This window comes from Talpa occidentalis, unplaced genomic scaffold (genome assembly GCF_014898055.3).
Source record: "Talpa occidentalis isolate TD23 unplaced genomic scaffold, MPIMG_talOcc4v2.1 talOcc4.4, whole genome shotgun sequence".
In the NCBI taxonomy this organism is placed as follows: domain Eukaryota; kingdom Metazoa; phylum Chordata; class Mammalia; order Eulipotyphla; family Talpidae; genus Talpa; species Talpa occidentalis.
The window spans coordinates 97,787,433-97,923,322 of NW_023604295.1; the positions used below are offsets into that span (position 1 = coordinate 97,787,433).

The 135,890-nt window shown below is 42.8% G+C and overlaps 1 protein-coding gene and 1 long non-coding RNA gene across 5 annotated transcripts; one reads left to right on the forward strand and one right to left on the reverse strand.

Annotated features, from left to right (window-relative positions):
- The first annotated feature begins 5,840 nt into the window (after nucleotides 1-5,840).
- Nucleotides 5,841-116,787, forward strand: NMNAT3 (nicotinamide nucleotide adenylyltransferase 3). 4 transcript variants are annotated; one of them, XM_037525886.2, is made up of 5 exons: nucleotides 5,841-5,937; nucleotides 60,416-60,561; nucleotides 103,259-103,442; nucleotides 108,761-108,843; nucleotides 115,634-116,787. In XM_037525886.2, the coding sequence occupies exons 2-5, from the start codon at nucleotides 60,453-60,455 to the stop codon at nucleotides 115,972-115,974; spliced, it is 717 nt and encodes a 238-aa protein (XP_037381783.1). In that variant the 5' UTR covers nucleotides 5,841-5,937; nucleotides 60,416-60,452; the 3' UTR covers nucleotides 115,975-116,787. The 4 variants fall into 4 exon arrangements, with proteins under 4 accessions (XP_037381783.1, XP_054556754.1, XP_037381786.1 ...); XM_054700779.1 differs by lacking the exon at nucleotides 115,634-116,787 and adding an exon at nucleotides 109,339-110,230; XM_037525889.2 differs by lacking the exon at nucleotides 5,841-5,937 and adding an exon at nucleotides 48,367-48,497.
- LOC129146764 (uncharacterized) lies at nucleotides 45,075-55,744 on the reverse strand. The gene is made up of 3 exons (XR_008553952.1): nucleotides 55,520-55,744; nucleotides 48,305-48,457; nucleotides 45,075-45,535 (listed from the first exon to the last, which is right to left on the reverse strand). It is a non-coding gene; the product is annotated as an uncharacterized LOC129146764 (long non-coding RNA).
- Nucleotides 116,788-135,890: the final 19,103 nt, after the last annotated feature.

Here is a 135,890-nt window from a genome sequence, read left to right on the forward strand (position 1 = left end):
GAGAGACTGTTATATTTCTTGCACACACACACACCCCAAAAAATCTGAAGGATACTCCAACTTTCTCTCTGACTAGCTCATGCATGTGATCTTGAGAAAATGATCTGACCTCTTTGATGATCTCTCTTTATCAAAAAATAATGGATTATTCTTGATATGCTGTCCATTGTGAACAATGTATTATAACTTTGACCTTTTTGTATCAAGTCTGCCCAGATGGACATCAAAGTCAGGATTAGAGTTTTAGCAACAGGGGTAGAATATAAAAGCCCTATTAGGAAAGATAATTTACAGCATCAGAGTGTTACTGCTGGAACATTCCTTAGATAATTAAACCTGGGTAGATGGTAACCAAAATCCACTCCACTGTGTATGTCACCAGAGGGCATTGTTTTCATTAGAGAAGAACACTATTCAGTACCTTCTTGCCATAATTTCAAGTGCCCACTTATGAATTCTCTGTTTTGATTTTAAGACTTCTTAGCTGCCCTTTGTACACACTGTTTGGGGGAGGGAGTCTTTGTTTTCTTCTTTAAAGCCTATCCTGCAGACATGCATATCTGCCTTACAAAACTTCAGAACAGAGGGCAGAGGCCTCTGTAGATTCCTAGTCCCTACCTTCAAGGAAAAATTACTTTGTTAGAACAGCAAAGTGGCCCCAGTTTGGCCTTCTGTTCTAGCAAAAGCTCATTGCTTAGCTTCATTTAATAATCCATGAAACATTTCTATTAACTTTACTGTGTGAATAGTGCAGCTGCAGAATGGATAAAAAGAAAAAGTGAGAAGCAGGAATAAAAAAGATGGAGAAAATGAAAATAAGTGAGTTCTTAAATATTTGATCAAGGCCTATTTTCAGATAAGCAGTAACCACCTTGGACCCTCAAATGCCAACAGAAGTCACAAAACACCATTCTGAATTATTTAAATGACTAGGGGAATCTTTTTTAATTCTTACTACTTTTAAATGAATATGTAGCCTTTCAAATTAACCTCTGCTTAAATATTTAACACAGACCTTGGGTCACATATAAAATTGCAAAAGTTCTCAGTCTAAAATTCACCTGTAATTATGAATCAGATTATAAGTGCATCTGAACCACCCCTTTAATTGTAATTTTTCTCTCTCTACTCCAACAATTCTTTTGAGCTGCATATTTACTGATTTTGTTTATATATTTTTCTTTGCTCAATTCATTCATTCAATAAATATTTATTGAATCCCTACTAAGTGCCAGGTAGTCTTCTAAGTGGGAGGATATAGCAGGGAACAAAATATCGATAGATTGAGACTCAGCCTTTTTAGAACTCAAGTGAGAGAGACAAATAATAATTAAAAATATGTTCCAGTGGCAGATTGTAAGTGGAATGAATGCAGTGGTAGGGGAGTGTTTATTTTTTTAGGTGAGGTGTCTCTTAGATAGCTGATGAATTGAACTAGTTACTTTGAGAGTCTGAGAGCAGCAGTGCAATAGCTCTGGGGTAGAGCAGGGCCAGTGTGTTCAAGGAAGCAAGAAGGCCAAGGAGACTGCAGGTGAGGAAGGGCCGATAGTCGTTGTCGGGAGATAATGTCAAGGCTAACGTGTTCAGGCAGACCTTGTGAGGACCTTGAAGTCCATTAGAGAGGACTTGGGATCTTACCCTCCTTGTGCTGGGAGCCACTGAGGACTTTCAAGCAGGGAAGAGTTGGGAATGTTTCATGATATCAAAGGATCAATTTTGCCCCGTAAGTGTGGCCATTTGAGCCAGGTTGACAAAAGACAACTTTCTTGGGGAGGTCTGTTCAGGGATCATGTAAAAGAGACTTACATTGGCATCTTCTTTTCATTGCTTGTAAGAAAACACCCACCTTCTGAAGTGCATAGAGTGACTGAAAACCTTCTTTGGTCATTTTAATAGTCCACCATCTTCCCTTTTACATTTTATTTTTACTCAATCAAAGCTTTTCCTTTCTCAGTGATAGCTCAGAAGCCAAGGTTATGGGTTCCATAACTAAAAACAGAGGTTGAGCCAGTTCCATCTCCACCTGCCCAAGAGCCAGAGTGTCCCCAGAACACACCTCTCTGTCTGAGATGGTGACTGTCCCATATCTGCACATTAATTACAGCACAAAGTGCCCCCACCCCTTTAGGTGATAGAAAGAAGCTACAAAATAGTGTCATAGCTTGGCCTCATTTGGTCACCACATTTTTATGCCTTGGGACAATTTGTAAAATGTTCAAAAACCAGCTCATCTTTCAGTTCAAATTTTCTCCCTTCAGAGACCTCCCTCCCACAAATTTTCTTGGATGGGATAATTCTGAGGGATGTTCTTCACTATTTTACAGAGTTCATCCACAGGATTAAGCAGCAGCTCATTTAACAATGAGCCAATCTAAATAAAGAGTGAAACTAAGGCAAGTTCAAATCACCAGCAATTGAGTTTATTCAGGACTAGCAAAGGATTTTCAATTCAGGAAACACATGCTATTGCAAGCTACAGGTGAGTCTGCTGGGCCTGGTGTGGGCTGTGTTTATGGGAAAGGAATGCATAACCAGAGTGCCAACAGTGCATGTGTTGGCTTGAGGATGGGGACAGCTTCTTGGCCGATGTCATTGATGAGGACATAAGTTTCAATCTTCTCTAAAGCCAGTGTTTACTGGTTATCCGTCTCTCAGTTCTTAAGTTCTGTTCTTCTAAGTGTGCATGCATTGGACTCTCCACTTCACATCTTCTGTTCTCTTTTAGATTGAAGTTCTTTCCCCAACGTGTCTTTTATTGGACCGCCTTTCCTATCCCGCATTAGTTTTCCTTTCTTCTGTTGGTGTCCCCTTTACTTCCCAAATAAATTACTTGTATTGAATCCTTGTTTTAGGATCTGCTTCTGAGATACTCAAACCTAGACATCCTCTCATAAAATGCTCCTCTTTTTTGATATGGCATTACCTGACCGCCTTCCTTGAGCCATAATAGCAGGATTCTGGGGAATGTAACTTACCGATTTGATATAAAAATATTATCCCCATTACACCCATTACCCTGTAGCCCTTTGTGCTCTCAAGCAAAGGACATGACTCTAAATATTCCTCCTTCTGAACTATTAGGAGCTAATTGTTTCTCCAGAATGGATTTCTCAACCACTACACATCACCCACCTAAGTTATGCAGAGCTTGGCTATTATGCAAGGTTCTTACTCCCACCACTAGGAGACACTATTTTGTGCCCAGGAAGCCAGATATCCTCTAAGATCCACCCTTAGTCTTTACTGCCCGAGGGAAAGAGTCATCCTTCTCATGGGAACCATTCTTGCTCTTGTTCTGTGTCAGCCTTTCCCTCCCTACGTCAAGACACTGACTCAGAATGATGTAGCTTTTGGTTTTAATCCAACCTGTGGTACCAGCATGCTACACACTGTTTCTTACAGGTTTCTAACCTTTCTCAGGAGCCTCCTAATCTTCTGGGAAACAAAGGAAATTATCGACAGGAGAATAACCAAAGATAATTCTCCTTGAAATCATTTCATTAATCTCAGGGTGGGAATGGTCTTTCCTAGTACGATACAAAATCCAGAAGTAATAGAAACAAAAGAGCAATAAGTTTGACCAATATTTAACATTTCTGAATTGTTAAAAACGTAAAACTTTTAAACAGTGGAAAAAACACCCAAAGATAATTATCCTTGAACACATGAATATTAAGCCACTTAACCCCACAAAAGGGAGGAACTGTTAGTTTCAAATTTGGAGAAGGAAACAGGTTTTGTAAAGTGACTTTGCCCAAGGTCACTTGTGGAGCCACACTTCACACCCAAGATCCTTGGTCTTCAGTAGCTGGCCAAAGGGAGGCGAGAGCAGAGAAGAAGGAAAACTGAACAGAGAAAGGGGAATGGCTGAACTCTCTGAGGGGAGGTGGGGTGGCAGAGAGGGAGTGGATCAGCCCCTTCACCTGGGCTACATTGCTGCCAACTGTACCCCCGCGCTAATACAAGAGGGACACATATGGGCCTACCTAAAAGTGGTGACAGTGGAACCACACAGCCAACCTCAGGGGAGCACTATGAGGATCTCGTGACGGGGCAGGGTCTGAGAGCCAGCTTGATGAAGCACTCTCCATACTAAGTGAGAACTTGTCACTGACATTAGAAGTTGGAAATGAAGGGCCTCCTCTGGTGGTGCAGGCGGTTGAGCGCAGCACTAGGAAGCTGCCCACAGCCTCTGCAGTGCAGGTTCAATCCCTGCGGATGGTAGAGCAACCCACATGGCATGGCAGACCTCTCCTGTCTTGCCCACTGCTCCCCTCAGCAGTGTATTTCATCAGTCTGCCTGTTCTGTTCCCCTCTCTGTCTCTGGTGACTCCTCTCACCCTTCTGCACATCTGGCCTGTACCCCGGTTCTTGTATAAATAAATAAATAAATCTTAAAAAAAAGAAGAAGAAGAAGGTGGGAATGAAGTGCATCATCCTTAATATCTCCAGTTCACTCAGGAAATTGAAGGAGCAGAAAGTAGAGCAAGGCTGAGGGAGTGGAAAGCTTGCTGGCAAGGCTGGTGACCACAGAAGACATATAGGGGCAAACGCTGGCTTGTGGTTACTTCACACAGCCACTTCCAGGTAGCAAAGGGGAAAAGTCCTTAGGCATCAGAAAAGCACCAGAACAGCAGAAAGTCCCCAAGAACCCTTATAAAAAGGAAGTCTGCCTTTACCAGTAATGGGCTCTGCTCTTGGACCCCCTCCTGCTGTCAGGAGTCTTTTCTTGCAATAAACCTGAACTTGCTAACTTTCAGTCCAGTGTGTCGGTGCTTATTCTACAGTCTCCGAGACACACACGAACCCTATCAGACGGCAACAAAATCCTGTTGACAGAAACCAAAGAATCTGGGTCTAGAGGGTCCCTTATTGCATGGACCCTGGGAGGACAGGAAGTTATGGAGGCCTCTGAATGGAGAGAGGAAGCCAGGTCCCTGAGTGAAGCAAATCCAGGAAGTAAACTACCTGAGAAGATATCAGGAGGATATGGACCTGAATTGCCAAGGTTTGTTTCAATACCTTTTCTCATTCCAAATAAATGTTCGTTTGCAAAGCTTGATTCTGTAGGGCTTTCTGAAATAGCCCTCCCTCCCGCTCCCCACACCATTGTATAAGCTGCAGGTCCCAGAAGAATCTTCATCCACTTCTGGCTGAGGTCTCTGAGCTCACCAGAGCAGGATATGACAGCAGAGGTATAAATTTGTCAGGAGAAGGGAGACAGGGGCTCAGTGAAACAGTAAATCCTCATCTAACATGGCAGAAAGTCAATAGATAAATCAAGAAATTGCAATATAAGCTTATTTTCTTAGTGACAAGGGGGTGACCACAAGAAGGACTAAACTGAAAAAATGATATAAGGGACTATGTGTGGTAAGCAAGTGAGACGGGCCTGTTGCTTTCATTTTAAGAACATCTAGATACCTTTACTTCATAAAAAAAAAGTGTCCATGTTTTACTTGTATGTTTAATTCAATCTTAAAAATGTAAAAGTAAACGGGAATGAAAATGAGGAAATTTTAAAAAGGAGAATAAAGAGAAAATGTGCGAAAACATAACCCAAAAGAGCATGCCATAGTCAGGGGAAGCAGCAGGAGGGAGGGGTGTGGGCGGGAGGCGTGGCTTGGGCCGAAGGGGCGGGATGCAGGGGGCCTGTCCCCTTAGGCCCCGCCCCAGTGAAGAGGGGGTGCCGATGTCCCTGTGACTCCGCCCACATTGGGGAGCCGGGGAGTGGGGGCAGGCCGGGGCGCCTTAGGCCCGCCCCCCGCGCGGGGAGGGGCGGACTCGCCGGGACTGGCGGCGGCGCTCGGCCTAAGGTCGGGAGAGCTGTCCGGGTTGGGCCCCGGGTGCAGGCCCGCGCGCGCGGCCTAGGCCCGAGTCCTCGGCGGCCCCCGGGGCTCACCGAGTGCCTGTCTTGTGGAGCCTCGCGACGTGCAGGTAAGCGCAGCCTGGCCAGCCCTGCGAGACCTCTGCCTTCGCGCTCAGAGGCCGAGCCCCCAATCCCGAGCAGGCACTGGGGTGACAGGTGGCAGCGTGCTGCGCAGCTCGGGAGTCTGTCCCGGTCCCCCAGAGCGCCTCCCCCCTACCCTCACGCGCAGCTCATTGTCACCCCAGAATTATCAACCCGACCCCCCTACTGCTGTGGCTCTGACTCCAGCCCAAAGGAGTCGAGTTCGGATCCCACCTTCAGCTCTCCTGCTTCAATAGATACAAATAAGTTTCCAACAAATACTTAACCGTGTGTGAGACGCTCGCTCATGGTGCTGGCCAAGGAATGTGGTGCCCGCCCTCGCGAACCTGACTGTGTAATGGGAGAACCCCACAGCCTGAAGATATGAGCAACAGAGGTGTTCAGGTTTTGACTGTGGAAGTTTTGGGAGAGCTTTTAACCGGTGGCCCCCTTCTGTAAAGGATGCTGGAGCTGACTCTTCAGTGAGAATCCGAAAGTTCCAGTGTGGACAACAGAGCACACATTTTCTTTGGGAGAGACTAGCTTGTTTGAAAAAAGGAAGGTCAGTGGGACTCCTACAGATTGCTGGAGGAAAGCAAGTTCCGTAACTCTCTGTAAAATGGGCCCTTCTGACTGCTGGATGCTTGAGCTGTTGAATGTAAATCCTTAATGGTGTTAAAGGTGTGCAGTGAGTGAAGTAAAGGTGAAGACTAAACAGGGTGCCTGTCTTGGAGCAGACTCACTTCCCCTCTCTGTGTCTTCCCTTTCCTTGTCTGGGTAGAATCTCTCAAACTCTCTGCTGTCTAAAATGATGACAGGTTTGACCATTCACTCTTGAGACATTTAACTACTGCCCGCTGAACACTGGCTTTGAGCGTTCAGAGAGAAGTCAGAACTCCTGAACCGACAGTTCGGCCCCATGGGCTTTGGGAGCCAGGGATGGCTCTGACCCCTGGCCTTGCTCTGGAAAGCCCCTCTGCCTGCTGCCTGATACAGAAAGTGCCACCTGTTGCTTCCAGCTCCATGAGCCCCCTTTTTTCCTCTCTTCTCCACCCCCCCTCCCCATCACAAGTCTCCCCAACTGAGCATCAGTTTCTTCCTTACTTTCACAAAATCTTCCTAGAGGCAACATTGCTGCTGGGCTATTGCTGAAGATCCCTCAGATCTTGAAACCCCAAAGATTTAGGAGAGTTCTTTGGAAACACTGTCAACTTATTGGCTTCAATTGATCCCACTTTCTATGACTGTTAACTCACTGGTGTTGACTCAGGATTTGTTCCATGAAAGTGGGACAACACAGTTAAGAGAAGAGTCTGATATGGTTTGTGAATAGTGGTTAAAAAAAAAAAAAGGGTAGATGTTAACAGAAGGGTGCTGGAGGGGGAGACAGGGCCTCTGTGCAGCCCTGTTGCCCCTCGCAGGCTGTGGCAATATCAGCAGCCTCAGAGAGAAGGGAAGTACTAGGCCAGGCAATCACAAACTTGGATTCGGATTCTTACCTATCACGCCCCAGCTCTGTGACAGACCTGGGCAGGTCATTGTGGTCTGACTGTGCAAGCTTAACATAGTACTGGCATATGGTTGGCCCTGAAGAAATGTTTAGCTCCCTCCTTCCTCAAAATGAACTAAAATAGAAATAATAATAGCGCCTAACTCCAAGGTTTATCATGGAGATTTAATCAGTTCATGTCCTTAAAATACATAGAGCAGTGCCTGAATTGTAGGAAGTTACTGTTACTACATTTGCTATTATTCTGTATTCTAGGCAAAAATTGGTGAAACAAGATAGGCAGAGGTTGGGATGTGGCGGTGAGTGGGGTGACTCTGAGGGACTGTGCAGGGTGATTAGCTGTGGGAGTTAAGTTATCTGCTGCATTGGTTTTACCCGAAAGCATCAGCCTGGCAGGAAGAAGGGTGTTCTCTACGTGATAACAGGCCTCTGGACAGCCACACTGTCAGAGGCCTGGAGAGCTGGCATGTCTTTGAAGACTCAACCCAAAGAAAATGCAGCAGAACTGTATTATCTCCCAAGTAGTCTTGGGAGAAAAATAGGATTGAAAAGCTCTAAAAAGTTTTTTATTGGGACTATGTCCTAACCCCCAGCTGGGTGTGGGTTTCCTGTTACCCTGGCCTAGTTTTTTTTTTTAAGATTTATTTATGTATTTATTTATTTATTTATTTATTTATTTATTTATTTATTTATTTATTTATGCAAGCACTGGGTACAGTCAGAAGCACAGGAGGGTGAGAGAATTCACCAGAGCCAGAGCGGGGAGCAGAGCAGGCAGAAGGACCGAAGTACACTGCTGAGGGGAGCAGCGGACCGCAGGAGAGGTCTGCGGGCCATGTGGGACCCTCCTCCAGTGACCGGGGAGCAGCTGGGGATCAAACTGGCACTGTAGAGCCTGCGGGCAGCTTCGCAACCCAGCGCTCAACCCCTGTGCCACCGGGGAGGCCCATCCCTGGCCTAGTTTTGACCCCTGCGCTGCCCTCTAATGCATGTGGGAGTTGCCCAAGACTAGTCTTGGAGCTGTGGAATCCAGTTCTGTAAGCCCTGCAGTTGACAGAGTAGTGAGCCTAAAATGAATGAATGAACATGAACACTCAAGGCTAACTAACTTCTCTGTGTTTAAGTGTGCTACTTAAAGAAAAAAGTATGAAGATAGGGAAAGATCACTAGGTTTTTAACCACTTGCTACGTGCCAAGCATTTTTATGTAGGTTGCAGCTTAGTGGTAAACAGCCCAGCTTTGAAATCAGGTGAAATTGCCTTTGACCTCGTCTGTGTCATAGAAGCTGTTACCTCAGTTGGCATCTATAAATTAGGAATCATTGTACCTATAGGTATTTCACAATTCAGAAGACTGTTATAAGCATTCAGTAATACTCTTAAGTATATGAAGTACTGCCCTCAACACATAGCACTTGGTATGTTAAGTGTTAAGTGAAAAATAGCTGCTATTTATTTATTAATCCTCCCAATAATTTCCACTGGGATGAAGAAATGGAAGACCATAGACACAGATGGGAGGTGTTGATTCTGAACTTAGTCCCATCTGGAAGCAAAGACTCTCTGCAGACACTAACTAGACAGCTTGTGTGAAATGAAGTAAACTTTATGTGCATTTCATTCATTACTTAAAGTACTTGACTATGTGAAATCTTAAAAGGAAAAAAAACTGCAAAATGATAATTTATGTGCCTTTCAAGTTCAGGTATTTTATCTTCTAGATAAATCTTCCATGCATCTATGTTAAACCACTTTGGGCTGTCGAATCTCTTAAATAAAGTGGCTTGTCCTGACCACTGTCTGTCTTTGCTCGTTTATCATAATTCCCTAGTAAAGGCAGACAGATCACATTTTGCAGGGCAGGCCTTGGGACAGGAGCTCCTGCCCCATGATTCTAGCTGTGCAGTTCTGCATGTGGTGTTTAACAAACTGTAGTGGACATAGACCCGCCGCACCAACCTAGGAACTAGGAATAGAGAAACATTCTGCACCTAGTATGAGTTTGGGGAAATCAGCTCCCAGGAAATCCAGGGTTCTCAGTGATGACTTTGGGGTGAAAGTGCTTGGGCAAGTGTGGCAGTGTCTCCTGGAACCAGAGCTACTTGTCCTTTCCACCCACGTGTGCGTGTGTGTGCCTCCTGCTCAATTAAGGTCTGACCCACATCTCTGTGTCTCCCTGTTGCCCCCGCCTCTGTAGAGAGCTGTCCCTAAAACTGGAGCAAAGGCAGAGTCACTGCCTGTTGCAGAAAAGACTTTCTGAATCCACCTTGTTATCCCATAGTCCCAGGGGGTACCTCTCAGCTTGCTGGGCCTGCCCTTCTCCAGCTCCCCTGGAGTTGCCTTCTCTTCTGGACTGTGAGCACTTCCACTGTGGGACCAAGTGTTCCTATTACCCAGCACTGTGCCTGGCTCCTTGTCCTCCCTCCTTCTCTTCTGTCTATAAATTCTTAAGTAGTCCTGCAGATTAGCATGCTAACAAAAATGATACAATCTCAACCCTTCATGTAATAATAGCCTGCAGACATTATGAGGTAAATTGTTAATTAAAACAGAATTAAGCACACAAAACACACACACAGTGTTAAATTATAAACTGGACTAACTGCCATGAAGGTGTGCCATGAGAATGTGTAAAGTTAGAACAGATAGGGAAATATAGTAGTATCAATGTAGATAGAGTAGGGCTATAAATGTTGTCTGGGGGCTTATATTCATTATTTATGTAACTTTGAAGACCGCTGGGTAGTATTTTTCTATAAATTTTAGTAAACAGTGTTTATGCTGCCAAGGTAATTTTATTAAGAATGTGTTCTTTTAAAAGTAATTGTGCTTTGCAACAGAAATGGGACAATAATGCTCATACTCCAACTACTTAACCCTTTATGGCTGCTGTCTGCTCCGGTGCTCCAGCATCACTCGTCTTTTCTAGGGTGGCAGGAGCAAGCAGTGCAGCTCATCTGAGGCTAGACTTGGTGCAGGGGACCCTGGAACTCTCTCCCTTTGGAGGACAGAGTGTATTAAGAGCCTATTGTTTCCTTTGACTCCCCGGACACACCAGGTTGAGGATCCAGCGTGGATTTTACCATGTCATAGTGGGCAGAGCTCACTGCTCTTGTCAGAAGGGCGGGCTACTGTCTGCCTCCAGCTGTGGTGGGTAGAGCTGGGAGTGATCCTAACCCCGCAGAGCCAGGCTGTCTCAGCACAGTCCTTCTCCAGGAGCCAGTGGTCCTCCCGAAGGATACACGTCTGCCTTTCAACCCATTTGGTTCCACTGAGAACAAGGGGAAAATCACACTGAAAGACCCGTTTTTTTTTTTTTTTTTTTTTTTTTTTGGGACCCTCGCTGGTGGCCGGGGAACGAACCTGCGCTGCAGAGGCTGTGGGTAGCCTCGCAGCCCAGTGCTCAACCGCTGCACCACCAGGGGAGGCCCTGAAAGACTCGTTTTAAAGAAGACATGATCCAAATAGCCCCAGGAAACTTTCTTTCTCTATGACTGAATATTATTAGAGAGTTATTTTATTTGTTTGGCCAGAGCTGTTGACAAAATACATCTTCAATTCCCACCAGATGTAGACCTTATTACTAGAGATGAGCTGCCGCCTTTCCCGAAGCAAAGGAAGGAAACGAGCATCGTGGTGCAGAAAATGAAAAGCCCCCTCCCGCTTCTTGGTGGGGTGGGTTTAACCACTGTATTCCCAGGGCACAGCATTTATAGAATTGTAATCATGTGGCTCTGAGCCATGGAGAAAAGAAGTGGCTCTGGAAATTTCCCTTCCATAAGGCTGACATACAGTGATGGTATTTATGCCTCTTGAAAGTGCATGTTAAGTGGTAGGTATTTATGAAACAGGTTCTGAGGAGTAAATGTGTCCATCAGTCAACATGGAACTTTTTAGAGCTCCTAAGACGGTTTTAAATTAGAGTCAATCTTCTTTCCTGCTGCCCCCCTTCCATCAGCCCCCTCCCATGCTTCCTCTCATAAAAATCAACTGTCAAGACAGGATGCAGCCCAGTAGGAGTGTTGGAACTGACTGGTAGCAGCAGAGTTAACCTGTTAAAGGCAGTGTGGAATTTAGTTCCTTGTTCCCGTCCTTCCCACCTAGACATTGTGTTTTGAAGAGAGGCAAATGTGGAGCGAAGTTGTCCAGCGCCTTCAGCCTGATTGCAGCCTAACCCCACTCACCAGCAGCTCCACTCAGCCAGTGTGATGGTGCAAAAGGTTTGCAATAGTAGGGCTGGGGGTGAAAGGTGATGAAAACAAGAGGTGCACACTAACTAGAATCTGGGCTCAATAAATGGGAGATAATGAAACGTCAGCCCCAGTGAGGGGATCACACCAGACCAAGAGCAGGCTTGAAAAGGCAGGAGAAGTTTCTCTGAGCAGGTGACCATGAAGACAGAATGCCTGCTGCAGGAATTAGTGTGTAGGAGTCTAACCTGAAATCAGTGCAGGCTTTCAAATGTGCATTTTAAATAACATAAATAGGTATTTATTACATGAGCCCTTTACTTAGTATCAAAAACTGCTTTTCTTTTTAATTCTCCCTTCTGGCCTTCATCTGGGGAACTTTTATGATGCTACTGGTCATTCTTCTCATAATTTTTTTTTTTGAGAAACAGTGTTGGTGTCTGTAGCACACTTTATATTTTGTGAGTAATCAGAGGACTGCAAATGATAAGAGGTTTCTGACATCACTGAAATGCCACTCATTACCCTTTGGCTTCCTCTGGGAATCCATCTCAAGAAAATAATGTGAAAGGTGAAAAGAGCTACTGTATAAAGATGCCTTATTATTTATAATAGTGAAAACTTAGACCTGAATACATGGTATAGGAGGATAGGCCAATAATAACAGAAGACCAGGTTGATAGAATATTATACGGTACTTAAAATGTGAAGTGCCATGGAAACCATTACATGCACAGTGGACAGATAACCATGACATTTAAGATGGAAAACAGTCTGCAAGGGAAGACACAAAATGGAACAATAGTTGCATGTGAATATTGGAACTAGGGATCTTTTTGTTTTCATATTTCAAACATTTTATATTGTTTTATTACTGATGGAACTGTTTTTTCATTCTAAAATGGTCTTTATGTGGTTTGCAGTTTTAAGGGTAGTGCATCAGTGACCTTATCCTGAATTCACTCTTCCAATTAACAATCTCTAAAGCCAGACTTAGCTCCATGGTTTGGACTAAGGGTCACATTCTGGGTCCCCTGGTTGGATGGCCTGCAGATGTGCTCACTTTGGCCCTGGAGGCTCAGAATCTCAGGATTTTTAAGTTAGGAAGGCTGTTGTCTCTCCCTGCACTGCAGCCTCCTATCCCTCTGCATCCTTCCACTAGTCACTAGTGGAAAGGGGTCTCAGTTTCAACGTTTGGGTTGGTCTCAGCAGCCTCTGCTACACACACACACACACACACACACACACACACACACACACACACACACACACACATGCACACATACACCCTAGGTTTTCAGTTGCCTGGGGCAGTTCCCTGCTAGTACCACTGGGACTGGATTTTAAGTTTTTAATACCAGCTCTCCTTGTGTTGGCTCTGTATCTCTGTATCCTCTGCCGGTTTGTGCTGACCAGGGCTTAGTACATCACCAACTATATGTTGTAAAGCACCAGTTCTCAAATTTACTCAGTTGACCAAACCTGGGGAAATCATGATCTGTGTCTTTATTTGAGACCAAGATTTGCTTCTGTGTGCTTTTGAGGGAGGAGATCCCAGGAACCATTAGCAGGAAGTGGGGAAATGTACCAGAGAGGCATAGCATCAAGCAGGTCACCAGTGTGGAGCTGTGGTGTTTTAACCTGTGGGATCTCCACCAGCTTTCACAGAGTCTGCCTTATATGGGTATATATTAACCTCCACTGTCCATCACTGGCTGAGCATTGCTCCTACAGGGAGGTTAATTCTCAGGGACTTCTAGAAGCCTGTGACCACCAGGTGAGACCAGGGCAAAGGAATGTTTTGATGCTAGTGTGGGCTCAGTCTCCCCCTAAAAGCTAGATGGCCTTTTCCCAAGATGTCCAGAGTAGACCTATTGCAATGCTTGTTACCCTAGTATGATGTTGAAATACCAGTCAAGGCCCTGTGAGCCTCAGAAGAAATGGTTCCATTACTGAAAGAATACACATTACCTAAATTTAGGAATATCTCCAGAAACAACCATTTATCCGAGAAACTTAGGCAGGGCAGACATCTAGGTGCACAGTTTTTCACCCCCTGCTTATGATTTAAGATCCCCTCTTCTGTAACGCCTCAGGCTCCTGTCCCATTTCTTAGCTCAAAAGACTGGTCTTTCAGTCATCTGATGTTAATTTGTTTGTTCATCCAACCTTAGAAGAGCCCAGAAGGGTGAGGGCATTTTCCCCTGCACTCCAGCACTGGCAGGTGAAGTCATGTTGACTTCCCAAGGGATGAGAGCTAGGGCACAGCACTGATGCTGTCTGCCGCGACATTCTTCCCTAAACAACACTGCACACGTTGAGAGACCCATTTACATCTGCATAACGTCGTATCCAGTTCCAAAAGCTTAAGAAAAAATCATGGGGAAAAAACTTTAAATAAGAAATATATTCCCATATTTTTTTCTATGAGTTGGGATAGACTACCTATATTTGATGTAAGGGCCAGCACAGCAGTGTTGTAAGGCTGTGCAGTTTGACACAACACTTTAAAGAGTGTATAATAAGATTGATCTTTGTTGTTGTAATGTTTTCCTTTCTCTTGTAGCTTGATTTTTCCTGTTATTTCTCAAGTCCATAAAGATGATCTTAAAAGAAAAATTCATTGGGAGAAAACATTTAACCTCATTTGTATCAACCCACGATTGTATCTCCATGGTTTAATATTAATATTGGATTCACTATACTGACACTAATAGCAGAGGATGGGAGAGAATTTCTGTAGTTATGGCTTTAGGCATGGTGATAAATGTTTTGTAGTCATTGCCTTTATATAGAAACACTCCATCTCCAATTAAAGATTTAGTGAGCTCTTCATCAAAATATCTATTAGCAATCGAGGCATACAGTATGGTTGTGCTGACATTTCAACTTAATTCACTCTGTAGTTTTGTGGGTCCCATCCATTTTATGTGCTTGTTTTATTTTTCCTATGCATGGAGGGGGAATAACAGAAGAAATTTGGGGCATACTGCAGATTCTGCAAACATTTTCCATGTATTTATTAAGTCTATTAGAATGTTTGTCACTACAAATGAAGGCCTTGCTCTAAAAGATGGTTTTGAATTGTCCATGTCACAAGTTCAATAGGGCTTGGTAGCTCAAATTTATATGCTTTGGGTTATGGATGTTTCAGAATTTGTATAGAAAGCGTTCAAGACTCCAGTGTTTTAGAGATATGAGACCTTAAAAAGCATGTGGTTCAGCATGCATTCCATAAAGACAGAGGCTGGCAAATAGCTTCTGCTCATGTGTGGTGCCCTTGTCCTGGGTCTGGCAGACATCACTCAGTGACTCCTGAGCCTTTATCCTCTATAGATTGCTCCCTGCAGCCCTTGCATCAGTATTGGCTCACGAGATGAAGAAGCTATTGTGACCAAAGACAGGCTGCCCCAGGATGTGCCCAAATGGCAGCTGATTATGAGAGAGAAGATTCAAGAATAATGTTTTGCTTAATTATCTCCATAAGCAGAAAATCTGGGATGGTCCAGGAGGTAGGAGACAGCCTTACTGCCTTATCTCTCAAGGCTAAGGCTTGCAAGGTCTGTTTTTCATTTTCAACACATATGTAGATGAACCCTGCAAAATTCCTTTTTCCTCAGATTCTTTGTCCTGTTTTCTCTTCTCAATGCATTGTCCTCCTGCAAGAGCCTATGTACTTCGTTGGAACCACCAGAAGGCAGGTTCATATTCTATAGCCCAGTGCATATAATTAAAGTTTGTCTTCTCTTGCTAATCTCCCTCATGTCAATTTAATTCTTCTCCAGCCTAGGACATAGAAGGGTAGAAGAAGATTAGCTTCCTCCCCAACAAAGCCTGTGCACTCCCCAGGCGCTGGCTGGCATGCCTTTGTGCTCTTCCTTGCCATTGCTGTGAATGGTTAACAAAGGAATCGTTCATAGTCTCTCTACAAAAGAGAAAAAAAAAAAAGGTGAATTCAGGAGACAATTGGTTTGATCACCTTGTGCCTTTTTAGTCACCTCTCTGTCCTGCAGATGATAGTTACTCAACTTAGCGAAGTTTGTGGTTCTTCCTTTTTCCTTTCTATTATTTTGCATTTTCCCCCTTCCTCCTTTTTTCCTCTTATGTTGCTCAGCAGGAAATCCAAAATTATTTATTTGGTCTCATGAAGTTTGGTTGAAGTAATTTGTATTAATGGGAATACACTGAAATTTTCATGTTTTTCTACCACTTTGGGAAGACTGCTTGGCTACAGGTCTCCAAGGTCACCAGCAGCCTCCACATGCCAAATCTGATGGCCTTTCTCTGTGGGAGTTCTGTGCAGGATTTGATACCACTGACCTGCCCACCTCTTCAACCTTCTTTCTTGGATTTTCCTCCTTTGACTTCTCTCCCTGTTCCCTTTCCATTGCTGGCATTGGCTGTGGGTCATCGCCAGGGTCTTCTCTTGGCCCCTCTTGTCAGTGTCCTCTGTCTAGCCCCATTTCCCACACCCCTGGTTTAACCTGTCACCTCTACATACCACCCTCCCTGGCTGCATCTCCCATCACACCTTCCCCATACAGAGCCCAGCTCTTTGTATCCAGCAGCTTTGGATCCAGATAGCGCTTCCTGTGGTTCCCACTGGTGTCTAGAATCAGTATGCTTCATTTGTTCTAGACTATTCTTGCTTTCATAGAGCCAACACAATACTTGCCCCTCTCAGATCATTTCTTCTACTTCCTGGGAATCAGAAGCAAACTGTTTTCAGCTTAGAAAACTTCACTCCTGGAAAATCAAGTGTAAGACAAGGGCAAGACCCAGAACAACTTAAATCATAGTGGCTTAAAAGAAAACAGTCATGGGCCTCCCTGGTGGCGCAGTGGTTGAGCGCTGGGTTGCAAAGCTGCCCGCAGCCTCTGCAGCGCCGGTTCCATCCCCGGCTGCTCCCTGGCCACCAGAAGAGGGTCCCACATGGCGCGCAGACCTCTCTGCCACCCGCTGCTCCCCTCAGCAGTGTACTTCGATCCCTCTGCCTGCTCTGCTCCCCGCTCTGGCTCTGGTGAATTCTCTCACCCTCCCACACTTCTGGCTGTACCCAGTGCTTATATAAATAAATAAATAAATCTTTAAAAAAAAAAAAAAAAAAAAAAAGAAAAGAAAACAGTCATTTTGCTATTATCTCTCCCATTGCTGGGGGTTGACTGGGCTCAGGGAAGCAGGTCTTGCTCTGGGTCTCTTATTCAGTGGCAGTCACATGGTGCCAGGTGGAGCCATCTCTGGGCATCCTCACTCAGTACCTGGCATGGGAACTCCTTGGCTGCTGGCTGGGATGCCTTGTCCTGGGGCCTGCTTCCTCCCCGTGTAGCAGCCAGGTTCTAAGAACAGTTATCCAGAGAAGACCATGGAGCAGCTGTGTGACCTTTCATAACTACCTCCTGGAAGTGTCGTAGCATCACATTTGCCATAGTTACTACTCTGCCCAGTTTCAAGAAAACAGAATGCAGACCCACCGCTCATGAAAGTGTGTGACCATCACATTGTGACTCAGTTGGGTAGTACCTCCTGCCACAGTTTCCAGGCATGTCTAATAATTCCTTTGAGAAGTGCTTTAGATGCCTCAGAAGCTCTATGTTTTGTTTAATTTCTTTTTTGGACAGGTAATCTATTTACATGGTTGGAAAATTAAGGAAAAACAAATATAAATGTACACAATGGCAATATTCTTTCTCATCATGTATCCCATACTTCTACCTCCCAGAAACAACCACTCTTATGTTTCTTTATATTCTTTCAGAGCTTGTTAACACACCGAAGTTTCTCTCCCTCCCTCCCATCCTTCTTCCCTTGCTTCCTCCCTTTTCTCTCAGTCTCCCTCCCCTGCTGCTCTTCTCCTCTTACCTACTCCTTCCTTCCTCCTCTCCCCACCCCCTCCATATCCACCTCCCCCCCAAAGAGCAGCACTTTCTGTAGTGTGGCTTTATCTTAGTTTGCTCTGAATCAGTGATCTCCATGGGTATGACGCAGTGTACATTCCTTCACTATCACAGACACTGCCACCGTGACTAACATACATGTGTCATTACTCAGGTGAGGAAATAAACTAGGAAGCCTTCCTAGAAAGCCATGGCTAGTCTGTGCCTCTTTTTCACATCTCAACCTATCGCAGCACTAATCAGACTTCCTCTCACCAGACCGCAGGCTCCCAGAGGCCATGGTAGCACATGTCCACACTGACTCATACAGGGAGCTCTGTGTCTGCACTGTCCAGAAGTGCCTGTGTCAAGGTGGGAAGGAGGCGGAGGTGAAGGAGAGGTGACTGAGTCCAGTTTTCTGGGTGTCCCTCTTCCTCTAATTTTGTTTATAGCCACATCTTGATGGCAGCTACTACTTCAGGCCTGTGTGGTTCCTCCCTCAGACTGTCACTGAAACTGGAATCTGATCTGTTCTGCCTGGCTTCATGGTTCCAAGTTTTGCGTAGTCTCCCAATGAGCTCAGGACTGCTCTCTGACTGCTTGTCCCAGCCAAAAATAGTACCAGGATGGGTTGTTTTGGGGAAGGTGTGGGTGGTGGTTATCACTGATGATAACAGTCTGCTAAAAAGCAGTAAATGGAATTCTTCCCTGGTTGAAGAAGTATTCTTAACCCACATACTTTTACTGATTCTGTTAGGAATTGTATTCCTTAAAGAATAGAGATTGTTTTGTTAAATTAAGGAGGCAAACTCTACCTCCACACGAAGAGTGAGAGCTATACTCATCCCTTCAAAGAAGGCTGGTGTGGGATGGTGTGTGTAAGAAATAGAAATTGCACTCAGACTGTGTTAAGCAGAACTAGGAAGATGGCTATAGTGGAAAAGTTTCAGGGTGTCAGGCATAGCTGGATCCAGGTGTTCAGTGATGGTACTAGGTATCACTCCTTGGTCTTTTAGCAAGTCCAGCAACTGCTTAGGCTTCCCTCACTAAGGTAGGAATGATGGCAGTTACGGGCTCATATGGAGTTTATAACTCGTGGTATCAAAGAAAGTCACTCTTTTGTCCAGTGTCCATATTGAAAAGGGACTCTGATTTGTCCTACAGCAAAATGTTTCCACTCCTGGATCAATCACTTTTTTCCAGGAAGTTGAGATTAGATTAACAGACCTTCCAGAATCATATGGCAGTGGAATGAAGCATAAGGAGTGATGGCAGAGCAGAGCAGTTTTCACAACAGAGGGATGCAGGACTGACCCGAGGACCTGGAATTCAGACAGGTGAGAAAGCTTGAATTTCAGACTGTGAAGAGTACCCAAATTGGAGATAGTAGCAGCCTGGAATTCAGAAATGGTTCAATGTGCTAATCTCTATACTTTTGGATATGTTAAAAAATTTCAGGAATAAAAAGTGCATTAAAAAAAAGAAGATGTGTTTTTTTCTGCATTGGTTTGGGAACACACAACAAATAAGTCTACATAAATCTGTATATTTACTGTGTGCTCTTCTTAAGAACTCTGTTTTTCTCTTCATTAGACGAGGAAGCCTTAATCCTCACTCCCCTCTAAGCTGAGGGCTAGGAGACAAACACATGATAGTTGACCTAAAGCTTGTGCAGTGTGCTGGCAGAGGTTGGGGTAAGTCAGTCGGAAAGCCTTAAGTCCCTGTCCTGATGGGTCCCAGGAGAAAATCTTCCCAAGAAAAACTTTCAGCCAGGGGAAGAAAGGATATCCGTGCCATGACCAAGTTTGCATCTCTTGCTCTCATGGTCAGCACTTGAGCTGTGGTCAGTGGGGAGAGTCCAGGTGAGGGTTTCATGGGTCTACGGTGGGCTAGGCTGGGCAGATTCCTGGGGATGTCACATCATCAGACCTGATTCCGACTCTTCTGGTTGTACATTTGCCTTTGTTGACCTGTTTCTGTATAGGCATCCCTGACTCAGGTATCGCTGAGACCCCCTGCAGCATGCCCATAAGCTCCACAGGTTTTTCTTCCTGGTAGCATTGTTCCTTTGTTGTGTTATGATATATGAAAGAACCGTAGTATTTTCTCAGACATCTTCTCTAGCCCATACTACTAAATAGGAATTTCATTTATCACTGCAGATTCCCCAGTGTGTTTCCTTTGGCAAATTCTGTCATCTTTTGGATTTTCATGAAAGTTCATTTTTCCAACTCAGCATTGGAATAGCTAATCAGATTTCCCATTTCTCTCCCTTGATTGGGAGCCTTCTCTTTCTTTGCATTTCTCCTTATCAAAATTGCCAGCGCCCTGAAAATGTTTCTTCTTACTTTATCTTCTCAATATTTCCAAGGACTTTGCCAAATCTGTGGAACTGTATTGAGTATCTTTTAATATAGACATTACTGCTAACCGAGAAGCCAAGCCTGGCCAGGCACTGGTTTAAAGACAGCAATATCCTTCAACCAAAACTATTTCTCTCCTACAAGCCTTTGGACATATGAACTCATAATAGGTGACCTCTGAGCTGTAATTTCATAAATTCTTTTTTTTAAAAGATGTATTTATTTATGCATATAAGAACTGGAGTACAGGCCGGAGGTGTGGGGGTGCAAGAGGATTCACCAGAGACAGAGTGAGGAACAGAACAGGCAGACTGACTGAATACACTGCTGAGGGGAGCAGCAGGAGAGCCAGGAGAGGTCTGCTGCACCATGTGGGTTGCTTCCTGGCTGGCCGGGGATCGAACTCATGGTGCAGATGCTGCAGATAGCTTCATGGTTCTGTGCTTAACCCCTTGGGCCACCAGAGAGGCCCAATTTCATAAATTCTTAGTGAAATGAATTGTATCAGATCAATATATCTGTGGGTTCCTCACATTTTCTGAGCTGCGAGGGACTTTAAGATGAATCGGGTACAGCTCTGTTAGTGGAGGAAACATTCATTTTAACTGCATAGTCAATTCTCAATTAACAAGGGTAATGGAGTGGAAGGAGGTCAGTGATAATCAAAAATCATGGTGAAAATAAAATTATAGTCAACACTGGATTTTCTGGGGGCTGATTAACTGGTTTGTGGATTAATTGAGGTTAAGACACTATGGACCTTAGGATGTCATCACTTTGGTAATTGGTCAGCAGCTGCTCACCACCTGGCCTCCACCCACTGCACTGTTGTCAGGGAGGAGCCGGGCTTTCCAGGGGCTGGCTCAGGCGAAGTTGCTGACCTTGGCTGCATCAGTACCGTAGTGGTGCAGCAGACCTCAGTCTTAGGAGCTGAAGGAAAGCTACTTTTAGGGCTTGTCATGCCCACCCCTTGTACAGTGGTTCTCAGAACCACTTTGGGTCCCATCTGGTTTGGTGGGTCAGAGTGAGGCCTAAGAATCTGCATGTCTAATAGGTGATGTTGATATTGCCAGCCCAGGGGCCACACCTTGAGAACTTAGACTTTCTAAACCATTATTTTTATCCTGTTGCATATTAAAATCGACTGGGGGAGCTTTCAAATCATTAAGGCATGGATACACCTTGGCCAGTTACATGAGAGGTTCTGGAGGGGGACCAGGTGTTTTCAAGGCTCCTGGGTGGTTTTAATGCACAGCCAATACTGATCGCCACTGGTCTAGATGTTTCCCACACATCGTCAGCAGCATACGAGTATCCTGACTTTTTTTATTTCCTTACCTCCTTGTTTAATATTTTCTTTAAATAAAGCATTTTTAATTTAAATACATTTACTTAAAAAGCAAACTATACATCCCTTCATGGAGGAAAACTGGTTTCATGGGCCAGAAATGGGATGTGTCTGTGAAAACAAATAGATTCAAGTTCTTGTTTAGAATCATCTCGCAATCCCATCACACTTTGGGAGTCTCTACTCTGACTGCTTTACACTCTTTTTTTTTTTTTTTTTCCACAAAATGATAGCAGCTACTATTTCTGTTCTTCATACCCTCTCCTGGAATCAGACAAGGCTGTGCTAACTGTGAGTACAGCTGATTGTCTCATTATAAAAGAACAGGTCAGAATGCAAATGAGCGTGACTTCATTACAGAATAACCTTGATTGGGTGATAATCTTTACTTTTAAAAATCGGTATTCATCGTAGAAAACTGTGGCACAGCCAATGAATAGAATACTATGCAGCAACAAAAAGGAATAAGCCACTGACATACACACCACCCAGATGTATCTCACAGATATAATGCTGAGTAAAAGCCAGATAATACAGAAACTGTAACAATCCCTTTATGTTTGGTTCCTAAAACAAACAAAAGTAGTCTATGGTGGAAAAATTTTAATTTAGTGGTTGCTTGGAGGAAGGAGGACAGGGAGACTGAGTGGGAATGGACTTGAGAAGAATTTCTGGGTTGATGGGATGTTCTCTATCTTGATAGGAGTTGTAGTTACCCAGGTGCATGCCTTTGTCAAAACTCATCAAAAGGGGCCTCCCCGGTGGCGCAGCGGTTGAGCGCTGGGTTGCAAAGCTGCCCGCAGCCTCTGCAGCGCCGGTTCGATCCCCAGCTGCTCCCGGCCACCAGAGGAGGGTCCCACATGGCGCGCAGACCTCTCCTGCCGCCCGCTGCTCCCCTCAGCAGTGTACTTTGGTCCTTCTGCCTGCTCTGCTCTGGCTCTGGTGAATTCTCTCACCCTCCCGCGCTTCTGACTGTGCCCAGTGCTTATATAAATAAATAAATAAATATTTTAAAAAAAAAAAAAACTCATCAAAAGGTGCCCTCAGAATTTGTGTATTCCACTGTACATTTTTTTAAAGTTAAAAAAGAAATGCTGATCAAATATTGAACTCCAGTTAATGATATGCTCGCTGAAGTGTTTAGAGACAGACACAGATACTTGCAACTTACTTTGTAAGGCATCAAAAAAAAAAAAAAAAAAAAAGCTGGATTGATGAATTGATAGCAGGATAGATATATAATAAAACAAACAAAATAAAATAAAATATTTATGGTAGAATCAAGGTGGAGGCTATCCAAGTGCTCATTTTTAAATTCTTTTAACTTTGCTGTGTGTTTGAAAACCTTTCATATTTAAAAATGGGGAAAATTCAACATATACATTTAAAACAACAAACAAGTGCTTTACCCACATGCCCGAGGCTTCTAGCACTTGCCACACCAAGGGGTTTGCTAAGGTCAGGTCTGCAGAAGTCAGATGGGTGGGTAGCTCTGAGGGTTAGCTGGGGTAGGAGGGTGGGAAACTTAAGAGAGCTTCCTATACTGGGAGAGGCGTGTGGCTCCCCTGTGCTGAGCCCCACTGCAGAGGGAGAAACTCAAAGGCATTTCCTTACTGCCCAATACCACCTCCTGTCCTGGAGGTTCCTTTGGAGGGGCACTGTGGCAGCAAGCCCTTGGAGGAACTGTACAGAAACTGTTAGATGTGCCCTGCAAATACCACTTGGGTCCTGCCACAGAAAGAGGGGGTACAAGTGGGTAAGGGAGGGAGAGGCTCCCAGGCTTCTCCAACCAGCAGAACTACAGAATATGCCTTCCCTGCATCTCACTGGGCATTCTGAGATCTGTGACTGGGGGGGAAAGTGGGGGTAGTGGGATTTGAGCTTACCGGCATGGGGTTTGGACAGTTGCAGTGGGCAAGAACAGCCTTCAGATTTGGTATTGGGCTCTCTAGGATGTCCCACAGCACAGAGCAAGGACCTGAGGTGCCTCTCTGGACTGCAGGTGCCCCTCCTGAGTGGAGATCATTGCTATTGAGGGAAGAGTGCCTGCACAGTAACCTGCTCTTACCTGCCCTTACGCAGGCGAGAATCTTGAGATACACAGGAAGGAGGACAATTTACTCTTGAGGGAAGAATTTATGATTGATGTCTAAAAGGTGGTTAATATGCGGGTTCTATCTATTGTTTCCTGCAAAAATGAATGAGCCAGTGAGCACATCTTGAATACCAATGGGGGCTTGAAGGGGAGGAGCAGTCTGGGCTGTCTGGGCCCCTGTTGGTGTCTGTGCCTTCAAGGCAGTGGGGAGTGAAATGACAGGGCCTCTTTGGTCAGACAGAGATTGCCTCTGCTCTGTGCTTCCTACTATAATGCTTGGTCTTTAAAGGAGCCCAAGGCGGGAGGGGATGGGGAATGGGTAAGAACAAAGAAGGAAGGAAGCACAATGGTCTATGGTGGTGGAATGTGGGTGGTGGGTGCAGGGCAGTGGTAATACCAGATGGGGAGACCCCAATGTGACCTAAGTTAAAAATAAATAAATAAATGAATAAGATAAAGAATAAAAGGAGATCTGTCTAAAGAACCAGAGATGAAAAGTATGTGGCCGTCATCCAAGTTTCAGCTGAGGAAAGACGACTCTCAGAAATGGCTTGTCTTGCATTATCCATTTCAAGATAAAATAACCTTTACATCATGTTCGTTTATCTGAAAAAGAAATTGTCTCAAAGAGAAATAAATCTCCTCTTGTATAGAAAAAATAAAAATAAAGGAGCCCACAACTCAGTGTCCCCCTCAGACACCAGATCACGTTGCATGTGCGGACATTAGCAGTAACGCAAAGGACAGTGGCGCACCAGGCACGGTACCGGCGCTGCCAGAATGTGAGACCTAAAAAGCGCCCAGTACATAGAACATCCATAACTTAGCTATTGTCATTAGTACTATTATTATAGATTTTTATTATTATAATTTATTATTGTTGAGGGTTTAAAATGTGGAAAGAGAACAGGATCTGGAACTTCCACAGCTACAAGGACAGCAGTTTTTCCTTTGACCACAATGGCATTTTGAACCTTTCAGTAGCTGCTGCTTTTGTCTGACACTGCCTCCCCTCCCCCATAGGGAGAACACCTTGAGACCAGAAACTGTGTCCTCCACACCCTTTCCCAGGGACTGAGTTTTGTGGCGCATATTTTAGAATTCAGATGGTTAATGTGGTGTCTTGATACGCAAGTCACCCCAGTAATAAAACTGTCTCATTATTGGAGCTGCACTTTTCAAAACAAAGCCACCAACAGCACCTTCAAAGCCAAGGTTCTCATTTACATACTACACTGTCAATTAATGTTGCATGCCAATTAAGCGGGGCATTAAGCTGCCAAAGAGGTCTGCAACTCTGCATGCTAGCATCCTCTTCTCTGCAGTTGGCGACCTGAATTCAGTGTCTCCCATCCATTCCCAAGGCTCTTCCTGACCAGCCAGCCTTCCCGACCAGGACAGTAAGGCAGCCAGACACAGCCCTGCACCAGGTCTCAGTTAGGAGAGGCATTCATGATGTGAGTTTACATGACTGGATCCTTGCAGAAGTCCAGTCGCCGTATGACCAAACATTTCAACTGCTTCGATGCACTCAGCTAGTGACAAGCCCATCGTTTGAAATTCCTCCTAGAAGCGAAAAAGAGTAAGAGTGTCCCAGACTTCAAAGTAGCCCAATTTTCAAGGAGCCATTCTCGAGAGCCATTGCACCAGCCTTTCTACCACCAGCTGAGTTCTTCTCCAGTTTGCTGTAATAGGGGCCATGTTTTAGGTAGACCTATGGGTTGAGCAAATGCACCCATTCAAATGGCCTGGTCTTACAGAGCCCACAGCTTGCATTTCATTTTTCAAACTCTTGCTATTATATTGCCATTGGCAAAAGATGCAGCGGTGCTTTAATTCTTCCCTCCCTCTGTGGCTTGGGCACTTTAGTAATTTAAAAGTGCTTCTTTTCCTTCTTCATCTAGAGAAGTAAAAATAATTATAATAGAAAATGGGTAATTTGCAGCTACAATGCCAAGCCGATAATCAAAAACTTGTAAATGGAAACATGAGCATATGTTTATCACTTCTTGAAATTAGAATGCAATTGAAAGTAGCTGTGGCCTCAAAGAGAGGGCATTATGGAAAGGAAGGCAGGCTTAGTTGTTCGTTGGAGACCTGCCTGCTAATGAGGCTTTTAAGTTGCTGTTGCCTCAGGAGCAGTGAATAAAGAAAGGTGTCCCTGGGTGCTGCTCAGCTGTTCAAGGGACCCTCAGGTAATCACTTGTGGATTGATTGCTCCCCTGTGTAAAACCATACAAGGGCTCATCAGCCACCACTATCAAGTTCGACCTTGGCAACATAGAACACAAGGCCCTTGGCAAGCTGGCCCTGGAGAACCTTGTCCTCCCACCCTTAGCTACTCTCCTGATTCTCTTGTAGCCCCCCCATAAGCCCCCACAATTCCAGGCTTTGCCTGTGCTATTTCCTCTTCCCAAGTTGTTACCTACCTAACTCCTATTCAGTCTTCAAAACCCCAAACATCTGTTACCCCCTTTTGGCATTTTGTCATACCCCCTTTGCACCCCGCCCTCAGCCTAGCTGCCCTTCTAGTGCCCTCCTAGTGCCCTCCTAGTGCCCTCCTTTGTGCATAGACTCCCTCTGATTCCATTTCTGTCACCTCTCACTGCCACATACTGTGAAGATCAGTTAGCCCCCGCCCATGGCCAGACAGGAGAGCCCTCAAAGCAGGAACCCGATTACCCTTCCTTCTGGCTCTCTGGTTCCTGGCATTCTGCAAGACACATAGTAGCTACTGAGTGATGTTTCCTGAATGAAAAGATTATTAATGGCAGTCAAGGAGCTTGAAATGATTCTGAAGTTTGTCCTTAGAAAGCACTTATCACATCAAGTCATTGATAAAAGAAATTCCATAATGCATTTCACAGCCAACTGGGATATTTGGATCCTTTGTGTCCATGTTCATTTTTGTAATGAACTAAGGTGAATCGTGAGGTAGGGCCTGCCCGATTTTCAAGTCAATGCAGAATTGGCCTGAGAGACATCATAATTCTGTTTCTATCTTAAATCCTGCACGCCTCTGTGCCATAATCAGGACAGCAATGTGTTTACTGCTTTGCATCTTATTTTTGTGATATTATTGGAAGTATTGAAGGGCACACAAACACTTTCAACATGAAAAGGAGGTCAGTCTTATTAATGAAGCATTTGTGAGCACAGGAAGCAAGTTTATCTCCATTTATGCCCTTGCTCTGTAACCCAGCACCAAGCTCCTCTGCCTGATGGTGAGTGGGCACATCTGCCAGCTGCTGGCTTCTCATCTCTGCCCTTTGTCTCAGCCAGTTGCAGGCACAAGGCTGAGGAGGGGGCAGCATTCACATTTAAATCAACCTCAAGGCTTGAAGTTGACTTCCTTTTTATCTGTAGGTTAACTTGCTGAAGATGCCCTTTTTGCCTAAATTAGGTACCTCTCATGCCCCCAGCTGTGGGGAGATGGGAGTCAGGTGGGATTCCTGCCCCAAGAGTCTCACCCTTTTGACACTAAAGGCAAGTGGGGCTATCAGAGCCATCCTCAGCTTGACAGTAAGCCCACATGGGGCTCTGTGTGTGCTGTGTGCTCTCCCTTCTCCAGGCTCCATGACCTCTCCCCCTCCCCCACAGAGAGAGGGAAGGCATCCAAGCTGGGAGGTGGGGGAAGTGCCATTCACAAGCCCTGCTGGTCCCTCACTCCATCTCTCAGCTTGTCTCAAACTTCCTGAGCTGTGGCTCTTGAGGATGAACTAGAATGTCTCTGTGCCTTTGCCTGTGGTTCTGAAATACGGTCATGCCCTGCGTGTCATTGGAACAAGCTGCAGGCTGTGTGACTCTGGCAGTGAGTGAGCCCCTGTAGGGAGTGTTGTGGTAGCCTGGACTTGCTAGAGGAGTGTCCAGCTCCAGTGGGGCTTGTCTGTGAGGAGGCTCATTTCTTCATTCAGCCAGCATTTCCTAAGCCCAGAGTATATTCCAGTCCTGAGCTAGACACAGATACCGGGAGTACAACGAGCTGAGCCAGGTGGAGACAGGCTGTGACTCTCCACTGCCCCCTCTCCCCCAAGCCTGGGCTGAGCCCTTTGCTATCTCTTCTGCCCCCACCTCATGCCCTATATACCTACCAGTCAGTTGTGTTTGTTTCCAAACATGTTGGAAACAACTGGTTGTGCTTTGTAATAAGTGCATAACTTTATTAAATAGCATATAAACTGATGAATTATCAGTATAAAAGGAATCCGATTTTTTTGAATAATGAATTGAATGCTTTAAAGGGGGTCAAAATAGTGAGAATGGCTGCCCCTTCCCCAATCAGATATTGGCGAGAAAGCTAGACTGTAAAAGAATGGCCGTGCAGGAGACAGGGAATCTGCAAATCAAGACAGATTCTGCTCTCATGTTGCTTCTTGTGTGTCTTGGGCTCCCTCTCCACCTAAAAGCATGATGGGACTTGTCACTGATGGATGGGCTTTGAGAAAGCTCCAGTCCTCACTCCAGAAACCAGGCCTCACGTCATACCACCTCCTGATCTAGGTTTCCATTTAAAGCTAACGCTCACATTTTTTGAATGATTCCCTGCTTTGACCATTTGTTTCTGCTTTGTCAGCCAGTCAAGTTTGGTGAGAGGATTTCTGTGACATTGGGTGCCAAGTGATCTCTGGGGTGGGCTTGAGAACTGACTGCTGAGAACTGAGACATGGGGCCAGCGAGACCTACATCACAGTCCACCGCTCAGCCTGTCAGCAAGCATAGGCCCCAGCCTGATGACACAGGGAGCAGAGGGACAAACTCAGCACAAACTCAGATGTGTATTGGGAAGAAGCCAGGCATGGCAACAGGGAGCAGGAGAGGCTGTGATATAGCCATGAGGAAGAACCAATATTACAAAGGGGACAGAGAGCAAGGGAGGTCAGAGAGAACTAAGAAGTGGTGTGTACAGAATTGAGAGATGGATGTATGAGAGCGGGGTGATTGTGGGAGGAAAAAGAAGGGCCCCAGAATCAGTCCCACACGACCGACTGATGATGGTGCTGTTGATTTAGGGAAAATCAGAGAAGGTGTGATGGATAAACTGAGGGGTAGGGACATTCAGGTCAGGAGAAGAGCTTCAAGAAAAGGAGAGAAGAAAGGGCTTCTGGCCAGGTATGCCAAGGATGGGGATCCAAGATGGCCATGTCATTTATGTAGCATCAGCTGTGTACTAGGTTGAAGGTCGGCAATGCTGAGAAAAAACATGTTGGTCTCAGGCATGGAAGAGGAAGGACCGACCTGCCGGTGCTTGGTGCTGGGAGGGCAGGTAGCCCTGGGGTGGCCATTGGCAGGCTTGATACAGTGTGATAAGAGCCACTTCCCTGGAGAAACTATGCCTGTGGCCGGTTATAACCCGGGGGTGTCACATGGGGTGCAATGTGATAGTCCTAGACTGAGAGCCCAGAAAATCACTTTATGACGGGGAGTCAGGGAAGGTAGTAGGGGGAGAGGTCAGACTGAAAGGAAAACTTGAACGGGGTGTGGACACGGAAGGAGAAAGGGCTTGTGGTTTCAAATGTAGCCTTTCCTACTGTACACAGGACTCTGATTTAGGACAGTGGTAACTGAGCAACTGTGATAAATGATCTGTTTGATTGCTCAGAAAATAATGATTTCAACTCATAAGCATTTTTATGGCTTTTTATTATATTTGAATTAAACCGTTTTTTTAATTATAAGTTTTTTAAATACCTATCACTTACCTTTTGCATTATTCCATGACACATTGAGTGATGTGAGGATTTTACATTGGAATTTTTTTTAAATACCATTTCTGAGTAAGATTGAGTAGACACAGAAAATTACAGAATAATACCAACAAGTTACATTTATAAGGCAAAGATTCTTTAAACTGGAATGGATTTTCCCCCATTCCTCCTTTCCTTTAACATTTTAATTAACTACCTTGTTTCAGTAAAATAGGGGTAAATGCTTGCCCCGTTTACCTTGAATTTTTTTAATCCTCTCTTTAGTGAATCTGTATCTCACTTGTGTAAACGCATCAAGCTGAGGGAGTTCCGCTGTTGCAGGTGCTTTGGACTTCTGGAGTCACAGTCAGAGCTGTTTGCTCTCTGCAAAGCAGGGCTGCATTCAGTTCTAGAGTGATTCCCAACCTCTCTGCAGGGAGGGCAGGAATGGTGCTTTACTGGATCTCTGTCCCCTCTCCCAGAGAAAGAGGATGCCGGGCATCTGTTCGATTTTCTTTTCAAAATTAAAGTGAGTTTAATTTGGTTTTGAGAATTTTTGCAGTTCTGCTTAAAGATTGTACTGTTGGGGACCTGGAAATCCAGGTCGTGACTTCCCCCCACCCCTCCAGCTTGGGCTCCCAGGCTCTTGCAGAACTGAGAAGTGCTGGTGTCACTTTGTTCACACTCAGGTCTTGGGAACAGCTTGATTGCTGGCTCACTCCTTCTGGTTATGCCACCTTGAGCAAATGAGCTCACATTTGTGAGCCCCAGTTTTCTGATCTGCAAAGGGGGAATAGCAGCCGCTAATCAAAATAATATGTATGAAGCAACTAGCTACAATGCCCCATAAGTGATTACTAATGATGGTGTCCAACTCAAAGACTAACTCTACAGCTCCAGTAGGAGCCACTTAGCTTCACTTCTGAGCCCCTGGCATTTTGTGGGTACCCATTCTTCATTGGGTAGTAACTACTGGCTCATATGACTCCTCCCACAGCCATGGGCTGTGGAGGCTACTGAATCTCCTTTGCACTGGGCTCTGGCTGGTTCAGGTAGACCTCAGGATGCAACGGTCTGGCCCATGTGCAATCACCTCCAGCCTAGGTTTTCAGGGTTCTAGATCTTTCCCTCTAAGGCCTGAAGCTGGTAGAAGGTGAGAACTAGACACTGATCAAGGATTGAGGCCCAAATAAACCATCTATGAAGAAAGGAGAGCCTAGATCCCCTTACCATCAGTCAGCGGATGGTGATTCCTGAACATCTGGGGAAAGGGGATGTTTAGAGAAACACTTGCTTGAAACGACAGGGGAAATAGGAGTCCTGAGTCATGACTACAAGAGACTTTGACAGGTCTGAGGTGGGTAGTGGGTGGGAGAGGAATTAAGGAGATATACTTTGTACCACTGCCCAGAGCCTGGGACCCTGAGGCCAGGATTCTGGAGTTTGCTCTGTCCTTGGACCTGCTAGAGCCCCCAATGCAGACACACTGGGCTGTGCTGCAGACCTGGGCCCCTGTAACATCAGCTGCTGAAGTTGAGATGCACCCCTGATTTTCAGGAGCCTGGAATCTCATCATCACTGATGGAAAAGCAGTTCAGAGCCATTGGCAGTGGCCTTCAGATAAAGTGCCACACATTATTAGCTTCCCTTCTCTTAATATCACGGATGTTAGGCAGACTTCCTCCTCTCAAATAACCTCTGGCTTTTGAATCATTTGGCATGAATACATGTGGAATCACTGGTGGGGTTTTTTAATCTATTTTGTTTCATTTCTTTTTGCCCCTTCAGATTACTTAGAAATATACACTCCCGAGCTAAGGGCTACTGCAAAAACTGCACTGTACACAAATGAGACTTTATAAAACTTAGAGATAAAAATCATATAGTGGAAGTCACTATATAATTTCTACCTCAGGAATTTTCGTGTTACAAATGTTTTATGCTCCTCTGTGAGTCTCTTTCTACATATTCTTATTTCTGTCAAAGTTCTTCATACAGCTAGGCTCAAATTAGTCTCCTACATTCTTAGAAAAATTATAGTTAAGGTTCATGACAACTTTGTACTCTTCTTATTTTCCAAAATGCTTTTCTTTTAGAAATGTTCATGTTGAACTAAATTAGAAGATGATTTTAAATATCACTTCTGAGGTATCAGATTGAAGATTTTTTGTTTGTTTGTTTAATGTAAGATTATGTGGTAGTTTTCTATGGCTGTTTCTTGCCTCCTACTGTTGAGAGGAAATCAGATATTCCTTCTGTAAGTAAAGTTATGAAATTTTCCCTGAAGGAATTTAGAAGTACACTAGATACTCTTCCCTAGAATGAGTGACATCTGCCTCAAGAAAGGGAAATGGAATAGAAGATTGTTCCAGGTCCTTTCCAACCTTATATCTCCTGAATTTGTTATCTGTGCAGAAGAGCTCCCCTGCAATCTTCAACTCTGTCTCAGGGCGCCGATCTCATTGGGTCTTGTGATGAGGAGATATATCATGATGCATTCCTTGGATCAGACTGAAAATTGTCCATGAAGAACTGGGTTTATAAGGCAATGCCACAGTCTGATCGAAGTCTCAGCCCAAGTTTTAATTCTAGCTCAGCTATTTCCTCCTTGTGTGACCTTGAAAAAGCAACTTTAGGTAAATACCTAGGAGTGGGATTGCTGGATCATATGGAACCTCTATGTTTAGTAGGTCAAGAAATCTCCACACAGCTCTCCATAGTGGTTGGACCAGTTTGCACTCCCACCAGCAGTGCAGGAGAGTTCCTTTTGCTCCACAACCTCGCCAACATTTATTGTTGCTAGTTTTTTTATTATGTGCCATTCTCACTGGTGTAAGATGGTATCTCATGGTAGTTTTGATTTGCATTTCCCTGATTACAAGTGATGTTGAACATTTTTTCATATGCCTCTTGGCCATTTGCATTTCCTCTTCAGAGAAGTTTCTTTTTAGCTCTTCTGCCCATTTTATTGACTGGATTATTTTCTTTGTTTTTGTTGAGTCTCATCGCTCTTTGTAGATTTTTGTGATCAGTCCTTTATCATTAGTGTTGTGTGCAAAAATGTTCTCCCAGTCGGTGGGGTTTCTTTTTGTTTTTGTTATTGTCTCTTGTGCTGTGCAGAAGCTCTTTAATTTGATGTAGTCCCAGCTGTTGATCTTTGCCTTCACTATCACTACTTTGGGTGATGTGTCTGTAAAGATGTCTTTGATGTGCATATCATGTAGTGTTTCGCCTGTATTTCCTTCTATGTATTTTATGGTTTCAGGTCTTATGTCTAGTTCTTTAATCCATTTTGAGTTGGTTTTTGTGCATGGTGTTAGGTAGTAATCAAGCTTCATTCTTTTGCATGTAGTGACCCAGTTTTCCCAGCACCATTTATTGAACAAACTTTCTTTGCTCCAATGCATATTCGGACACAGAAACATCAATTCTAAAGAGCACCTGCACCCCTATATTTATAGCAGCACTATTTACAATAGCTAAGCTTTGGAAACAACCCAAATGCCCAAAAATAGATGACTGGATCAAGAAGATGTGGTACATATACACCATGGACTATTACTCAGCATTCAAAAAAGATAAACACATGCAATTTGCAGCAACATGTATGGAGCTGGAAGGGATCATGCTCAGTGAAATAAGCCAGAAAGAAAAAGAAAAATACCGGATGTTCTCACTCATAACAGGAATCTAGAAAACTTAAATAAGGGACCAGGAAAAAGAATAACTATAAGAAAGAAAATATCAAAATCAACAAACAACTGTGAACCAGAGATAATCAGTGGGGGCGTGGGGGGTGGGGAAAGGAGGGTTAGGGGTCAAAATAAGGGGGTTGTAATTATATGAGGAATATAAAAATAAAATTAAAAAAAAAGAAAAAGCAACTTTACCTCTCTGAACCTTAGTTTACTCAACTATAAAGTGAAGGGTTTGGACGAGATGTTTCCATTCTGCAAATAAAGTACACAACCAACAGGATTCAATATTTTAACTAAGCATAAGCCTAGAAACAGCAGTTCCTCCACTTAAGGAGAAATCCAGCTCCCAATCTTTGTTTTTGTGACAATTTCTTCAAAATAAAGGAGTTGAAAGTCTTTCCTGAAATTTGTAATAAGGAATCATAAAATGTCATGACTTTTAAAAGAATTACAGTACATCTTAGAGAAGTAAAAGTACACACTTCATATTGTATGGGAGAGAGACAGGATTGGTTCCTTTCATTCTACAAAGAGCAGTAATTTTGCTAAGAGCCATCACTTTAGAAGTGTTTGCAGAGACCTATCACCTTCTGCTCATGAAGCATATATTTAAGATGGACATGACCCATGCCCCTGCTTTCATCCAAAAAGGAATTGCACTCCTAGTTTCTTGTCCAGAAATCTCATCTTTGCTTTGAGGTCCTAAGACACATGCCCATTCATCTCTTCAGGACCCCTGGATTGAACTGTGTGAGGTCAATGAATAGTTGCTCTAGCTGTATTAATGCCTTTTGGTGCACAGTTAAGCTGTCTGACTGTACATTAATCCCAAAGAGCATTACCTTGGGCCAGTAACAGGGGAACCCTTTTGATCTTAGAGCTCTGCCTTTGCTCTTGGTAGTGTGTGGTTGGGTGCACTCTGAGGAGGGAGGCTAGGAAGGTTTTTTCCTAGGTGTAGGGCCTGCTGGCTGGCTCAACAGCATGAAGAAGATGAAGCTCAATAACAAACCTTGGAAGGAACCATCCTTCCAGGAGGCAAAAACACCTTAAAAAAAAATCCTCATGCAGAATTTCTCAGACGGAAGTTTTGAAAGACAGAGTCCCCTGGCTGAGTTATAAACTGCTGAGTTGGTGAATAGTGACTTTGTTCCTCTCCTATGGGTGAGACAGAAGACACACTTGCCTAAGACTTTGGTATATAACTGTGCCTTTTCATTTTTTAAATATACACATGGCAGCACCCTAGGGTGTAAAAGCCAAGGGTCTTGCCTCCAACCCTATGTCAGACATTAGCTGCTTACAGGCAGTAACTTCAAGGGGCCAAAGCCAGTCTTGAAAGGCCATCTGCTATACTGTCCTCTCAGGCACACAGTTACTGAGCGTTTCCAATGTCTACCTGGCACAATACTAGACAAGTTCCTCATGGTGTATCTTTATTGTATTTTCCTCTTCTTTGAACTACAAAAAGAGTACACTTAAGGGAAAAGTGCACTTGAATAAAGTTAGAAGTTCGAGTCTATGCATTCCTTCTGCCATCTACCCAGCAACACTCTACTTTCCTTGGAAGTAATGACTTACTGTTTGATGTGCACTACCAAAGGACTTACGGACGTCTGTAGGGGTATATATTATATATTGTTTCTGTACATTATGTTAACGTAGATCACTTTGTTCAACCAAAATAAGACAATACTGTGACTTCAACTGTGTTTTTTTTTTTTAAAGATTTATTTATTTATACAAGAATTGGGGAACAGGCCAGATGTGCAAGAGGGTGAGAGGACTCAATGGAGACAGAGTGGGGAGCAGAACAGGCAGACAGACCAAAAAACACTGCTGAGGGGAGCAGCAGGCTAGACAGGAGAGGTCTGCTACGCCATGTGGGCATCTCCCCCACCGGCTGGGATTGCACCCGCGCTTCAGAGACTGCAGACAGCATCACAGTGCTGCGCTCAACCTCCTGTGCCACCAGGGAGGCCCCATCTGTGTTGTTTTAAGCCAACTTGTACTCATTAATAGTCTGCCATGTCAGTATATATAGAAATATGTTACTTTTTAGTATTATATGGGATTTAACCATCCCCCGTTGGTAGACATTTTGGTCTCTAATTTTTCACTAAACCTTCAGAGAACAGCCCTGTAACATATGCTTGCAGGCATCTGGCCATGTTTATTAATACTGCCTTTGTTTAAAGATGTGTTCCCGGAACATATACACACCTACGCAGCCTCTTTGAGCTATAAGGTTAATTTATAGGAAATTTCTTAAACCCTTGGGACCCCCTTCACACTTATCTATTCAGATGTTTGCTTTAAGCACTAAATATGTTTTCCTCATGTGCTCAGGTCCCTGTCGCAGGAGGGGACATTGCGCACTGCTGCCCCTGGGGATCTAAGACCATCACTACTGCTTTTCTTAACCTGTGCTATGAGGACTTGACTGCCCAGCATTCAGCCCTTTCAGGTCACACTTGCTGGAGGCAGGAAGTTGAATTCTGCCAAATACATGAATCATGGAGTGTTTGGGCTGGTTTCACACGAACTGAAACCCTCCCCTTCAGCACTTCTATTGGAATATAGTTTTCTAGGACTGCTGTAACATATTATCACAACCTTGGCAGTTTAAAACAACAGATATTTATTCTTTCACAGTTCTAGAGGTCAAAAGACTGAAAATAGTATCACTGGACCAAAATCAAGTTGTCAGCTGGCTATTTCCCATTCAGCGGCTCTGGGGGATCTTTCCCTTGCCTCTTCCAGCTGCTGGTGGCTACTGGCATTCCTTGGTTTGTGGCCACATCACCCCAATAGTCAAGGCCAGCATCTCCAGATTTTTCTCTGTTCCATTTTTACATGGCCTTCTCTCTGCCTGTGTGTCAAATCTCCCTTTCCCTTTCTCTTATAAGGATAATGGGATTGCATTTAGGGGTAATCTCTTTAACTCAATCACATCTGCAAAGATTCTTTTTCCAAATTAGGTGACATCTACAGATTTCAGGGATTAGGACCTATTTTTGGGGAACAGTAGCCATGTACTGCAATGAGCTTTTCCAACCTCTTTTCCAATATGTTTTAATTTACCACTGGGGCACACTTGCTATTTCCATAGAACTCTTTAGAAGAATGATTTTCATTCATGAGGAAGGCAGAAACAGAGGTTATTTTACTCCATGCATTGAAAGGTAGGCTGCTAAAAAGTCAAGGTCAGACAGAAAATCTCTGAGTTCCCTACAAGTCTGAAAATAGTATCGCTGGACCAAAATCAAGGTGTCAGCTGGATCATGTTCCATTCAGAGGCTCTGGGGGAATCTGTTCCTAAACCTTACCTACATCTGTTCTTCCTAATCCGAAGACTATATGATAAGAACTGTATGTAACTGCTATGAGTTAAATTACAAGCACGCATTCCTTTTGTAATTGAAGATATTTATATAGTTTGCATGACCAAGCTAGAAGAAAGTTGAGAAATCATCTAATCTACCCTCCTTCCTATAAATCATACACATTCAAATCATGAAATTTATTTTTTAAATCTGTCCAGAAGATGTGCACACAAGTGTTCTCCTGTTCTTAAAAACAGTGGAGGGTATTGGGCAATATTAAGGGCATGAGACCAGGAGAAACACCTAATCCTCTCAGGTGGCTCATAGCATTAAAATATAAGAATGAGGCTCTTAAGCACACATATAACTGACAAAATATCTGCTCCTTCAGACTCTCTAGTCCTCCCTGTGAAAGGCCTATCAGTGTTGGACTTGTCCCTGCCCCGGCCATGTGAATGCTAATGTCTTATACTTCCATTTCCCAATTTCACAGCAGACCTGTGTGCTCATAAATTAAACTGCATCGCTCAGCATTATCGTGTGCATTCTAGGATTTAGTCCAAAATGGCCCAAACTACTGCCTATTTCAGCAGAACTCCTTTTGGCCGCTGCCTGTTAATATATTATGGAGACATTAGGACAGCGGTTTGAGAGTGCAGACCAGGCAAGCAGGGAACATACTTCCTTGCACAGAGGTCCCCAGGCAGCAGATGGGAGTGAGCCTAGGGAGCAAGCACAGGGGGACACTGGCTGCCTCATTCAGAGCATGGGGCGAAGGTGCACCTGTGTCTGTTGGTCTGTCTTCGCTTAAAGAATCTTGGCGTGTGAATGGCTAGAGTTTAAAAGATAATAAATGATCAAAAACAAGTGGGCGTGGTTTGGTAACACACACCTAAAGGGTATGATCCTGTTCATCTAATTCAGAGTTGTAAGCCAATGTTACCTCCAAAAATACAAAAAGTCAAAAAAAAAAAAAAAAAAGGAAGAAAAGTAGAATAAAGAAATCCCTGACTGGTGTTTGTCATCTAAGCCAGGAAAGGGAGTTGAAAACGTACCAAACTGAGCACCTTTATGTTTATAAAGGTAATACGTGCACATGGATTTTTTGAAGACAACTGATTTAGAAGGACTTTAATAACGTTTTAGCTCCATCCCTACCCCCTTGCCTACCTCTCAAAGAGCTATTATTTGGGGGGTTAGATGCTCAACTGTTAATTGTACTGATAAAATCTCCATTATGTCACATTATGAAGGTCAGTTGAACTCCTCTACACTCTGTGCCCTTTCTCTGATTTCTGAACCTTGATATCCAACCTTGATCTCTTATCTCCTTAGCCTTGAACTTGAGATCAGCCATCCTGCATTCCTCCCATTTTTGATAGTTCTATTGCTTATCTTTTTACTTTAAATAATATACTTCTCTTTAGTCACAGTTTTTGCTTACACAGTATCTCATCCCTCCTTCCTTACAAACAAATGCAGTTTTCTTGAGAGCAACAATGTACTGTCTTAAAAAGCTGCACTTTTCCATTTTCCTTGTGATCCAGTTGATCATGTCACTGTGTTCTGGCCAATGAGATTCAAGAAGCAATTGGTGGTTTGGGCTTCAGAAAAGCTTTTTGTAAGGGAGCTGGCTCACAAGACTGGCTTCTTTTGCCCCTTCTCCTCTCTCCCTCCTCCTTATTTGGAACACAGATATAATGATTAGAGCTGCCACAGCTATTAAGTGACCAGGAGACAATCTTGAGGCATGTTCTAAGAGTGACAGATCTGAAGGGATCCTTGGGAACTGATGACACCAGAGCAGGGCACTATCACTGCGCTGCCTACCCTCCTGTTTCCTTTTGGGGGAGAAGTTTGTGCTGTCTTGTTTAAAACACTAATTTCCTCTTACCTCTTACTTGCCATCGAATTTCTCTGTCTTGTTTAAAACACTAATTTCCTCTTACCTGTTACTTGCCATCGAATTTCTCTCTCTCTCTCTCTCTTTTTTTTTTTTTTTTTGATTGATTTATTTATTTTTGCAAGCACTGGGTACAGTCAGAAGCGCGGGAGGGTGAGAGAATTCACCAGAGTCAGAGCGGGGAGCAGAACAGACAGACTGACGAAATACACAGCTGAGGGGAGCAGCGGGCGCGGCAGGAGAGGTCTGCGCGCCATGTGGGACCCTTGCTGGTCAGCTGCAGAGGCTGCGGGCAGCTTCGCAGCCCAGCGCTCAACCACTGCGCCACCAGGGAGGCCCAAATTTCTCTGTCTTGTTCAGAAAAGTTAATTCATAGCTAGACTTTCCATGAGAAGGAAAATATCTCTGCTCCTTCCCTTGTCATCTTTTTTTCCCCCAACCACTTCCCTTCTGTAGCTGCATTCTTACATTGCCACGGGTGTTAACATTATCTTTATTTTTTTTTAATTTTTAATAACTTTATATTTTTATATATTTTTTGAATTTTTTTTAAGATTTATTTATTTTTATACAAGAACCGGCGTACAGGCCAGATGCACGGGAGGGTGAGAGGATTCACCAGAGACAGAGAGGGGAGCAGAACACGTAGACTGACGAAATACACTGCTGAGGGGAGCAGTGGGAGAGACAGGAGAGGTCTGCTTCGCCATGCAGGACCCTCGCCAGCCGGCCGGGATTGAATCCACACTGCAGAGGCTGCGTACAGCTTCACAGTGCGGTGCTCAACCCCCTGCGCTACCAGAGAAGCCCTTTTATATATTTTTTACATCGTTCTTCATTTTTTTTTTTACAATGTATGCTTTCTCATCTCAGTTATAATCCCTTGTGAAATGCCCACCACCAATTCGCCACGCACCATCACTATAGTCCCTTGGCTCTTCCCATCCATTTTGATCCTATTCCCTTCTCCCCACTTCCCCCTCCCCGCAGAATATCTCTGGTTTATAGTTGCCTATTGATTTTGATTTTTACTTTATTATAATAACTTTTTTTAAATCTTTCTACTCGGTAATCACAATTAAGCCTTCTGTGCTTTTTTACTGGATTGACTCTAGAAATTGGACACCACTAAATAGGATACAAATCATGATGACTACATAAAGGCTCACTGAAGGTCAATCAGTCCTGGACTTCTCATAGGTAAATCGTAATGCCAGGGTCAAATCGTAATTCTCAGGGCCTCCCTGGAGGCAAAGGGTTTAAAGACAGCACTATCAAACTGTTGGCAGACACTGCAGCACAAGTTCCATCCCCGGCCTGCCAGGGAGCAACCCACATGGCACAGCAGACCTCTCCTGTCTTTCCCACTGCTCCCCTCAGCAATGTATTTCAGTGGATCTGCCTGTTCTGCTCCCCAGTCTCTCTGGTGAGTCGTCTCACCACCCACATCTCTGGCCTGTACCCCAATTCTTGTATGCATAAATAAATAAATTTCTTTTCTCATATTCCATCACGAGCTTAAAAATTATGTCCCATTCTAATTTGGATTATGTTATATAAGTTTGTGTTTAACTTAGAATTTTTTGTTTGTTTTACTTGAAAAAGAAAAGCTTTCACTATAACCCCTGTTTACCCACCCTCTCTAGCATTCACCCTTTTCCTCAGAGGCCTACATTTTCCTGTCCTGCCTGGGACCATTGCTGTCCAGCCTGTTCAGCTCAGACTAGCTTCACCAGCCTCCCGAGTTGGATCCCTTGTCTTCTACCTTACTGGTTTTTCTTCCTTGTTTTATTTTAATTTCTACTTTCAGTTTATTCATTTCATTAATAATATTTCTCAGGCCATGAACTTGTTTTTCTGAATTTTGTTGTATCTCTTTGATGAGCTTTTCTGAGACCTCTTCTATCACTTTGGCTTGCTTTTCCCCATTTTCTTCCATTTATTTTCTGTATTATAGAAATTTTGATCTCTCTATCTGACAGGGAGATAAAATCTTCTATGTGTTGTGGTTGGATTCTTTGTTATGTAATATTTCCTTGAGGTCTTAAGGTGCCATGAATTATATTTTTGTCTGTCCATTTTGCTGCTTTAGATTTCCCTATTTTTTAAGCCCCTGTAACAGTAACTTAGAGAGTAAAACTACTTTTACTTTCTCAGTAGATGGTGCTATGGTTTTGTTTGACTTTAGTCCTTGGCTGCCTTCTATAGGTCCTGATATCTGATCTTGCAGTGGCTGTGTCAGAGGGTGGGAGGGCCTGGAGGCATCCAGCTGCTGTGCTGATGTGCTCTGGGTGGAAGAGGGCCTTGCTTGTGTTAGGCACCACTGATAACCCTCCTCTCTGAGTTTCCAGTTCTGAGATTTTTAGTGTGGGTGCCACCAGCAAGCTTTCTGAGGTCATTGGCAGTCCCGCAGGGTAGAGGAGGGGTGTGCAATACAGAAACTTCTGATCTCCTTACTAGAGGTCCAGTCTAGTGGACCTCTAGTGGGTGGAGTCCTCCAGCTCCTCCTCATGTGTTTCCCTGGGTCATGTATGTTTGCCTCTACACCTTTTAGTTCTCTCATCCGTGGGCCTCTAGCTGAGCAGACAACCCACCCAACCCATTTCTTTCCACCCAACCTGTTCAGTGAAGTATGACTCTCTTTTATCGCTTCTCTGTTGCAGTCTGTGTTGATCTCTGACGTCCAAGGGTTGTTCCAGTTTCACACCAAGCCATAGGATTCTCTGGGTTTCCCTCTGGTTAACTGACAGGTGACCCTCTCAGGAGGAAAGCAAGGAACCTCCTCTGTGCAACTCTGAATCTGTCTCATGGGCAGAAGCTTCTCAATTTGATGTAATTTAATTTCTATGTGATTCTCTTGGTTTAGGCAACTGGGTAGGTCTCAAAAAAATCCTGAAAACAAGGAATCAAGGCAAGGGTTGGTGAGTAATACAGTACAGTCAGGGTCTGGCATCAGAAAAGCCTTAGCAAAGGTCTCCACCTTTTAATTTTTAAATTGTCATGAAATGCACACAACATAAAATTTAACATCTTAACCATTTTTAGATATGCAGTTCGATAGTGTCAAGTACATTCACATTCTGTATAACCATCACCAAAAACTGCCATCTGGCAAAAATGAAATTATACTCCACAGTAATTCCCCATTTCCTCCTCCCTCCAGCCTCTGCAACCACCATTCTGCTTTCTGTCTCTATGAATTTGGCTACTCTAGGTAGTAGTCAAACACATATGTGGTGATCCAATATTTGTGTTTAGGGCCTGACTTGTTTCACTTATCATAATGTCCAGAGATTTATCCATGTTTTAATGTATGTCAGAATTCTCTTCCTTTCAAAGGCTGAGTAATATTTTATTGTAGGTGAGAGTATATGAGTATGTATAGGTATCCATGTGTATATAAATTTTACATATTGTTATGTATGCATGTATGTGTACTTTTATGTGTATATATACAAATTTTGTTTACCCGTTCTTCTTTCTGTGACACTTGGGTTGCTTCCATTATTTTGGCTACTGTGAACAGGCCTTGAACATTTATGTACAAATATCTGTTCATGTCACTTATTTCAGTTCTTTTGGGTATATACTCAGAAGTGAATTGCTAGATCATATTGTAATTGTATTTTTAATCTTTGGAAGAGTTACAATATTGTTTTCCACAACAGCTGCAACCATTTTACATTCCCACCAATAGTACACAGGGTTGCAATTTCAGCAGATCCTCAGTAACACTTTTTTACTAGCCTCATAATGTAGAGAAGGTGGTCTCTAGTAATGTTTTGATGTGCATTTCCCTAGTGATTAGTGATGTTGAATATCCTTTAATATGCTGTTGGTCCTTTGTATGTCTTTGGAGAAATGTCTATTCAAGTCCTTTGCTTATTTTTAATCAGATGACTTGTTTTTGTTGTGGTTGTTAAAGAGACCTTTTATGGTTACTCTGATAAAGCAAGTTTAGCAGGTAGAAAGGCATTGGAGGCAGAAGGACCAGCAGGAGCAAAGCACAGCAATGCAGTATTCTGGCTTCCTGAGTCATCTGATGGTGTTAGACCACAGGCTCAGGTATGCGGGAGCCAGTGCATAGCTGTGTCTGCCTGCAGGGAGCTGGAGCAAGGGGACAGCAGTGAAGGCAGCTCTCCTCGGGAAGCTTTGTTGCAGGAGTGCAGATGGTCCCCCGAGATGCAGCAGGACCTCAGAAAGGCCCCTTCAGTTCTGTGGAGGGGTTGCACAGTTGAGAGAGATCTGCTAAGAGGCTGAGAAGGCAGCCTTTCCTGAGGCTAGGTTCTGAGGTCACTGTATCAACTAAAATTATGTTTGTTCAAAATAATCCCTGGAAACTTCCCAGTGCCACTTCACACTGCGTTGAACATGCCTTTCCTCACTAGTCCTATGTCCTATGTCCGCAGAAGGTTTCCCCAGGCACAGGCACAGTCTCTCTTCACCTGCAGCACAGATGAAGCAGCTGTCTTGTCTTTAGTGGCCACACCATGTGGTATCTTTACACGCTGCACTGAGACTTTGCCATGGAAGTGAGCACCCTGTGAGGGGAAGGCAAAAACCAAGGCTTCCTGAGGTATATCCGTATGGCTGCTTTGAACTGAGTAGCTGACAACCAAATACCCCACTGCAGTAGTTGCAGCAATGAAGATATTTTAGCAACTCACATGATAGTCTAGAGATAAGTGTAGCACAAAGCTAATGAAGGGATTTAATGAGACCAAGTTCCAGGTCACCCTTCACTTCTGCAGTTCTCTAGCTCTTTTCCTCATGGCCCCAGACCATGAAGTGTCACCCCTCTGCACCACAGTGTCCAGAACAGAAGGACAGAAAAAACACCTTCTTATCACTGCTCATTCATAGGGTGGGATAATCCCTCCCAGAGGCACTTCCTCTTACATTTCACCAGCCAGAACCAGGTCTCGTGCCCTTGCCTGACCATTCATGATCCTCACCATGCTGGGTAAGGGGCTGTGGCTTCTAGCTGGATCTGTACACCTCATCCCCAGAGTTGAACAAGATCAGCGTTAGTTAGCAAGGAGAAAGGGGAGTCGCTGTGCTGTAGGAAAGACAAGCACAGCCCCCTCTGCCAGAAAACTCGGCCCCCAGAACATCCACTCATGGAGACCAAGAACGTAAATCATCTCATTTTTGCCACTGTTTACTTTATATTAAATTATTTACTTCATTTCATGACTCAAGCATATGTGGGAGAATTCATACGAACTAGAGGTCTGTGGCTTAAAACGTTATGTCTTAATTTTGGAAGTGATACCTCCAGATGTCTGCATCTGGCTTTGCCTCAACTTCTGTGTATGCAGTGTCTTTAGTTCCTCTGGCCTGACTGGATTCTAGCTCTACCTATTGATCTTGAGGCCCTGGGATCTGCCTGGTTCCCTGGAGCAAGGACCTGGACCTCTGGAAGCCTCTCTCCTCCAGGTCCCAGGAACTCTGTGCCTGCAGCAAGCACACTTATATATCCCATGTATAAATGCACAAGTATATGCACACATATGTATACACATATACACAAGTATGTGTACACTATGTAACTGTATACACATGTATATATACATTTATATATCAACATGTATCACAATGACCTGTAAAAAAAAAGCCATAAGCCAGAGTACCAGAAATACATTAGTTCTTCAGAAATCGTAGAAAGAAATTAACCTCTTTGCTGTTTTTCTTTTTAATTCATCTATAATAAAGTCAACAAGGCCTGACTTTGTGGGGTGAAGCCTAACATAGGCCTCCTGGAGTATTGTGTATGACTTGTTGGTAGATATGCCTGGCTTCTTAGACTGCTCCAACCCAGACCTGAGCTGACCAGAACACTGGTTCTATTAAATCCCTGATTCTGTCCTGTTCAGGGCTGGATGCCCTCAGTTAAACTGACCCATTTAACCGGCTCTTGCAGGAACCAGGTAGGTAGGCTCTGCCCTCGATAGTGGTTGGCACCCATGAGTCCTGTTCCCTGACTCAGTGAAGGACACCTACTTCCTTCTCTTAAAGCTGAATGGAAGGTGGAATGCTCATGTGTCTTTTAGTTTATCATTGCACTCTCATGGACTAGCATTAGGTTATCCTGTTTTTAATGTTTGTGGGTTTTTTTTAATGCATTTTATTTATGTGTGTGTAGAAGAACTGGGATGTAGGCCAGAGATGCAGGGGGGAAGGGAGTTCACCAGAGACAAAATGGGGAACAGAACAGGCGGATTTACTGAAATACACTGCTGAGGGGAGTAGCAGGTGAGACAGGAGAGGTCTGCTGCACCATGTGTGGGTTAGCTCCCTAGCTGAGGATCAAACTCAGGCCATAGCGGTGATAGTGCTGTGGCTTAATCCCTAGGCCACCAGGGAGGCCCTGTCCTCTTTTTATAAAAGGATTTCTCAAGGATTCAGAACTTATAAATGCCAACTTTACCAGCTTACCAAGCACAGCACAGGCGACCTCAGTCAATGCCTAAAGAAATGCCTGTGTTCTTTCCTGTTGAGAGTGTGTCTATGCACAAGAATGTTAGCTGATGCTTGGATTTTCTTTTTTTTTAAAAAAGATGTATTTATTTATGCATACAAGAACTGGAGTATAGGCCAGAGGTGTGGGGGATGAGAGTATTCACCAGAGACAAAGTGGAGAACAGAACAGGCAGGCTGACTGAAATACACTACTGAAGGGAGCAGCGGGCAAGACAGGAGAGGTCTGGTACACCATGTGAGTAGCTCTCTGGCCGGCCGGGGATCAATCTCATGCTGCAGAGGTTGTGGATAGCTTCACAGTGCTGTGTTTAACCCCTTGCACCACCAGGGAGGCCCGCCTATGTGTGGATTTTCATGGAGACTCGGACAGAACATGTTCTGCCAACCATACTCATGGACTCTAAAGCAGTAACTGAAGGAAGAAACAAAACAAGCCTTGTCTGTTTAAGAATCACAGGGACTGCAGTTGTTTCTGTGAACAGCCCACCTTTTGGACCCAATTTCCACTGACCCTTTAGTGATTACTCCGACCATTAAATTATATATTGAATGAATTCAGTTACAAATTTTAATTAATCAGAACCCCAAACCTGGCTCAGGTCTGTTCTGACTTCATAGATCACTGCCCTGATTTGCAGTTATCTGCTCATGACCGTGGCAGTCCACTTACAGCTCAATAAAGAAGGGAAGATGAGATGGTTGGCTTTTAATTCTGGAGGAGATTATATTATATGAGAGGGGAAAGGATTGCTCTTAATTTGGTTATATTGTGCCCAGTGAAATTCTCAAGTGAACGCCTATTCTTGTGCACCAAGATTCTCGCTGCTTCTCCCCTGCTGTGGTTCATTGTGCCTCCCTTGGTCTCCTCCACCTTAATGAAGAACCAGATAGCATCCTGTTGCCTGGAGGAACTTGATAGAAGTGACACTTTCTTCTTTTTTTAGTAAGTAAATAAACATGCATGCTAAATAAAGTTGCCTTCTTGGTTAGAATTGTTATGTTTGATTTTAGGGCTAGTCCTAATCTTCAGTTCCAAAGGGGGGCTGCAATCTTAGGAACCAGGTGGATAGCCTAGGGTCAGCAAGTTTTCCTTCTCCTTTGGTAGAATCTTCATTCCTGAAAATCAGAAAGTAGCCTGTCTGGTCTGCTGTGTGTTTCTACACACATGCACAGCAGAGGTCTCACAAGCAGGCACTGAGCCACTAACCCCTTATGCTTAACTTCAATCTATTAAGTGGAATCCACTCCCCCCCCACACACACACATCATGATTTCCACCAGAGGATTGCCTGGTTCCTCATGCAAGTATAACCTCAGGCAGTCTGCCCTTTTCTCCCCTGAATCCTCATCCCTAACTCAGACTCACCTATGCACTATCCTAATAAGAGAATGGGGGTTCTAGATGACAGCATTTCCATGCGAGAACAGCTGGACTGCAGTTATATAGACAGTCACTTTTATCTGAGCTTCTTCCAATAAAAATAAAAGAACTGTATTGTGGAAGAGTGTGCTTAGGACCTCATGGTCTCTAATACCTTCTCAAAATCTTTATCAATTGTTTCTCCCTCTGTGAAATTATCTGGGTCAGGAGCAATCATAATTGCTAAAGTCTGTCAAAAACTATAAGAGTCTAAGATTTTACTCTACTCACAAGCTAGCAAGTTAGCCTGTCACAGTTCTGTGGATGCTGGCAGAAAACATGAGCCTCCTGCATCAGTGACAAAGGACTTTATTGCTCACAGCAATAGAAATAACAAGATGTCAGCATTTTATTATGCCACTTCCTGAGCAACAATTCCCACAAGATGAGGTGAAGAGGGTCAGGTAATACCTACACATGTGGTAGATTGTACTGGAGGAGAAGGAACCTGTGTGGAGGGAACCCAAATATTTTGTAATGGGCAATAAACAAGCCTGCCCTCTGCTCCTAAGAGAAGCATTATCTTTATTAAGTAGACAGTAACTCTGCCTACCTTTGCCCTGTAAAGAAACAATATCTCTATCTTCCAAGGCTGCACTTTCTTCTACATATATCTTGAAAAGTTGTTCAGAATGATAAGCAGTCAATGCCTCGCTTATCAGACAGGCACTGTCTAATATGCACTCCCATAGAGAATTGCCTCCTGACGTTGTCCTTGTCTTGAACTCACCCTTACACTCAGTTTGAAAATTCCATACACATATTTTGTGTCTACTTTGAGCAAGACCCTATGCTTAGAGCTGGGGGTAGAAAGAATAAAATGCTTCCTTTGCCCTTAAGGAACTGGCTTTCCAGTTGGGAAGACGACAGTGGACAGAAAGTTAAATTGGGTGGGATTGGATAGAATAAAGTTGCAAGGAGATGTGGAAGCATAGAGGAGAGAACCCCCAACTCAGAAGAACAAGCATTCAGAAGTTTCCTGGGGGAGTTGATGCTGAGTGACAGCTGAAGCAGGAGTAATCATTAGCTTAGCATAAAAGGATGAGAATGAGCATAGCATTTGGGATGGAATGGAAAGCAATTTGATGGAACAGGCATGTGGCAGGGGTTGGAGGGTAAGTGATGAGGCTGGTGAAAAGGTCATGATTACAAGGGACCATGGATGCCATGCTAAGGAGTTTCACCATTATCCAGAAAATCTCTGGGTAGCAGGGGATTAAGTAGAGAATCAGATGTATATGTTAAATGATCCTTTGGGCAGCTGTGCAGAGGATGAATCAGAATAGGTGATTCTGGAGACAGGAAACAGGTTACTAGTGCACTCGGGTACAATTGCGAAATAATGAGCCCCATTCTAAGGCAATGACCATGGAGTTTGAAAGTGGGTTGGAGAATAAAGGTATTACAGAGGTGGAACTGACAGGTTGTTGAGGTAAGGGAGAGGGAAGAACCCAGATGGGGCCTGTTTTGTGCTTTGGGCACTAGGAGGGCCATGGGGCCATCCCCTGCCATCTTTAGGAACAGTTCTGCATTTGGCTGTTATACAGGGCAGCCCTCCAGGGCTGTGGAGGGTGTGGAGCTGCTCTCCCAGCACTAAATGTAACTCATTGTCCATTACTGAACAGGAGATGGGGCTCTGAGCATGGACCTGGATCAGGCATGGCAGAGGCAGGGAGAAAACAGAGGATTTAAATGAGAATCAGGATCCTGGGTGGAAGCCAGCTAAGGCAGCAGTCACAGTTCATGGGGTCAAAGCAAAATTCAAGTTCAGGGCCTCCCTGGTGGCACAAAGGGTTAAGCAACACACTATGAAGGTGTCCGCAGCCTTGGCAGCATAAGTTCGATTCCCGGCCAGCCAGGGAGCTACCCACATGGCGCAGTAGACCTCTCCTGTCTCTCCCGCTGCTCCCTTCAGCAGTGTATTTCACTGCCTGTTCTGTTCCCCACTCTGTCACTGATGAATCATCTCACCGCGCCCCCTCCCATATCTCTGGCCTGTACACCTAGTTCTTGTATGCATAAATAAGTAAATCTTTAAAAAAAAAATCAAGTCCAGAAGGGAACTGATACCTCAGACTGGGAGACAGAAACTCACATGGGGTAGAGCAAACCAGGCAGACTAAAAATGTCAGGTGTTGGAAACAAGAAGGGGGATAGGCAGGCAGACAGGTGTGGGGCGCTTCTCTTGACTGGGCAGGTATTTCCCCTCTAGCTGCCTCTGCCTAGTTCAGCCTCACCATGAGTAAAGTGTCCAGAGCTCTCGGGTTCTCATTTAGATTTACTTTTCACTTTTACCTTGACCCTCAATGGATGAGGTGGACGTTCCTGAATTTGGACTTCCAATCTGCATTAGATCCTATGGGGTTTACATGGGATGCCCCAAGAATTTACAGCTGCTAGACAGGAAAAATGCCCAACAATACACACAGTGTCACCTTTAAGAGACCCGAAGAGGGAACACTGACCTCTAGGCCTGCCAGAGGAAGTTCCATGGGAGAGTGTGTATGGTAGAGAACATTCTAATTCTAGGAAATGTCACAAATGAGGCTCGAGGAGCAGGAACTTGGAAGACACAGAGAGATGGCACGTGGCATCCACTTGGTGAGGATGTGGAGCACCTGTAGGGAACACAGAAGGTCAGGAGATAGGAGACATAAAGTAAGACAAATCTCCAAAGTCCTGATACCAGATGTGGCCTGGCAGATAAAAGCCAGTGGAGAGAAAATTACTAAAGACTATATCATTGGGTTGGTATAAAGGCTAGGACTTTATATAGGGCTTATATAAAAACCCAAAAGTTTATGACATTAGTTGGAGTGATTGAACACAAACATTAGGATGGGTTAATTTGTTTAACATACAGAGAAGAGATTGATTAGAGCCAAATTGGTGGCGGGGAGGTGCTCCAGAGTTCCCCTCACTTTCCTAGGTGTGGAGGCCATCACAGGGGTAGGCCAGGCTGTCCAGCCACATTCCCTGACCCTCTCTAGGAGCAGCATTGTTCCCTGGTGTGAGCTCTGCTGGGCCCTTCCCAGCCAAGAAAGTGGCACCGTCCTGTCCCGTATCCACGCTGAGATCTCAGGTTCCTCAATTCCTTTATTCTGTGTGATGACCTGGTGGACTTCTCATAATACCAAGCTCCTTCACTATTTTACCTTCGCTTGTGGGAAAGAAGAAATGAGATAAACAGGGCTTATTTCTCTTGTTTGCAATTTTTTTAAATCTTAATTGGTACTAGCAGGTAATGAATTCCTGTAGTAGAGTGATCTTAGTCATGGTGGAAAGTGGAGACCTTATATAAGGAATATTGACCATATTTGGAGGGTCACTATGGAGCGGGGGAAAGGAACGCATGAGGAACAATAAGGCGACATCATAACTAACTGGCAGGTTTTGCTTATGGGTGTAACAAACATGAAGTAATAAAACTTTACTGTTTGAAATTATTAAGATTTGAGGGTTGTTTATTAATCTTGTCTGATATCTCTTAACTGATAACACTGAAGGTCACTGAGCTGGGACGTACTAGTTGACATTGTATCCATATCTGTTAACTAATGTACTAGTTAACATTGTATCCATGTAAACAAGCCAGTGCTTCCGTTAACAAACCAGGTAATCATCCCTAGGCCTGTCGGGGCCCAGAGGCGAAATCAGGTCTGGAGCTGAGATTTGGGTATCAGGTATACACAAATGCAGTAGATAGTGGATAGGAAAGCATAGGGGTTTAGTCTGAGAGCTTTAGAGTGAGGCTTATTTCCCTCCCTCATGTTCCTTCTCCCAAGGGTGTATGATCTGGCTCCACGTGGCCTGATGCTAAGTAGGACATCACTGCTGCCTGCCGGGTCTGGTGGTTCAGAGTTGTTGGCTTGAGCTTATTGACAGCTGCACACTCATAACGTTGCTAAAAACTTCATAAACTCTGAAGCCTGGAAATAGCCCAAGTGATTTGAGGTTTTGCTCACTTGTAAATGTTTGAGTATTGTGTCCACAAATTGCAAATTGAGTAACTCAATTTTGAGGCACAGCTGTTATTTGGAAAAGACCCATCTAGGAACACAAACTCCTTGCAAAATGATTGTGCTTCATTTTTGTCAAGTATCAGAAAATCATTAAACTGCCAAGCCATATGGCAAATGCCCACTTGAGCCGAGTGCAACAGCACACCATAATGAATCTGTTTTTGGGGAGAGAGATAGGACAGAGTCAGGTTTTTGTGATCTACAGAAAAGTAGACTCACTCTTACGCGTTTCAGCCTTCCAGAGTCCTGAGTAAGGATTTTACCTCCCATGAAAAATTCATATAAAAAATTAAGTTATGGTAGAAGTTTTCCCCCCCCCAGGTATATTTTCCCTTTCAAACAATATCCATTGAGTTTCTGCATACAAAGTAAGTTTAACTGAGGCAATAGAAACTCCTAAAAGTTCACACAGTTTCATTTCCTTAGATAATAACTTAATAAGTATTCATTAGTTATTATTATATCAGAATTAGGTTTAGCTGCATATTAGAGAAAAATAGAAAGCAATGGTGGCTTAGAAGGTTATTTCTGCCCCACGAAAATGGAACCTGGAGTTTGACCATCCAGGACTGACATGGCAACTTCAGTGTCATCAGCATCTAAACTTTCTCTTGGCTTATTCTCTGTCAAAGCTGGAATTGTTCCAATATAGCTGACATGCTTCAGCCATCACGTTCTAGACAGCAGAAATGGAAAGGGGGAGAAAGCCATGCCTTTCTTTTTTAAGGAGAATTCCTGGAAGTATCACCCAACTTCTCTGTTCATAAATCACTGGCTAGTTCTTTATCACATGACCTCTCATTGCTGCAGAGACTGGGGAATGTAGCAATATGTCCAGGTAAAGACAGGGATTCTGTTACTACAGAGCAAGGGAGAGTGGGTATTGGGAGGTTACCAACAGATTCTTCCCTACTTGAGATCCTCAGTGTTCTTCCTACTAGACTGTAATCTCCTGTGGGTTAAGGACCAGATTTTATTTATCCCTGTACCTCTAAGGCATGGGTGCAGTAGCTGGTTAAGTTGTGCTTTTCATTATCAGCACCTCTCACGCAGACCCAGGTACTTTTCACCTCCTACCTCCCTGTCTACCTTCTTAAGTCCAAGTTGGCAAGTTCACTGAAATTTGGAGCATATTTATCTTTCATTATAAAAATATATTATTTCTTGGGCCTCCCCTGGTGGTGCAGCGGTTGAGCACTGGGCTGTGAGGCTGCCCCCAGCCTCTTCAGCGCTGGCTCGTTCCCCGGCCGCCGGCGAGGGTCCCACAAAAAAAAAAAAAAATATATATATATATATATATATAATTTCTTTCATAATGATACTGAACTACCCATTCTTCTGTGTCCCATTATCAACTCTTAATACCAAGTACAAGTGATGCTTCGTGCTAAGTTGTGAAGGTTGGGGCTGAGAAGGAAGACGACAGCAGCAACACGGGGGAGGCCTCCTCAGAGCTCTCTTCCTGTGCAATGTTCCTAAGGGCTGCCAGGTTTTGACCATGGGTGACTATAAACAGGGTGGGCCTTTTTCAAACAAGATGAACAAGCATGTGGAAGCAGATGTGGGAATGGTGAATTCTGCCTTAAATATAATGAGACAATAGAGAAAGGAGCTAATGTTTCTGGAGAAGTCTCTATGGGCCACGTACTATATGAGGTGGCTCAACTCCAGTAATCCTGGTGACTGCCCTAGGAGATCCATGTGATTATCTCCATTTTCCGTGTGGCTCACTGAGGCCCAGGGGAAGGTGATTGGGCTCCTCACCAAAATGCACATGCAAATGCAAACCGTTCCCTTCCAGACATGTTGAAAGAATCTGTGTCAGTGTGTACGAAGTTTTTAGCACAGCACCCAGCCTGTCATTCAAGAAACCCAGTAACTCATCCTCAACTCCACTTCCTGCAGCAATTGAAGTTAGTCCCACTCAACTCCTGAGTGTGGAGTTGCAAGAGATCTTCCCATTCTTTGTCCTTCAACCCTTTTGAAAATTCTCAAAACTGGAGCAAGCCAGGGCTGCCTGCTTTCCTGAGAGTCTCATAATTAGTGCAAGTGCTTAATTGGCATGTTTGTTTCCTCCAAGGGGTGGCTGGTGAAATATCCTCACGCCGACAAAGGAGACTTGCTTTGCTTTTGTGCTTAGCGGCACTGTGGGCGCATAGCAACGCTGGTGAATCCCACAAACTTAGAAAGAAAAAGTGCCAGAGTTCGCATGAAGGTTGATTGCCCTGGAGAAGTTGACACACTCTCACAGATGGAAATGATTTCTCTGGGTCCTGAAAAATGTGCTCATCAACCCCACAAATACAAACCGCGCCTCTTGTTTTCTTTAAGATGAGGAGTCCGGTCAAGAGGTCTATGTAATGAAAGATGTTTGTAGAATCCATTTCCATTCTGCCTGAAGCCATCTGCTTTATGTCTCTAATAAACAGAGGTGTTTGCAGCCACTTTCCAGGCCCCAGTCCCGTTAGATGCCCTCACCACGGGAAAGGTAAATTGACTGCCTCCCCAGAGATGAGCATTAGCACATTACATCTGCAGTGACGGTGCTTAACCTTCCTGCTTGCCTTTCCTTTCTATGTCTCTGCAACGGCCTGTGACAAATGGGCCGAGGGGCGCTCGCTGTGTTAGAATTTAGTACATAAGGGGCTTGGCCAGCTTCACATTTGCCAGTAATTGAGGTGAAGTATAGGCAACAAGAAAGGCCATCTTCTGGAAAGTCAGCGAGTGACCGACCTCAGTAGGCAGAGGGGCTGTGTGGCAGCCAGTGAAGCCATCCCTGGACTTCCTGAAACAGTTCTCTAGGAGCACGTGAGAGCTCTCCAAAAGAAAAATACGAGGAAGTCACACCCCTGTTCAAAATTCTCTGCGGGCTCCACATTGCTCATAGGGTAAAATCCAGGTTGCACAGACCCCTCGGTGGCCTGCAGACCCTTCACCTTGCATCACCCATCGGTTCATGCTCACACACAGCTGCATTGACCTGCTTGCAGCTCTTGACCCTCCTGAGGTGCTGGTTTCTGGATCTTTGAAATGTTGGTCCCTGTGCCCAACACGCCCATCATTATTCTCCTTACCCGCTCAATTGTTTCATCTTTTCTGTCCCAGCTTGAGGGTCACTTTGAAAGGCCTACCCTTAAATAGGTGAGTGTGTTCATCCTATGATTGTGGTAACAAATCACCAAAGCTGTTGGCTTAAATCAACATGGTTTTCTTTTCTTGCAGTTCTGGGGTCACAAATCTGAAATCAAGCAGGGCAGAATTTCCTCTGGAGGTTTTAGGGTAGAATCTTGTACTTTGCTGGTTTCAGTTTTAGCTGCCACTGGCACTGCTGGGTGTGTGGCCTCTTCCTCCGCCTTCTAAGCCAGCAGTGTAGCATCTTTTCTCTGATTGCTGCTTTGATCCTTCCATCATTTTCTATCTGAACATCTCACCTGCTTCTTTTTTTTTTTATCTTTTTTTTTTTTTTAATTTATACAAAAACTGGGATACAGTCAGAGGCATGGGAGGGTGAGAGAATTCACCAGAAACAGCGGGGAGTAGAACAGGCAGATGGACCAAGGACACTGCTGAGGGGAGCAGTGGGCAAGACAGGAGAGGTCTGATCGCCGTGTGGGTTTCTCCTTGGCCAGGCAGGATCGAACCCTCATGCAGAGTCTGCGGACAGCTTCACAGCGCTATGCTCAATCCGTTGCCCCACCAGGGAGGCCCCTCACCTGCTTCTTAAGATCCTCATGATTAAATTGGACCCGCCTCTTTCATCCAGGATGTCCTCCCCATTTCAAGAGCCTTAGTTAAGTCACATCAGCAAAGTCCTTTTCACCATGTAACATAACATGTTCACAGGTTCTGAGATAAGGAATTAGACATTTGGGGGACCATTATCCAGCCATTCAAATTGAGGCATTATGGCCATGAGCCCTCAACCTAGTGCATGTTGCATGTTTAATTGTCCTTCCCATAGATGACTAAAAGACCATGAGGATGGGTCACATCTGCTTACCTTCCATTGTACCTCCAGTGCCCAGTAGAGGTCCTGACCAGTAGACATTAATAAACAGCTGTTGTGCGTAGCTGGAAGGCGGAGCCTTGTCAGAGATGTTCTGGATAGTGTCTGAAAACATGCATTGCCACATCTTTGAAGGACCATGGTGGACCCTAGAAGGGGAATTTGGAAGTGTTCACTGGCATCTAGCCTGACAAAGTGGCAGCTGGTGACCTCCAGGTCTCCAGGGAGAGCAATGGCCTTGGAGTCATTTATTTCTGCCTTGATTTTTATTATTTCCTTTCTTCTACTGGTTTTAGGGTTTTTTGTTGTTCTTTTTCTAGTTCTTTGAGATGTAAGATTAGGCTGTTTCTTTGAGCTCTTTCTTGTTTCTTGATATAAGCCTCTATTGCTCTATATTTTCCTCTTATTACTGCTTTTGCCGCATCCCATACATTTAAGAAATTGGAGTCCTCCTTGTCGTTCAACTCAAAGTATTTTTTAATTTCTTCTTTAATCTCCTCATTAGTCCAGTGGTCTTCCAGTAGTGTGGGTTTCAATCTCCATGAGGTGGGAGGGTTCCTTACCTTCTTTTTATGGTTTATTTCTAGTTTGATGCCTTCATGGTCAGAGAAGAGGGTTGGTATGATTTCAATCTTATGTATCTGTTGATGTTTGTCTCATGTCCCAGTATGTGATCGATCCTGGAGAATGATCTGTGTGCACTTGAGAAAAATGTGTACTCAAATTTTTTTGGGTGTAGTGTTCTATAGATGTCTGTTAAGCCCATGAGGTCTAGATCCTTATTTAGAGCTTTAGTGTCCTTACTTACTTTTTGTCTCGTTGATCTATCCATTATTGATAGTGGTATGTTGAAGTCTCCTACTACATATGTATTTTCTCTGATGTCTATTTTCAGGATGATAATAGTTGTCTGATATATTTTGGTGCTCCTTCATTTGGTGAGTATATGTTAATGAGTGTTATGTCTTCTTGATGTATCGTCCCCTTGATCATAATGTAGTGACCATCTGGGTCTCTTTTTACCATTTTGAGTTTGAAATCTGTTTTACTGATGCAAGTATAGCTGTTTCTGCCTTCTTTTTTAGTCCATTTGCTTGTAGGATCATTTTCCATCCTTTTACTTTCAGTCTATTTTTTTTAAAGATTTATTTATTTATTTATATAAGCACTGGGTATAGTCAGAAGCGCAGGAGGGTGAGAGAATTCAACAGAGCCAGAGCAGAGAGCAGAACAGGCAGAGTGACAAAATACACTCTGAGGGGAGCAGTGGGCGTGGCAGGAGAGATCTGTCGTGCCATGTGGGACCCTCGCCGGCAGCCCAGGATCGAACCGGCGCTGCAGAGGCTGCCCTGGTAGTGGCTGGATCACCCCTGGCACCTAATCGCTGGATCCCCTTCTGGTTCCAACTCAAGACCAGATGTGGGGCCTGGCTGGTGCATACTTTTTGGCTCACCTCTGAGTGTAGGGATAGCCCTTTCTCAGTTCCACACAGTTTTGGTGAGGTCCAGACTCAAAGCTCCCAGTTTTAAGGATGGCTCATCTGGAAGGCACTTCCCTGTGTCCTCAGACTGCCTCAGTGGTGGCTGGAAACCCCTCTGGGCTCCAGCCAGCAGCCAGTGGCAGAACCTGGTTTGTGCGGGATTTCAGCTTACCTCTGACTATGGAGTGGGCCCTTTCTCAGTTCCACACAGCTTTGGTGAAGTCTGGAGGCAGAGCTCCCTGTCTTAAATATGGCACATCTTGGGGTGGGATCTTAAGTGCCTCTGGAAAGCTAGAAAGGTCTCTGGTAGGCCCAGTTCTTGACTGTTTGAGACAGAACCCCGAAAAGTGATAGCCATCTGAAAAAAAGAAACCTTGGTCAGGAATAGTCACTTATCCACACAACTTTTCCTAAGCCCCTGTGCTGAACACAGTGCAGGAGTTGAAGGGACCAAGATGAATTTAAACCACCCTGTAGGAATTTACCTTCTAAATTGGGGAAGAACACCACGAAAAGAGGTGACAGTTTCTGTGGTCAGTGAAAGAAGAGAGTAATAAACAGTGCAGGAAGGGGTGTTGGGTAAGACTAGGAGGATAAAACCTTGAAGGCAGGGTGATGAGGGTGTCGCAGGTGGTCGGAACATTTGCAGAATTGAGGAGAAAGGAAGCCGTGTGTTGTTTCCGAGGAGTCGGATAAAGTGCTGTCTGAATGAGTGTAACTTAGGTGGCAGCAAACTGAAAAGGTGGCAGGCGCCAGAGGTAGAATCTCTGTCTTATCCCCAATTTGATGATAAATTCCAAGGAGGGTGTGTGCCTCCTTTCTCAACTTGTTATGTCCTTCAGCAGCAATAATTGTTCAGTCGATGGACCTCCATTAAATGCTTATTGATGACAAGCCTTTCCCAATAAACAGTCTCCCACACTCACTTTGTCTCGCCAGAGATTATTAGATGAAGGGCAGCTGAACCTCAGCTGAACCTCCTCATGGCATCTGGCCTTCTGTCTGATGAGATTTGCACTCTAACCACTGCCTGGTTTATTCCCCTGGAGGGCCCTGGAGTGAGTCCATTTCAACCCTATCATTGTATTTCTCTGGGCTTGGGCTTGGGCTTGGGCTTGGGCTTGGGCTTGGGCTTGGGCTTGTGCTTGGTCTTGGGCTTGGGCTTGGGCTTGGGCTTGGGCTTGGGCTTGGAAGGGAGTTTAGCTGAAACAGATTGGAGTGTACATGTGATTCAGGTGCATTGGCCTGAGTAGGGCAGGTGCATCCACTACCCAGGATGCAGCTCCAGCAGGAGAAGTCACTGTCACAGCAGTGTGGCTCAGTGTGCCTGGGACAAGGACAGAGAAGAAAGACATTTATTAGACATCATTTATTCTCCTTGTCATCATCGCACCCCATTGTCGTTGATGCCAACATTCAAACAAATGCTCTAATTTACAGTTTCTGGGACCTTTTGGAAAATGGATCAAAACCCCAGGTTACCTGAGATGCTGCAGTTACACATTTTAATGATTCTTAAAAACTTGTATTTTGTCAAAATGAAATAGAATTTTGAAAGTTTTCTTAATAGTTGTGAAAAAAGCAAGCCTCTTCAGATACACTCATCACATCTTCAGCTCTTATGAATGGCTCAGCAAACTCTGCAAATAATATCTCATTAAACCATCTACCTTCCCTGGGAAGGACATAGCAGCAGCAAGTTGCAGCAGGAAGAGTAGTATATGGGTTACCCGCTGTCTCAAAGGAACCTTGAAGAAACCACAGCCCGCTTAGACTGAGAGGTTTTTTTTTGCTTGTTTGTTTGTTTGTTTGTTTATCTTCATGCTATAGTTCAGAATTAGGCCTTCCTGCCACCGGATGCCATTCCACTTTTCAGCTATTTCATCTTTACTGAGCCCTCCTCTGGGCCAAGCTTTGTGCTTGGAACTGAGATCCAAAAACAAGGAAGATGTCACTCTTGCTCTTTAAGGATTTTCCTTCTATGGTGTATATGAAAGATGCATAAGCAGTTTTACCAATAGAACATGGCATGTGATTTACAAAGGTTAGGTGAGAGATTGCCTAACTCAAGGTAGTCCACAGTAAAAATTGTATGCCTAGCTCTGTGGCAGACACTAGATTAGCTAATCTAATTCCCAATTCCCTTTCCCTTGCTGTTCCTCTGGAGAGGCTGCAAAACTAAATATTTGTTTTCACAGTCTCCCTTAAGCTAGATGACAATCGACCTCGTTCTGGTCAGTGAGACAGAAGTATTTAAACTCTACGGGGGAGGTAGGAGGGAATCTGAGAAATTCTGTGTTCTTGATTAAGAGGGACAGCCATTCTATTATAGCTTCTTATTCCTCCTTGTCTATAGTATCAATCATGATGGCTGTAGCTACAGCAGCAATCTTGTGATCATGAGGGAAAAGCCAAGAGAATGACAGGTCATTTTGAGTCAGTGATCCGGTGCCAGCAACTGCCTACCTCTAGGTGTTTTGTCATGTGAGAAACAAACTTCTATTTGTTAAAGCATCTGAGGTTAGACTGTGGGACTTGTGGCCAAATGCATCATGAACTAATGCAGGCAGCAAGCAGGCAGTCAAGATACAGTGATTGAAGTGGTAAATAATGTGATCACCTAAGCCTAGTGTTAAGACTAGTTTGTTATGTGCTAGAGGTATTCCAGTTGGAAGAAACTGAAATAGCATGTACAAAAGCAAGAAGCTATGATGCGTGCACCAAGAAGCCACAGCAAGTAGTTCATTGTTACTGAAGTGTAAATTATCAGACAGGCAATGGTTGGGTACAAGTCTGTAGAAGCAAACAGTAAAGGACAGGTTAAAGCAGTTTTCTTGGACACAAAGAAAGTTCCAAGCTCCAGTGACAGAAACCGTTCATATACCCTGGTACTGGAGAATTATAGCTAAAGGAGTAATGTGAGGAATGAGAGGAAGTGAATGCATTACTTCTGATAGTCACTGTATTTATTATCGCTGCAGAGCAAATTACCCAAAACTTTACAGCTTAAGCGAATGTATGTGCATTGCCTCACAATGTCTGTGGGTCAAGAATCTAGATGTGTCTTAACTGGTTATTTTACCTCAGAGGCTCTTACAAGGCTGCAGTCAAGGTATTCACAGGGCAACAGTCTCATCTGAAGATTTGAGTGGGGAAACATCCACCCCACATTCACTCACATGGTGGATAGCAGGATTCATTTCCTCATGGCCCATTGGCATTGGCACCAGAAGTCTCCTTCAGTTCCCTTCCCCATGGATCTGTCCATAAGGCATCAGACATGTGGGAGCTGACATTGTCAGAGTGAGCAAACAATAAGGCGAAAGAGGGAAGCCAGAGGTATTTTCGTGACCTTCTCTCAGGTGGAAAACCACTCTTGTATTTTGTTCATTCAAAGCAGTTAGTGAATCCAGGTCCTGCTCAAGGGGAGGAGACAACAGTAAATACTAGAAAGTAAGGATCATTGGGAGCCATTTTAGAAGCTTGCAACCACTAGCATCCCACCACCTTCTTGTCCTCGTCCTCCCTTTTTGTGGTCAGCAGCAGCAGCAGCATCTTCATCATTATCATCACCATCCCCAAAGCCACAGTGATTATTAAATATTTGTATGCACACATACTTTCTCATACTTAGCTCATTTAGCCTCACAACAATCCTGTAAGACTAATATCAACATTTTTCATGTGAGGAAATGAAGGCTCAGAGAAGGAATGTGATTTGCTTACTGGTCACACAACCAGTAAGAGGTAGAACTAGGAGTCAAACCAATGCCTAGTTAGAGTGGAACTCTTTACCACTGCTCTCAGAGGCAGCATCTCAGAGGCGACAGGAGCCAGGTCTGCAGCCTTCCCTGGAACCCAGGAAATGTTCTGCCTGCCTTTAACCTCACCCCAGGGCTGAAGGCCACAGAGTAAGGAGACAAAAGGATGAGCTGGGCCCTCTCAAAATAGCTGGGCCCAGATAAAGGACAAAGGGTGAAGTCAGAAAAGATTTCTGGATAAGTTAATAGCCCTATAACAATATTTATTTCTTGCTTTAATAACTGCACTGCAGTTATGTAAGAAAATGTGTTTGTCCTTAGAAAACACATGCTGAAGTACTTAGAGGGAAAGAGATATTATGTCTATAACTTTTCGCACACATTTCAGAAAAGAAGTATTTATAAGTCTATACAGATTGTATGTGTGTGGGTATGTGTGCATAGAAAGAGAATGAATGATAAAGCAAATATGGTAAAATGTTAACATTTGGAGAATCTGGGTAAAAGGTATAAAGGAATTCTCTCTGTAAATTTTGCAACTTTTTTTGTAAGTCTGAAATTATTTAAAAAGTAAGTTTTTAGGGCCTCCCTGGTGGCACAAGGGGTTAAGCTCTGCACTATGAAGCAATCCGTAGTCTCTGCAGCACAAGTTCGAGCCCCAGCCAGCCCAGAAACCCACATGGTGAGGCAGACCTCTCCTGTCTCACCCGCTGCTCCCCTCAGCAGTGTATTTCAGTCAGTCTGCTTGTTCTGTTCCCCACTCTGTCTCTGGTGGGTCCTCTCACCCTGCGTCTCTGGCCTGTACCCCAGATCTTGTATGCATAAATAAATAAATCTTTTTTTTTTTAAAAAAGTAAGTTTTTAAAAAGTACCTGTCTACTTTAGGACTTAATGAGTTCTACTTGAACTGTGAGCGATGACATTTGGGAGTCTTCAATATATCCTTTTGACCCTAATGTGACTCCTTTGAATCCTGAGAGAGTTTAAAGGTTATAAGTAGAACATGGTCTCTGGGGTCAGAGGACTGGGCTCTCAGTCCTGGTCCTGGTTGCTTCTAAAATTTCTAAACCACATAAGTAGCCATTCAAGGTTGTTTAAAGGATTTTGTGAGATGAGACTTATACCTTGGTTTAGTGTTTAGCACAATTTCTGGTTCATGATGAGCTCTCCATAAATGTTATTATTATCATTGTCTCCTCCGTCATCACACCTGTGAGAAGTAATGACCTGGGTATATTCAGGCACTAATTTAGACAGTTCTCTTGGTGTCAACTCCCTGACATGAGTTCTTGTCCTCATAATGGCAGGGTGGCCACTGCGGCAGATGTGGATGTACCTGAGAAGATGAAGATTCGAATCCCTGTGGTACTCCTCGCCTGTGGCTCCTTCAACCCCATCACCAACATGCACCTGCGCTTATTTGAGGTGGCCAGAGATCACTTACACCAAACAGGTCAGTCATGGTACTAGGATGCAGTGGAAGAACTGGCAGCTTGCACTTTGTGGGACTTTGCTGGTTGATATCATCACCATTATTAAAATTGCTTGTTTTGTTCACTCACTTATAGCATAACTGGTAGCCTGCATCTCCTCTATCATATTCATTAGGCTAATACCACTTGGCCATGTGGTATGTGTATAAGTCATATCCCCAGTCATAGAGTTGAATGCTTCTTGGATTCATCCTGCCCATCTCATATTATCCGTGAATGCTAAAGACAGTGGTCACTCTAGTACCTGTGTCTCAATCAGGGCACCCTCTCAGTTGCTCCCAGCATCAGGCTACACAGCCAGATAAATAGGTAGCATAGCATGTGTCTGTGAGAGCTCCTGCTACTCTTCAGTAAGTAAGCATACATTCTGTAATCGGGAGTTGACATTGTCTTCTTTGAAAGACTAGATCTTAGAGGGTAACAAATTAGCATTCTTATACATAGGCATTTTCAATACCAATGGTATGACTTTGCCAGAAATATTTAATCAGCTGGAAATATTTAATCTGGAAATGTTTCATCTCCTTGACTTTCCATTTCATTATTAAAAAGTGAAATGGCATTTTGAATCTGCATGATTATTTCTAAAGAATATAAGTCATTTATATTTTGATATCAGGTATATATGAAAGTATTTATTAGATTTGTATATTTTGTTTATTCCTGTATGTGTTTTATATTTTCATATTGTTCAAAAACGTTTGCCTTTAAGGGCATCTTTTGTACACCAGAGTCAATTCTTGTTTATTTTTAATATATAAAAAAAGAATTTGATTAATATGTACATTATTTCTTCAAAGAAATTACATACAAATGTTTATTTATTTTAAAGGCAATTTTTTGTTTATAAAGTGTAATTTTTTATTATTCAAAGACAAAAAGTAAGTGTCTAGCCTTACTAAATATATAGCTCTTACAAAAAATAAAAAGTCCAAACAATGGGTCAGTGAACATTAGTGGGCAAAATACCAAAGAGGAAGTGTAACTAACCATTAAACTTGGGGAAAAGTGCTCAATATCATTAAATCAATGAAAATGCAAATAAAGACATGATGAAATATCTCAAGATTTGTGGTGATTAGCACCTTGTAGCGATAAACAAGGTAAATACCACAAGGACAGCTACTGTGGCTGCTTGAGCACCACAAAATTGCCACCATCTGTCACCAAACTATAGTTGGTGTTTAATAAATATTTGTTGTGGGAGTAAATAGTTTTAGCCTAAGAGATTAGCAAAGATTAAAGATTGACAAAATTCAATACTTCTAGGGAGGGAGGGAACCATATTCTCATGTATTTCTGGTGATGAGATAAGTGAGAAAGCATTCATGGAGAGCAATTTGGTATAACTTGACAAAAAATTTAAACTCTGCACCTATACCCGAAATGAGGAGAAAAATCAATCAAAACTGAACCAAAACTGCTACAAATGTTTGAATTCACAAACAAGGACTATAACTATATGCTCTATATTCAAAAATTAAATAGCAATAAGGGCCTCCCAGGTGGCACAAGGAGTTAAAACGCAGCCTATGAAGCTATCCACAGCCACTGCAGCATGAGTTTGATCCCCGGCCAGGGAGCCACCCACATGGTGCAGCAGACCTCTCCTGACTCACCCCCTGCTCCCCTCAGCAGTGTATTTCAGTCAATCTGCCTGTTCTGTTCCCCATTCTGTCTCTAGTGAGTCCTCTCACCCTCCATACCTCTGACCTATACCCCAGTTCTTGTGTGCATAAATAAATAAATCTTTTTTAAAAAAATTAAGTAGCAATAAGCTAAATATAAAAAATACTCAAATCAAAAACCTAGAAGAGAAAACCACAATATATGAGATGAAAAATACTCTGAATAGGATTAACAATAGAATAGACATTGCAGAAGAAAAGCTTCACGAACTTGAACATCTAACAGTAAGAACTATCAAAAATGTAACACAAAGAAGTAAAAAAAAATTTTTTTAAAGAAATAAAAGTACATCAGTTAGATGTGGGATAATTTAAAGCATCTTAATATAGTTGTAATTAGAATACCAGAAGGAAAAATCAAAGAACATGAAAAAAAAATAGTGACTGAAAGTTTTCCAAATTTGATGAAAACAGATTTTATCAAATAACAAATTACAAGCACAAAAATGCATGAATAAAACAATTCCAAGGTATGTGATTATCAAATTTTTCATAACCAGTGTTAAGGAGAAAATCCGAAGACAGAGACAGAAAAACAAAGGTAAGGATGCCAACAAATTCTTGTCACTGAATTCACAAAAGGGAATTCAATGAAAAACATCTATTTTTAGCACTCATTGAAAAACCTGTCAACCTGGGATTCTGTGTCCATTTTATAGCTGTTGAAATATTTTTCAAAAAGAAAGGTAAATATAGACATTTTAGATATACAAAAGCTGAAAGAATTCACCACCAGTAAGACCACACCATAAGAAATGTTCAGAAGGAAAATGATATCAGATGGAAAAATGGACCTACAAAAAGGAAAGCAGAGCACTGGTAAGCACATGGGCTATGTATTTTTTTTTCCTATTACTTAAATTTCTTTAAAAGATAATAATATAAACAAAAATAATAATAATAGATAGTAATATATAACATAATAGCAACAATAAACAGTATATTATATGTAGAAGTAAAATACTTGACAGCAATGTCATAAAGTCTCGAAAAGGAGAAATGAAAAAACACTACTGTAAGGCTCTTATGCTATAGATGAAGTGGTATAATATCACTTAAAAAGGCTGTGATAGGGCCTCCCCGGTGGCGCAGCGGTTGAGCGCTGGGTTGCGAAGCTGCCCTCAGCCTCTGCAGCACCGGTTCGATCCCCGGCTGCTACCCGGCCACCGGAGGAGGGTCCCACATGGCGCGCAGACCTCTCCTGCCGCCCGCTGCGCCCCTCAGCAGTGTACTTCGGTCCTTCTGCCTGCTCTGCTCCCCCGCTCTGGCTCTGGTGAATTCTCTCACCCTCCCGTGCTTCTGACTGTACCCAGTGCTTGTATAAATAAATAAATAAAAATAAATAAATAAATCTTTAAAAAAAAAAGGCTATGATAAATTAAAGATATATATTATAAGCCCTACCACAACCACTAAAACAGACAAAAACAGTTATAACTAATAAGCATGCAAAGAATTGAATTGAAATTTACTTAGTTAATCCAAAAGAAAAAAAAGAGGAAATGGTGATCAAAGAATAATGTAAGAATTGAAGGCAAAAAACAAAAAGATAGAATAAAACCTAATTACATCAAGAATTACATTATATAAGATAGTCTAACAATTCCCACTAAAAAGCACACATTGTCAAATCAGATAAAATAAACTGGACCCAATTACAACTTTATAATGCTTATAAGAAGTATACTAAATATAATGACACAAACAGGTTCAAAATAAAAGGGTGGAAAACTATCCCATACTGACATTAATTAAAAGAAAGTTGAAACTGCTATAGTAATATAAGAAAAAAGAGATTTCAGAGTAAAATATATTACCTGGAATAAAGGTCATTTTATAATTATAAAGAAGTCAGTACTTTAAGAGGGTATAATAATCCTACACCATTTTCCATTTCCTAAAAGAATTTCAAAATTTAGAAGAAGTAAAAACTTACAGAACTGCAAGGAGAAATAGACAAGTCCACAATTACAGTCAGATATTTCATTTTTCTTCTCACTAACTGATAGAAAAAGTATACAGAAAATTATTAAAGATACAGAACACTTGAACAACATTATCAACCACTTTGACCTAGTTGACATTTATAGAGCACTTGACCAAACATCCTCTTAATACACATTCCTTTCATGGACACAGAGAACATTTACCAAGATAGACCATATTTTGAACCATAAAATAAGTCTCAATAAATGTAAAAGCATTGAAATCCTATCTCTGACCATGGTGGAATTGAATTAGAAATCAGTAACAGAAAGATCTCTGGAAGATCCCCCAATTTGAAATAAAATAGTACACTTCTAAAAACCCAAAAGAAATCAAAATGATAATCAGAAAATATTTTTAACTGAATGAAAAGGAAATTAGGATCTAGCTAAAACTTTGACGTGTTGCTAAAGCAGTACTTAGGAGAATTTTACAGCACTGAATACCATACTAGAAATAAAGGTGTCAAATTAATAAATTCAAATTCAGTCTTATGAAATTAGAAATAAAATATCAAATGAAATATAAGCATAAGAAACTCATGAAGAGCAGAAATCAATGGAATAGAAAACAGAAGTATATTAGAGAAAATTAATTAAACCAATAGCTGTAACTTTGAGAAGAATCAATGAAATTGATTATCAGGAATAAAAATTCAATTTTTTAAATTTTATAAATATTTAAAAGAGGAAAGATATAAATTGCCATTATCAGTAATGAGAGAGATGACATTCTACAGATTCTGATACTAAAAAGATAAAGAAACATTATAAACAACTTTATATCTATAAATTTGACAGCTTAATTAGATTAGAAAAATCCCTCAAAAGACACACTACTAAATGAGAATTATTCTGATTCAAGAATTAATTTTTTAAAGGAAAAAGAAATGGTTAATCTAGATAGCTTTATATTAACTAAAGAAAGTTAATTTTTAATTTAAAAACCACTCCACAGAGAATTTTGGGAAGGTGGAAGAGTAAGAAGCACCAGGAGTCCCCAGTTAGACAAACTTGCTGTAGCATAATCTATCTGATATAATTATTTTGGAACTCTCAAGTCTTTTGAAGACATGTAACTTCCAGGGGGAAACATGTAAATTAAGGTTAATTTCTGCTTCCCTTCCCCCTCTTCCAGCAATACAACAGGCAGATGTACAAGTGTTCCTGGAGCAGCTTGCACACGCAGCCAGATTGTTCAAAAATCATTATCCTCCAATATTGAGGACTGGTATTCTGATCACTGGTTGCTGCCTCTGATCACATAGGTGCAGACAAAGATGTGGGCAGTCATTATTGTCACAACTCCCTTCACTGTTGCAAGCCCCAGCCCCTCCAGCTAAATTTCATTGCAGGGGATTTAAAGGGTCAGTGCACTTTTTCCCCCTCCCCTATTTTTCTTCTCTTTCTTTTGAGGAGCCAAACGTTAAAGATTACGACATGCAAAACCAACTGCATATGTGGGGAAAATTAGCAAGTTTCTAAACATGTCCAGTGAAAGACTCAGAAAAAACCTGAGATAACATTAAACTTATACCCTAGGCTGATCTTTGGCACAGGGGCTGCCTACATAAGTAAGTATACAAATAAAGCAAGACCAGGGGAAGGAAAAAGATCAATTTTCCAGAGTTATTGTTATAGGGCAGCCCCAATACAAAACAGGGTGCCTGACTGTGGGTCCTCACCCACGCGCTTAAAGGGACTTTCAATGCTCTACTGCAGGCACATGCGAAAGGTTAAAAAAAGGTTTATTTACAAGGGAAGGGCAAATGAGGAAATGTACAACTCAGGGAGAAAAGTGGGAGACAAAGTTTTAAATGCGTCCTACCCGATCCACCGATCAGGAATCCCAAATGGCACTCTGAGAGCTGGCTGCAAGCCAGGAGCCGTGAAGCCAGGAGGCGAGCAAGAGAGCGAGCGAGAGACCCCAAGGCCCATGTGTTTGTTTTTTTTATACCAAACCTGGCTGCTTAATTCCACCCTCAGGTCCCAGCCACCTTTCCTTTGATGATGATGGGATTTGTCTTTCCCAATGTCCTGATGGCTTTGGTCTGGAGTGGGGGTGGGGTCCACAAAGCCTGTATGGGATTAGCTCAGGACATCCTTTCCCCCTAACATTATCATATCAGTAAATTAAAATGTCTGGTTTTCAACAAAAAAATCATAAAGGCATACAAAGAAACAGTAAAATACAGCCCATTTGAAGGGGATCGTGGGTGTAAGAATCAATAGAAAATGTCCCTGAGAAATATCTGATAGAAGATATACTATAAAGACTTTAAAATACCTGTCTTAAAGATGGTCAGAGAACTAAAGAAAACTGTGAAGAAATCTACAAAAAAAGCCATATAAAACAAATAGAATATATGACCCTCCCTATCAGCAACTCCTTTAAATATAAAAGGATTAAACTTCCCAATCAAAACACAAATAGTTATATATATATATATATATATATATATATATATATATGGACAAAATGGAAATAAAAATAACAATAAAGCAATCAAAAACCTAAAAAGGAATCAGAATGAAAATCTGGACTTGAAAAGTACAGTAAATGAAATGAAAAATTCATTTATCGGCATCCATTAAAGGGATTCAAAGGCAAATATGAATGGGTCAAGAAAACAGTTAGCAAACTTGAAGATAGGACAATAGAAATTATTGAGTCAGGAACAGAAGAAAAAATTAAAAATGAACAAATTCTAAGGGACATGTGGCACACCATCAAGCCAACCAATGCATTGTGGGCATCCAAGAAGATGAAGAAAGCAGAGATTATTTGATGTACTAATTATGAACACCTCCCAAATATAATGAAAGACATGAATATAAACATCCAAGAAGCTCAGCTAACTCCAAGAAAAATGAACCCAAAGAGAACCACATTATAGTTGCTATTACCATATTATTGTCAAATTTGCAAAAGATAGAGACAGAGAATCTTAAAAGCAACAAGAAAGAAGTGATCATCACATACAGAATGCTCAAAAAGATATTCAGCAGACTTCTCATCAGAAAACTTTGGAGACCAGGAAGTAGAACACTGATCTTTTCAAAGTGATAAAAGAAAAAAAAACTCAACAAAAAAATCTTCTAATTAGCAAAACTGTCCTTCAAAGGTGAGAGTGAAAATAAAACATCCTCACATAAACAAAAGCTGAGTTTATTACCACTAGACCTACCCTGCAAGAAATTTTCAAGGAATTCCTGCAAGATAAAATGAAAAGACATGAGACAGTAACTCAAGCCTGCATGGGGAAGTAAAGACGCTCTGTGAAGCTGTCTGCAGTCTCTGCAGTGCGGATTCAATTCCCAGCCAGCCAGGGAGAAACCCACATGGTGTGGCAGACCTTTCCTGTCTCGTCTGTTGCTCCCCTCAGCAGTGTCTTGGGTCCATCTGCCTGTTCCGCTCCCCGCTGTCTCTGGTGAATTCTCTCACCTTCCCGCGCCTCTGACTGTACCCCAGTTTTTGTATAAATAAATAAATCTTAAAAAAAAATAGCTTGATAGTCCAAAAGTAATGTTAGTGTAACTTTGGTTTGTAAATGCAAGTCTTATTTTCTACGTAATGTAAGGTAATGCTTTGGGGAACACAATGTATAGAGATGTGATTTTGTGACATCAGCAAATAGAAGGGGTAGGGATGAAACTATAATGGAGTAGAGTTTTTGTTTGTCATTGAAGTTAATCTTGTATACATTCAAATTAGAGTGTTATGTGTTACTTTTGGATGTTAAATGTAACCCCATAGTAACCACAAAGAAAATAGCTATAAATATACACAAAGGGAAATGAAAAAGGAGTTTAAACATTTTACTGTTTTTAAAAAAATCAACTAAATACATAAAAATGCAGTAATGCAGGAAATGAAGGACAAAAAAGCTACAAGGTATATGTAAGACAAATAGCATGACAGAAGTAAATCCCTCCCTATCAGTAATGCCTTTAAATACAAATGGATTAAACTTCCCAATCAAAACACAAATAGGCAGAATGGATTGAAAACACATCATTTAATGATATGCTAAATACAATAGACTCACTTTAGGTTAAGGACAATGATAGATTTGAAAGTGAAAGGCTGCAAGAAACATGTTCCCATTCCATGCAAATAGTAGCTAACAGAAAGAAGGGTATATGATATCAGACAACATAGACTTCAAAACTTAGAAAGGTTACAGCAGACAAAAGACATTATACATTGATAAAGGATTAAATACATCAAGAGGATATACTAATTATAAATTTGCACTTAATGATAGACCATCAAAATATATGAAGCAAAAATCAACATATATGTATCCCATTTATATAAAATTCTAGGAATTACAGACTAATATAGAGTGATGGCCTGGTTAGTAGATGAGGGTTGGGGAGAAGCATGGGGCATAAGGGAAGGATTAGAGTGGCAGGAGGAATCTGTGGGGGATGATGGATGTTTATTGTCTTGATTACAGTGTTGATTTCCCAGGAGTATACATATGCAAAGCTTGTCAAATTATACCCCTTAGATACATATGATTAATTGTATGTCAATTTAAAAGCTTGTTTCAGTTATATAAAATAATGTGATAGATCCAATAGGACAAATGATGCAATCTAATTCAACAGAAGAGACATATAAATCAAATGTCATGTATGGACCTTATTTGAATCCTGAATCCTGATTCAAATAAATCAACTACAAAAACACATTCATGAAAGCTTAACAATTGCTGATGTGTTAACAATCATCCTCATCTCTCTCTTTTTTTTTTTTAAAGATTTATTTATTTATTTACACAAGCACTGGGTACAGTCAGAAGCGTGGGAAGGTGAGAGAATTCACCAGAGCCAGAGTGGGGAAGAGAACAGGCAGAGTGACGAAATACACTGCTGAGGGGAGCAGCGGGCAGCAGGAGAGGTCTGTGCGCCATGTGGGACCCTCGCCCGGAGGCCGGGGATAGAACCGGTGCTACAGAGGCTACGGGCAGCTTCGCAACCCAGCGCTCAACCGCTGTGCCACCGGGGAGGCCCTCATCCTCATCTCTTGAGGAAAAGAAGTATATACCCTTGGTCCAGCAGTTCCACTTCATGAAATTTATTCTAAAACAAGTATGTGTGGGCAAAGAAGAGTATTTCACTTTGGAGGAGAAAAGGAATGTATTATTCCCTGTATATCTTAAAATAGCTTGAATAATGTTCTTTCCAGAGTATTGGCTTCCACTTGACATAAACATCTTTTTGACTCTTAGCCACGAAGTGGCCTTTCCTGACAAGCTTGACTCATCAGAAATGCCCATGGTTTAATCGACAGTATCTTTACTGTGAGTTTTATCAGGGTGGGGCTGTATTCTATGCAATGCTGCTTCACAGACAGCAGCCTCATACCTGGTATTAGAGACCTCAGGTGCTGGATGTGCTTGCAGATTCTCCTTTAGCCATGTGATAAGGCTCTGGCATGGCCCAGTGGTGTTCCTAGAGTACACCTAGCCCCAAAGGTCATGGTAACCACAGAATGCACTGATAATTAGTCATGAGGATGCACCATATAGTTACATCATAGATGATTTCTATTACTTAAGTTATTCATAGGTTAAGGGGCCTTGGTTTTAAATGACCTTAAAGACCTTCTTGCCTTTATTTCCAGTCATTCCTCTGTGGAAAGTACTTGGTCGTTTTTGAAAGTCAGGAATGATTTTCAAGCTTGTGTCTTTAAGTATTATACATTGATTTTATTCCTTTCAATACTCATAGATATTTACTGCCTCTTCTCCGGGCCAGCCACTGTTGCCGCCCCTGCCCAAACAGGCTGCGCAGCGTAGGTGGTGAGAGACGCGTGGTAGCAGGCGACTGTGGCTCTAGGCAGGAAGGAGCACGTCTTCCACCTGACCACTGGGGAAGCTTCTTGAAGGAGATGGTACCCAAGGTTTGAAGATGATTGGTTAAGTCTTTAGGGGATAAAGTACAGAGGTAGAAGAGAGTCACATTCCAGCATATGGTAGAAAGATGAGGTTGATAAGGCAGGGAGCACCCAGGTCATGGAGAAGGGGACTTTCTTGCCACTGTGAGGGGTGAATGGTGTAAATGTCCCTTCTCTGCACAGTCAGGCATCATCTCCTCCTTTCCACAGCCCCCATTACGGGCTGATACTTGTGTGTGGAGTCATAACCTGACCCATTATCTCCCAAGGACAAATATTTAAATCATGCCTTTTTTGCTCAATCAGAATCAGCCCATGATTAAAGCTGGATAAAAATCTGGTCCCACAGCTGACTTCTTTTTCATGAGGAAAACTAAATCTCCCTTCTGCTGGTATATTTTCACTAAAACAACTCACAATTTTAATTTGATATTGCATGCATATAAATTGAATTAAACTAGCTGAAGCAATTTGTTTAGTACTGTTAGAGAGAAATTAATAGTGTCTTCCAGGTTTGCTGCAGTAGCTCTCATTCCTTTTTTGGAACTCTTTCCCCTCCCCAAGCATCCCTTTCCTCAAACTGCAATTGTCCCTCCTTCCTTTGTTTACTTCTTCCTTTTTCCTGAAACAACAATGAAACCTTTAAAAACTGACAGAGGGACTATAATATTACAAAACTTTTAGTTAGCTTTAATCTTGCAATAAATGACATGCACTGTTATAATGGAATATATATATATATATATGTATGTATGTATGTATTTGATGAAAGGAAACTGCAGACTTTCATTCTTAAAAAGGCATATATGTGCTAAGGATGAAATGTTGAACCAGCTATTTTTTTCCACACTCCTTTACTTGAAAGGATGTTTGGGAATGAGATATGGGCTGGCATGAATGTGTGGTATCTGTGGCGTTTCTGTTTTTCCTGGTGTCCTTTAATCATTGGCACTTCCTTACTAGCACTGCATACCATGCAGGGTCTCAGAATGAAGATTCACAAAGGCTTGATGGATGAATTGGTGTAGTAGGAATGGGTGGTTTTAAGAAGTTCATTTGGAATTTTTATTCTTGGTTTGCCGATTTTGACAGAAATGATTCAGCCCAACATATGACTAGTCGATAGCATCAGACATACCTACAGCTTTCATTGAATATATTAAGAGCTCCAGCTTGCATTTCTCTTAGCATGTTGGATGCATTCCCAGTTGTTAGTAGTTGTTTTTCCAACATGTAGTCAGAAGCTTATAAAGGAGGTTGAGTTAAATTTAAATCCTGTTTTCTGTTATTTAGACAATTTGTTATTTCTTGTCAATTTACCTTGGCCATTGGCCTGGTTTTTGACAACAGTCCACTTATATTTCTTTTTCAAAATCAAGCATTCTGTCAGCTCAATTAATACTTCCTCATCTAACAACTATTTAGCACCTGTTTGTTTTGTTTAACAAACATATAATCATCCTTACTCCTTGCCAGGGAGAATTCTGAATGTATTACATGAGCTCATTTAATCCTCATAGCAACCCTCTGAATTGAGTACCTTTACTAATCTCCCTATTTTACAAGCAGGGAAGCTGAGACTCAGAGAGAGAGATTGAGTAACTTCCCCAAGGTCACACAGTCAACAAGTAGAAAGTATGTCCCAGAGTGTGCAGTAACCACCGTGCCATGCTGCCTGCATTCCCTCAGCAGATTTCTTGAATGCCTGTCTGTGCTGGGAACTATGCAAGATGCAGAGATGACATGGGAGTAAAAGTAGTCCCTGTACTCTATGGGGTGGAGCAGCCATTGGATGGCTGCTATAAGCAAAAATATAGACTGGGCACTTGTAACAACAGAAAGTTATTCCTCATAGTATGAAGCCTGGACATCAGAACAGGATACCAGCATTGTCATATTTGATGAGAACTCTCTTTAGTGAGAAATCCTTTCCAGGTTGCAGACTGCCAACTTCTCATTGCCTCCTCATATCAGGGAGAGTAGAGAAGGAAGTAGGCCCTCCTGAGACCGGAAGATTCTCCTCTCATTCATGAAGGCCCCACTCTCATGATGTCATCTAATCCCAGTTACCTCTCAAAGGCCCCATTTATCACCACATTGGGGTGGTAGAGTCTAAACATAGGCATTGGGGGGGGAAGACACATTAGTCTATAACAGGGAGACAGACATTATTCAAACCCCACAGAGGTAACATTATTCAGGTGACATATGCCACCAAGGGAAAATTCCCAGCTCCTACTGCTGTCATTGTCAACAGTGTGGAAATTTGACAGATTCCAGAAAAAGTGTTTGCAAAAATGTAAGGACTAAGCTGGAGAAAAATAATGAGGCACTGTTTAGATTAGCAGTGAGGTTGACTGGAGTCAGGGATGCAGGGAAAGGGCATTCTTGGTATAGGAAAGTGCATGTACAAAGACCCCGTAGTGTCAGAGAACATGACCACTGAGGAAAGACCATGTTGTGATGATTTCAAAGCAAGGAGCAAAAGGAAACATTGTGGACAGCAAGGGAGAGAAAAAGGGGGTAGAGAAGGAGGGAGGAAAGAGAGAAGATTCTTAATATTATATAAATTGGCTTTCTGAAGCAATATTTTTGATGAGCGAGATGTCATGGCAATGAAGAGTTGACAGATGTGGAAGGTAATTGGGAGTTAAAATTGACCTGATAATGGATTAAATCTGAAGGAAGAGAGGGTGTCGTCTACTGAGAGAGTCCTTCATCCTCAGCATTTATCACCACATTGGGTTGGTAGGTTAAGTTGGAGAGATCTATGAAATGTCTATGAGAAGCTGGTGATTGGCGCTCACAGGAGAAGACAGAACTGGAGATAGATGTTTGAAGTGACTTGTAGATTTTAAAAAAATGAAGATATTCACAGGGGTAATAAGATTACAGAAGAAAAAGTGCTAACGAGAAAGAGAAGCCCTAAGAAGCCACTGTACTTAGCAACCCCACAGAGGAGGTTGAGGTGTGCAGAAGCCAGAGCAGTTTCTGTCCCAGAAGATGGTGGGCCCTCACATTTAATGCAACTAAGAGGTCAAGTCAGAGGAAGACTGAAAAATCACATGTGTGGGTCTCAACAACATAGAGTTGGTTCTTTGTGACTTGCTTTTAGCAAGTCATTGGCATCAACAACCAAATGGTCTGTGAGTTCAGGAAAGACAAGAGAAGAAATGGAGGTACCAGTAGAGACAGTCCTGCTAGGAATGTCAAGGCCCCAGGCAAAGTGGGGTTTGAATATACAGGAGCAAGGAGGGATTCTCTGAAGTGAAATGGAGGGGAGCACACATGGTGGCAGAGTCGGGGGTGGAATACCTTCTGACATCTCAAGAGAAACTGCAGATAGGAATTTTCATATTTGAAAGATTGTTGATTACTGCATCGTTTGCAATTGCGAAATATGGGAAACAAAATATTTCATCGTAAACAAATACTGAATTCTAAAAAGCAGCCTGTTTTTTCCCAGAGTTATGGGTTAGCACAACTACTCTCCATTATCTTGAGATAATAAATTTAGAATATACTCAGTAGCCTGCCCCTGGATTCTAGACCCCCGCAATCCAGTGCCAGGCTGGCTAATTCTGGGAGTCCAGGCCTTCTTCGCCATATCAGGCTTTCCTCAGTCTTGGGGGCAACTACACAGCCCTGGACAACTCCTGCCTCAAGTTGACCCAGTGTATGTCCCCCTCCTCATTGCCACGGTGATCTTGTGAGACCTTATCCAATGCCTGGATGAGCTTCTGCCTTAGTCACTGTTATCTGAATGCTCATCTGGAAACTACCGTGTAGGAAAATGACTTATTTGGGGGGAACCCTTGCTAGCTCTCAGTGGTCATCACTATTTCTGAGTGCTCAGAAGCCATTAGTGTCAGACTCTGTTCCCTGATTTTCCTCTGACTTGAATTCAGGGTCCCAAACTATAGTCTAGAATCTACCCTTTTATGCTTATCCTATAATTCATTCAATAGATGCCTCTAGAAAGAAGACCATTGGTTTTCTAGACTCATGGAGCAGAAGTGTCCACAGATCTCTTCTCAACCCAATATCTGTCCAGCCTGGCTGAATCCAGGAGATCTCCCAGTAAGCACACATTACCCAGCACAGCTATTACCAGGCACACTTAATTCTGTCTTGGTTGCTCCTGAGTCCTGGGATTCACATTTCAATTTCTGCTTTCCCCTGGATGCTGCATTCCACAAGAGGAAGAATTACAGAATGGTGAACAAGCCATCAAGAGACATGTCCCCTTTCCTTTGACCACGGGAGTCGCAGTTCCTTTGAGCACTGACTTTGTAGTCAGCCTTGGTATCAAACCCACACACTAGTGCATGACCTTGCGCAATTTACTCCACCCCTCCAGCCTATATTGCAGCATAGGAATAATGTCTCCAAACCTTACAAGGCGATTTATTATAGTGTTTAAATGAAATGATGTGCATAAAGTGTCTAGCCCACTCAACATAGCCGGTATTTGGTCTCTTCACTTGCATCCAGAGTAGGCCCCAACCCAGAGCCGGCTTAAAGCAACTAATATTCCTTGGGCAAGGGAGACAGGTTAACATAATATTCTCATATCTATGTATGAAAGTGAGAAAACCACAAAACAGTTTCTCCTGTTTTCTTTCTCCCTTTCTTGCTACTTTATGATGTTATTTCTTAACGATCCTCCCCACATGTTTGTGGCATCACAGATTAAATTGCATCGTAAAGATAACAACCCTTTGGAAAACTTTGTCCTTTTTTTTCCCCTTTGGACAACCTTGAGGTGGGGAAAGGTATTTTATGGCTCCCAGGTTTTCCTCTCAGCAACTTACATTTTAAATTAAAGCATATTTATTGCAATATCATTTATACCAGCAGTTTTCTGTGTTAAATAAAAGTGTCTGATCAGTGTCCAGTGAGATGCACATCACTTTTGCTTCCCTTGTGATTTTAATTTTGATTCACTATTATACAGTGAAGAGAGCAAATTAAATGCACCATGATAAAGTGAAGTACAATCTAAGATAAGGAGGAAATTAAGCTATAATAATTCTATTTCAAGGCAGTGACAGCTCCAGTTCTGGGTCTGCTGGGCTTTAGAGAATACCATGAGCGGGTGAGTAAATATTATATAAGCTCAACACGTTACTTTAATTTTGGGCTCACATGGATGTTGATTAATCAAATAGAGTGATTTTAATATATATTCATGGGCATTTCTCCAGCCTGGTCTGAAAAAAATTATTCATTTTCACATTTCTAATTCAAAAGATTTTTATGGAAGAGATTGACCTGAGAATGTTAAATTACTCAAGCAGTTGTTTTAAACCAAGATAATTTTTTCCTTACCATGTGAAGCTTCTAGGATTTGAGGTTATACAAGTGTTACATTACAAAGTCTTTCAGAAGGAGATGCTTTCCTGATTTCATAGCAAACCAGTGTTTTTATTGTCCCTATATGTCAATCTCAAGAGTGGCTTAAATGAAATAAGTCCTGGAAGGGCCTTTGAAAGGGAAGTTTCCCTGCAATATACTCTCATAACAGTCTCAGCTGTGCCAGATTAGAGAATGAACAGTACCTCATCAATGAATGTGCTTTATATGGAGAACCTCAGATATTTCATGAGGCCCTACATTCTGGTTTTCATTCAGCCTCACCTCTGCCTTAAATAGTATTATTATAGCTTAACCCCCCCCCCAATCTAAGATTGTATTGTGCCGCCTAATCGTCATGCATTTAGTGCAATTCTCATTTAATATAATTCTCTCTCAAAATTAAAATCACAGGGTTAACAGAAGTGATATGCATCATACTGGACACTAATCATACATTTTTATTTTACACAGAAAATTTGAGACTCATCTACACAATACTATCAAAAATGGGAGTCATTGTTCAGATCTTCATAAACTATAAGATGCCTATTCCTCTGTTTTCTGGTCCTCTTCTTCTTTTCCCTTGCCAAATACAATTTTTGCTTGATTTTTTGCTTATTGAGTTTTCCCCTATCTAACCCCTCCTAAAGAGCTGAAGTTGTAAATCACATACCCAACAAAATACTAGTATCTAAGTTATATAAAGAATTCTCAAAACTTTACAATAAAAATACAGTCAGAGGACTCTACCCACAACATGGCAGAATAGAGAGATTTGGATCTCTCCTAAACACAACTAAAAAAAAATAAAATTATCTTAAAGGAAGATCCAAAGATTTATCAACAAACACAGAGAGCTTTCCTGAAGATTTGACACTAAGACTGGTGGCTTGCTGTGGGAAAAGTGAGTGACGAGGTAAAGGAAGTCCCAGCCAACATGGCAGAAGAGTCTGTGGGTCTCCACCAGCCCTATGGGGCATGGTGACTGTTACCAGAGGAACTTTCTGGAAAGGGAATGGTGCAGTTAGGCATACACGTGCACTGCGTCATAGGTCCAGTCAGTCACCAGGTGTTTAGTGGCCCTAAGTTTGGTTACAGGGAGATCTGCACCAGTGGTAGGGATAAGAGATGCTCCCTCTCTTCCCATTGGAAAGACAAAACAAAGGGGAAAGTGACAGTGGTGCCCCTGGAGCTAACCCAGACTTGGTAACAGAGTTGGACAGTGGGCTAGAAATGGTGGAATAATCCTCTCCCCACTCCTTGAAAAAAGCTCTAAGTGAGTGATATGTGGTACCTGGCAGTTCAGACTCCATATCCAGTAGCAGCAGCATTGGTGGTGGCAGCTGTGGTAGCCATTGCTGGGTGACTAAGGGACGCATATAGCTCATGCCAGGCACTCGCTACTGGGCTTTGCAAGGTAGTCAAAGTGTGCAGGTTTGTTCTTTGGGTTTCACACTTGGCACCCATTTCCAGGTGATTCAGGCTTGGTGGGACATGCCCCACACCACAGAGAGGAGTAGCAGGGAGGCAAGGCTGGCTTTTAGGACCTCAAAAATGTAAGACGGAGTTTGCTTTTGCAAGAAAGGAGAGTAGGTAGAGGTGGTCCAATGGCTTGGAGCTGTCCTCCCTCCCACAAGGACTAGCACTGAATCTTTGAGCACTAGCTTCTCCTCATTCCCCACCTGCCACCAACTTAAAAAAGAGAATCAAACAAACCAAACTAAACCCACAATGTCCCAACCCCCTCCAAAAAAACAAATAAGGCAACACAGATGCCTAAGAAACAAGGAACATCTGAATACAAGATGGAAAAGCAGGAGAAGTTCAGAGACATATAAAAGACACAGAAACAGGGGACCTAATAGACAATGAATCCAGAATAACAATTTTAAAAATGTTAAATGAGGTATTGGAAGTGCATTCAAATGCTGAAAGATAGATAAATGATCTTAGAAAGGAGATCCAGACCCCAAAAGAGATCTTCACTAGAGGGAAAGAAAATGTTAAAAGATCAGGGCCTCCCTGGTGGCGTAGGCGGTTGAGTGCAGCGCTGTGAAGCTGTCTGCAGCCTCTGCAGTGCTGTTTCCATCCCCTCCAGCCTCGGAGCAACCCACATGGCGATTGGACCTCTCCTGTCTAGGCTGCTGCTCCCCTCAACAGTGTGTTTCGTCAGTCTGCCTGTTCTGCTCCCCGCTGTGTCTCTGATGAATCCTCTCACCCTCCCGCACATCTGGCCTGCACCCTGGTTCTTAGAAAGAAAGAAAGAAAGAAAGAAAGAAAGAAGGAAGGAAGGAAGGAAGGAAGGAAGGAAGGAAGGAAGGAAGGAAGGAAGGAAGGAAGGAAGGAAGGAAGGAAGGAAGGAAGGAAGGAAGGAAGGAAGGAAGGAAGGAAGAAGAGAGGGAAGGAGGGAGGGAGGGAGGGAGGGAGGGAGGGAGGGAGGGGGAGGGAGGAGGGAAGGAGGGAGGGAAGGAGGGAGGGAAGGAAGGAAGGAGGAAAATATTAAAAGGACACAAAAAGAGACACTGAATGAACTGAGGACAATTATGGAAATAGTTAACTGGTGAAAGAAAGAATTTTAGAAATAGAAAATGCAAATGTACAAATCACCCAATTAGAAAGAGAACAAGAAAGAAGATACAGGAATAATGAAAAAACCTACATGAAATGCAGGCTCAAATAGAAAAGGAAACATAAGGGGAATGGGTATTCCAGAGGGTGAGGAGAATGAGAAGGGAACATAGATCCTATTCAAAGAAGTAGTAGCTGAAAACATCCCAAACCTAAGGAAAGAAATAATCATTGATGTCCTGGAAGCAGAAAGAATACCCAAATTTCTAAATACAAAATGACCCTCACCAAGGCACAATGTTATTAAATTATCAAAAGTCAAAGATAAAGAAAAAAATACTAAAGACTGGTAGAGAAAAAAGAAAGGTAATTTGCAAAGGCTGTCATTTGCAAGGCTGTAATTTGACCAGGCTGTCATCAGAATTCTCAAATGAAGTAGAATAAAGTGTTAACAATCCTAAAAGATAAAAACTGCCACCAAATAATATTGTCTTGTGAATTTTTTTTATTTTAAAAGTTTTTTTTTTAATTTTTTTAAGGTATATTTATTTATACAAGCACTAGGTATAGTCAAAAGCACAGGAGGGTGAGAGAATTCACCAGAGCCAGAGTGGGGCAGAACAGGCAGACCGACGAAATACACTGCTGAGGGGAGCAGTGGGCGCAGCAGGAGAGGTCTGCGTGCCATGTGGTACCCTCACCTGGCGGCCAGGGATCAAACCAGCGCTGCAGAGGCTGCGGGCAGCATCCCAGCCCAGGGCTCAACCGCTGTGCCACCAGGGGGCCCCTGTCTTGTGAAATTTGAACATTGAAAGTTCTACAGGAAGAGAAAAACAGAGCACAAAACCTTGAGCAAAGCAACAACAGGAATATGGAATCAGAAGTATAAACAAGAATAATAACAGACAACAACAAAACACTAAAAGGGAGGCAGAAAAGATTAGAAACTGTATTGTTAAGTGATAATGGGCTGATGTCATCTCATAAAGAACTTTTTTGAACATAAGAAGTTTGATATAACCCTTATGGTAATCACAAAACAACAATCTAGAATAGAGACACAGCAGAAGAGATGATGAAACTGAAAGAACTACCAGGAAAAGCCATCCAAATTAAAAAAAAAAACAAAAAACAAAAAACAACAGAAAGAAACACATGAAGAAAAAAAAAAAAAAAACAGAGAGACAAATCAAAAAGCAAAAGCTAGATTTACAAATAACTGTAAGTCAGTCTCCTCTATCAATTATCATCCTAGTGGAAATAGACTGAATTCACCAATTAAAAGGCACAGATTGGGCCTCCCGTGGTGGCTCAGCAGTTGAGCACTGGGCTGCAAAGCTGCCCACAGCCTCTGCAGCACCAGTGCAATCCCAGGCCACTGGCAGGGTCCCACATGGCACGCAGACCTCTCCTGCATGCCTACTGCTCCCCTCAGCAGTGTACTTTGGTCCTTCTGCCTGTTCTGCTCCCTGTTCTGGCTCTGGTGAATTCTCTCACCCTGTACCCAGTGCTTGTATAAATAAATAAATAAATCTTTAAAAAAGATTTTTTTTAAAAAAGGCACAGATTGACAACTTGGATCAAAAATATCAGCCATCTGTACTTTGCTTATAAGAAACTCATTGAAAATGTAAACTTAAGGCCTCCCTGGTGGCACAGGGGGTTAAGCACCACACTATGAGGCAATCTGCAGCCTCTGCAGCATGAGTTCAATCCCTGGCTGGCAAGGGAGCAACACACATGGCGTAGCAGACCTCTCCTGACTCGTCCGCTGCTCTCCTCAGCAGTGTACTTCAGTCAATCTGCCTGTTCTGTTCCCCACTCTGTCTCTGGTGCATCCTCTCATTCCCCCCGCCCCCCGCATCTCTGGCCTGTACCCCAACTCTTGTATGCATAAATAAATATTTTTAAAAAATAAAATGTAAACTTAAAAGGCTGAAGTAAAGTACTTCAATCCAATAACACACTGAGAAAAGTAGGAACTGCTATTCTCATATCTGATAAATTAGACTTTCATCCAGAAAAGGTAAATAGGGACAAAAATGGACACTATATAATAGTCGAGGGAACAATTTAAAAGATTTAACTATTATTAATATTTATGCATCAAACACTGGGGCACCTAACAACTATAAATAGACCTAAAACTATGCATTTGTACAACCACATCAATGCACCATTTACACCAACAGATACATCATCCAAATAAAAAATTAGCAAGGAAATAAAGACATTAAATGAAGTATTGGACCAGATAGACTTCATAGATATTTACAGAACCTTCCATCCCACAAGAACTGAATACACATTTTTCCCAAGTACATGTGAAAAAAAACATTCTCATGTGGTGAAACATTCTCATATGCTGGGACTCAAAATATGTCTCAATCACATCAAAAAGAACAAGGAATACTCTGCTGTGATTTGCAGATAGCAAATAGGTCACAGTTGCCCGTAAGTGGCCAGTTAATAGCCAGTTCATAGGAAACCACAGTGAAAGATCTATACCTTGAAATCTATAAGATACTGTTAAAGGAAATAAAAGAAGGCACTAAGAAATGGAAAACTGTCCCATGCACATGGATTGGAAGAATAAACATTGTTAAAAAGGACATATTACCTAAGGCAATCTAAGTTTCAATCCAATACCTATCAAAATCCTAATGACTTTTTTTTAATGAAATACAACAATTACAAAATTTATATGAAACTACAAAAGACCCTGAATAGTCAAAGCTATCTGGAAAGAAAAGTGGAGATATCATACTCTCTGACTTCAAACTATACTACTCAGCGTCAATAATTAAAACAGTATGGTAATAGAACAAAAAGAGAAACACAGAACAATAGACTAGAATAGATAGCCCAAATATAAACCCACACAAATATGGACAGTTAATCTTTGACCACAGAGCCACAACATAAGTGAAGATAAGAAAACTGTTGAACAAATGGTGTTGGGAAACATGAATAGCCACATGCGAAAAAAAAAAAAAAAAAGAAGTAAAACTAGATCCTTACTTAGCTCCATACTAAATTAATTCAAATTAATTCAAAATGGATAGAAAACTTGGATATCAGACTTAAAACCATCAAATACTTGAAACACAGGTGACACGCTACTGGATATCAATTGCAGAGATGCATTGGGTGACACATCTCCAATGGCAAGAGAAATGAAAGCAACACAACTTAACAAAATATAAAATACAAACAATCCAATCAACAAATATGCAAAATAGTTAAATAGACACTTCTCCAAAGAAGACACTTAGACAATCCATGGGTACATGAAAAAAAAAGTTCAACATCACTTTATAAATGAAATGTAAATCAAAACTACAGTGAAATATAACCTCACCCTTGTGAGAATGGCCTATCATATCAGAAAGAATAGAAACAACAAATGTTGCCAAAAATGTGAAGAAAAAGGAACACTCATCCACTATTGGTGAGATTGTAATTTAGTGCAATCTCTATGGAAAATGATGTAGAAATAACTTAAAACAATAAAAAAGGAAATACTATATGACTGTCAATACCACAGCTAGGTATTTACCCAGAGAATATGAAATCTCTAATACAACAATATTTATGCAAGCCCATGCTTATAGCAGCACTGTCCGCAATAGCCAAGTCATGGAACCAACCTAAGTGTCCATTAACAAATGACTGGATAAAGAAGTTGTGGAATATATACTCAGTGGAATACTATTCAGATAGTTAAAAAGATAAAATAGTGCCTTTTGGGACAAAATGGATGGATCTTGAGATGATTATGCTGGGGGCCTCCCTGGTGGAGCAAGGAGCTGTCCACAGCTACTGCAGCACGAGTTTGATCCCCAGCCAGGGAGCTACCTATGTGGCGCAGCAGACCTCTCCTGACTTGCCCGCTGCTCCCCTCAGCAGTGCATTTCAGTCAATCTGCCTATTCTGTTTCCCGCTCTGTTTCTGGTGAATCCTCTCACCCCCCACATCTCTGTATGCACAAATAAATAAATCTTTAAAAAAAAAAAAGATGATTATGCTAAGTAAAATAAGGGAGAAAGACACTATATGGTTTTACCTATTTGTGGAATACAAATAACCAAAGAACACATACAAGAAAAGCACAACAAAAATAATTTGTTGAGGGCCTCCTGGGTAGTGCAGCAGTTGAGCTCTGGGTTGCAAAGCTGCCTGCAGCCTCTGCAGCACCAGTTTGAACCCCGGCCACCGGGTGAGGGTCCCACATGGCTCGCAGACCTCTATGCCGCCTGCTGCTCCCTCAGCAGTGTACTTCATCACATTGCCTGTTCTGCTCTCCGCTCTGGCTCTGGTGAATTCTCTCACCCTCCCGCACTTCTGACTGTACCCAGTGCTTGTATAAATAAATAAATAAATCTTTTAAAAAAAAGAGAGAAATAATTTGTTGACCCTGTGAACATATATACTGGTTACCAGAGGGAGATAAGGGGGCAGGTCATTAACACAGGCGTATTGGTGGAAGGTCTGTGAAGCATATGGGCATATGGAAATGTAAACATGTACTTTCAAAGTTATACAGATATGTAAATGCCTGAAAAATTAATACTAATTAAATAAAATAAAAACTGAAAAGAAATACACAGTCCAATTAGGAGATGGGCAAAATATACAAAGAGGATTTCACTGAAAATTACATGCAGACGGCTAAATAAGCACATGAAATTTTCCTAGAACATTAGCCTCTAGGAAAATGCAACTTGAAGACCATAAGGTATTATTACTACACACCTATCAAAATGGCTAACATAAAAAATAATAACACCCAGTGCTAGAAAGACTGCAGAGAAACGACTACCCATAATTGCTGGTGGGAACATAAAATGGCACAATTTTGGAAAGCTGTTAGTGGTGTCTTGTAAAACTAAACATGCATGTTGATTTTGATTTTTACTTTATTATAATTAGTCTTTTTCCTGGTCCCTTATGTAGGTTTTCTAAATTCCTGCTATGAGTGAGACCATCCAGTATTTTTCTTTTTCTTTCTGGTGTATTTCACTGAGCATGATCCCTTCCAGCGCCATCCACGTTGCTGCAAATTGCATGAGTTTATCTTTTTGATTGCTGAGTAATACTCCTTTCTGTATATGTACCACATCTCTTGATCCAGTCATCTATTGGGGGGGGGAGGGGGAGAAAGGAGTAGGGTCAAAACAAGGGTGGTGGGAATTGTATGGGGACTATAACCAAGATGAAAATGCATACATTGTGCAAAAATGAAAAATGATGTAAAAAATATATAAAATAAAAAAATTAAAATAAAATATAAAAAAAAATTCTAAACATGCAGCTACTCTATGACCTGGCAATTGCATTCATGGGTTTTTATTCCAAAGAAATGAAAATGTACGTTGCAAGTATAAGGAACTTGAGAAGCCTTGAGAGGTGACATGTTTTGGCTGAGCCTTCCCCAGCAAGTAAAAGGCAAATTTCTTAGAATGGAAAGGCAGTGCTTTTACCTTCTTGCCTCTTTAACAAGTGGTGTTAGGAAACATGCAGCACGGACAGTCCCCACATGGGGACCCCATTTCCTGAGCAAACCTGTTGTCTCTGCAAGCAGCTGCTGCTGCCACCACCAGCCAGTCAGAATGAACCCTCATCTCCCTGGCACAACAGTTCCAGGATTAATATAAAAAGACAGCTATCCCTGTCTTCCAAGTGGTAAGCAAAGACCATTCAGAGTCAGAAACCAACATTTGGCTTCTTTGTTAAGCAGGTTATAAAAAGAATTCATACAGAAAGCTTTCAGGAAACCCAGACCAACACCAGATAACAGTAAGTGAAGTAACATTCCCAGCAGCACAAAGGTCGCTAATTAAAACAAACTGAAAAGGTATGTCTGTATAAATATTTCTAAGATGTGGTTGTCAAGAAAGTGTTAGACCTTAGGGAGATTTATGAGTAACTTATAATTAAAGAGAAAATAAATCTTATGAGGACAAAATCATTTAAGAATAGATTTTTTTTTTTTTTTTTTTGTGGGCCCCTCGCCGGCAGCTGAACCGACGCTGCAGAGGCTGCGGGCAGCCTTACAGCCCAGAGCTCAACCGCTGCGCCACCAGGGGAGGCCCTTTAACAATAGATTTTATAAACTAATGAGATTGGCTGCTTCCAGGGGTGGATGCTAGTAGTGTGGACAGAATAGGTGCAGAGCAGTAGCTAGGATGAGGGAGGAGAGCCCCTTCTCTGAGAGCTCCTTTTTAGACTGTCTTTTAGAACCATGGGATCTTACCAAGAATGTGTGTGTGTGTGTGTGTGTGTGTGTGTGTGTGTGTGTGTGTAATATGAATAGTGTATAATATGAATAGTGTATAGTAGTCCACTATGCATATGCCAGATGTGACTCTCTGTAAGAGAGAGAGAGAGAAAGAGAGAGGACGATTTCCTAGTGCTATCTTCTAAGAGGTACCTAAAAATCACAAAACCCCAGTAACAAAGCACAACTAACACTCTTGGTTTCTAAATGCTGTTCTTCAATAAAAGAAACCAGGGCTTCTTGAAGAAATGGTTGATTCCAGAGCTAGCGCAGTTAAAGTAACAGACAAGCCTGAATATCTTATGATTCCGGAGAGCAATGGAGTGCTTAATAAATAATAGGAGTGTGTCAAAAAGCCACAGTAGTCCATTTAAAAGTGCTTCCATGGGGCCAATTTGGGATAATTTGAAAAAGAAAATAAATAATGATAATGGATTATACTCCATAGGCTAAAATAAATATCTGAGTCCATAATGATATAAATAATTGAATAAATGCTCAACAGTTTTTCCTTACAGAGGATTCAAACTTATACAGTATAGGGGATATTGGAAATAGAACACCACATTTGGCTCACATCACAGTAATAATTGTACATCACAATCATAATGGATGCTGGTTAGCGGACAGAGACATAATGGGAAACAGAATATTTGCATAGTCTCAAAGTATTTGTCCACAAACTACTTATTAGCTACAAATACATAGGGGGAAATCATAACTTCACAGTAGAGAAACCTGGCAGACATCAGACATCTGATAACCAATTATCAGAGTTAGTATTACCAGAATCAAAACAAGTCAGCATTAAGTACCTACCTTGGAGGAAGTTCTGTTTGGACTGTAGACTTTAGATCCCAGGATACTGTTGTGATACCTTCTTTTGATGGCTACTGGAATGCCATAGGAGCTAGAGGTTAGTATGGCAATTATATCTTTCAACCTTTGAGTGAAACCTGGAGTAATAACACTGTATTTGTGTCTTCTCTTCAGTTTGGACATAGGAAGCTTGATGGCAACAGCAGGAGCAGTGGTGGAAGCAGCTCTGGCAGCCCTTCTAATTTGGCAGTGGTAGTGGTATAGAGCATAGTGTGATAATGCCCGTGGTTGGTTACAGTGCGACGATGGTGGTGGTAGTGATGATGGCCTGTGTCACAGGGCTGGTGGTGTGGTCGCTGTAGGGGTGTGACAGTGCTACTATATGATGATGGTTGATGGGAATTGTAGTGTGCTCCGTGTTGCCAATCATGATCTGATGATGGTGGTGGTGGTGGTGGTGATGATCAAGTAGATGGATCTCCATTATTTAGGTCATTGCTCAAACTTGGATGTCAAGGGTGGGAGGTTGGTATTCAAGGAAGCTCTCCCCAAGTGATCTCAGATATACCACATTCATAAAACCATATGAAGCTTTTCTGGGCCTGGGTCTTGTAGTCAGTTGCCTCTAAATGGAAGCAGCCTGATCCCCTAATATAATTTGCCAATGGAGTTAACTGAGTATTTCATATCATGTGGTCCTCTGAATGCTCATTCAGTGGAATATTCCATGAAAGCTAAATAAAAATTCAAAACCCTGAGATTTCCTTCTCTTCGTAAAGAGTCATATGCACATCCACGTTAGGGGTGCCCAGAGAATCCCCAAACTGCCATTAAAAATTGTTTTACTTTGTCTACCCCCATTTCCTGAGCTTGTTTGATCACTAAAGCTTTTTCTTTGGGGAGCTAATAGGTACTATCAACTATTACAAAGACTGTCTAGAGAAACACTGGTCTAAACAACACTTGGATTGAAAAGAACAATAAAACTTTTGAGAAAAATGTTCCCCTGGAGGAGCTAATTTTTTAGTGGTCGTGAGACTGGTTAGCTTTAGGTTAGTTTTTCGACTCCAAATTATGTCTTATATTGCAAATGGAGATCATCTACGATTTACATAATCAGATTGACCAATGAATACATTAGACATGTAAATTAAGGGTATTATTAGAAACAAACTTCAGAAATGAAATTGCTCTAAACTCTATAAAACATTTACAACCTAAGAAACTGAGATATAATTGTCTTTATCTTTTTATTCCATCCTCATAAATTGGCAATTTGGTCATTATAGAAAAATGGTCCAGGTTTACTTTAGAACCATGCTGAGTTACATTAAGAACCTTGGATAACTGAAAGGAGTGAAAGGAGGCATGGCAGTTAATGCTGACCCCTGGTTCTCCACTGGCTCATAGGAATGACCTAAGATGCTGGGGGGAAATTAAAGTTTGTAAGCTCCTCTGCCAGAAGTCTAGGTGTGTAGGTCTTCATGCAGCCTAGAATATGCCTTTTTAACATCAATGTAAATTTTTGAGAAATACCAGGAAAGGGACTGATGTTGAAATATCATCCATCTCCTTCTCATCTTCCCAATGTCAACCTTTGGGAAAAAGCCCAGCTTCAGGCTCCTTATTCCTACAGTGATTTCAGGGCAGTCCTAGTGGGGGAGGTGAATAAGTGGCACTCAGGTCTCTTCCCTAATGCAATATCCGTTAACCTCAAGGGCAAAATCCACAACCCCACCAGATGTACTTAAAGAATTAGGAAAATGGCCTCGTGAAGCCAACAGCGATTCCTCCACATTCAATGAATAATCGTTAGTCTTAACACGAAGAATGCAAAAAGGCAGCTAAGCAGTTTAAATTTTATCCATAAAATTAAGCCCTATGTTTCACCATAGCATTTAACTCCATGACCTATTTTATTGAATCTCTTAGCAGATCTTGGACAGTTTCCTTGAGTGTAAATTACCATGAAGGTAAATTGAAAATGTATCAAGCAATGGGCAAGGGTGTTAGTACAGAATCAAGGAGTCATCAAGCTTCAGTTCTGAACGTTTAAAAAAAGTTTCTTTCTATATTGTTAAAGTGGAAAAAATTGATTTCATGAATAACACTTTGCCTTTCTTAAGTCACCATCTGCCTTCTACTTCATACATGACTTTTTAGGTGCTCAGCCTGTCCAGGGCCTCTTCCAGGTTCCCTGTGGACCTCTGCCCCCCCACCACTCTCTCGTGATCCTTTTTCCCCAGTATTGAACCCCCCATCAAGACAGGGCTGCCAGCATATTTATTTCAGAATGCTGATGCACTGCCTGCCTTAAAGTACATGCTAAGCTGCCAGCTAAATGCATGAATGTGGCCCCCTCTTACCCTAGAGAAGAAAAGAAATAGTGTTTGTAGTGCAAAAGGAAGAGAAAGGGGAAAATTCAGATCCAGTTGATATCTTTAGTGTGCTTTCCAAGCATGTGTTTGCACTGGAGTTTCTGTCTGTTACATTAGCTCACTTGATTCGAATGAAGAGACTGGGAAACAGAGAGATTAAGTAATTTGTCCCAGGTCCCACAGTTCACAAGCAGCAGAACTTTCATGCTCAGGTGTGTGGCTTCTACTCACCCTCAAGTTCCTGCCATTATTGTCTTGAGAGGGCAAAGTGATGGATGGCCCAGGACCAGTCACACCGCATAGGACATGAGGCTGCTTTGCATCCGCTCCATACAAAGGCAGCCCGTGGCAGTGTTTTGAGCTGCTTAGCCAGGACTGCACACCAGCACTGCCTGATTACAACCAGCCCCCCACTGCCTTTCATCCTGTGTGAAGTTCCTGCTGATCTAAAGCCCTTAAAGAGAAAATAAGTTGTTTCTGAGGACTCATGAGAGTCTTGCATTAAGGAGTTATAGTGAGTTCTTTTTAAAACCTACCTATTCTGGGACCTCCCTGGTGGCACAGGCGGTTGAATGTAGTGCTGTGAAGCTGTCCCCAGCCCCTGCAGTGCCGGTTTGATCCCCGCCAGCCACGGAACAACCCTTATGGAGCAACCCTTATGGCGCGGCAGACCTCTCCAGTCTCACCTGCTGCTCCACTCAGAAGTGTATTTCGGTCATTCTGCCTGTGCTGTTCCCCCACTCTGTCTCCAGTGAATCCTCTCACCCTCCTGCACATCTGGCCTGTACTCTAGTTCTTGTATAAATAAAATAAAAATCAATCTTTAAAAAAAAAAAAAACCTACCTATTCTGAAAGGACCCTCATTCTGTTCAGCAGGCAGAGAGACACAGCCAGGAGTTAAGTGGTAGAAAACAGAAGCATGCAAAAGAAAGAGGTTCTAATACCCTGGAAGCACGTAGGACCCCAAGGAGCCAGCTGCCCCATCAAGGCTTTGTCGGTCAGATAAATAGAAGGCACAGTGGCTGACCAGCACCAACTGCCTGAAACTCAGGAGACCATTGTAGAGAATGGGGCAGGAGAGAGGAAACAAAAAGGCCTTTCTATCCAGGACCAGAAAGGCAGTTTAAACCCTATGAAACGTTGCTGCTTTGTTGTTTACTTTGCCAAGTTTTTAAGAAGTTGCACACAAAGAGAATAGGATACTTGGAAATGAAACAAAGAAAAACCTCACACTGACAAGCTCAGGCATTGAGAGGTTCTGGAAACCAAAAGGGGGTTTTATAGCATGCAGGAAGACTTTTCTGACTGAGAGAAAGCATCTTCACACAGAAAGAAGTGAGGGAAATAGAGGGGGTGGTTACCAAAATGGACGGGAGGAGGATCACAATCCACAATGGTTGTGGTGCTCCCAGAGGGCCCCCCTTCTGCTCTGAGATACCGGAAGGCCAGCCTCTGTTCTCCCTGCTCCAGGCATCACAGTGCAGGCATGAAGTGTCCTTCAAAATTGGAGGGACTTTGGCCAGCAGGACAATAAATAGTCTCAAGTTCATTTGGACCAGGTGAGCAATGTGACTGAAAAAACTAAAAGCAAGTATTGTTAAATAAGCTTAAAATCTGATGAAGAAAATAAAGGGTTCCAAAATGATCCCCAAATCTCAATATTCACATCAGCCAGGCTTAGCTTTGAGGCACAGTTTAATGACAATATCCGCTTTTTAAAAGCATGCAGATCTATTAAATTGAGATCCTGGTCTGTCTTTTTTTTTTTCTCTTTCAAGCTGCTTATCATCACTCTGGCTTCTATTCCTCCTTGACTTGATTCCTAGCAGCAATTTGCAGTTGTTACTCCTGATATTTCTCAAAAGATTTTTACCTTGTTTCCCAGGGTGCTTTTCAGCCAGCACAACCAAACAAAGAAGAAAATGGACAAAAGGCTCCATAAAGTGGGTGTGGATTGTACTGCACCTGTGCCCACGGGGACCCTAGCTTTTCTCAGCAAAGCCACAGACTGGAGTTTTTGCTCAGGCAGGAAGAGAATTAGAAATCAGCCTGTGAGGGCAGCCAAATCCCAGCATTACCTAAACACTTTTCTCCACTGTTTTGACAAGTGTAGTTTTGTTTTAAATATGTATGGTATGTCTTAATAAAATGTTGATAAATGTGCCAGAGCATTCTCTGTGGAAATAAGGAAGACTACACTTTGGAATACTATTAAGTCCTTGCTTCATGGTTTGCTAGGCTGCTAGCATTTTAAGCAACAATAACATTTTATGAAAGTCCAAGTCTTGCACGGGGAGATGTCATTTCAAGCTAGTTCCAAAGCAGGTAAAATCTCTGTCATATCCCAGATGACTAGGTCTAGGGCTACCGATTGAGGCAGGGCAACCAATGGAGGGCTCTGCAGATCTCTGTCAGTCACCTGTTCAGCACAACAGGAAAAGTACAGGCTGACCTGGGTGCACGTCATAATCCTGCCATTTTCTGGTAGAGTAACCATGGGAAAAATCACGCAAACTTTCTGATCTCTGTTTCTGTTCTAGTTGTAACAAAGCTGCACCATTTTGTCACACTCAGAAGTTCAGTGGGTCAGGAAGTTGGACAGAGCACAGCAGGGATGGGTTGTCTTCCCACCACAACATCTGGGGACTCAACAACTGGGAGTGGCTGGACTGCCAGGAGCAGAAATCATCTGGAGACTTCACTTATACCTCTGACAGTGAGCAGGGTATGGGCAGCAATGTCAGACAAGAGGTTGAGGTTGACTGTAGGCTGTGCATGTGACTGTGCTATGGGGCCTCTTTTCATAGGCTTCATTAAGCTTTCACAGCCTGGCAGCTGGATTTTAAGACCAAGTGCCCCCAGATCAGATGGTGGCATTTTTATGACCCAGCCTCAAAAGTCACACAGTGTTATTTCTGCCACACGTGTCCACTCAGGTCCAAGGGGATGAGCTCAGACTTCACCTCTTGATGGAGGAGAGCCACATTCTAGAGGGATATACACGCTGAGAAAACATGCATTTTTGAAAAACATAATCTGCCCAGTTCCCTCCTCTGTTCACCCACCAGGCCATAGAGTAGAGAGAATAATAATTGCTGAGCAGCAGCTCCATGCCACAAACCATTCATAACTTCTTGAATTCTCACTAGTTTAAAATATTTGAATAACTCTGGATGTGGTAGAATAGAAGGGCAACGACACCTCGTGTGTTTCTCAGAGGGAGGCACAGGCCAGTCACCAGGCAAGCGTGACATTTATGTTTGTGTTATATCTGCTGTTATCCCATTGGCCAGAGCAAGTCTCACAGCCAAGCCCAAAGTCAGGAGGTGGAAAGTACACTCTGCCTTTGTGAGGCTGTGGCCAAGGTGTGGGTGTGTAATACATTACAGCAGCGTGAGGAATTAGAACCAATAATTCAATCTATCATAGCCATTTCCTAGAACAAAGAAAATTGGATAAGGCCATTGTGGCATTACAGCAAGTGTTTAACAGTATAATCTTGGATGCAAAATACCTATGTAAAGTAGTAGGTTATCAAATGGCTAATAAAAGAATAATTCAACATGTCCAGGTAGCATTTATCCCAGGTATTCAAGGACAATATACCATAAAGATACATATTAATATATCACATTACTAAGACAATATATTTTTATGAAACCTAAATCACCATCTCAATACATGCTTAAAAGTCATTCAATAAAATCCAATACCTTCTCAGGGATTTTTTTAAAGCTCTTAGTAAATTAGAACTATAAGGATACTTATCTAGCATGATACATAATGGCATAACACTTGAGCAGTATTCCCAGAGAAGCAAGGAAATAGAAAAGAATGCCAACTCACCATTATAATTTTCCAATGGCATCAGTAGAAATAAGAAATATAGTAACAGAAAGAAGATTCAATTTTCATTGTTTGCAGGTGGTGTTACTGTATCCTCAGAAAAATCAAGGAGACGCATTTGAAACACTTTCATTTTTTTTTAAATTGGAATCTGAAATAGCTTTATTTGGGGCTGGGGTGGGGGCATTTAGTTAGCCTTTTTTTTTTTTCTGACATCATTGTTCATTTTTATAAAGTAATTGATTTTTCTCCTCAGATATAGTCCCCATAGTTCTCCTGCCACCATACCACCCGTGAATCATCACCACAGTCCCTTATGCTCTTCCCTTCCCTGTTTTGACCCCTCTCTCTCTCCCTCCCCTGCTCTTTGCCTCATATCTATGGTCAGCTTGTAAGTTTTGTCTTTTCACTGATCCTTTGTTTTCTCTATATTCTGCATATACGTGAAGCCGTCTGACATTTATCTTTTTCCTTCTGACTTATTTCGGTTAGCATTTGAAAAACTTCTAAAACTAGTAACTCCAGCAAAATAGCCTAGATTCAAAGTAAAGGGTGTTCTGTTTAACCATTATAGTGCCATGTAATGAAATATATAATAAAATAGAAGGGAAAAATATCCACTGACAAAATAAAGCCAGCTGAGGACACACTTCCCCAGTAATGAGGGACCCAGACACCAAGGCCATGAGGGCAGCAAGGAATCATGGAAGTAGAATATGCCCCCCACAGGACCTGGCATTTATTGACTGACTTGCCAGCAAAAATGCTTAATGGCTATTTATCTTTATTTAACTGGAGAAAAGTATGCTAAAGTTCTCTTGGAAGACTATTCAAGTGCTCAGGAAGCACTCAGATATTAAAATGTAAGTTTTTAATAGGTGATTAAATGAGTGTGATACTGACACAATGGAATGTAAAGTCTATGTAAAAAGATATTTGGTAAGGGAGAAAATAAATGGGAGGACAGATTATTTAATAAAAGAAAATGGGAAAGTCATTTAAATATTTGAAGAAAAACTCCACTTGACTTTCTATCTTATCTATTTCCATTTGTAAACTACTAAAGGCAAATCTGAGAACTGGAGATTCATTGTTTCTCTTGCCCTGAAACTTCCTCTTTGAACTATGTACATAAGTGTATTTCTAAGAAACAAAGAAAAAATTAAAATAAGCCTAAATCTTACGTTTATCCTTCTTCTGTGACCAAAATAATTAAACATGGACCTACAGGCTCTGGAAGGGTCACCCAAAAGCCTGTGCAGAGCAGACAGACTTTTCTAGAGGCAGCTGACTGACTGGTCACAGAAAAGTCAGGTCACTGGAAAAGGAGCCAAAGTCCTAAAGAAGGTCTTCCTAGTCTGCAGCCTGAGGCCAAGTGCCTCAGGCCAAGTGTCTCTCCACTTAAGAAGATAAAATTGCTGAGTCTTTGGTCACTAAGAGACTCCCCAGGAGAATGTGGTAATAACCCGAAGAGCAGCCTGTCATGGAGGGGTGTCTCCCCGTGAGGAGTCATGGAATGAAAAGCATCGCTGCCAAGTTAGTGTTCAGTGGAGACACAGCAGCAGGGAGAATATTTCTGGCAACTAAATAAATTAGAACATCATCCAAGGAATTCTTCCAGAACTAAGAGGTGAGGATATGAAAATTAGGGATGAGTCAAAAGGAGAACAGAGGAGCCATCACAATCAAAGAAATGAGAGAAGACAGGTCCCTGATGTGGAGACTTGAGGCCAAACTTCATATGGACGTAGGGAGTCTTATGATTGAAGACCTGGACCTGACTCCTAGCAGGAATTGGGGAAATGGCCTTCAATCTGAAGACCAATCCTTTCTATATTTGCCGACAGACTCAACAGGCAAACATTTGATACACTTGTTAAAAAGAGCTTCATACACACCAATAGATAAATGAGCAATGAATACCAGCAGGTGGCTCACAAAAGGAAAAATACAAATGTTGAATAAGTAGTAAAAATTACATGAGCAAATTTAAATGCAGATTTTAAACCACCAGAAAAGCCTACAAAATAACAAAGATGTTTCTGAGTAGTCCCCAGTACTGGCCAACTTCAAGTAAGGTGGGCTCTCTCTTACCCTGCTGATGGTTCTCTCCCCTTGTTCACAACTTCCTTCTGAAAAGCAATTTAGTGACATGTAGCAAAAGTCCCCAAAATTTTCAAGCCAGTAATGTTCCTTTCTGGCTTAAAAAAAAATTATCCAAACTTGGGTGGGGAATGCACCAGCACATCCCCAGGGACATGCTGAGGGACGAGTCTTGGAGCAGGTTTGCAAGGCAAGACGGCTGCTCAGTGAGCAACCCTCTTGCTATTTATTCGCAGTAATAAACAAGCATGATTGATTATGTGACAATGGCAGGAGGAGCACGGTCCAGGGGAGACAAAGGGTAATCAATTTTATAGGAAACAAAAGTGGACATGTTGGCCACATATACAGGGAGGACTTCCTGTGCAGGTGCTTGATATAATTTCTAAGCTACTCCCAGACCACCTCAGACCATGGCCACACAATCAGTCAATGGCTCTAGGAGTCCCCTGCTGCCTTGTGATGTGGGTCATTGTTTTAAGGGGCAGTCATGCAGGAGTGCCTTATCCAAATCACACACACACACACACAGGTGCATAGAGAGGCCATACACACACAGGTGCATGGGCCCTATGTGGTAGAAAGGCCATACAAACTTGCAAGCAAGATCTATAAAGATGGTCATAATAAATTGATTCCTAAATAAAAAAATTCTTATTTTTGTTTTCATCTCCATTAGTATACAACCATTACAAATGGTATAGTAAAGATTGCTAATGAACAAGGAAAACATTTATGACATAATTTAAATGAAGAAACAAAATTGAATTTATATTATATGAAAAAAAGGATATAGAAGAACACTAAAAAAAATCAACCAAAATGTGTGTAGTATTAACCTCTCGGATATGTTTTATTAATTTTTGGGGTCTTTATACTTTTCAGTATATTGAATTATTTCTATAAAGTGTATTACTCTTTCAGCTTATATAATTATAAATATACATATATAATGAGAGTTAAATTGCACCATTACATTAAGACTGACATTCCTGGTTTCTGGTTCCCACAGCAATCACTTTTGACTTTTTTAGCTGTTACCCCAAGTATTCAACTCTGTATATCTAAATAATAAGCTTATAGTGTTGTTTCTGGATTTTTCAAGCATTATCCTTCATAAGCGTTCCTCCGAAGTAAGTTTAAGGGCCATTATGGAAATCAGAATTCCCCCTCCTTGGACTTAGCTAATTCTGCCCACTGCCCTGAAGCTGTGGATGCCGCAGTCTCCAGGAAAGAGGAGCCAAGGGCAGTGAGGTTTACCAGTGATAAAAAGTGCATCTAGAATACCCACCATCCAGAGAGGCAAGCCACACTTTTTAGATCAACTCTCCCCTAAAATATTAAATAATAAAATAAAAATAATAAATATTTTTCAAACTTCAGTTTCAAAGCTGCAAAGACAGTTGGGTATTTCTCAGACCAGCTGAGAGATAAAAATCTATAACTAGAAGGAGAGTGGGTTACTGGAGCACTAGAGCCACTGAGGCCCTGGGTCACCTGCCATGTTGTTCCCTTCAACTTTAACTCTATAACCAGACATGCTAGTAGGAAAGGAATTAAAAGACTGGCATCCTCCAAAGCTGGATAATCTTTAGGGTTCTCAACCCCTACGTTACACTAGCCACTCCCAAAGAGCTCCACTCTCTGGATAAGGTTGGACTAAAGCTTAATACTCTTTCTTTCCTCAATCCTAGCGGACTTCACAGAAGACTTGCAGTCTTAGTACTTAAGGCCAAGCAGAAAAAAAGGAAGAAAAATCTATTTTTCTAATTCCTTCTTGCTAGGAAGAAATGGCCCTTGCTGAGATTTGCAACCCTCTGCTTGGATTAGTCAGAGAAGCTCAAGTGAATAACTTGATTTAAGACCAGCCATGATTTTTAATAACTCCAAAACATGAAACCTCTTCCAGATAGGTCTCGGGAAGAGAACACATCTATCTTAGACCTGAGGGAACCCCCACAAATATCTACTCAAGAGCACTGACTAGTGGCTAGGCAAAAGTAAACACAAAAGAAATGAGACAATATGAATATGCGGAAATAACAGAGAGCAAAAATAGCCTTTACAGATCTTGAAATTGACATTGTCTAATACACCTTTTAGAAGTTACATTTATATAAAAGGAAAAAAGCTATAAAAAGGTGACTTACCAGATCTGATGAAGAACCAATCAGAATTTTGAGGAATGATAATCAAAATAAACAAAAACAGAAGTTCATTGAAGATCCACTAAGAAGACATAACAATCCTAAGTGTGTGCACACCACAAAAAAAAAAAGTCTCAAAATCTGTGCAGCAAGAACTGGCAGAGCTGAAAAGTGAAATAGATAAATTCTCAGTTACAAATGGGGACTTCAGCACTCCACTTTCAGTAATTGACAGGACTGTTAGACAGAAAATTGGCAAATTCAACCATTAGGATCTAATTGATGTGTATAGAACCATCCACCCAATAATAACAGAATATACATTTTTTCCCAAACATCCATGGAACATTCACTAAGATAGGCCATAGTCTGAGTCATAAAACAAACCAACACATTTAAAAGAACTGAAGTTATACAGAACATGGTTTTTGACCATGATGAACTCAACTGAAATCAATAAAAGAAAGACAAAAATGAAAATTTTAAACTACTTGGAAATTACACACTTCTAAATAATGAATGGATCAAAGAGAAAGTCTCAATGCACATTTTAAAAAAATAGAACTGAATGAAAGTGAAATAAAACATAATAAATGTGTTGATGCAGCTAAAGCCGTATGAAGAAGGTAATATATAACATACCACTTGTAAAAATAAATAGGACATATATATTGGAAAGGAAGAAATAAAATATTCCCTATTTGCATATGACATGATTATCAATGTAGACAATCCCAAGGAGTCTATTTTTCAAATCATAGAATAAGTGAATTCAATTGCAAGGCAAAGAACAACAGGCAAAAATCAAGCACATTTCTATACACTATAGTTGTTCCTTGAACAATGCAGGAGTTAGGGATGCCAACACCCACCCACCCACCCCCCACACACACATAGTTGAAAATTAATTTATAACTTTTGACTCCTCCAAAACTTAGCTACTAATATTCTGCTATTGACTGGAAGCCTTACCAATAATATAAACAGTTGATTTACTGTTTAAAGAAAAGGAAATTATATTAAGAAAATTGTCAGGAAGGTGAGTCACTTCAACAAATAGTGTTAGGAAAACTAGACAGTCACATGCAAAAGAGAGAAACTAAATCACTATCTCACACCATACTCAAAAATTAATTCAAAATGGATTAAAGACTGAGATGCAAGACTTGGAACCATTAAACACATAGAAGAAAACAAAGGCAAAATACTCCATGACATTGGCTTCCTGGATGTCTTTGTAGATTCATCTAAAACAGTAAGAGACAAAAGAGAATAAAAACAAATGAAACTACATCAAACTAAAAAGCTTATGCACAGCTAAAGAAACTATCACTAAAAAAAAAGAAAAGATACCTTACTGAATTGGAGAAAATATTTGCACACCATACATCTGACAAGTGGCTAATATCCAAGATCTACAAAGAATTCATACAACTCAACAGAAAGGAAACAACCCAATCAAAAAAAAAAAAATGCAGAAGGGCTAACTAGTCACTTTTCCAAAGAAGACATGCAGATAGCCAACGAATACATGAAAACAATGCTTATCGCTCATCATCAGTAAAATACATATCAAAACCACAATGAGATACCATCCACACCTATTAGAATGTCATCTCAAAAACCCAGAAACGTCAAGTGTTGATGAGGATGTGAAGAAAAAAGAATCTTTATACACTGTTGGTGAGAATGAAAATTTGTCCAGCCTCTGTGGAAAATGATGATGGAGATTTCTCAAAATATCAATAATAGTGCTGCCATATGATCCAGCAATTCCACTATTGGGTATCTATCCAAAAAGTACAAAAACGTTGATTCGAAGGAATATATGCACTCATTTGTTCATTGCAGCACTATTTATAATAGTCAAGTTATAGAAGCAACCTACATGTTCAAGGACAGATGAGTGGATTAAGAAGATGTGATATATACACAAAATGCTCCTCAACTATAAAAAAAAAAAAAGATGAATTGCCATTTGCAACACGTCTAGAACTGTAGGGGATAATGCTAAGCAAAAATAAGTCAGAAAGAAAAAGACAAATACCAGATGGTTTCACTTACTTACATGTAGAATATAAAGAAACCAAACAAAGGATCAGATAAAACCAAAACAATAACAAACTCTAGAAATCTGTCTGTAAAATTGAGGTTTTACAGAGGAAGAAGAGGAGAGTAAAGAGCAAAATGTGGAGGGTGCCTAGTGGACTATGGTAGAAGTCTGTGGGTTAATTGGTTGTAGTTGTGGTGTGGTAATGTGACATACCTGTGCAGGGCTGTGATCCTATACCACTGAGTCATATACAGTGTTGTAAACCAATGTTATCTCAATTTGAGAAAATCATAATAGAATATATTTATAGTACTATACTATATTTATTGATATTGTAAGAATATATTTATAGTACTATACTATATTTATTGATATTGTAAGTTTATGTTAATCTGTTTACAAGAAAATTTGCATATAACTGGACCCATGCAGTTCAAGTCTTTGTTATTCAAGGGGAGCAAATATGTGAAATCAAAAATAAAAACCACATATCATTTATAAGTAATCTAAAGGCAAAGAAATACTTAGGTCGGGCCTCCCTGGTGGCTCAAGGGGTTAAGCACTGCACTATGAAGCAATCCAAAGCCTCTGCAGCACGAGTTCGATCCCCAGCCTGCCAGGGAGCAACCCACATGGCAAAGCAGACCTCTCCTGTCTTGCCCGCTATTCCCCTCAGCAGTGTATTTTAGTTAATCTGCCTGTTCTGTTCCCTACTCTGTCTCTGGTGAATCCTCTCACCCTCCAGACCTCTGGCCTTTACCCCAGCTCTTACATGTATAAATAAATAAATCTTAAAAAAAAAAAGAAATACTTAGGTAGCAATCAATAAAATAGAGAATTTGTGTCCTTAAAACTCCATGATGCTAATGAAATAAATCAACGAATGTATAGACAAATGGAGCAATATATGCGTTATAGATTAAAAGACTCAAAAGTTAATGAATGATTTGGGATCAGATTAGAAAACACAAAGTATAGACTTTGGAATTCTAATGAAATGGAATGTAGATCAAATGAAATTATCCACAGTGGAGCAGAGAGAGAAAGTGTTTTTTGGTTGGGAGGCGGGGGAGGGGTTTTGTATTTTTTAAATTCCCAGAGACAAGAGGAAGAGAATTGGAAGTAACATATTTATAATCGGAGAGCTAGGAAAATGGAAAAGGAAAAGGAGCAGAGGGAGTTTCTAAAGAGTTAACAACTAAGAATATTCTAGATCTAGTAAAGGGATTATATTCTAATAGGATTATGAAGAAGTAGATTTAAAATACCTATAACAATAACTTGTAAGTTGGGAAGATGGAAGGTGGAGTCACAGAACTCAACGGTTCTTGCATTGTTAACAAAGGGGGTAAAGGTCTTGATTACTTTTGATATAAGACTGTATATGTAACTTCCAATATAAGAAAGAAAAAAGTGAAATTCCAAAGAGAGGCAGAATAAGAGGGGGAAAAGACATAATAAAACTCGTATGATAAAAAGAAAACTCAAAATAAGATGGTAGCTTTAAACTTAAATATATCAGCATACACACTAAATGTAACTGCACTTAATGTTCAAGTGGAAAGTCTGTAATTGTCAAACTTGACAAAAGATATTTAATTTTTTTTTTTACAGGACTTACCTAAACCAAAAGATTGAAAGGTTGAATGAAAAAAGGTGAAAAAACATACTGACCAAATAAAACTATTGAGACTCATAAAGTTAAACATATGGACTTGAAAGTTAAAAAACATTTCTAGAGATAAAGAAGCTATTTCACTGAAAGATTTAAAAGAACTAAAAAGAAAAACAAAAATCTAGGGAGGGAGATTTTAACACCCTTCTCTTAGGAACTAATACAACAGACAAACACATCACTAATAATACAGATTTAAATAGCAATCTTGACTACATGGATAGAAATGGATAGAACACTGCATCCAAACATAGAATACACATTCTTTTTACACAAACATAGAACGTTGACCAAAATTGACCATATCCAGGACATTGAGCCAATGTCAACATATTACAAGTGATTAAAATCAATACTGAATATGTTTTCAGACTATAGTGCAGCTAAGCTAGAAGTCAATGATAAAAAGATTACCAAAAATCTAAATGTGTTTTATAGTAAAGGAAAAAAATTCCAAATAATTCATGGATTTGAAAAGACATAATAATGGAAATTAGAAAATGCTTTGACTAATCATGAAAACACAGCATATCAAACTTGTGGGATGCAAGTAAAGACATAATATGGGCATTTTTATAAGCAGAAACAGGTATATTAGAAAATAAGGCAAACAGCAAATTAGTTAAATTGGAAAATAACACAAACTATATATGTTAGACAGTAAGAAAACTACAGATTAGTTAGCTTAGCACCCATCACAAGAACAAATAGTAAACAAATAGTAAATAGAGAATAAATAGTTAAAAAATAGAGAACAAATAGTAAAATGGTGACAAAAATTGAGAGGATAGAATAAATTTAGAACAGAAATTGATGAAATGAAAAACATTTAGTAAGGAAGATCAATAAAACCAGAAGATGGTTCGTTGAGAAGACTAATAAAGTGGCAAATCTCTAGCAAGATTGAGCAACAAAAAAGAAAGGATACACAACTAACATTCAGAATAAAAAGGTAATCACTACAGATGGTGTTGACACAAAACAGATAAGAATATATTGTGAGCAACCTTATGCCCATAAATTTCAAATATAGATATAATGTACAAAATCCTAGAAAAATGTAAGTTGCCAAAATTATAATGAAGAAATAAAAATATGAATCATTTTATAACTATGAAAGCAAAAAAGCAGTCAAAAAGTTTCAAACAAATTAAACTCCAGCCTATAATAACTAAACTGGTGAGTACTACCAAACACACACACACACACACACACACAAAAGTTTCAATCCTACACAAATTCCTTTAATGCATAGAAAAAGAGGTATCTAGGGTCTCCCTGGTGATCTAGCAGTTAAGTCTCAGCACTATCACCGCTATGGCCTGAATTTGGCCTGAGTCAGGTCCCCAACCAGGGAGTTAATTCACGTATGGTGCAGCAGACATCTCCTGTCTCTCCTGCTGCTCCCCTCAGCACTGTATTTCAGTAGATCTGTCTGTTCTGCTCCCCACTCTGTCTTTGGTGAATCCTCTCACCCACCACACCTCTGGCCTACACCCCAGTTTTTCTGTGCAAAAAGGAAAAGGAAAAAAGAAAAAGAGGGAACTCCCTAACAGTTTTTATAAGGCTAATGTAACCTTGGTACCATACCTGATTATGCACTAAGAAAATTACATGCCTCTCTTATTACCTGAACGATAAGCAAAGTGAATCCATCAATATGTTAAAAAGATAATACATCTTGACCAAATCGAGTTTGTCTCAGGAATGCAATTTTTAATGATAGAGAAGTCAATGCAGTTCACTATATTAACTGACTCAATGAGAAAAATCATAGTCACTTTAAGACTCAAAGAGAAAACAATTGCTAAAATTCATTGATGACAGAAGATCTTAAAGTAGGAATAACAAGAAATAGCTCTTTAGGTAACATGTTAGTGAGGATAGATCAGGCTAGGCTGCAATAAACAAATTCCCCAATTTCAGGAGCTTAACACATTAAATGAAGTTTCTCTCTCATCAAATAAATCTCCTGCAGGTTCAGAAGATCTACAGGGCAGTTCCCTTTCATGCTGCATCTCAGGAGTCCTAGTCAGCCCAATTTATGGCTTTGTTATGTTCACTATGTACCTTTCAGTTTCACAACAAGAGAGTTGGAGGGTCATGCAAGAGTTTTTATGACCAAGTATAGTTGGGACAAACATCACTTCACTATTGACTATAACTAGATCACATAAACCCAACCTAATTTCAAGAACAGAAATATTATGAATTCAGTGTACCCAGAAAGAACAAACTTAAAAATGGGTCTTAATGAGTGTGTGGCATTGTTTATGCCACAGCTGAAAAAAGGCTATCTGAGGAAACTTGCAGCAAATGTTCTATGCAATAATGAAACTTGAAAGCTTGTCTTTTGAAAATGAGAGTAAGAAAAGGATACCTGCTAATACCATCTCTATTCAGAATTATAGCAGAGGTCTCCAACGATGCAACACGAAAAATAAAGATATAAAGATTGGAAATGGAGAAGGAAGTTGTCAGCATTTTCAGATGGTAATCTGCAGATTAACTATTAGAATTGCTAAGAGAGTTTAGCAAGGTTGTTACATAATGCACTCAACATTTAAATCAATATTATATTTGTACTTCAGCAACAAACAGAAAATAAGAAGCTTAAAAATGTCATTTCCAGTGGAATCAAAAAATTTAAATAGGAAAAGATGTGTAAATTCTCTACAGGAAAAACTGTAAAACAGATAAGACCTAAATAAATGAACAGTTATACCATGCTCATAGATTGGGGATGGCGGGGGCAGGATTTTTGTCAAGTTTGACAATTAGTAACTTTTAACTGGAACATTAAGTTCATTTACATTTAATATTGTCACGATATCAGATGTTAGTTCTCTGTAAATTGAATTACAGACTCAATTTGATTCCTAGCAAATAATAGGAGTTGGGGGTGGGGGAGGGTGGGGAGTGGTGCTTTTTTTTTTTTTTTGGTGGAACTTGTCAAAGTCTATAAAATTGATATGGAAAATGCAATAAGTCACAATTTGCTTAATTATATATTAAGATGGTTATACAAAGCTATATTAATCAAAGCAGTGTGACATTGGGCACAGATAGGCAAATAGAGCCACAATGCAGAATGGCAAATACAAGAACAGACCTGTGCACAAATGGACATTTTATGTTTGATATGTGGTGATGCATGAATGGGGTGGAGGGCTCTTTTTGATAATTGTTCTTGGGTAATTGACTACCATAATGGAAAATACTAGAATTCACATCATGCACAAAGACCCAAGTATGAAAAATAAAACTACAGAGATTTAACAGAAATGCACTGACCATAAAGGAAAACTTTATAAAAAGTGCTATAAGACAAGCCATAGATACATATCACCAACCAACAAAGGCTAGTATTTGGAATATATGAAGAACTCTAGAAATCAATGATTAAAAAGACAAATAACCCAAAAACTGGGCAAAAGATTTGAACAGGCACTTGCCAGACATCCCCTAATTAGACTAAGAAACTATATGTAACTATTGTCCAATCTTATTAGAAGATGATAGTACCCTGATCATGTCCCTCTCAGGGAAGTCATGGTGTTTCTCAAGCATATTCTGACCCTGCTGCCACAGTGCTGTGAGGGTGCCTTGCCTGGCTGCAGCCTCCCAGCTTCCTCCCAGCAGAAGCTCGAGTCTGGGCTGTAGAGGACTCAGAGGCAAAGCACATGGTTCCGCCTTTGCCCTTGCCTGAGGGAGCTGGCCCAGGCAGCACAGAATGCCAGGATCTACTCCTACTCAGGACAAGACAGCGATTTTCATCACCTGCCTGGATCCAGGCTGCCAGGTGGTGCACCATTATATCCATACCGCCTCTGCTTTCCCCTGCCTAGGACTGTACCAGGTGATCGGGGGTATCATCTCACCTGTCAATGACAAGTATGGGAAGAAAGACCTCGCAGCTGCCCGGCACCGAGTGGCCATGGCCCGGCTGGCTCTGCAGACATCAGACTGGATCCGGGTGGACCCCTGGGAGAGTGAGCAGGCGCAGTGGGTGGAGACGGTGAAGGTGCTGAGGTAACAGTGAGTATGTTCTGGTTGGCAAACGGGCCCTGGGAGGAGTCTGCAGACAGCAGCCCAGGGATAAATGGGGGAAACAGTGTCTAGTGGGGCTCTGCAGGCCTTGGTGAGGCCTTCTCCACCAAAATCGGAGCAGTGATGCTCCTAAAAGAGAGAGAGAGACCAGCAGCCTCCTCCTCAGAGAAATCCTGAGTGAAAACTCACTAACCACCATCTTCAAGATGTACTTGGCAGAAACATGCAGGCTTCTTGCAGAGGGCTGTAGTGCAGGGCTCCAGGGCCTGCCCTTTGTAGCTGTGTGACTTTGGGCATGTGACTTGACCTCTCTGAGACATATTTCTCACTGGCAAAATGTAGGCTCTAAAACCTAATGAGGATTTTAAAAAATGAAAGCACTTTCCTGTCTGAAAACCATCTAAGAATATTCAGTTAAATGAAACCTTTTACTATTGTCATCATTGTCTGGGTTGAAAACCCAGCTTATAGCTACATCTTCAAATTGTACAAATCTTGGATTCTATAAATCTAGACTTTCATGTAAATTAGAGGAGAAAAACCTAAAAATCCTAGGAACAGTAACTCCAGCTTTTTTTTCCTCTCAGAATTGCTGTTAGCATTCAGCAGAAGTAATTTGCTGTGTAAAAGCCCCTGCAAGTGCCACTTATTAGGACAATGGCCACTAACTTGTGTCTGGGAAACATTAGCAGAGTTTGCTAGAGAAGCAGGAAGTGCCACCTTCCTGGCTGTTGGAGTGACAGCCAGATCTGCTGGAAGGAATTGCAGATTGTGGGCCTTGTCTTTTATTTATTTGGAGGCGCTAAGGACAAGGTCGAATACTTGGCAGGCCTGTGCATAATCTGTTTGGTTTTCATTTTTTACTTATCTTCAAAGTCACTTGGGAGAAAAATGTTTACCCTTTTATTAAAGGTAAACATTTAGTTTCCATATCCTGATTCTAATGACTTACCTTTTGCTTGGAAAGAACCATCTAGAAGCATATAGCAGTGACAGTGCTACTCAGAACCTGTTACCAAATTAAAAGGACAGAAAATGTGAACTAATTGTTAGGGTCCATGGGCTCCCTCTCTTTTTTAAACATAAGGAATAAATTTACATCTACATCATCCTTTCAGAATAAGAAATAGAGTCAGCTCTCATTTATCTAGGCTAACAGGGGAGAAGAGAGACAAAACAATAGATAATCCAACAAGTCATTTAGCTGTAATACGTTGCCAGAAACACAGACGCTTCGCCCTTCCACCTTGTGAGAGGTAGCATGGCGGAGGGCCCAGATCTGGAAGCTAAATTTACTAGCTAAGTGACTTGATGTAAGTGATTTAGACTCTCTAAGCCTCAATTCCTCACCTAATAAAATGAGGATGACACTAGCTTCACTGGGATACTGTGTGAATTAAATGAGATGATGTAGGCAAAACACCTGGTTTATGGAAGGTGCCTAATAATGTTAGCTCCCCTCCCTGTATCCATAACACTGGCCCATAATTTATCCTCAAAACACATAAGCCATTCATGGATAAATAGGAATTGACTACAGTACTATGTAATATTTCTAATTCTGCTGCTGCAAAATGCAGGTGTGACCTGAACACACTCTTTTTTTTAACTGTATCCTTTAATCCTTTAGTCCAATGATTTTCAGCCCTGACTGCACATTGAATCACCTTGGGATTCAAGCTTGCCCATTCAGGCTTACCCAGAGACTGGGTCTGGGGTGAGGCACCAGGATTTTTAAAAGCTCCCTAGTGATTCTAATGTGTGACCAGGATTGAGGACACAGCCTCAATTACCAAAAACATGAATGTGAAACAGATGTCTAATTAGTATCAAGATCCATTCTAACCAGTGGCCTCAACTCTGATGTAGGAATGGCCTGAAAGCTTTTTGAAAATGTTTACACACAAACCCTCTCCCACAAAGATTATGATTTGTCTGGGGTAGGGTCTAGGCATGCATAATTTTGAAAAGGCCCCCAAATGTTTTATTTTGTGCAGCCAATGTTGAGAACCCACTGATACAGTCAACACACTTTTATGAGATGGCTGATTATGATATTTTTCAATATTTGAAGTGAGCTTCATCTTCAAAGTGCATTCATTGCATTAGAAATTGTGTTTGATTTCTAATGTTTCCTAAAATTACCAGAATTTTTATTATTGAAAATCTGTTTAAATTGTAACATTGGGTAGCTATAGAAGAATGGTGGAAATCCAGCCTCTTCCCACCTTTGCACCATTTAGTACCTTCCTGATAGAGTCCGCAGTGAATTTATGTCATAATGACAGTGACAGAGTCACTATAAATTCACGGTGGGGTTTATTGCAGATTCTTCTCCTTATTGGACTGCTTATTTTGAATCTAATTTTTAAAAATATATGGGTTGGCTTTCATGCTATTAGGGTATTTGATAATTTATTTCTCTCACCTTTTCCCCATATTTTAGGGCGAGGGCCTCAGTCACAATGCCACGTGAAGAGGTCAATTATCATTGTCGTTATCGTCCTCATCATCTTATGTTCCCCTTAGTAAATATGATCTTATGTTGTCCTCATTTTACAGATGAAGAAACTGAGGCTCATAAAGACTAAGTTAATCACAGTCACACAACAAATAAACAAGTGTTGGAGCCCCAGTCTGTTCCACGTGGACACCTTGCTTGCAGTCATCTTCCGAACCAGTGATCTGCAAACAGGAATGCAATGTGGCCGACTTTACTCCTGCCACAAAGTCCCTCTGATCCTACTGAGGACACAGAGAATGTGTCCACACAGGGCACTCTTCACACTCAGGGCTGAGCACACCAGGGTACCACACAGGCAGGCAACCGGAAGAAGCAATGGCCACTGCCCCACAAAGGCAGAGTGGAGTTCTATGAGATGAGGCATTTGGCACTGAAAGTAATCACTTGCACAGAGATTCAGCTAATAGATAAAGTAGGGTCTATTTGAACTGGGAGCTTGCGGGTAAGTAAATTTAAAGGCTCATCACCACCTTTTACTGATCATTTACCATGTCTCTTTCACATCTGGAAGAGCTAGTCAGTTCAGCAACCCCTAGGGCTAAGGAAATGGAGGCGTTGAAAGGGTCAGCAACACATTAAAAGTCCCACAGTTAGGGGCCTCCCTGGTGGCACAAGGTGTTAAGCAGTGCACTATGAAGCTATCCGCAGCCTCTGCAGCATGAGTTCTATCCCTGGCAGGCCAGAGAGCCACCCACATGGCGCAGCAGACCTCTTCTGTCTCACCCGCCGCTCCCCTCAGCAGTATATTTCAGTCAGTCTGCCTGTTCTGTTCCCCACTCTGTCTCTGGTGAATCCTCTCACCCTCCTATATCTCTGGCCTGTACCCTAGCTCTTGTATGCATAAATAAATAAATCTTAAAAAAAAAAAAAAAGCCCCACAGTTAGAAAGTGAAGGTGAAACACAAATCCAAATCCACTTTAGTCTGATGCAAGATTCCAGACCAACCCAGAGTGAATCCTCAGAGTGAAGCTTACCAAAACTCAATAAGACAATAAGGGAAACCTGGAGTTCAGTTAGGCCCTAAAAACACTCAGCTGAATCTCTGAGAGCATTAGGAAGAAATTTAGAGCAGAATTAAAAGTACTTATTCATCTACTCCTTCCATGAGTCCTGAATTCAGCCAACTTTAGGTAAGCAGTTTCCTAGGTACTAAATATTTAAGAATGAATAGATTAAGTCCTGTTCACATTTTATGGACACATTTTGTGTCTACACCAGTGTTAAACTCTTCAATTAATCCTCACAACAACTCTCTGGGGTGGGTACTGTCATTATCCCTAGTCTATAAATGAGGAAACTAGAGGGAGATTGCTTACCAGAATTCCACAGCTATTAGTTGGAACCAGAATTCCAGTCCAGGCAGTCTACTTTTAGAACTTAACCTCCACGCTGCACCTTTTCCCAGTAAAAATCAGCATAGATCCCCGGCCAGCCAGGGAGAAACCCACATGGCGAAACAGACCTCTCCTGTCTCGCCCTCTGCTCCCCTCAGCAGTGTATTTCATTCAGTCTGCCTATCCTGTTCCTTACTCTGTCTCTGGTGGATCCTCTCACCCCCCTCATCTCTGGCCTATACCCCAGCTCTTGTATGCATAAATAAATAAATCTTTAAAAAAAAGTGAAAAAAAATCAGCATCCAGCCACATCCCCAACATGTGGAGGCACTTTGTCATCATGGTCTTAGCTGTAAGGTCTTGTATACGGTACTTAATCTTGCATATAGTATTCGGTATAGATAAGCTTTTGTGACCAGGTGACACACAAGGTGAGTGAGGCACTGAGGGTGCAACCTACCCAGGCTCATACAAACAGGAGAACCTAAACTTGAACCCGCCCATTCTGGCCGCACAGCCCATGCTTTTCCACTAGGCACTGCTCCGTCCCAAATACAGCTCTAGTAAGTGCATGGTACAATAGGTGGAAGATGGAAGTCAAATTGATATGAGACATAATAATTGCCTGTGTTTGATTTTTTAAAAGAAGGCATGGATATCTCTTGATTTGCAAAAGATAGATTGCTTAAAAAGCCAGGCATGCCAAATTGGTGTAAGTCTAATCATATTTGAAATGCTAACAAGTAATGAGATTTGCTCAGGCTGCACACTGCTCAGTGCACCTTCCTTTAATCTTCATAACCTCCCGTAGGAGTCAAGCGCCATCATCATTCCTCGTTTTGCAGGTGCTGAACCAGTCACACAGACCGGGTCACACAGCTGGCGGTGGGGGAGCTGGGATTCCACCATGGCAGTCAGAGTCCAAGCCGGACTCTTAGCCATCACCCTCTCTCCTCCTCAAACCCTGGCTTGTGATAAGAGCTAGCGTCTTTGCTGGGAGCCAGTGCTCCCTTCCTGCGACACAGCTCATCCCCCTTCATGAGATCTCTAAAGTAGATGTTATTATCCCAACTTTACAAATGAAACTTTTGTACTTTCAACTCAGGCCTGTCCGATTTTAAGAGCCCATGTCCTAATTGCATGCTCAACATTTTTAAAAAGTGAGATAGTGAAAGAAAATGTGAAACAAGTAGAAATATGCTTATCTCCCCACTTTCTCCAGGGCTCACAGGAGGCAGAGAACTGGATTGGGTTGTGCACTCCATGGGAACCTGTTGGCATCTATTTTTTGTATCAGCACGTGGCAAATAGTATGCCCTCAGCTATCTAAGATGGACAGAAGCATTTTGAGACTTAAAATCTGAGACCCCCTTAAATCTGGGTGGCTGTGGGGGACTGTAGGATGTTTGGACACACCCTGAGCCCTATGTTTGCAACACAGGCATCATCACAACCAGCTGCTTGGATCTCTGCCCCAGATGGAAGGCGCAGACCATGGCAAGACTCACTCTCCAGGCCCCTCAGGTGGGTGCTGACCCAATTGTGGGAGGGGAGATGTCAGGGAGTCACATGAGAACTGACTGATTATGAGGTCCCCTGTTTGGGTGACACTTCCCAGGTTGAAAGGTCAAATGAAACAATCCACCACCACACCTTGAAATCGTGATGCTTGTTTGCTGTTTCCTGCCCAAGGGGGTTTACCTCTTGTGACTTGTGCTTATGACGGGGATTATAGTCTGGGCCCTCCTGGGACAAGCTGAGGAAGGATGCAAGGGTTCTTCTAAAAGTCTTAGCCTTTTTAAAAACAAAATGTGCTATTATAACCCTTCAACAGAGAGACTAATGCTTATAGCAGTTTTTAAATTGTTTCCTCAGAAGAGGAAACCTCCTTTTAAGGGAATTTAAAGTCAATTTGGATCACCCTTCTAATTTCTAACTCTGGGTTCTACCCTGTTATCAGTTCCTGGGGTTTTAATGGAACTTTGACCACTGTGATTTCAAATTGCCTTCCTTCTCCAGTGGGATCCCGGATGCTGGGACTCTCGTGCACAGCTCCTCATGCAAACAGACCGGAGCACTGGTGATGGGAGGACAGGAAGTGACAGGGGCTGAGCAGGAAGCCCTAGCCCCACTGAGCTGAAATTCCAGCAGGTCTGTCTGCAGGTGTCCTGTAGTGGGTCTCCCAACTTTGTTTGGTGGTAACTCTTTCCAGATCAGATGGGCTCAGGAATGCTGCAGTTACACAGACCTAAAATTATTTCTTTTTGTGGCCTTTTCAGAGCATTGACTATGTTCATGGGCTTGTGACTCTGCAAGAAGGGGAAATTGCATTCTTTCTACTTTTTAATCTAGGGGCCCCTTGTAATACATATCAGTATTTCTCAGAATTGGTGCTCCCCAGAACACAAATTGGGAAGTACTGTTCTAAAATGATTTGAAAATGCCACCAGGTCCGAAAGATGTCACGCAGTCATCCTCTAATGCTACTCCAGGGTCCACTCACTGCAGGACCACCTGCAAGACTTGGTATAAAATCATCAGTTCCCAGGTTATACCTCAGACTTGCTGACTGGGAATCTGGATGTTTTAATAGGCACTCTGAAGGGGGGGGTACTTTTTATCTAGTTATGGGGACTGTATGCAATGAGTAGGAGTCAAGGAGTCATAGAGTTCCTTACATAATCAGCTTCTACAAGATTTATTCCAACTGCCTCCACTGTTTCTTTCCACCTGTCTCCTATCGCCTTTTCCCCATCATGAGCACAGTGCCCGCTTTTCATCTCAGCCTCAGCCTTCTGCCTTCTTTCTGAGTCCTCCCTCACTCAGCAGTTTCTCCTAATAGGGTTCTACACACATTCCCGGAGCACCTCCTGGGCCAGGCTCTGGGCTCAGGCTGAGAACAGAGCCAGTCTGCTGCATTCCCTGCCCTGGGCCAGAGACAGCCTGCGATTGGTGGTAAGGCCAGACATCCATTAGGGAGGCTGCCTGGGGTAAGTGACTTTGACAGGAGGCTTACTAGTTGATCTGGAGGCATTTCTGGGCCAAGGAGCAACTGAGGGCAACTGAGTAAGGCACCAAGGCTAGAAAGAGTACTCCGTACCACTGGGGATGCTGGAGCTGCCAGGAAGAGCTAGGGAGCCCAGCACCCTGGTGTCACAGGGATGCCAGGCAGAGGGGCCCAGCTTTTCATGCTTCCCCTTTCTGCAGATGCTTCCAGGATCTCTGTCTCAGGTCTGCCTAGCCTGTCCCCTTCTCCCCCTTCCCTTCTTGGCTCCCCTGTTGAAAGCCCTTCTGTCCTGTGAGGTTCATTTGGAGCCTCCATTCCTGTGAAACCAGTCCGGGCTGCGGTCATTAAGATGAGCTCCCACCAATGACGCTCACCCCATATTCTTTTCAGATACACTTTGAGGGGCTACTAGCCTACTCTGCTTGGCCCTATTGTGTTGAAGATTGGTCCCTTATCCCCCCCTCTCTATTCACACCCTAAAACCTTCTCATCTTGCTCTCTTCTAAGGTAACTGTTAAGAAGGGCAGATTATGATGATTGTAAAGAGGGCTTTTCCATTTACCAAAATATATCAAGGGCTTTAAAAATGTTCATGCCCTTTGCTTGATAAATTCCCCTTCTAGGAATCTAAAAGGAATCTAGCTGGGGAAATAATTAGAAATTGGGACAAAGATTTATGCAGAAATTTATGCAGGTATTTATCCTAGCAGTTTTTATAGTGGCAGAAAATAAAAGCAACCTCCATGTTCAAATATAAGGGAATGTGTAAGTAAACTCTACTTTATACAGAGGATGAAGGGTCTACACAAAAGGTTTCCATGATCTGTAGAAACACATAAAGAAAATGGGAAAAATCAGAACACAATGCTGTGTATATAATCTTATGTACATAAAAATATGTAAATAAACTTTCACATCCATATTTATGTCTAAATCGAAAGACTAAAGAATTACACTAAAATATGGACAGTTTATTTGTAGAAAGCAGAGTTGTGTCTGTTGCTGTTATTTTCTAGTTAAAGACTTACGTATTTTCCATATGTTCCATAATGGACACAGATTTCATGTTTGCCACCAGAGGAAAACATCTAGAGCAATTTAAAAAGGTAGTGGGGTTTTTCCAGCACAAGTTTGACTTCTGAAGAGGCGGTTTGTGTGTTACTAGCGACGGATTTCTAAAGGGCCATTTTATGTGCTGTGTATTTTATTGTGTGCCGCTCTGCTCAGGGATTGCAAATTACAGGCTGAGCTCAGCGTTTTCCAGCTGCCAGAGCCCTGCTTGCCCATCACTCCTGTGATTTGCAGCCCTTGGGCTCATCCACACTCGTGCGGATTGCTGTGTTCCGGGCCGCTGGCTGTGACACTTGGGGATGGATGATGCCAGAGTCCTTTAACAGCCGACTCCGTCTGTCTTTTGTGAAGGTGCTTCCTGGGGGCTGAGCACAGCCCAACGACCTTCTGAGGATTCCCTCTCCATAGGACCCCAGCAGATACCTCATCTGTTTCCATCTCACACTGAGATGGAATCTGGGTGCTGCCCTTCAGATGCCAATACCCGGCCTCAGTCCTGCTATGCTCCTATTTAGACACAGCAGTCCCTTGTTCTTGTGGGGCACCACAGCAGACACCACCCCACATGGCCATGGCCACACGCTGCACTAAACAGGAAATTTCCCTGTGTTCTCTCCTCTCACTTTCCATAGCTTCCACGGGGGCTGGGGGGGGCGCGGGTTTATTATTCCCATTTTACAGCCTAGGAAACAGGCCCATCAGCTAGAACTAGCCCAGGGTCCTAGCTGGCCTGAAATTTGAATCCAAGACTGACTCTTCAACGTCTAAGAGTTAGGGCTATTGAATGTTCCAAGAAAAAGGTCCTGGTGGCACATCTTCATGTTCTGTGGAAATCTCTGTTCACCAGATTCTCCAGACCCCTCGCTAGTCAGAGCCAGAGCACATTGCCCTCAAAATGCTTTTAGACCCCCATGTCTATTACTGTCACTCTTGGACAAACCAAATTGGCAGCCTGTATTTGACACTTCAGACATGCCCACATTGGACTAAACAGAGTCACTGGATCTAAAGATTTTGAGCAGTAGTGGGAATGGACTTGGAAGGAAGGCATGAAGGCCTCTGTGAGGCCTGATGCCAAGACTGCCCAGGGTCAGGAGCTCAGGCACATGTTGCTGCAAGTCATGATCCATCACACCAGCCCCACAGACCTGCCTTTGATTTGGGGGGCTGAGGTGGGCTGGCACTTGACCCCTCTAAGCAAGGCCTGAGTAGACTGTATTCCTTAATATTCCTTAATATCATTGTTAATGAATCAACTGGTATCTAATATCAAAGCTGATATGTGGAATTCATCCCTCAAAAATAAAAGGGAGTGTCTGCTCTGCTCTCTGACCTGTGCAAGCAGGGGGATCCTTGGTGGCAATAGAATTAAATGCACATCACTTAACTCCCCCATGGGAAGACTTTATAAAACCACCCAGTTGCCTGAAAGGTCACGCCCTTTCTTCTTGCTTTATTACAGCCGTTGAATGAAAAAGAAAATAGTGTAAAACCTCACACATGCAGAACAGCTCCATCTACTTGTATGTTGTGAGCTATAGGATCTGCCCACATTAGTGAAGTGTGAGTTACTGAATAATAAGTGTGGTTCTATTGATTTTAAAAGACAAGGCCCTTGGGAGATACTCCCTAACTGTAGAGTGGATGTTTCAGCGTATAGACTAGTGGAGAAGTATGTGGGTGGCTGGCGGCTAACACATGTCACACTCTGTTCCAAACACTAAGTATTCCCCTTCATAAACTCATTCAACTCTCAAACCATCCCATGGGGTAAGTACTGCTAATAGCTTCATTTTTAAGTTGAGGTCACAACTGTTGAATTGCTGTAGGGGCAGGAAGACCACAGAGCAGATTTTCTGATCCAGCAGACCGGGTAAAGGAGGAGTCAGAGTCCTCAGTGGCTTTTGCAGGTCTTTTATTTAGATTTACCAGGCATATGGCAGGCAGGGGTGCTGGGGGGCTGGGAGGCTGGCAGTCCTCCCAGCCCCCAGCAAGTCTTCACTCTATCTGGGCTCTCTCTAGCATTCTCTCTGCTTCTTTTCTTCTCTCAGCTTCTCTGCTGCTGCTGGCATCCCCATGATGCCATCCTTAAAAGCCCAGTTTTAGCCCAGGTGAATCCCATCTACCTAGGCCCACACCCTACTCCAGGTGCCCGCCATCAGGCATGCATTCAGGACCACAAGGATCCATCATCTATCCTGATGGCGGGAGAGCAGAAAAGCCTGACATTTTTTCCTTACCCTACAATGGTGGAGCCAGGATTCAAGTCTGAAGTCCTTAGTTCTTAACCCTGAGAATTCATAAATACCTATATTATAAGTGTTGCAATAAGATGTTATTATAACATTATTCTGCTAGAGTATTTGAAAGGGGTATTTACATAATTACATCTGGTGTTTTTAAATGAGTAAAGAAATCCAATGACTAGCATTTCATGGATAGGGAAACTGAGGTCCAGAGAAGAAAGATTCTTGGCTCCCTCAGCATAAGAGCCCTTCTAATGCTAGAACTCAGACCTTTCCGTGATGTCTCAGATATCTCACTTTCTATCTCACAGCTGTCTAGTGCTCCTTTGCAAAGTCATCTCTAGTCCCCATCCAGATTCCTTCGAAGGTTCCACAACAGAGGGGCCTAAATTAACATTTAGATAAGCTTTCACCACCAGCAGGTGGTAGCCCTAAGCCGCTCCTAACTGAGGTTTCTTGGTAGCTGAGAGAGGCCAGCACTCTGGGAGCCCAGTCTTTGCCATTTACCAAAGCTAGAATTGGCTTTCAGAAGGAACAGCAATCTTTTTACTGGCTTCTAGCATGGACTCGGCTTTCCCTTTGCAGATTAGCTCGTTTGAAAGGCATATGAACATGAATGGTGTCAGGAAACATGAAGAAAGGGCTTCTCCGTGGTGATGCATGCTCCTGCCAGCAGGCGGCGCCAGAGCCTAGCAGTTACAAATACCCCTCCTCCTGGAGTCTGGTGGACAGATGTGAATCCGGACTCCTCTGTCTAGAAGTGACCTCAGGAAAGTCACTCACCAGTCTGTGTGCCTCAGTTTCCCCCTCCACAAAAAAGGCACAGTAGTTACAACTACCTCGTGAAGTTGTTGTGAGGATCAGATGAGATTTTAGACACGCAGCACTTAGCTACAGGGCTTATAGTAAGCCCCCAATAAATGTTAGGTATTCTTTTATCATCACAATCATCATCTGTTAGAGAGAATGCCAAAGGATTATCCACATTGATCGGTTTTTTTCTAGAGCTTTATTTTATTGAGAACAGATGAAAAGGTCATCTGATGGAGTCTTAGAGACCTTTGGTTATACAGGATCCTTTATAATTTATCTTTATAATGAGATTTTACTTATAACAGTATACGAGGTGCTGGGGAAATCGAATTCTGAAGTTGATTTCAAGAAGGACAGTGACTTGATGGAGGCTTAGAGCTCTTCAATCCGAGGACTTGCAAAAGCTGACCTTCCATAGATGTGGGTTCCTTTAGACCATTTTAGACTACTGGGCTGCAGATCCAGCACCCACACACAGGCGCTTGCTATATAGTTGTAAAGGGCAGGAAAGGACACAGTGCAGGTTTTCTGATCCCATGCAGACCGGGTGAAGGAGTCAGAGTCCTTAGTGGCTTTTTGCAGGTCTTTTTATTAGGATTTACCCAGTACACAGCAGGCAGGGGTGCTGGGGGGCCTGGAGGCTGGTAGGCCTCCCAGCCCCCAGCAAGTCTTCACTCTATCTGGGCTCTCCGGCCTTCTCTCAGCTTCTGCTTCTCTTGCTTCTCTCTCGGCTTCTCTTCGGCTTCTGCTGGCGTCCCCGTGACGCTGCCCTTAAAAGCACAGGCTTAGCCCAGGTGAATCCCATCTACCTATGCCCACACCCTACTCCAGGTGCCCGCCATCAGGCATGCATTCAGGACCGCAAGGATCCATCATCTATCCTGATGGCGGGAGGGCAGAAAAGCCTGACATTTTTCCTTACCCTACAATAGTACAGGAAAAAAACTGTTTTGTGTTACATGGCACTTTGTCTAGATTAAACAAAAGATGTGTCGATTGAATTATTACTTAAAGTAGCTTCAGACTCATTTACATGCTTTTTCTTTTTAAACCATGAACATGGAGACATTGAGTCCCCAATACATTCTAAGAAGAGAAGAGCATTTTGAGAAATGTTCAAATGGAATACATTGTCTTTACTGGTGGTGACTTGCCTGTCATACCCTTGCATTTCCAGCTATGCCTGAGCTGAAGCTCCTCTGCGGGGCCGATGTCCTGAAGACCTTCGAGACCCCCAACCTCTGGAAGGAGACGCACATCCAGGAAATAGTGGAGAAGTTCGGCCTCGTGTGTGTGGGCAGGGCTGGTCATGATCCCAAGGGCTACATCTCGGGCTCACCCATCCTGCAGAGGTACCAGCACAACATTCACCTGGTCACGGAGCCGGTGAAGAACAACATCAGCTCCACCTACATCCGGCAGGCCCTTGGCCTAGGGCACAGTGTGAAGTACCTGCTCCAGGATGCAGTCATCGCCTATATCAGGGACCACAACCTCTACACCAGGGACGGTTCCTGAAAAGGCCGTGGCACCCAGAGGAATGACAAAGGCGAGCCAGGGAGGATGCACCTCTCCTCCGGGGTCCTTTGTTTCTTGCTTTTCCGTGATTCATTTGTTTTCTTTTGACAATGATCCTTTTCAACTCTTCTTTCTTTAGAGGAGTTCTCTGTCTTGGGAAGATATACCAGTGTCTACATCGCCAAGGATGGACATTTATCAAATAGGTTCAGATGGGTGACAGGTCATTCAGATTAGGCAAAAGCTCTCAGAACCTCTGGACAAGGAAACCTTCTTATCCTGTAAATGGTAATTATAGTGTGTGCAGGGAAGGCGGTTGTGAGCATAGCAGGGGCCCCCTGAGGGTCAGGCCAGAAGTGCCCACAATGCACTTTTTAACTAGGACCAGCTGCAGAGTGCTGGTCTTGATTGGAGAGACCTGACAGGATGCTAATTACTGAACAGTGGGCTTTGTCAACGCCTTGTTTCAAACAAAATAATCCTAATTGAGGAGTCAAAAATTTGGAAGTAGTACTTGGCTGATTTACAATCAGCCTTCCCTCATGGACCATTGTCTACTGTCTACTGGCTGAGAATAAAATCAAAACTAAACTCTAAGTCATGATGTTCAAACAATATTTTTGATACTGAAGATATTTTTTTAACCAGCTGTTGCACAGGATTCCTGATTTCCAGTCTTGTAAAAGGAAATTGAGGTAAAGCAGATGCCTTGACTATTTTAAAGTATCTTTGTGAGTGTTTTATTACTGCCTGCCTGTTTGAATATTGGCAAAGGAATAAATAATAAATCTACCTCAAAAAAGTACTAATGAAAAGTTTCTCTTTTTTCTTCCTTTGTTATATTATTAATGCCTGATGTACCAGCTGTTGCTCTTCTTTCTACTCCTGAAATTTGCTACTGTTGCGATCGAACTGGCATGAATTTAAAAGTTTATGTTCCCGGTATGGGCCGTGGAAGAAGCAATTGCTTTTTGACACCATGCAGACGTTTCTCTAATCTGCAGCTCTGGGTGATGTCTGTGTTCGGGTGTTCAGGATTTGTTATTTCACTCCAGATTAGGACGTGGTTTTGATTAACCAAATTCTGTTGGCATTTGCTCTCTGTGCTTGCTGACTAAATGGCTGGGTGCATTCAGAGGTGACTTCTCCATAGTTTTGCTCTGGTTTATCCTTGCTACATATTTAGTGCAAGAAACACAGATGGTTTGTAAGGAAATCTAACAGCTCCCCTAAATATATCTCGTGTTTGCCAGTGTGTTATCACAGACGATGAAAAAAGTAGGAAATCAGGGTTTCATGGGTCCAGAGTAATAGGGTCATCTTGTGGCAGAAGTCCCCAGACTTCCACCCTTGAAACCTCTGAATCCCAATAAGCTCTGCCCTCCAGAAGTCCCTAAGGACCCTGGCAATTCAGGGGACCAGGCGTCCAACAGCTTTGTCCAAAAGCTGCCTCAGCAAGCTAGATGACTTGACTAGCTCCCTTCCCCTCAGTTTCCTGACCTCTAAAATGGAAGATTTGATCAGACATCTAAATTCTCTTCCAGCTCTGATTTTCTAAGACTCTGAGTACCTCTGACTTCAGCCTGTCTACCCTTCCTTGTGCCAATACACTTCTGGTCAGCCCGGAAGATCCCGAAGAACCGGGGTCTTTGTTTTGTTCACTGCTGAATCATAAGTGCCTAGAATCTCGCTGCTGTGGTGTGATCCCAGGTCACAGTATCTGCAAGCCCCTGGAAGCTGGTGAGAAATGCAGACTCCCAGGCTCCACCCCGACCCATGGACTAAGAATCTGTACTGTAATAAGATTACCCTGCCATTTAATATTCAGCCCTAAAGCAGTCTTAGTTTTATTTTTAATAAGCAAAATTATGATTCAAATTACAGCACATTAACTCTGGAGGTCTTCCTCCTCATTCTCTGAGCAACACTGTGCAGAGTATAGAAGGCAGAGGAGGACAAATAAACCTACAGACAGTGGTAGTGTCCAGATAAAGTGATAGAGAGAGCACTTTGGATTTCAGGCAGGATTTCTCAACTTGGGCATTATTGACATTCTGGTTCAAAAATTCTTAGCTGTAAGGGGCTATTCTGTGCTTTGTAGGATTCTGGGCTATTCTGTGCTTTGTAGGGCTACTGCTGTGCTTAGCAGTAGCCCTGGTCTTTATCCATCAGATCAAATGCATTATTTCCTCCTCCTCCAATTGTAATAACAAATACACCCCAGACGTGATCAGATGTCCCCTGGAGTACAAAATAATGACCCTGGTTGGGACCCACTGGCTTAAGAAGATGACTGTGGGGTATGTCTGTGAGGAGGGGTCTCTTTGCCAAGAGGGAAAACCAGGAAGGAGCAGGTTTCACATAGTCTGCTCTTAGAAAGGACTAATTTGGGGGAAGTGGGAGGGGAGTTCATACAACTTATGAAGTCAGTTTTATTCTGGGGAGTACAGTGTTGTTACATTATTGTAAGAATTAAAAACTACTACATCCTTGACTCAGGGGCACCCCAACTTCCAAGTCTGTACTTCCAAGCACCCATACTGGTATTCCCTCTATGTTTTAACAGGCTGAGGATTCCAACAGGCTGAGGACCCTGAACCCTCAGTCCTGACATCCAGGGCCTGAACTATGAGGGGAAGCTAGTAGACTTATGATTATGATTTTTATAATTATATGAATCACAGTTCAGGATTCATTTATGCAAATCATGCTTATTGAGGACCTCACATAAGTGCCTAAACTACATATAAGAGCACAATGATGAGCAAAATAGTCTCGCTCCAAGAAGCTTATGGTGCCGCGGGAAGATGGATGGGAAGTAAATATCCACAAAACTAAACACGATTACAAACTCTGATGAGGCACCGATGACAATTACACTTCATGCTCTGACAATCTTGCTGCAGTATCACCACAAAGCTGATGAAGCTGAGGCTCTTGTTTGTCACACGCCCAGACCCTTTCCAGTACCCTGGAGGGGGGTTCTTAGATGGGTATCCAACTTCAAACTGGTGTTTTTTATTCTTTCTTTAAAGGGGACTTCAAAGTTCTACAGAGTTTAGACTCCATAAAACATCAAGCTGAGTGTGGGTAGCAGGGAAGAAAGCATAGATTTGAGACCTGGAGATAAATTCACCAGACTTGGAAATGGATGGAGGCCACTGGCTTTCAGGTAGAATGAACAGCATGTATAAAGGCCCTGAGGCAGCAGAAGGCAAGATGAGCAACATGATCAACTAATTTAATCATCACCTCTTTTGAAAAGGGATTTATTATTACAGTGTACACCTGACACCAGGCATTCCTTCATGCCACCATCTCTCTGTCCAGCCTTACCATAAGCTCAGGACACTGGACCCACCTGCACTGGAGGAGATGCTGTCATCTCTGATTCCTGCCTGTATCGTGTGGTCCCACCAAGCAAAACATCCATTTCTGAGCCTTTGCATTGTGTTCTTCTGAAATACAACACCACCACAAAACCTTTATAATTACATCTAAGTATGTGTAAATGTATATGCATGTGTGTGTGTATATGTATAGCTAATAAAGTAGGTTTTAGATATACATAGACATATATATCCCAGTTTCTGTACTCTCCCTTTGTCTGGTTGATTCATGTAGCCTCCCTTTTTTAGTATCAGAAGAGAAACTATGTCTCACCATTGTGCTCCTGATTTATTGCACTGACACTGACCTGCATACCTGATTTCACATTCCTTTCCATTCCCTCGGGCCTTCTTTGCATCTAGTTTGCCAGGGTGTTTTGTTTATTTTGCAAGAACAGAAAAACAGTGGTTTGGGCTCCTGGGTAAATAGAATTTCCAGCCTTAAATAAAGCTTTTCCTGTGATAGTATATGCTGCCCAAGTGAGAGGAGCTCTGTCGCCCAGCCTGAGGAAAGAATTTTTCATTTATAATACTGTCTGTGTCACTTGGGAGAGAATGATATGAAATCCCATTTTAAACCCATAGTGCTTTGGATTTGCAAGGTACGTTTGGTAATTGGGTTAATACATGAATATGAATTTTCTTATTCTTGTCCTCGCACTTCCTGTATTATTCTAAGTGTTTCTGCCTTCACTTTTTGCAAGGTCTCCATGCATAGACTATTCAATTCCCGTCTTGAAAGTATTATTGGATCAAATCTCAGTTTTATAGATACACATATGTATGACTAATAAACTGTCTGTAATAACGCACTAAGGTGCACAGCTCAGAATATTTCAAAATTGTTAAAATAACCCTCCAAGCTTGTTCCTGCCATCATAGATTGAAAATAGAAGAGACCCTAAAGTTCATCTGGTCCCACCTTTCCCAAATGATCAGAACACTAAAATCCCACAGTTTAGTAGGAGTTAATAACAATAATAATACTGTGTTCTGTGGACAAATTTTCAAGGAGCCCTACCTTTCCTCCTCCTGTGGGAAATCCATGCTGTGTGTTTGCACACATTGTCAGCCTTTCTTTCTCCACATCCTCACATGCAGCCTCTTTTTTTATGTCTTTTTAAAAATTTTATTTTTATATTCCCCATACAATTGCAACCCCTTTATTTTGACCCCAAACCCTCCTTTCCCCACCTCCCCCATAGTGTGTCTCTGGTTCATAGTTGTTTATTGATTTTGATTTTTTCTTATAGTTATTCTTTTTCTTTTCTCCATTCTTCCTGTCAACTTTCAATCCTGACCTCCAATCCACTCTTCACCCCAGCAGTGCATTTTCCACATAGGAGTGAAGCTGTTGTGTGTCTGTGTGTGTGTCTGTGTGTGTGCGTGCAAATCTGCCCATGTTAACTCCCTACCCAAACTCCTTTCAAGAGACACTATGAAGAAAATAGAAAACAAACCACACACTCAGACAATGCATTTGCAAAATGTTTACTTCATAAATAACTAGTATCTAGGATATGGTAAAGAAATATTAACAGTTCAAAAATAAGAAGACTAAAAAGCACAATTTTAAAATGATGCAAGGATTTGGCAAGACATGTGCAGGAGTTTACTTTTGTAGACCGGCCTGCTCTCAATGCTGACCGTTGGCTGGCAGCAAGACATGGCATTTGGAATATAGCCTACATTTCTAACTGATAAGGCTGTTTTGTCTGCCTGGGGCACTGAATCCTGCTGTGCAGCTTGCCTAGACTGTCTGTACAAACAATGAGATTTACCACGAACATCTGCTTTCTGTCTAGGTGTCTGGAATTTTGGTAACCTGGCTGGACATGCCTACACCAGGGTCCACGATCCAAAGCCCGGGTTTCGAGCCCCAAAGGGCTTCTCTGGCATGGCCACTGTGCACTGCATTTCACTGCTGGAGGAAGAAGGATATTCTGTGTGGACCCCACCCCAGGAAGGAGTTCACCTGCAGTCCTCCAGGCCCCAACTGACATATGTCTCCCCAGGCTAGCCCTGTCATATCTCCTGCCATGAGTGTAACTGACTGAGTCCTTCAAGTCACTAAATGGAAATCATGGAAACAAAAGACTTCACCAGAGATGCAGGGATAGCAAATAAGCACTCGAGGAGCTGCTCCACATGGTGCATCTCTGAGAACCCCACTTACACACCACTCAGTCCCCAGAAGGGTGCAATTTAGTGCAGCAATGCCACTTCTGGGGACCCACCAAAGAGATGAAAACACATGGCCCCTCAGACTTGCATGTAAATATTTATAGCAGCATTAGTCATTAAAGCCCAAAACTGGGACAATTCAGATGTTCATCACCTAGTAAATGGATCAAGTGATTATTATATCCATGCAATGGAATACTATTCAGCAATTAAAAGGAATTAGTGACAGACACCTGTGCAAGGTGGATGAATCTCAAAAACATGGTCAGTGAAAGAAGCCAGACTTTTAAGACAACATTTTGTATGATTCCATTTTGTATAGTATTTCTTAGAAAATGCAAACTGCAGAGGCAGACAGCAGACTGGTTGCCTGAGGGAAAGTGGGAATTGACTGCAAGCGGGCCCAAGGGAACTTCGGGGGCGTGGGTTGTGATAGGAATATTCTAATGCTAGATGCTGTGGTTGCACAACTGTCTCAATTTTCTAAGCTCATCAAACTGTCTACTGAAAATAGGTAGCTTTTTGTGGCATTTAAATTATACCTCAATAAAGTTGTTTTTAAAATCCTTGTGAGTTTTTCTTGCATGCCCTTAGGGCGAAGGCCTGATTCCTCCTGGGTGGCCAGCTTCACCACCTCCCCCAGACCTCCGTGCAGCTCTTTTACTTTCTGTTCTTGTCACACTGGCTTTTTTCAGTTTCACACACCCACCCTTCTCTTCTTCGTCATCTTTCTCCACTGTGGCATATGCCATTCTCTCCACCTGGCACATGGTCTTCCTTCTGCCCGTCTTTAGCCTGACTCCCACTTCTCTGGTTTTCTGCCTTCACTTCTTCCAAGAAGCTCTCTCTGGGTACCGATTAAGTTAGACTCGCCCATTCCTGCCCTAGCATCCTGCCCTTCTCTTTTGTAAAAAAAAAAAAAAAAAATTTCATCACTCTTGAAATGACTCTCTGGTTGGTCACTGGAAGTTCCCTGAATACAAGAACTTTGTCTCATTCATCACTCCTTTTCCCAGCACAGCTTCTAGCTCATGATGGATGCTTAATAAATATTTCATAAAAGAACATCTGAATAAGCATCTTAATAGCTCCAAAAAGCCCATGATAAACACACCTGTTTAACTTTGTATAAATCAGTGTCTTTGAAGCGTGTTTGCACACACATCCTTTTATGCACACACATAATATGTGAAGTCAGAACTCAAAGAAGCAGTTTAGGAAGTTCTTATCTAAAGTCTTTTCCTAGTTTTTTGGCTGCTACAGGCAATGCTGCAATAAACACCCTCATACATCAGCCCTTACAAGTCAGTGCTTTTGTGGAATGGATTCCTGGGGGTTGGGCCAAACAGTATGTGTACATTTTATTCTAATCCATGTTATCAGATTGTAAGCGTTAGATTTTTTTTTTTAAGTAAATTGAATTTTTTTTTAAAGCAGATCCTCATGGAGTGGCTAAAATTTTCATTTCCTCATTCCTTTGCAGGGGGTTGCTTTGATTATCTTTTTTTATACAAGCCAAAGCAAAATCTCACTCTCTGTTTCAATAGGTAATCTGTGGTGAAGAATTTCAGAAGTCAGTGCCACAGAGAAACAAAGCAATTTGTGGGCAAGTGTTATTCCTGCTGTTTGCCTTAGTCAAAGATTCTTTTTACTTTTTGGTAAACAGGAATTCCTTACACTTCCTCAGTAAGAGGCATGGGAGCTCCACTTTGTCACAAGGCTGTCAGGAAAGAGAAGAGCCGAAGGAAAGGACATATACGAAGGTTTCCAAGAAACTGGGAAAAGAGAAAAAATGGAAATTCGCCACCTTCCTCCTCTTTGCCCTCCTCCCTTCCTTGCTCCCTCTCCCTCTGTCTCTTGCCTCCCCCACAGATTGCTTCTGTGCTCACCATCATCAAGAAACCTTCACTTCTCTGCCTATGCAACCTCCACCTGAACGTCTGTCTCAGTGTCACAATTCCAGATGCCCGGAGAGACTCACTGGCCCTGGGCTTGTCTCCCCAGCCCATGTGACCTGTAAGGGCAGAGGCAGGCAGGCCAGAAGCCGTGGGCACTTCCAACACTCGGGTGAGTGCCCATAAAATCCAAAGGTGCCCACTAATTTGTGTAGACCTCTCTTGATTCTGTTTAGTTAGGGGCAGTGGAACAGGAAGAGATTCTGGGGAAGACGCAAGCCCTGGAGGGGTAAGGGTGTTGGCACCTGGGTGTTGGCCTTTCCTTCTCCACTGTGGGCAGATGGACATGGACCTGGGCCAAGTGGGGGAGGGGGGTGAGTTGGCAGAAGCTAGACATACACCCCTGCATCATCACAGCAGGTGCTTAAATGAGCCTGGTCTGGGGGAGCTAGTCCCCACCCAGAGGACAGAGTAAATGAACCACAGCGGGATGGGTAGGCAGGTCCCCTCCAGCCTGATCATGCAGAGCAGCCAGGGTTTTCCTTCCAGAGCAGCTGCATAAGCACTGGAGATGGATTCACAGCAGTCCCAGCCCTTTCTCAATGCCCACTGCCTCACAGGGAGCCCTAACTTGGCTGAAACTCAACAGGCTTCCCAGCAGAAGGACAGCAAGTTTGTACAAAGGGACATTTGTGGGGTGAGGCTTTTCCCCTCTCGTCTCCAGATGGCATATCATCCACAGACCTGACTTTCCTAACCTCTGTCCCACCTTCCTCCCACCAAAGCTGGAGAGAACCTTTCCTGTGTCTCTACAGCCCCTGTGTGTCCCTCACCTCAGTCCAGTGCATCCCAGCCCAGCCACCCTGCTGCCCGTTTCCATGGCTGGCCTCTGGCCTGACTGCTCCTGGGGGGACAGGGGCTGGGGCAGGACTGGCTCAGTGCCCCAGGGAGTGGGTGGTCTGGTGAGGGCTCAGCATCCACTCTCCCTTCCAAACCACACCCTGAGTTCCTTTTAAGGAATTCTCTTGATCACTGGACATACCCAAATGCTCACACCCCAGAATTTAAATCTAGAACACAGTGACGACTAAAAATGACTGAAATCTGGAGGTCCTGGTGGCCCTGTCCTAACCAGCTCCCACAATCAGGTCCCACTTTTTCATTTCTATTTCACTCCTAAAAATTCTTGAAAATCCTTCTATTAAACATCCTTCTTTTATAAATTCTTCAGAGTATTTTTTGTTGCTTGACAGAGAAGAAAAAGAAGAGGAAGAAGGAAGAGGAAGGGGGACGGAGAGAAAAGGGAAGGAAGGAAAGGAAGAAAACTATCCCAAACGGCAAGTGAATGAGAGAGACAAGTCCAGCCCAGCTGGGCAGCCCAGCACCTACAGGGCCTCGGGGGCAGTGGTAATTGTGGCCATGATAAGCAATACTATCTTCCTAGAGCAGCCAGACTTAGCCCAGATATTCACATCCATGTTAACAGATGTGGAAGGCTTTTGGGAAATTCTCTTAGGTCCCACAAACGTCATCAATCTTGTGGGGGACCTCACCCATGGTAGCGATGAACGCCTGCGAAAGAAGCAGGCAAGTGAAGGCCCTGGCCCTCAGGCTGCTCCCGGACTCCTAGGACAGCCTGTGTGTGCAGTGTGCACCCAGCAGTGCTCCCGGACCATGGTCAGGTGCAGCGAGGGAGCCAAGACCAAAAAGCAATGGAGATGTCAGGGACTGGGTCTTCAAAATGCAGGCGCAATAGAATCACCTGGAAAGCCTGGTAAAGTGCCTTTGTCAGGGCTCATCCAGACTGTGACTCAGCAAGCTGGAGTGGACCCAGGTATCTGAGTTTTCACGGAGCTCTGAGGAAGCGTCTGTCCTTGGGAGACACTTTCTGATTGTGGAAGAAGGAAGAAGAAATGCAGATGGGTGTGTCCTGGGAACAGCTCAGCTCAGCCTCAGTAGGGCTTTCATTGGATGGCCTGCATCTATTCGTCACCTCTCCAAAGGGACTTTCACTCTGGTGTCGAAAACTATAAAACAAGAACTGCTTACTATCCTTTTTTTTTTTTAAGATTTATTTATGCATACAAGAACCGGGGTACAGGCCAGGAGTGCTGGGGAAGGAGTGAGAGGACACACCAGAGACAGACTGGGGAACAGAACAGGCAGATCTACTGAAATACACTGCTGAGGGGAGCAGCAGGCGAGACAGGAGAGGTCTGCTGTGCCATGTGGGTAGCTCCCTGGCCAGAGATCAAACTCGTGCCCTGCTGCAGTAGCTACAGATAGCTTCATAGTGCTGTGACTTAACCCCTTGCACCACCAGGGAGGCCCTGTTTACTATTTCTCACCAGTCTAGCAGCTCTCTGGCTACCTATGAGCCAATAGTAGCACATCTTGGTTGGATTAGCAGGTCTGGTGGCTGGTCATTGGCTGGGGCCACAGGACTGGTTGGGCCATGGATCTCTTATCACCCACTTGCCCTGCCCAGGCTGTGTACTTGGGAATAGGTGGCAAGATTCCATGAGCATCACTGCCAAAGCCACAACTGCTCAGAACTGGTACAACATTACTTCTGCTATATCAATCAGAGCAAGTCATGAAGCCAGACCAGATTCTAGGCAGGAGGAGCTAGCCCCATCTGTTGATATGTGGAGCTCCAAAGTATTGTGTGGTAGGACTGGAGAAGTTTCCCCCCACCTCTCTGGGTTCTGCTCAGTCTGGTGGCATAATCACATTACCATCAGAGAGAGAAGTAGGAGAAAAGAACAAATGCAATGACATACACATGGAGACTCTATCTGGATATAGGTTCTAAAGGATATGGAACAAAATGAGGGGAGATGAACAAATGAATGGGATAGGGGACTGGCCTTCAAGGAGTGAGGAGGGGGACTCTTGTGACAAGGACCAGATGTTCTGTCATTTGATGTTGGCCCCACTATGTAGATAGGTTTCTGATAAGAAGATTATTTCTGGTGAAAAAAAAAATGAATTCTGGCTGATATCCCCAATTTTCATTCTTCTAGGTAGTTAAAGGAGTAGTATCGGGTTCTTTTTTTTTAAGATTTATTTATTTATACAAGGACTGGGGTACAGTCAGAGGCGCGGGAGGGTGAGAGAATTCACCAGAGACAGAGCAGGGAACAGAACAGGCAGACGGACCAAAGACACTGCTGAGGGGAACAGAGGGCACAGCAGGAGAGGTCTGCTGTGCCATGTGGGGTTCTCCTTGGCTGGCAGGGATCGAACCCAGCTTCATAGCGTGGCCCTCAACCCGCTGCGCCACCAGGGAGGCCCAGTATCGGGTTCTTAATTGACATTAGCTTAAAATAATCCACCTGACAGAATAACACATCTTGGACATCTTGGGGAGGCCCATCCTTCAGTGTATTACAGCCATTTTTGCATCTTACTGCAAGTCTCAAGCATTTCTCTACATCCCTATAATTCCTAGTTATTCTTTGAAGTGAAAAACTTTGTTTTAAAATAAAGATGGAGGATGATTGAATGGATTGCTTCCAGAAGGAAGCTTGGCGGGATGGATGGAGATTGCTGTATGTGAATGAGTGAATGGAAGATGATGAGGACAGGCAGGTGGTTAGATGCATTCTGAGGTGCATTAGATGGACAGATATAAGGAGGCTGTTTCGATGAATGAATGTATGTGGGTGGGCAGATAACTTTCACATTCTCCTCTCACCCCTGGAGCCCCGAGGCGTGGTGGCACAGCAATAGGACACTGTGTCTGCCATTGCACAGTCTCCCGGCAGACAGAGTGAGTCACGCACCTGCCATTGCTCACCGCCCCCATCGCCCACATGTTTCTTTCTTGCTGGGCTGGCAGGCTGGCACACAGGACCAGGCCCAGGCCCATCACCATGACAGCATTGCTCTCCTTTCCCTCCTGGTAACACTCCTGCCTGTAAATTGTCCAGTGGTTCCTGTTTCTTAGAAAGTGTTTGCTGAAAGGACCCATAAACCCCATCTTTGACCTCCCGCCAGTTCTATGTCTGAGTGTCCATTGAGCACATGTTACTGTGTATCCAGCTCATAACCAAGGGCTGTAAGGAATACAGAAAGAATTTAAAATACAGCCACTAACCACAAAGCATTGAGTCTTACTGAGGAAGCTGAAGTGGATGTGTGCACGTGAAAAAGAGCTCCATCCACCTGAGATGGTGCAGGAACATGATTGAGAGAGTTTAAGGCTCTCAGAATACAGATAAGAGGCCTTGGAGAAATTGGAACATGAGGACTGGACTGGATGAGGAAAAGAAGTGGTGGAGGGTATTTGCACCACAGGATCTACAGGAATAAGACTTGACTGTGAGGCCATAGAAAACAGCCATCAGCATCGTCAGGTGATAAGGGAAAATGGATGCAGACCTGGGAAAAGACACTGAGGTCAGATGGTCGAGGGCATCAAAGGACAAGGAGGCGAGGGAAACTGGAATTTATTAAGGTTGTGTGCTGACTCCTCAAAACTACCCTGTGAGGCTGAAAACTCAGACATCGAGTGACTCACCCAACCTCACCGATTACGCAGTGAGGAAATGATGGGTCTGGGGTCTCAAACCAGTCTGGCTCAAAAACCCAGCTCAGTTCACTCTACCCGATGCTATCAATCTGAAGGCAGTAGCAGAGCAGAGCAGATCCTCAACGATTATTGTAATGCAATTTGAAATGTCAGTCTCTGAATCAATGAGTTTGGGCCTATTTCTTCCCTCTTTGGAAGCACCTCCTCAGCTGCCCCCAAAGAGTATTTACTCTCCACTTCTTCCAAGGAGATAGGACATAGACTAAGGCCTTGAGCTATCCTGGCCAACCTCCCACCCAGTCCCCCTCACCACGGGTCAGCACACTCCCTGATCTGTATTCATTCTCGGGGAAATCCTCAAAAGACTCTGTCACGTGCACCCCGGAAATCAATGTGTGTTTGACCAACTGCTTCCCTTTCATCTCTTCATTGTATAATTCTGCCCCAAGAACACAAAAACATTGGTCTGGCAAGATTTGTTCTTTTTAAATCTGGCCAAAACCTCACTAAGGTACATTAATCTTTAACTATTTATAGATTTTTCTGTGCTTTCATTTCATGTGGGGATTCAACCTCTGTTTCCATATTGATGATGACTTGGAAAACTTATTTTCTCTTTGGGGTTTTCTGCTGTGTTTTATTTATCAGCTTCAACATGCCAAGGTCCCCATGGATCTTCTGGTTCATTCAGGAAACAATAGGTGGTTAAGACCTTGGGCTTTGGGGTCAGACAGAGCCAGACACAAATTCAATTCCCAGACCAGCTACTCCACACCCACATAACCTTGAGCAAGACACAAAAACTCTCTTTTCTGAAAATGAAGACCCGAGGAATCATAACTTACCCAGGGTTCCATAATCAGAACAAAGGCCATGTATGGCCATAACAATTTCATTCAAGAAGCCGTTAACTGGGCCTCCCCAGTGGCAAAGCAGTTGAGCGCTGGGTTGCAAAGCTGCCCGCAGCCTCTGCGGTGCCGGTTCGATCCCCGGCTGCTCCCCGGCCACCGGAGGAGGGTCCCACATGGCGCGCAGACATCTCCTGCCGCCCGCTGCTCCCCTCAGCAGTGTACTTCGGTCCTTCTGCCTGCTCTGCTCCCCGCTCTGGCTCTGGTGAATTCTCTCACCCTCCCGCGCTTCTGACTATACCCAGTGCTTGTATAAATAAATAAATAAATAAATAAATAAATAAATAAATAAATGAATAAATAAATAAATCTTAAAAAAAAAAAAAAAGAAGCCGTTAACTCTGTAAGGACGCACATCTCCTCACTCTACCCCTCCATCACTCACCCTTTTCCGCTCTCCTCTTCTTCCAAAGGTAACTGCCTGCTCTTTCTCTTTCCCCTAAGCCAGACTTTGTAGACCACCTCCAGTCCTTCCCTCCACCCAGAACCTCTGATTAGCTCACAAGGAGGCCCAGGGTAAGAGCCACAAAATCATGATTTCCTTTCTTTAAGAGGCAGGAAAGTGAGGGGAATTGCAAATATTTGTTATTTTTTCTTTCAAATTATTACTGACCAAAAATATATTTTAAGAGTATCATCAAAGTGAAAACAAAATTTATAAATCTTCTCTGAAGTCTCAAACCCTCAGCGCCCAAGTACACCAAATACTTGAGCAAGACTAATCAAGAGAAGCAATAACCATTTTTAAAAATACTGCCCACCTCAACCAGTGGGCCATTTAAAACAAAGCACAAACCAACCTATAATCAGTGTAAACTTGGCAACGGTGGCTCTTCCTCACTGTTGAGATTCTCAGAGAACCTGCCCCCACTTCTCATTTCAGTCCTGGTATAGCCCCGCTACAAGGGACAGAGGCTGACAGGACACATTAGATTGACTATTTTTCTATTTTGCAGGGACTCTGACACCACCTAAGTGCTATTAACAACTCATTTAATTCTTTTAGCAATTGCTTCTCACCGAAGACCATTTCCATATCCCTGTTGTGACATGACAGGCATAGAATCGTGACATTCTCCAGTCTTTCCATCAACAGAGACTCCCCTCAGATGCAATGACCACTTAAAGATGAAGATCAGACTGAAACTCAGGCTTCCTATCAGCTATATAAGAGGCTCTTGTATTTCAGGACAGCTGGCCCATGCCCTGGGGGCCATCCTGTTAGGCATCTGTGACTACCCAAACCTGGCCCTGTCTGCTGGGCTGGAGGGCCTCTCCTCTCCAAGCTGTCACCCCAGCATGGAGCTCTCAGGCCAGAAGACATCCAGCACACTCACCTCCCTAGCTTTGGAACTCACGTGTGTCACTTCCACCAGCTTGTGGGTGATCTCCCCAGCCTGACATCTGTGCCTGTCCCACAGCAATCACAGGGTTCTGTAGGACCCGGGCTTCACTCTCCAGGAGTCATTTCCTTGCAAACAGATGTCTATAGGGCCACAGCTTTGGATGGTTGGGGCTCCAGTATCTCTGCAGAATGATAAATTGGGGGTGGGGGCGGGCAGGAGGCACATGCTTTGAGGTAGATAAAGTTGAAGATTGTTGTTCTTCACAAAACTGAAACAACCAACATTTTCTGAGTGTCGTGGATCTGCCTTCTGGGCCCCCTTCTCGCTATGGGTACATCTTCGCCCATCCTCAGCTTCTGTACCACCCTTCCAAGGTGCCCACATGGGACAGCAATCAGGGCTACCACACCACCCTACAGCTGGAAGAGCAGGAAGACATAAAAAGAGGACTTCCCCCAAGCTGGGCTCTGGCACAACTCAAAGGACACCTCTCAAGATGGTGGAGAAATAGATCTGTCCAAGGGGCACCCCCACCGCTCCGGGCTCTGGAGGCCCTGCTCCCCTTGGAGCCCTGAGCCTGGCCCTGACCTGGTGGTGACGTGTTACACCGAGCAGTCACTCACATGTGATAACACACTGGAACTAGGACTGCAGATGGGATTTATAAACACAATTTGATAAAACAAACACGGAAGTCATATCTGCACTCTGATGGCCACTGACCCTTACACGGGGGTCAGCTGGGGCTTTTACAATCCCAGCTAAATAAGGAAATGGCTGCTCACTTCATATCAAAACTCTCCCCAAATTCAAATGCAGCTCACCCAGAGATACTTTTCTTATTTTTTTTAAGATTTATTTATTTATTTATTAATACAAGCACTGGGTACAGTCAGAAGAACAGGAGGGTGAGAGAATTCACCAGAGCCAGAGCAGGGAACAGAGCAGGCAGACTGACGAAATACACTGCTGAGGGGAGCAGTGTGCTTGGCAGGAGAGGTCTGCGCGCCATGTGGGATTTTCGCCAGCGGCTGGGGTCAAACCGGCGCTGCAGAGGCTGCGGGCAGCTTTGCAGCCCAGCGCACAACCACTGTGCCACCAGGGGAGGCCCTGGAGATACTTTTCTTATCTAGCAAACTCTAAGAGCTCAACAAGATGATCTGTTAGCAAGCCTGAGGAGACAGGCACAAAGATAAGCAGCTGGTGAGAAGGTGAAACGGTGCAATCCTAAAGAGGGAAATTCAGCAACACCCAGCAAAGGGCATTGAGTATATGGCCCTTGACACAGCAGTCCTACCTCTAGGTATCCATCCAAAGACACAATCACAAACTATAAAAGGACAACCTGCTCACTGCAGTGTTGCTTGTTACAGTTTGCTGTATTTGTTACAGCCAAAGCCTGGCAGCAGCCCTCTGTCCAGTGTGGGGAATGGCTCTGTGGACCGAGGTTCCGCCAGACAGGGGGCCCTCTGTGGGAGGCTAGGAGGACATCTCCCTGTGCTACCGTGAGTGAGCTTCAGGATGCTCTGAGTTACCAAAAAAGTTTATGGTATGCTACCATTTGTTTAAGAAAGGGAAGGTGTGATGATAGAAAATACTTCTATTTTAAAGGATAAGCCATAAAAGAAATACATCCATCAATGGCAAGATATGAAACCTGTTTGGATCCCAATTCAAACAATTGGGGGAGAAAAGTCATGAGGTAAGTGAGCACCTTCTGGACATTTCATGGCATTTAGTAATTAACATTGTTTTTCATTTGTGATAATGGTGTTGTGTTAATTTTTTTTTTTGTAAATGAATCTGTCTTTTAGAGATATAATAGTTCTTGAAATGTTTCCAGACAAAATGATGTGATGTCTAGTATTTGCTTCAAAATATTTGTGGAAAAGGGGGTGGGCAGGGATACAGATGAAGCGAGAGCACTCGTGGACTAATGATCATTGAAGCCGGTGATGACTCTAACAGAGTTCAATATACTATTCTGTTTATATAGGTTTTAAATTCTCCATAACAAAATTGGAAAATAAGGAGGGTGGGAGTGAGGGAGGAAGGGAGAGCGCAAGAGGGAGGAGGGAGGGTGCTAAAGAAACCCTGCAGCATAAGTCACAATCTGTAGAAACAAGCGTCTTTAAGGAAAGTACCTGACCCAGTCTGCAGAACCATTTTTAGGCAGAAAGCCCCCGGGTCACCTCCCCTACCCCCAGCGTCAAGATTATGAGGCTGGTAGACAAGTGTGTCATTTGCACATTCAAATACTCATGAACCCATCTGAGGAGGGCATCCCAGGCAGACCTCAGTGCCCCTCGGCCCCTGGGACTGCTAGACAATCCCTCTCACTCCAGAACTCAGGGTCCACAGGTAGGCAGATGGCACACAGGAGACTGGAACAGATCACTTTCCATAATGTAACTACAGAGACAATTGAACACAGGAAAAGAGAAGATTTTGCAAGTCTCCAGAACAAAAGGAGCCCTGGAGAAGAGCAGAAGGGATATGGCAGTCGGAGGAAGGGTTTCTTTATAGGCACCAGTAGGACACTGCCTGTCCCCCACTGGGAGACCTGCCCATAGACTTTGTGTCTCTGGACAAAGAGGCAGTAATGGGCTGGAAGGTGCACTCCTGCCTCAGCATCTTGTGAGGAGGACCTTTGGGATCCATGTGTAGGCTTCATCCTCCAACCCCTTTAAAGTCCCACTGCCCCAACAAGTAGAGACCCTTACTGATCCAGGGATAGGACTGTCCCTGCAAGGGGATTATGAAAGTCATGGGCAGTAGAGGAATTTCATGGAAATGTTTCCCTGAGCTGTAATTTAAGTTCGTGGAGCAGACTGATCAACTAAAGACTGGCAAGGTGCATTTCCTCCCGTCCCACAGTGAAGGCCAGGCTTCTCTGAGCTCTCCCAGCTATACTCGCTCTAGAAACCCACCCGGGGCCCTTGGCTCTCACTCATCCTCCCTTCGCAGCCCAGGAGAGCTCAGGGCCTGCAAGCCCCACCCCCGGTATACCCACTGCCTCAGGGTACTTCTCCACTGGCCTGTCCTTCCTGCTCTTGGGACTGGCCACGGACCTTGGCTGCTCTTCTTTAAGGCCAGTGAATGAAACAAGACCAATCAAGCTGTCCTCGTGTGTTTACAGCCTCGTCTCTCCACATAACAAGCCTGTCCTTTGCTGGCTGAGCACTCTGTCTCCCCGGACAAGCCTCTCCTGCTCTTCACCTCTCAGATTCAGACTGTCCTCAAGATCCAGTGACAGCCTCACCCCTCCAGGGGAGGCTTGCCAATTGGCAGGCCACACAGACCCCCTCTCCTTTACCCGCTGTCCTCAGTTGCTCTTTCTTTGCTTTGGACCTCTCAAGTGATAGCACCCCTGACAGAGGGAGCTCCAAACATACTGATAAGAGGCTTCAACTGAGCATGACAGTGAGCTGGGAAAGGAAAACCATGATGATACCTAATGCCTCCACACAGCACTTTCCCTTTCAGCTCAGTGTACTGATCTTAAGGCCCCAGGAGGGGGGCCTCCCTGGTGGCACAAGGGGTTAAGCACAGCGCTGCGAAGCTGTCCCCAGCCTCTGCAGCACGAGTTCCATACCCGGCCAGCCAGGGAGTTACCCACATGGCTCCAGCAGACCTCTTCTGTCTCGCCCCCTGCTCCCCTCAGCAGTGTATTTCAGTCACTCCACCTGTCCTGTTCCTCATCTGTCTCTGGTGAATCCTCTCACCCCCACATCTCTGGCCTGTACCCCAGTTCTTATATGCATAAATAAATAAATCTTTTTTTTTTTTTTTATAAAAGGCCCCAGGAGGGAGCAAGGGGCAGCATCCTCTCTCCCTTGCCTTTCCCTCACTCCCCCAGCCCCTCCAGCTTTTACCACAGTGTATCTGGAGCAGAACTCTCTGTCACACCCTTTATATCCCTTATCTCCTTAATCCCTCACCACCTTGAGAGGTTGGCAGTAGAGTGTCCCATTTTACAGATCTGGGAACTGAGGCCCAAAACACAGAGGTTACCAACTTACCCAGCTAGACAGTGAAAGAGCCAGCTTCAAACCAAACAGTCACCTCTAAAACCTGCTCACACAACCAATCCCCAGCTGCAAGAAACACAGCCAGGAGAGGCGATCCCTGCTACTCCTTGGTTCTTTGGGATGGACAGGGGAAGACCAGAGAGGTGAGGGGCACCAGTCCTCTGCCTGGAAAATGAAGGGACCGCCCTGGACATGGCAGAACTGACAGGTGCCTTCTGTATGCCAGGCGCTGTGCTGGGTATTTGGCATAAATACTATCTCAGGAGATTCAGCACAATGGAAGAAGGCTGAGGAGGGTGAGAAATCCAGTTGGCAGAGCTGGGTGGTGTAGGGAGCAGGGAAAGGGGTTTGGAATAGTTGGGAATGACCAGAGAATGGCCAATTCACTTGGCTAATCATTTGTTCTGGGGAGTGTGGCAGACAAGGAAGCCCAAGATCATGGTTGGTCCTGATTGTCTTAGAGACCCATGCCAGGACCCACCCCTTCACCTGACTGAGCCACAGAGGCTTCTTGAATTTTCAGGTTAAAGAGGGCTGAGTTAAGCATCAGACTCGCTAAGGAAGGATGATGAACCAGAACCGGTGTGAACAACTGATTGCCTGAGCACCCCAAAGCTAGGTGAGGAGACATCTCCTTAAACGGCCCCATATGGGGTACAACTCTCTAGAGCAGTGACTTCTAACTAGGGGACATTTCCCCCTGTCCTGTAGTACTTGGATATGTTCAGAGACATTTATGGGTGATGTCGACTGGCATCTAGAGGGTGGAAACCAGGAATGCTGCTAAACATCCTATAATACATTCACCACCACCATCACCACCACCACTACCACCACCCCCAAAAAAGAATTATCAGGCTCTGATGTCAATAATTCCAAAGTTGAGACACCCTGGTGTAAAGCAAAGTCACTCCCTGGGGTGAAGCTGCCCCCACCCTGAAGAAGATGCACCCTTTCCTAACTCAGCAGGATGCAGGGGTGTGAGGGCTAATGGGGGGTAGTGGGCCCTGGTAGTGCCAGAGAAGAGAAAGCGCCTGCTGTCACCCAGACAGTGATTTGTGCAAAAAGCAATTTAAAAGCGATATTTAGTTTTAATAGAGGGTCAAAAAGTCAACCCACCCGATTAAGTCATCTCCTTGTTGGCAAAGACAGACGTTTTAAAGCACTATGACATCCCCACCAGGTGGGAAATGAGATGTCATCACACATCTTCGCTGCAGGACTGCTTCTAACAGTCGAGGATCCAAAACAACATAAAGGTTCATCAGTGGGGAGCAAGCTGTGTAAACAATGGAATCACCTGCAAAAGAATGCAAATACTCTCTAAGTACAGATACGAAAGGATCTCCAGAATATGAAAAAAATCAAACTGCAGAAAACTGGGGCGGACCGTGCTGCCACGTGGTGACAGAGAAGGAAAGAATCAGTAGAATGCACATTGATAATTACTTACATTTGCATAAAAGGGGGCTCTCAACTTGGTAGTGCAGCAGAACCACCCAGAGGACCTTTTAATCTATTTACTTCAAACACCATCAACCGTACTTTTATATGGGGGAGGGATGTAGAGAGAGCCCCGCTGTTTTCGCCCGGAGTCGACCTCCCCAGCTTTCCTGATTCTGGGCG

Excerpts from the sequence above, each read along its gene's own strand:
- NMNAT3 (XM_037525886.2), top strand. The coding sequence starts at position 60,453 with ATGAAGATTCGAATCCCTGTGGTACTCCTCGCCTGTGGCTCCTTCAAC. Across the intron at positions 103,443-108,760 it reads GAGACGGTGAAGGTGCTGAG|GCATCATCACAACCAGCTGC; the intron begins GTAACAGTGAGT and ends TTTGCAACACAG. Across the intron at positions 108,844-115,633 it reads TCACTCTCCAGGCCCCTCAG|CTATGCCTGAGCTGAAGCTC; the intron begins GTGGGTGCTGAC and ends TTGCATTTCCAG.